Source organism: Seriola aureovittata, chromosome 17 (assembly GCF_021018895.1).
Source record: "Seriola aureovittata isolate HTS-2021-v1 ecotype China chromosome 17, ASM2101889v1, whole genome shotgun sequence".
NCBI lineage: Eukaryota > Metazoa > Chordata > Actinopteri > Carangiformes > Carangidae > Seriola > Seriola aureovittata.
The window spans coordinates 12,007,077-12,151,255 of NC_079380.1; the positions used below are offsets into that span (position 1 = coordinate 12,007,077).

Sequence of the window (144,179 nt, forward strand, 5' to 3'; positions counted from 1 at the left end):
CTTCTTTTGATCAAAGGCAGAATCCTATTTCAATAATCCACTGTGGTGTCAACTTCTGAGAGGGAGCATAAGAGCAGATTAGTGTCATGTTACCCCAGTATTGTATATGCTTTAAATAGGAAACAGAGTTGGCTGCTCGGTATGAGAGAGAAAACAATGTATTCTGCACCATATGTCTCAAATAACAATCTACACAGTTTTGGTTATTTTATGAAAACCTTCAACACAGCACTGTGGAGTTAACGGTTGTTTAGACTACAAAAGTATGTTGCAGTCGCCACCTAGTGGAATTATAAGTAATGAGAAGAAAAATTAAAATATTTTCTTATTCTCATGAGCAGCAACTGGCTGGCTGTTTATACTGTAACGCAGTTAAAAGGATAATATGTACTCCTGAAGGTGATCTATTCAATCAGTCTAACTAGAAATATTAGTACAAGTGAAATGAACCTTCCTTTGAATTATAATGGTGATGTAATGATAGAAATATTTGGACCACTGTATGAGCTGGGCTTGGGTTTGGTGCATGGCTGCTCCGGTGTTTCTGTAAATAACGAATTCTTAATAAAATTAACAACAAAACACACAATCTGGATGCTGAGGAGTGAATAATTATATATATATATATATATATATAAGTCTCTGTCTGTCAAGTCATGAAATTAAACTTTTCAAAGGTTTTGATTTACTGGATAATTTGAGATCTACTGGTTTCCTCTCTAAGACACCTTACTGCACTGTATTTATACAGTGTGATGTCATACCTGGATACTGAATATATTAATCTGGCTATATTGTGCACAGGTGTTTCTCCAGGTTTATCACCAAATATCTAAATGTTTCCCTCAGGTGACTGACAGGGTCCTGTGAGTGTTTTGTGTCATATCCCCACCATGTGGTCAAATCTTGCTACTACAAGGTCAGTGTTGCATGCTGGTACTAGCAAACGACAAGAGGTATTTGCTAGTCCCAGCCGTACCGTATTCTTTAATAGCACATCCACCTTGAGTTCAGAGTATGAACACTGAACAAGAAATATCAAGTCAAAATTTCACATGGGTGTGAAACCTATATGTATAATAATCAGCCTAAACTGCACATGGTTCATCTGCAGCTTCTGTAAAAGAAATGCACATCACTGAACTTTTCAGCAGTGAGCAAAACTAATTTCAAAAGGTTTATTTAGAAGAATACTGACAATAATGGAAACTTGGGTTTGTACAAAGCAAATTAATCACAGGACACGACACACTTGCAACACAAAGTAAGCTATACATTTCAAGAGTAGTAGATAAAAAAGCACCATTTTTCAAAACTAGATTACAAAATGCAAAACATTTTTTATTTGGCATATCAAGTACAATGATAATTCAGAAAAACTTCATGGGTTTATTTAAACTTATTGGTGGTTTTTTTTTATTTCTGAGGATTTACTCATTTCCTTCAAGAAGAACACATATATTCTAAGTAAGGCACATGGTTCAAAGCATTTGACAAAAACCCAAAACAAGACAAATCAGTCACAAAAAAAAAAAAGCTTGATACTCTGGCAGTTGAAGCGGCTTCTCTTTGGCACAGCTGCATGACTTGTGAGAGACACAAACTCTCTATCACAAAATTGAGCATGACAATGTTAACTTGACAACACTATGTACAAAATGTATGTAAAAATGTTATAAATATGTCTAAAAACCACAGACACTATGTACATCTTTGTACTAAAGAAGGGCAGGATTATTCGTCGTTGTTACCACACGTGATGGAATTGTGGAAGTCGGGTGCCACCGTGCAACAAAAGTCAACATGTCACCAACACGTTTCTAAACACATTGTGAGGACACATCTGTCACCACAGGAAATGTAGTTTTTGTAGTGTTTGTTAAAACTCACACATCAGACTTGTGCGATATGTGTTAGCATATGATGGGAACATAATGGACACTGAAATACAGCAAGTAGAGATCCCCTGCAGTGATACATATCTCCTTTTTGTGTTTACAATGTTAGTGACACATGTACTTTTGCTGTACTTTTAGGATGTCAGTCTATGGTCTGTGGGCAGTAGGCACAGTGCGATGTTGTGGTAAGGGGTCTCCTTACTACCCCTCCTCTTTTCTCCCGTGCTCCTTCTCTCATTCTTTCTTCCTCAGGACGATATAAATGAGGCCGCTGATGAGACAGAGAGGGAAAGCTACCCAGGCCAGCACGTAGGCGTAACCGAACTGTGTATCGGAGCCCTCATCTGGACTCATCACAGTGTAGATGATCGCCGCGCACATCACAAACAAACCTAGGGGGAAAGACGAGAGGAGAGAAGAGGTGAGGCGGATCTGAAAGGAAATCTGAAGCAGATGATCTCACCACTCCACCCACGTGTGCTCAGGGTGTGACCCGTCAAGTGTGCTGATGAAGTCATACTCACTTGCCAAGATCTGGAAGATGGCAGTGAAAAAGAAGCGTCCGCCCTTGACCAGTCGGAAGAGCTGATACACGAATGCGATGAGGGAAAAGAAGCAGAAGAGCAGGGACAGGATCATGAGGGCTTGCACCGCCTGGATCCAGTCTAGAAGACATGCAGAAAACAGAAGAGAACGCGAGTTTAAGCACATTCATTACTTTTCGATGACAATGGCAATAAAAGGCACATAGCATCGTATAATTTGCTTTTCAGGAATGCTGACAAACCTTCATTGCTGGCTGGCTTGCAGTGGTAGCCTCCACTACTTGACAGGCAACTGTACCATAGATCTGTGCTCCTATCCCCACCTACAGTCCATGCCTGGTCAACACAACAACACAGAGCCATTTCAATACATAGCAGCATCCACAACAGGAGCTCAGGGCTAAAATCGCCAACAGCAATAACAGTGGATGATCATACAATAAAGCAGCTGGAGTGTGTGCTCATTTATTCACATCACGGCCGTGCTCTACTCTTCCTTTTACAAAGATTAAAAATGAAGTGAGAGAAAAGTTGAACTTACACTGGCTGCTGTTGACACAATGAGCAGGATGAGAATGACTAAGTGCAAGATGAGCACTCCGAGCAGGATGAGCAGCATTTTTTTTTTCCGTTTGTTTTTTTGTTTTCAAGTAGATCTAGAGGGATACAGGAGACAGAAGAAGTCAGTCCACATGAATTTACCACAACACCAAATCCCAATGTTAGGTGTGCAGCTCAATATCAGCTCATCTCGACTCCAGATGGCGCTGCTTCCTCACTTGTGAACCGACCGCAATGTTTACCTCAATGTGAAAGTATCCCCTTACATTCTAACGTAGAAAGAAAGAAAGAAGGAACTATAATTTCTTCCCGATGGTGCTCAAGTGGTCAATGTCGAGTTTCAAGTCAGAGGCTGTGGTAATGAAACCCAATCGATTCTGAAGTTGATTTGGCTACGCTGAACTTTTGATCCATTTACAAGGTCCAAATGGGTTAATTACAAGTCGTTAGTTTAAGCGATGCATGTTTGCATATTAAGTGAAAGGGGCTCTGGGGAAAAGCTTTGGCGGGAACCTCCGTAGGGTCGATATGAGTAAGAGAGCGAGACTCATTCACGGCTAATCAATGCATGCTGCTGGAAAACAAACTCAACCCATCTGCGTGAAAAACATTCCAGCGTAGTGCCGCCATGCGTGCGCCTCCACCTCTACCGACCTATAGCCTCTTAATCTACAGAGTTTCTACACCTAAAGCGGCCGTAGTGAGGTAAAGCAGCGACATATGAGACATGGTTGCTTATAAGCGCCATATAAGAAAATCCAAAGTCGATTTAAAGTCCAAGAGTGACGTCCTGCAGTATGAGGGGAGGAAAAAAGTCACTGGAAAAGTCAGGTGACTGACAAAAACGAAAGTTAAAACGCTCCAACACATAAACTCCAACTTACGGGGAAAGGCAAAAGCAAAGAGGTTTGATTCCGTGCAAAAAATAGGGAGGGAGTGCTGAAGTGAAGAGCTGGGGGGAAGTTTCTCCAAGTTTCTGCTTCTCTCGACTCTCTCTCTGTCGCTACTATTCCAGATGTGGCTCACACACCCCAGTCAGTCTCTTTCTCCGCCTGAGAACACCGCCCTGCAGGCCGTGCACGTCACCAGAGGCCCGCTCCAAATTTTTTTTTTCTTTTTTTCTTTCTTCCCGTGGTAGCCTATCATCTGGATTACACTAAAGTCCAGAGGATTGTATGGAGTATCCTATGGTATTATTGTGCAAACCGCAAAGCCTTAAAAATTCATATGTAAACGTATGGGCGTCGGTCTCTGCACGTATGCCCTTAAAAACACTCATTATTTCACACCTACTAATAAAACACCAATTTGACATAACCTGTTAAATTCCAGCTAGGCCTTTTTGAGCCTATGGTGCTGAGTAAATTAACATGTGTTATCAGTGTCATTTATAGCTGTGATGTATCTTTATGGTGCCAAGGTTTTTACTATTCAAATGCTGCAAGCATCTCTGTTAATGTTTTTTTTTTTTTCTTTACAGGCCACACCTGAAATCCTGACTATGAGAGCTGTAGCTGTCAGGACAGTTAAGGTGAGTGTTTACCTTGTTCCACATGCTTGAAGGTGGCTGGGCAGATCTACGGACCCACACTGACTTGCTGAACTCAACATTAAGCTTCATAAAACACACCCAGCCAGTATTCTGTCCAAATAGTGTGTATGTGTGTGTGTGTGTTGTGTGTGTGTGTGTGTGTGTGTGTGTGTGTATGCATGTGAATAGACCAGCCCTCCTGAGGCCCCGCGGTATGCCCAGAATGCCTGTGTGTGTGTGTGTGTGTGTGTGTGTGTGTGTGTGTGTGTGTGTGAAGCAGGCCTCCTGTTTACCCCTGCGTCTGTTGGGAGAAGGGAGAGTTTGTCCAGTGCCAAAGGGAGTTAACAGGGTGCAATGTTTCGGTCATGCTAAATTGATGGAACAGCTTGGATCTCTCCGCACACAAGATTCAAGGATGAGTGACAAAGATTTGCCTGCCACAGCCCGCCGCCGTGGTTCTGCATCCCTCATTACACTGCGGTCTCGGGCCATTTCCTCACAAGTGACAAAGTTGTAAACCAAAGCAGAATGCAAATGACAACAAGAGACTAAAGAACAAGCCCGCATTTTGCTGTTTTGAAAACATCCAAGTGTGATCCGGTGCTGCAGTCAGAGAACACAGCTCGTGTCTGCCTCTCTCCTCTCCCTCGCAGCTTTTGGCTCAATCAGGTGGATTCCTGTGGTCTATGTTTGTAAACACGCGAGGGGAGGAACTGTGGGCTGCAGCCCAGGCTCGCTGTGGGATGCCGGGTGAGGCAGTGCCGTGCGCCCTGGCAGAGCTGGACAGTGCAGAAAGAGGAATAGAGAGAGAGAGAGAGACAGAGAGAACCCTTTAACAATCAGCCGACCACTCAGCTGGACGTGCTGCTGTTTATGAAGATGTAATTGGTGCTGTGGTCAGGGGGAAGGCTGTGCCAGCAGCAGCATGGTGAGAAGTCAAACCTGACTGCCCAGCTGGAGCAGGTGTGTGTGGAGACTGTAAATGTCAGTGGTCTATGACACTCCTCTTTGGTCGGAGAGGATTTACACACAATCCTTCACTATTAGTCACAAAGTGGACATATGCAAAGCAGAGTATTAAACAACCTATATCTTTCTGTAGATGCATAAAAATGAATTTAAAGTTCTAAAAAGTCTTAAGTTATAAAGTTACACTGTCGCTGTTGTTGTTGTAGGAAGCTCTCATAATACAGCATCTGTGATACATTCCTCAGCTCAAATTAAGCTTCACTGCAGTGAGCTACAAAGTGCCCCACCCTTTTCTTTATTACAACTTCATTTAATTTAATAAGCTATGAGAGTGCAATAAATGTATGATTAGACAGTGGCTGGATATTTAATAATATTTATAAATACCTGCACGTATTCCCTTTTTAATGAATTTTGTGAAATTACTGTTTGAAGTTTTGTGTTAAATATTTCATTATGAAACCCCCACACCCACACACACGCACACACACACACACACACACACACACACGCTCTAACAAATATGTAGGTTTGCGTTCTTTACTGTGCTTATTAGTGCCAGTCTCTGACTGATTACTTTGTGCTATCAGAGATAACTCAACTATAACCCTGAAGAGTTATGATCTTTTTTTACATGGTTGATAGCACTGGAAACCATCCAAAACCCCCACCCACCCCCCCACCCTCCCCCCAAACCCATTAAATGAAAACACACAGCTCCTCTTCTTTTAAAAGTGAAGGATTACAAAGCAAACAGGCTGGAGGAGCTAACTACCCGTAAATATAGTCACTGCCATTATGGTGAGGCTGCAGCTGAAATATAAAACTGCCACACCCCTCTTTACTGAGAGAATCGACACCACACAGGTGAGTTGCAGAGAGAAGATTTGTGGAGTTTAACTGGAGAACTTTCTGTTTCCCTAAATGAATCTCACTGATCTGTGGAAAAAAAAAAAGGCTACAGGGCCTCGAGTAAAACAGCTGATCTAAAACGAAACCACAGACGCGTCATAATGATTTCACCGTTATTAAATGAAAATACAAATTGCAATGCTTTGAAAAACTGGGCTGTGACTTTGTTTGGAAACATATTTTTATAAAAGGGAAACATACTAACCCTCCCCAGGAGAATAAATTGCATAAAGTGTACAAATTGTTGAATTCTTCTAATATTCTTACAATGATAATATGTTGATATGGCTATTTAAATGTATACCTGCATTTGTAATTACTCTAACATTTCCGGATTGGACTTGGAGTTAACATAAGTGCTAACTTTCAGTTTTGTTTTCGCATTCAATGCAAATCATGTCACTTTTGTTTTTGTCTATTCAAAACCATAAGAGGTGTTGATCATATCAAAAGTCAAGACAAGACTTGTGTTAGAGTGGAGGTGTTTTACTGGAATGGTCTGCTGTTTAGTGACAGAATGAGTCAGCCTCAGCTCAAGCCCAGCCCTGGTGCACAACACTGGGCTCCACCTGCAGGAGTGGCCAAATGACTCTTTTTGGACTGCTCCAGCTCTAAAAGCAAACATGGGACTGAGGGAAGAGTGAGACAATTAGGGATTAGGTTTTGGTTTTGGATATGACCCTGCCTTGGCTGTCTAGAGGACGTCTTAGTGGGACAGCTGGACAGGCAGTTTCACTTGTGGGAATATGAAGGAATGATGGAACGCCCCAGTCCTCCTTCACCTATGGAAGTGACTGCCAAAACAAGAGGAAACGCTAAAGCTCTGAAGTCAGTCTGGTCAAAAGTCATCAGGAGTAGCTGACAACGCCTGTGCTCTAGAAAGCCCTTAGGCCATCTCACTGGACACCTCCGGGTAACAGCTGGGAAACCATTGGATCTACATAGCACACAGCTGTTCACAGATCTTCATACTTTTGTTAAAGCATGGGTTAGTTTGGCCTGTTTGTGCCGCAGCCTAGCTTGATCAAAATAAAGTGTCAAATGCATCATCCTGTCTACTTGGAAACCGTACAGTGGCATTCCTCTTGCAGATGCATTCTCTGCTTTCCAGGATGTGTCTGGCTCTTTCCTGGTCCTGTCCGATCCTCGGGGCTGAGCTGGCCTCACTGTGCTGCTCTTAGTGTTTATGTTTCGCCACTTAGTGACTATCAGATAACATCCCATAGACCATGCAGGAGGAGCCGGAGAGGAGCCCTCCAGTCCCAGACCTACGTAAAAGCGCTGTGCACTTAGCGAGGTCATGTTAAGCTGTTCACACACACACAATGACACTGATATGAGACTGCATGTCGACAAGGACCATAAATATGCACAGAATGCTTCACATGCTGTGTGTCAAAGCAACAAAATACATCGAGATCTGTGCACAAGTGTGAAGCAGGATCATATTAGAGCATCTGAAGCGTATACATGCCCCATCTCACCTCTCCCATCTTAAACTCTGAAGCTGCAAAATGGACCATGACTGAGCTGAAGATCTCCATTGGCTAGGAGCTAAATCAGATAAAGCTGGCCAAAATGTTGAAAAGAGAGAGGGGGAGAGGGTGGGGGGAGCACTTCGCTTCTCTCCCTTAAGATATGGGCCTGTCCCTCCCTGTGAAGCAACAACAACAAAATAAATCAGAGACATACGGCATGACGAACTCCAGATTGTGGCACCCTAGTGATCCTAAACATGTGCTAATCATTAGCCCCTGGCTTCCTGTTGGAGTCGATGTCATCAGCACACGCATATCCCAACAGGCAAGACCAGCATACAAACTGTTGCTTGGAATCAGTGATACTGGCCTCAGGGGTTTGGAATGAAGCAATAAAAGCTACGAAAGAATTCAGTTTGAATCACTTTCCCTCTCATTTCCACCGCCGTTCACACAGATCTGCAAACTATGGATAGATATCTAAGCTGCATCAGAAACACTCCATGCTAGTTATTTTTGATTCCAATCAAATGCGTGTGAATAATCACTCATGGTCTCATGATTCATTTGCTTTAAGATCCTCAGCTAAAATCCTCTACAACTCCCAGGGAAGAAAATAATTTTTGTGTTGTTATCAGTGGTTTTCTCATTCCTGCTTCTGTGCTATCTTTTCCAGACTGTGTATCTGTGCTCCTCTGACAGCTAACAGTGCAGCACTTCCTTTACTGGCTGCCAATTCAGAGTTTATGCGAAATAAGGTGTGTGCCAGCAAATATTTTCTATCTCAACGTGTTGCCAGCACTAGCTTTTAAAAATCAGGTCTACCTGCGAGGAGCTGACTCTAACTGGCTATTAGCGGACTATCTAAGGCATGTATTTAATGTAGGCTAGCTTTGCAGAAATTATGCACACAGCTTTAGCAGGGGTCAAAGGTCTTGATAGGCCAATGTAAACCGACTAGAACCTGAGCTCACATACCCCCTGAGGTAAGATGTGTTTACATGGTTGGTGCTGGTGAGTGAAGCTCAGATACCTTGAGGTCATCAGGCGGGTTTTACACATGGTTACACTTGGCACTGGCTTTCATCAAGTTTCTGTGTAAAACAGCTGAGAGGTGAGTCGGCACAATAATAGTTTCAGGACAGCTAGCTGTTGTTTTATGTGAAAGAAAGGAGGCGAAAAACAGCATGAATGAGACCATTCTTGAGTTTGCTGCTGGACAAATTTTTTGTTTTATCTCTGTCTGATCAGCCTCACTGCTTCAGTTATGAGTCATCTGGCTGCTGATATATGAAACCAAGCAAGATCATGACAACCATAACACTCATGGTGTTTTTTTTCTCCTGTTTGTATTTGTAAAAGGACATGGTTGGTCCAACGTGATTGGTTTTTTGGTGAATGCGGTGATACACATATGGCTAGTCTGGCCAAAGGAAACTGTGGCCATGCTGTAAAGCCCGGCTTGGAGCAGAGAGAATCTGTGCAGTGTGTGCTTCGGCATTGGTCTGGACTGCAGCCCAGAACAGCCACCAACGCCCACAAGATCTGATCCGAACCCACTGAGGATGGATTGATAAACTTTGGCAGACAGATCACATGCTGCAAATTCACACATGGACAATGCACACAAACACTTGGAAAACATCCACAAATTCACAGGCAAATTGCTCTGAAAGCCCCTCCCTGACCTAGAGATCAACCCAAACACTCCCTTTAAAAGGCCTCTCCCTGAACTTAAAGCAGTAATTTATGAAAATTCATCAAAATGATATATTTCTATTAGCCTCACTTGCAGGAAGGCAAAGTTATTCAGCTTGTCTGTTGGTCAGTTGGCCCATCATTTCGGTCCTGACTGAAATATCTCAGTAACTAATGGATGGATGAGAATGAATTTTGTTCAGATAGTAGTCCCTAGAGGAATCCTAATAACTTTGGTGATCCCTTGACATTTCCTGTAGCACCACCATGAGGCTGATATTTGTGGTTTTGAGTAAAATGCCTCAAACAACTATTGGATGTATTCCAATAAAATTTGGCCTTGCCTTCAGGACAAATTGTAATGACTTCAGTGATCCCTTCGCTTCTTGTTTAGCGGCATCATCAGGTCAGTCCTTTGGTTCATGGTTAAATACCTGGAAAAACGAATTGATTTTCCATCTGCCTGAGCTGGGCTTTGTGTTTCGTGCCAATTACCAAATGTTAGCATGCAGTTATTGCATGCTAACGCTCACCAAAGACAAATCTAAGGAAAAATATATCACTATTTGATTGTAGGATTATATCTTTGAAATGTAGAGCGACAAACAAAGCCACATTCACCATTTATCATATCTATAAAATCCCCATAAAACACATCTTGCAGATCATCACTTCAACCTAACTTCAGGTCAAATTAAAACATGTCCTCCTGCAAAAGTGCAAAATTTTCACATGTATGAAGAAATGCAAAGGAAGAACAGTTGAAGCTATACAGCCTATACTACTCCTGCAGGATTTCAAACATAGCAGATCCCACCCACTCCCATCCCATCCCAGCCTGACCGCACGCTTGATCCAGCGTGATGAGAGATGTTGGGATGTATTGTTATGCTTTTATGCATTCCAGATGAGACCTTACCCTGTTCCCCACACCCATATGAGTGTTTCAAAACATGTGTTCCGCTAAGTTCCTTTATGTAATGAATTTCACCCTTTCATGACAAAAGAAACGTTGGGTGTGGTCAAAAACAACAAGCAGTGCTGCAAGGAGAGGAAAAAAAACAATATCTTTTCATTTGCAACAATCACTTAGCTTCTGTAGCATTTTTACTCTTTTTTTTTTCTTTTGGAGCAAAAATATTCAAAGACTATAAATAGGACCTTAGCCATATTCCAAGACCAAAAACTGAGGTTTAAAAAGAAAGCGCAAGCAGAAAAATTACATTAAATCTCATACTTGGTCATATGGTTTAGACAAGTTGTGAAGTCGGAGAAGAAAATATAGCATGGCAGCTTGGATTGAACACTCCACTATTTCAGAGTTGTGGGGGGATGGTACGGAAAGACTTAATTGAAAACAGGCTTTGTTTTTATATTTTTCCATTATAAAGTTACCCTTTCAAAACAACAACCTGGGCTCTCATCACAGAGGGCCTACAAAAAATATAAAATAAAAAACCGGGCTCATGTAAGATCTAATGTCCGTCTTCTGGGCTCAATAACTTATGTTAAGTTTACTGTAAAAACCACAAGTACAAGCATGTGACTACATACACAAAGCAAGGACAAGCTGGAGACACATGCCCATGGAAAACAGTGACATATTTGAAGCCACAAACAAAATCTCTCTGCTCTCTCACACACAGGGACAGAGAGAGAGAGAGAGAGACAGAGACAGAGAGAGAGAGAGAGAGAGAAATGCACATACAATCACAATGCAGCTGACAACCTAAAATGCCACTTTGGGGATGTGGGGGTTTTCCGAGGAGAGTATTTAATTCTCTGAGGTCATGGTTAGGTTTGTAGATCTTCACTCTGTTAAAAAAAAAAAAAACTACACACATGGCTGTGGGAGGAGGGAGTAGGGCGTGCTGGCCAAGCCACGAGGATCAGCAGACAAACTACAGTGTAATTGTTGCACAATGGATGACTGGAAACTTCTTGGAAAACTGGAAACTCTGTGGTGACGGTAAGACTGTTTCACTCCTCACCACTGTGTCCAAATGTCACGGTGACTGGTAGCAGGTAGCTTTCATTATTGAATTTTACTTTATATGATTCATCCATTTTATCACTGTAATAAGCTCTATGAGATTATTGGTGCCACAGCCAAAGTCTGAAATTGACCTGCGCTTAATTTCCCTTTAAATCTACTGGTGACAAGGAAATTCCAAATTCTATCAGCAGTTCTTTCCACTGAGTAGCCTTTCCTCTGTGTGTGTGTGTGTGTGTGTGTGTGTGTGTGTGTCTGTGTGTGTCTGTGTGTGTCTGTGTGTGTCTGCTTGAGTGGCTGTCTGGCTGGCTCTCTTCCTTCAGTGAGAACTGAGGGGACAGGCTGCAGATGACAGGCAGCTGGAGCAACCATAACACACACACATATACACATACACACTGCAGGCCACCCTGGTCACACCCAAGGCATCCCAAGCACGCAGGGCCAGGCACTCACACAGAGGTCTCTAAATATGCCTACGGGTCTGTGGGTTACTCAGTCTCACTGTGCACGTCTGTCTGTATGTGCATGGGAACATATGTGAAAGAGAGGGTCAGTGTTTGATAGTGTTCAGAATGGCAGCACTGTGTGGCACTCCAGATGTAGCGTGTGCTCGAACACTTAGGACATATAATATGTTGCTGATGAAGGGCTCAGTTAACAATAAGGTGGAGAATGAATAGATAGAGCTGTAACAGTGGGCCGAGTGTCTCTCTTCTTAGCTATCCTCCCATCCCAGGGGCCAACAGCACGGTGACCTCACCCTGCCTCCACCCTACACACTCCCCCTCCAACACTTCCTGGCTGGCCCAAAGCTGGAGCACAGCTGGAGCATGCAGCAAGAGAATACTGAGGGAAAAAAGTGATTTGGATGATTACTTAACCATTCCCTCTCTATTTTGTTCCATCCTACTCTGATTCACATTTTATCCAATCTCGCTCTTACTCACCAAGTCGGTCAAACACCCACGTAAGCACTCTTGCATTCCTGAACACACATACACACACACACGCACACATACGCACAACTCTGCTCCCAGAGAGCTTGAGGTTTGCGCTGTCAACATGACGTTTTTCTGGAGATTGTGGTGTGAATGAGGTAGCGCTTCGCTTGAGATGAATCTTGTACAACTTTCTTTTGCCTCTTCTAGCATCCCAGTGAGCTGTCAATCAAAATAAACAGTTGCAGATGGAGAGGGGTGGAGGGGGCTTTAGCCAGGCTTTACCATGAAAGGTATACGCTGCCAAAAGGCAATTGTATGATACAGAGAGTCCAGGAGATGGCCTCATGCTCAGCTGTGTCTCCCGAGCACAGAGCCAGATGCCTCAACATCACATGCAAAGAGTCACATTGAGTGTTTATATTTCAAATAAACACTGCAGCTAGCTGCAGATTTCAAGCCTTAATCCATGCAGAAAGAAAAAAAACAAAACATATCTCATGACAGATGTGAGAGTGTTAAGGTTGTTTAAGAGATCAAAAATTTGTGCAGTGCTGTTTTTTGACGTTGGTTTTAATCCAGCATTTGAGTGCAACATTTACATTTATAACATTCACACCTGCAGGAAGGCAGCAGCTTGTCTGAGTGTTTACCACTGCTGTTCTGTCCTCTCTCATTGAACACCGGGCAGAAAAATGTATATGGGTGAATTTAATATGTGCAAGATCATTTGCAGTTTACATACACTGTATGTGCTGAATTTTGTACATCATCCTCTTCCTCAGTCAATACGCTTGGCTGTTTTTTAAAGTCATGAACTGAAGTGTTGAATTGCTTTATTATTAAAGTGAAATGTAAATCCAGCCTGATTCAATAACTGAATAATCTGAGGAAATAAAATAAATACGACTCAACCCAACCCGACACATGCACAAGCACAAGCACAAGCATAGACAGTTCATCTGTTTATCGTCTTCTGGCTCTGATTGGCTGTGTAAACTCGGGGGAGGAGGAGGAGGAGAAAGAAGAGGAGGAGGCGAGTCAGAGCCTGGCTGGTAGGATGATGAAGAGAGCCAGCATCGGCCGGACTTTTCCCCCACTCCTCTCCAGCTCAGCCCTGAGGGAACCATGGCCAGAGGGAGGGGAGCACAAACTGGATGACGGAGTCGTTAAATCGAGAACCAACACCCAGCACAGTGTGTTTTAAAGTCATCTCTCCACATGGAGCTCTGGGATTCTTCACCCTGTAGTGTTGTTGTCTATCTCTGGACACGCCCTGATTTATGATGCTGTTGAGATTTTTTTTTGGGGGGGGGTGAATGAGCCTTTAAGCTGTTGCAGTTTTTTCCGCTAGTGAAATGGGGCTTGCGCATAAAGTCACATGAAAACAGGAAGGTGATAGACTGTAATGGAAAGTCTGTCTGATTGGCTCGGCCACTGCTGATATTAGTGGGTGCACTATAAAATCACTGAGGTTTGTGAACCATGTGAACAGAGAACACTGTGTGTTTTATAAAGCTCAGTGAGGAATGCAGAGGCTTGAACACAGCCCTTCATCCCACCCAACCAAGTATGAAGTAAGAAGTGAATGAGCAACATGTTAAACATCCTTCAGTATAGCTGCGACTTCAAAAGTATTTTGAGGTGATGTCATAGCTACTAAGATGCATTACTAAGTATACTTTCTGGCACTTGCTTGTAACCTTTAAACTTCAAAACTAATATCTGCCAAAGTACACTTTAATTTAAAGTACAGCTGAGGAAGTGAAAAGTTGAAATTAGTTTTGGAATAACACGGAAACGTTCCGAAAAATGAATTTGCACATGCAAGGTTGATACATATTAAAAAATGACTTTGCTGAAGAGAAGCGTTGCTAAATGAAAGAAATATGTTGGACAAAAAGAGGCACTTATTTCCAGATAATCATCGCTCTAAATATTTGAAGGCATCAAACTCTGAGATTGACCTTCAGCTTCCCTTCAGCCCATGCAGTGAATGAGTGGTCTTGGTATTACTCATTATGTCAGGAGAGAGGGAAGATTAAGTTGAATAAGGACTCGAAGGTCAAAGTTTAAGGCTGGCCTATGGGAGGTGACCCTTTGTGACCCCCACTTCCTGGTCAGCTTTAGAGTATTTCGCTCCACAGTGGGCATGCAGTGTCTACAAAACAAGGAAGGTATTGTATGGACATACAGCCTCCTCTTGGGATGGCGCCAAGTCTATGTTGGCAAGGATGTGGCCTCAATGTGTGATCAACATCTAAAGCCTCTTTTTATCAATCCTGGGTTCACTCATAAATTGACTGTTCCCACCAATGAGTGACAGTCGAGTAGATTCAAACCCATTCATTTTAATTGTAAGGATTTTGTTTTTTAAAAACATACTTTATTTTTATCCACAACTTACCAAAAGTTCATGTGTGGAGCTTTACATTTCACAGCGACCCCTAATGTGGGAGTACGGAGGAGTTCAGCATGCGTGGAGGTATAAGGAGCGCTCTCCTTCCTTCAGTGTCAGCCAGCCGTGGGCAGGCCTTGGAAGGGAAGCAGCCTCTGGCAGAGTTGAGGGGGTAGAGAGCAGCAGAGCCCCCAGCCCCATCCTATGTGGTCATGGCTGAGTGCAGGCCAGGCCAGACCTCCTGGGGACACACATGGCTGCAGGAACCGATCTCCTCGTCAGCAGAGTGAGACAAGGTTAGCACGGCACTGCTCAGACAGAAGGAAAGAATGGAAAATGAGGGGATGAATCATTGTTTCTGTGCGTATGGCAAAAATGAGCTCTCCATGTTCAGATTTTAGCGCTACATGCTGGTTGCAAAACACAGTACAGCAAAAAGAATCATGGTGGAAGTTGATATGATTGTCCAACTAAGTTTTGAAATCATAACTTTGAAACAAAACAAAAGAAAAAACATCAAAACTTTTGAAATATTGTTCCAGCTGTTTGTTTGTTCATTTATAGCACAGAGAACAATAAAACTTTGTTGGATACACAGTCTCTGCTGCTGGGTTGAAGGTTGATTTAGCAATTGTGGCTCTGCAAGATGGAAAAACAACATTTTAACACTGAAGGTTTGAGTTCTGCCCAAAGAGCTTATGACACAATCTCCAGATTTATAAAGGAAACTGCTCGTTGCACGGCGACAGGGGGAGAACGAGAGACAGGAGCTGTGCTTTCCCTTCGAATAACTTTTCCATCTGAGAGAGCCACATTCTGACATACCTGCAACAATCCCTGAGCGGGAAGACTGCAATGATGTTTTAGAGGATGGGCTAATTTTTCACAGTCTCCAGTGCAGGCATCTGAAGGTCTTTAAAGCGAGGACACCGGAGAAGCTCCCTGCTCCTCCCCCCACCACGTGTGTGTGTGTGTGTGTGTGTGTGGTCTCCTGGTGCCGGCCCTGCTATTCCAAGGTTTAGAGGTCAAGAGGTCAACACTGGGTACTGGAATGTTTATGTTCGCCGCTCCTGTTAGCACCAATATCCGTAGTGCGGCCTATATCTTTGAGAACACAAAGGGAGAAAAAAAATGTTTCCTAAGGATAACATTTGTTAGTTTGACTGTCTTACAATTTGTTTGGTTACTTGGCAGACTGGACTTAAGGCAGCCATGGAGAATTTGAAAAGGCAAAGACAAATTTCTGTGGCAATAAGTGTTGAGATTTAATCAATGAAGAGAGCCGAGGAGGAATGTCTTGACTGACAAATATACAGTAATGATCATTAATTCACTTGACATACAGTCAAACTTTATTTCTGCACAACTTTGCAGAACAGAACAGAGCAGAAGAAAAGAGTATTGACAATTCTGAATTTTGCACCGACACTTATCAGTGAGGACAGAGCTTATTCCCTTGGAAGAGGAATTTCTTTCTTGCTTGCATGAAAGCTTAACTTGGCACACTTAAGATTCTATACATCTTTTATGGGCGGGCCTTCTCACTGGGGTACAGTATGCCCTCCCAGACACTGTGCACACATTTGGTCAGAGATATGTGTATCAAAGCATGGGAAAGGATGTCTGGAAGGCATCCAGTTTTTTCATTTTAGCTTCCAGCCACAAACACACAGTTGGGGCTTTTCGAACCATGGCACTCGCCTTCTAGTTCTCTGCCAGCAAACAACTCCACACTCTCTCATACATACACACACACACTCACTCACACACACACACACACACACACACACACACGCGCACACACACACACACACACACACACACACACACACACACACACACACACACACACACACACACACACACACACACACACACACACTCACTCACTCACTCACTCACTCACTCACTCCCCCAACTCTCCTCCACAGTGCAGAACTACACAGCAGAAACGGCTGTTTGTTTATGACCCATTAAAAAAAAAAAAAAAAAAAAGACTCGCAAACTACTGCTGCCAACATAAAAGAAAAATGCTGGGGCTGCTTGGGGAGTGGTCTGGATTTCTTTTTTTTTTGAGGGTGTGTGTGTGTGTTTGTGTTTGTGTGTGTGTGTGTGTGTGTGTGTGTGTGTGTGTGTGTGTGTGTGTGTGTGTGTGTGTGGGAGGGGACAGGGAACAGAGCAAGGCAAAGGGCGGTACATGAACAATTTTGTATTCTGTTTCTTTTTTCCCCCCATCCCCCATTTTTTAACTTCCCCCTTCTCTCTCTCCTTCATCCGCCCCCCCGACCTTCCCTTCCCCAGTCCCCTCCACCAGCAGGTTGTTTAATACTTTCCAGATTTCAGCATGCCGTCGGCCTCCTGGAAGAGCTGCAAGTCTGCTGATGGAATTTGGTGGAAAAGGTTGTGGGTCCAGGAAGGGGCTCCTGACATAATAAACCTAAAGGCAATGAGCGCCTCCCATTGGTGGCTCGAGTAAGTTTTCTTTTTTTTTCTTTTTTTTTTTTTTTTTTTAAATGTGAGTTGGAAACCAAAGGGAAATGACATTTGACAGCCTCTGAAGCAGATGAGAAACTACGACCAGGGTGTTGGAGAGGGAGAAACAGCTGCGGGGCAGACTCAGATTACAATGAGTTTCTATAGGAAGGGGGGAGAGGTGAACTGAGCCTCCTGAACAAATCAGCCTGTCTCCAGTGTCAAGTTCAAATGTGTGTGACAACTTCAGCACTTGTGTTCACATCCTGCCTCCTACTACAAATCACCCAATAAAATGTCTTATGACAGTCTTGGTGATGAGTTGGAGATTTCTTTTTTTTTTTTTAGGGGCGCAGGTGCGAATCAAGCTCTATATGCGTGTCCAACACTGAGACATGAATGAAATAAAAATAAACTCATCAACAAATGTGATGTATAAAAAAGATCCAATTCAAGATCTCAACATCAAGTGAGCCAGTACGCTGACACACCCATCACCAGACGTGAACATTACACGGCCACTAGATGGCAGTAGATACCAAGCCTTAAACAAAGTGATTTGCCCCAACCAGGCAGCAGCACCAGGGAATGATATATAATTCAGTTCCAAAGAGCGATTAACAACAAGACTTTTTTTGAAACAAATGCAAAAGTGGTGACTCGTGAAGATTTAGTCTTTCCTTCTCCAAGAAACAACAAACAACAACAAAAAAAGTATATCTGAGGAGAGTAATGACTTTATACAGAGAGAAAGGAGGGATCAATAGCACTGCTGGTTCGTATTGACCACAGCAATCAATACAAATGGCCTGTTTCTACCACAAGTCTAAGAATAATGACTTTTCCTAGCCCTCCAGCAGATTGGACGCTGGTATAATGTGACTGTGAAAAACTGAAAGTGGAAGGAGATAAAGCATCCCCTTAAGTAGAGATGAAAGATTGAATTGAGAAAAAAAAAAAAAAGGAGAAAAAAAATACCAAAAGAGAAATGGAGCTGTGTTCTCAGCGTGCAGTTTGTACCGTGGAGGAATACAGGGGTGAGACCTTGGACTGTCTGCAGCGAGTGTTAACAAAACAGAGTGCACTGAACTTTGACCGAGGCATGAGGGCCGTTCACCAGAGAGAGAGAGAGTGTGTGTGTGTGTGTGTGTGTGTGTGTGTGTGTGTGTGTGTGTGAAGAGCTCAGGCGTGGGGTGTAAAAAATCAAAAGCGACAGAACAATTCTGAGTCCATGATGATGAGTAGGATCTTGTTCTTACGTGGCTGCCAGACTCATCCATCGTCCAATCAGGGGGCGAGGAATTACCTGTCATCACTGTTTATCAATGCAGCTCTATAGAATGATTAACCTTCCTTCCTAAATCCATCCATCTTTCACCCCTCTCATAACCGCACTGATGAGAATATAGAGCTGCTCCGTGGGGGTTTCAAACAGGAGCTTTGAAAGTAAGCGTTACCTTTCTGTCACACACGCACACACATTTACTCATGAGTCATCACACCACTTTCAGCTTGTATAGTTAATACTTAAGAGACTCGTCCAACTAAGGCCTCAATTGCTTCCTTCCTTCCTCTTCTGGGAGAGCCAGAGAATAGTGACAGGAAACGGAGAAGGGATTCAAGGAATTCCTTTGTTAATGCTGCTGATTGAGAAGCACTTCTGCTGCATTATCCTCTGATGAACTGGGACTAAAAAAAAAAAAAAAAAAAAAAAAAAAAAAAAGGTAATGAAATATGCAGCAGTAAAGATGTTCAGGCTTTCTTTTATTGAAAAATATAGGTTATTTTGGATAATACAGAAAAAAAGGCTGTAAATATACAGTAAAGAAGACAACGGTAAGGCATAATATACATTATACAGAACAACGCAACACAGACAACTCCCCATTCGCACAAAATTAACCCTGGAAATTACCTGAATATATTATGTAGTGTCTGAGCGATTGGAAATATAAATATCCAGTTATGCAAATTCAGTCTTTTCCCCACCGCATGATATGACATCTTAAAAACACTACTTGTTTTCATTTGATTCTTTTTAACCTACAAGCTGAACTCAATCTTCACTTAAATTCAACAGAGATTACCGAGAAAGGAAGCGACGGAAAGATGTGTGCGGGTTCTTCCCCAAAAGTGAGCTTCACAACTGAAATCTTTTTTTTTTTTTTTTTGGCTCGAAAATTACGATTTTGGCACATGTCAGTTTCATTTAAGGCAGTGAAATCAATCAGCGCAACTGAGCCTCAATACTTCTGGTCACAGCTTTTAATGATGCAAGAGATACTGTCAAGCTGCAATGACTATGCAACTTGCATAAAAATAGCAATCTTTTTCTAAATGCTCTTACATCTATTGCTGGCTGTGTCTTCTTTTTTCATCCACTCTTCAAACAGACATAAACACAAATATAGCAAAGATATTTTTCTTTCCAAGGGATAAAAACAACCAGTATTAAACACCAAAACAGAAGTAGTGTGTGGTTTAATTGTGCCTGGTGGTGCACTCATTTTCAACCATACATACCCTAAACCCTAAAGTAGTGGTGGAAACTGTTTGATACATAAAAAGGTATCCCCTTAAAAAGGATCAACATCTTTTACACAGTTCACTTGCACCACTGCAGTTGCTCAGACGTATGAAAGAAAAAAAACAAGGAAGGAAGTGGTTATCAAACTCTTTTCAGTTTCAATTTGCAATGACGGATTAGTAGAAGGAAGCTAGCCAATTCATGTCAGTTCACGGAAATCCATTTGAACAAAAAAAAGAAAAGAAAAAAAAAAGCCTTTAGGGTGAAATAAAGAATCTGTTCATAGACAAAACAGTGTGCCACACAACACTCCTCACACCTCCAGCTTCCTGTATGTAGTAACACCATTCTTTATAGTTAATGCAGGCCAGTGTATCTCCATTAGCTTTATAGCCCTGTTTTCTCTAATTTAGCCTGTGTGGCGCTCACAGTGAATTAAAAACAGAAGAGAATTTTGGTTTGGGCTTTGTGGTCCAGCTTTACAGCAGGAAATGGCAGCCTTTGTGCAGCGTCACAAGGACCCTGAGTTACATAGAGGAAGAAAACTCTGACTATCTACGGTACTTTATGGTACGTCAGGATAATATTTTCAGATAAAGGAGGCTCAAGGCAGGACTTCACACTCCAGTGACAAAACACAGCCCCCTTTATTGTGACAAGATACCCACCAGTGATCCTGTGGTGACAGAGACCTTCTGTTCAGCTCAGGCCTCATGATGTCCCACAGCCAGACAGAGAGAGCACAACAACAAGAGGGAGGCAAAGCAAATGAAAAAAGCACATGTGACACGTCAAGTGAGAAAAGAGAAGAGGAGAGAGAGAGAGAGAGGGGAGAGAGAGAGAGAGAGAGAGAGCGTGAACTGAGCTTTAGTTATGGAAAGTGTTTTTCCCCTACAAAAGTTCCTTTCTAACCCGTCCTCCCTGCGCACTTCTGGAATGTTCCATATTCAAAAAGTGGCTGCTCTTCCATGTCAGCTCCCTCACTGTTCAAAAAGGGAGAGATGGATTGACAGACAAACAGAGAGCGGAGGGTGAGGCTCTCTGACAGATGGAGTCACAGTCTCTTTGCAGACCTACAAAGTAAGAGTCCTCCGTCTTCTTCACAATCCCATTCCCACAGTACCAGACTACAGTGTCTTCAAGTGCAAATCCACACTGTCAAAGGACTTGCTTGTTTCACATAAACCCCTTCCAGAGCTCTGTCCTACTTTCTGTCTTTTCTTTTTCTTTTCTTTTTTTTTTGAAGGCTTTGGAATCTCATACACGGATCTCATCATCTTCATCCTCCAAGAAAGAGGAGAAGTTGCTCTCCTCCTCTGGGGGGGCACTGAAGGTGGCGCTGTCTGTATCTCCTGCATAGGTCTGACTGTTTGGTTTCTCATCCAGAGCAGCAGAGCCAGAGCTGGACATGGAGCAGCTGTCTAGATGCTGCAAGTGTTTGGGCCGTATCTCAGGAGTGTACTCTGGGGTGTAGGGCCCCCCATTCTCTGGCCCCAGATCAATAGAGCTAGCTGGGTGCATAGAGGGCTCTTGCTGCAGTTCTGCCCCTTCTTCTCCTTCTCCTTCTTCTTCTGCCGCCTCCATCTGCTCCTCTGCATCCTCATCTTTTCCCTTCTCCATACTATCCTCCTCCTCCTCACCGTGGGTGCTGAGGGGGGGCGAGGCACGGCCCTCGCTGCTCTTGCCCTCCTCGTAGCCAAGGTCGTCATCCTCCTTTTCCATCACCCCCAGGATGTCACCCAGCATGGAGGGTCCCAGGTCGACATGGAAAGACATTACTGACACAGCGTGCTTCATTCCACCTCCATAGTGATGGGAACTCTCTGGAAGCTCAGTCAGCTCACCGAAACTTCGCTCCTCCAGCTCCAAGAAGTGAGGGGCCGCAGCGGCACCCGTCCCATCCAACTCCCCGTGCTGCTTGAAGGGGCTCGAGGACAGACTCTTTGCCACCATACTGTCCCCTCTGTCTTCATCATTGAGAAACGGCAGAGACATGGCGCTCTTCACGTAGGTGGGTGACCCACCTGCGACTGCCAGGGCATTGTCTCTCTGTTGATCCACTCTGGTGACAGACTGCGAGCGTTTGCTGCTTCTAAAGGTACGAGACAGGAGGCCAGGCCGGGGAGAGCGGGGGAAGGATGTGGTCTCGGGGGGAGGTTCACCTGAGCGGGTGCTGAGGAAGGAGGTGTCTCCAAAAGCATCACCGCTGCGACCGACATGCATAGTGTGGCGAAAGTCACCTAGCGGGGCACTGATCATCTCCCTGGTCAGATCCATGCGTGAGCGGCGCTTGGTCTGGGAGGAGCCAGACACCAGCTGTTTCAAGATTGGCATGGTGGCTGATTAGGTTGTTTTATTTTGCACAAAGAGGTAGAAGAGATTCAGTCAGACTACGAAAAGAGCTTCCAGTTCTCAAATGTGATGCTTGTTAGAGACCTTGGGATGGATATTGATGCTCTTTAAATCCAATTAGCCTGGGAACCTGAAAAAAATAAAATAAAAACAATAAATTACACAGAACATATTCAGAATGATGCACTCTTATTAAATAAAAAAACATAACTTTGAATTAAAAAAAGACAAGTAAAAATAGCACGGACATTAAAAAACTTCAAGCAGTAGGTACTTCAAATCACATTTACTGGTGTCAAACGGCTGGAATCAACCGCACCATGAAGCAAATAAAAGAAACCTGTAGTCTATTTATTGTGCAGCTTTCACATCATGTTGTGCAGAATATTCTCATTTGGCTGTCATGTAAATAAAAACAATTCTAGGAATTTCAACTCATCCAGTAATTACAAGGACTGAAGCTATCAATTATGCAACTGCATAATGATAAGCATCACTCTTCAAAAATCTCTGTGTGATGACCTCTAAGATGATCTGGGGAAGAAAAAAAAAAAAAAAAAAAAAAAAAAAAAAAAAGATGTGGAGAACCACAGGATTCTGCTTTAAAACAGCATTAGAATGGAGAGCAAAAACACCAACCACAGACCAACATGATCTGGAGAGCTGAGCTTCGCCTGACATTTTCTGATGCAAAGCTCAACTTTGATTGCACAGCACAGATTATCAGACCGAAAACTTATCTTCTAGTCAGAGACATGTAAATGGAATTTCAACTGAAGAAATGACAAAATATTCCCTGGCCATCTTTTTCCTCAGAAACCGGTGTTAAAGCCCCCAGAGGTTTGTGACTGACAGCTGATAGAAAACATGTTTTTGCATTATTGAAACGTGGAGCCCATACAGAGGAAACCTCACTGCGGGCTGCCAGCTAGCCACTGCTGCTGCTTTCTTCAGATGCTCCACTGGAGGACAGGAGCAGGGTGTCTCATTAGCGATCCATCCCAACATTATAAAATACACATGAAAAAACAGAACACTGCCATGGTGGTCTGCAAAAATGAAGCGCAAGCAGTTTCTCCAGACAGACATCAAAAACACATGCACCTCTGACTTGTGGGGTGGAAAATCTCCACGGTTGCACGTAAGCAGGCCTGAAGAAAATGCTTACCTTGCCGTCTCAAGTGTGCGTCTCTCTGGCTTTGCGCTGTGCCTCTTTTCTGTTTACTCATCTTAACACAGGAAGATCATCAAAACAGTCTGCGACTTAACCTTGACTTTGGGATTTCTTACAGGCGAGGCTTCAAAAAGATATTTAAGTCAGTTGTTTTTGGTAGAAGCACCATTGGGCGAGTTCTTTTGTTTAATGTGGCAGGCTCTGTAGTGCGTTGACCTCGTTATTCTGTCTCTACCGCGCGTCTTTGCCAGCTGAGCCTCTACACTCCACTTCCTGTTAATGCCTTCACCTGCTTCGGTTTCCATAGAAACACCCTCCTGCAAGCAAGCAACAGTGTTTCCTGTTCACGGGCCGCAGAAGGCTTCAGGCGAGCATGCAACACATGGCCTCCGTCTGTGTCAATGTACAGCTCAGACAATGCGCCCTTTTAATCTAGTCATGTTTTCACTCACTCACTCCGTCCATGTTGTGGGTATTTTTTTATTGGTCAGAATGGAAAAGTAAAAAAATATATACATGCTCCAGTGCTGTAGACCAGGAAATAAAGCTATCTATAGAAAGAGAAGCATATGTGTGTAAAACTGCAGTATTTCTGACTGAGGCTGACACACTATGTGAAAACTTTCCATAAACCTCAAATGGTTTTGTGCCAAAACACACAAACAAGCCCCCTTTTTTTCACAGAAACATGTTTATTATTGAAGCTGCATGTTCTGATTCCTTTTTTTCAGGAGGAAATAATTCACACTCAGCCAAAAAACAAAGTTTTTTCTGAGTAGTTGCTTCTGGGTGGCATAAACAGACAGGGAAAAACAACCAGCAGATGAAACAAGGACAGATGGTAAAAGCCTGCCTCCCGCTCCTTCATCTCATCCCACCCCCCCCAGGCCAGGATCAAGTTGAAAAGCTCAATGGTGCCCATTGCAGGGACATGGATGCAGGAATTCATTTCAGGCTGCCAGGCCCACTGTTCTTCATCAGCTGAATCTAAACCAGACCCCGGAAACTCTGCAGCAGCACAGTTCCACAGTTACATCAAACCTGATTCACAGCCCAGCTGTATTTATAGCTTTGTGTATCTTTGTGTGTGCGTGCATGCACGTGTGGGTGTACACGTGAATGAAAAAGTGGGAAAGGGCCTTAGAAGGCAGCAGTTAGCGTGGGAACTCCGGGGTCACAGCAGGGGGGGGTTTGACTTTATAAACAGACTTTCACAACACTCGGGGTTTTGGCTGCTAGAGACACAGAATGTGGGACAGAAACAGACAGAACAGGCAAACGAGGCACATCTGTACAATTTCAATTTGACTGGGAAATTGGAAACCGTTTACAAGCTTCTTAAAACTAACACACACAGCACACATCTCTGACCCACAGACTGTCAAGCCCTCGTATGATATAGAGCTTTTAAGGATGACTGACCGGTCTTCCTGTGGATGTGGCAGCTGCTGAGTAAAAAGCATCAGAGCATGCATGCATGCAAGCATGCACACACACGTACTGAGATAAACTTGAGCACACTGGGACCATTTCCAAATTGTAGGCAATGCTGCTTCACATCTCTCCTCTTTTTGCATCCGTTTGTGTAAATGATATTCCACCCCGTTCCCTCAAACGCATATCTGCTGTGGGAATGTAATGCTAGCTCTGTTTATGGATCACACAACTCAATTATCAATTTAAATACCTAGGCTGGGTCTATGGAGGGTTCTAAATCTGCTTAAATATCATATGGTTATAGCTGCTATACTTTGTGGGAGGAAAATACACACCCAATTCTTCTGAGGGAAAAGCACAGAAATAACACAGGAAGGAAGCAAATAGAAAAGGGCTCTAACTGAACGAGTGAAAAAACAAAAATGCAGTAATATAAATCAGACAATAAGCTCAGTTTGTTCACCTGGGAGGAATTTGGTGTCTCAAAAGGAAATGCTGCAGTCATTTCTCAACAATGTAGACAGATGCTACATCAGAGGAAGTGAACAAACAGTGGCTGCAAGCTTAAGCTATGACTCAGAAATCATTAATATAATTAACATGCATCCATTAATGTTTTACAGCTCAGCTCACACACACACAAGTTTGAAGACTGTGAATTTACTTGCATGACAAAAACTTCTGATCAACACCAAAGAAAAGTATTGACCTCTTAGATAATTTGTGGTTAGGACGAACGTTAACTTTTCACTTCTTGTCAATACTCTCACACTAGGCTTGTCAAAAGTAATACAAAGAGATCACTCGCAGACACACACACACACACACACACACACACACACACACACACACACGCTCCTCTCAAACATGACTAATGGTCCATTTCCCTAATTGAGTATTGATGCACCTTCTTTGTGCTTAATTCGTCCAGAGTGTATTCTACTGTCTGGGACAGCTGCTGCTGCTGTGGTGGTGGTGGGGGCTGTCTGTCTGCCTCATTTGAAGCCAGTGACCTGGATGGACAACTGAATGACCTGAGGGTGAAATGGCATTAGGGGGTGGGGAGGCCTCATGCATCCAAATCTGTGTGAAGAACAGGGGCTAAAACTGCTGGTTTAACACTGAAAATTAGTCTGACGATCATACCTTTAGCAAACCTGATTCCATTCCACCACCAGTAAGAGGTATACCGCTGTTCAGTAATAGGCCAGACAGACACACACACACACACACACACACACACACACACACACACACACACACACACACACACACACACACACACGTTCCAGTAATTAAGCAGACAAATGGCTTCTAGTAGATAGGTATCTGCCATGCAACTCAGTTAGCAGGCCTGAATATCCCATTTAGGAAGGAGCAGCCCTAGGACAAACGGTGGAAATCACATTATCTCTCAATCACACAGACAGGGAACAACATACATCAAGCTGATGCTGCCCTCTGAGATAAATGCGGCAATGAGAAAACATACTGATCTAATGAGAATTTACAAATAAAGCCCCTAAAAGCTTACATTAAAGAAAGCCAGAAACGGCCCATTTGGGGCCCCTTTGAATGAGCATGCCATTTGCTTGTGGGGTTATGGATTCAGAGCAAGTCGTTGACCTAAAGGGTATCTCAAGTGCCCTCCTGCCACACTACCCATTTGCCATGGCATTCTCCGCCATGCAGTTCAAATACAGCCCGAGAGCAGTCTAAAGAGCAAAGCAAATCCAAAATCCAAACTCTCTTACTGTGAAATGCTCAAAATGATGGGGAAACATTGGGCATGGTCACAGATTCTGCCGGCAGTGGCTGACCGCCGCCTGTTCAGAGCCAACCTTGGCCTGGGCATGCTGGCTTGTTGTTTTGTGACCAACTATTTTATTACACTTTGACAGGCAGAGCTGCAATGATCAGTTGATTGATGGAAGTTTAACTGGCCACTATACTAATAATGGGCATCCAGTGGATCTGCTGCTTTATACCATTTTTAAATGGTATTTTGGGGCTGTTGGTCAGACAAAACAAGACAGTTGAAGGGCCGGTTTTCATTATTTTCTGAAATTTTATACACAAAACACCTAATCAATTAATTGAGACAATAACTGACAGATCAAATCAAAAGATAACTATATACTCAAATCAAGAAATCATGAACTTGGAGACACATTTTCCAAAAAACAAAATGAAAGACAGTTTATCCTTAATCAATGAAAACCATGAAGAAGTCAAAAGCCTGTGTGTGCATTTCTAAAACACAAACATCAAGAAAAAAAAAAAGAAATCACATATCAGTGTTTTTACCTGGCAAGCTGGTGTGAGGCGGTCGGTTAAGCTAATGTCACACTCAACCCAGCAGGACATTTTGCTCACTAAGGATCAAAGTACAACAGATCTTTAGAGCTTTCCTGCTAATAAAAGTGCCTGTGGGTTTTTGAATTGGCACCACTGATATCGGTGAGTGCTAAATCTGTTGCTATCCTTAGATCAGTAAGTGGAATATTTGAGGTAAGCAGCTTTGACTGGAAGAATAAACTTACAAAACTCAGCGGTGTTTAAAAATAGCACTCAGCAGCAAACTGCTAAATGATTACACAACTAAACAGACTGTTAATGTTATACAGTCAGTGGGGAACGGTCGCTGCGTTAATGGAGCAAAACTTCAAACTTGAAAGCATCGTCACGATCATCAATACGCCAACAGTAAAGGTCCTTTTTAGTTACACAAGCAGGTCAGGCGAGCCAGTGAGAAGAAGTGATAGACAGACGATGACCAGGACAGAGCAGAGCCCCAACAGCCAATGACAGGGTTCCTGGCAGAGAACAGGGCCTGCAGCGAGTCAGCTTGACGTGTACCAGCTGACCTCTGACACCAGAAAGGAGATGACTTGTCTTTTTTACATTTACAGCCAACATAGCCTCCAGACACAACACTCCATCTCTCTCTCTCTCTCCATCTCCCTCTCTGTTCTCTGCTTTTATGAAACCGACAGCTTTCATTACAGGCACAAACAGCGGAGGGCAGACAAGAATGCCATACTCCATTACATCACGTTCAAGAACGAAAACAATTCTGTGGGTTCAACAAGACTTATAAACATTGTTTTCGTGGATCTACAATGCCTTTTTATACGTTAACAATACTGTCCATTCCTGGCCGGTTATCGCCTCTCATCAGAATAAAAATTATAAAAAGCATGCTTCTGAAATCGCAGCCAGCATGGCTCAACATCACCGTCATCTGTGCACTGGGCAATGCATCTAAGTAAACATGGAAGGTGGGGGGGGGGGGGGGGGGGGGGGGGGGGGGGGCGGGCGGTGGGGATTAGAGGGTCTAAACATAATCTGAGAGAATGAGCAGAGAGGAAAAATGGTCACTGGCGATATCAAGCAGACAACATGCCAGAAATAACCACTTAACATTATTTCTGAATGTTTTCTGGAAGGAGACATGGCTAAAAACCTTCTGAGCTTTTTCCATTCTCACCCAGCTGGTCATCATGAAAACTCAGCAACAAGCTCCGGGTCATGAATAATCATCCCCGTCTCCACAAAGACATCTGGGTGCTTTTAAAATGGCACATGCACGCAGAATTACAGGAATATGACTAATTACCAGTGACATAAGTGACCGACATCAGTGACCTAAACTCAACGCTTAGCCTACTGTTTTCCAAAAGAGCGGATTTAATATACATAGCTGCCAATTCATGGAGAAACATGTTGGGGGTGGGGGGCTCGGGGGGTGGGGTCTTCGTCGACAGGAAGGGCAGGGAGAAAATGAGACGGTAAGCCCTCCCATCTCTCCGGAAATCTACTCTTCCTGCCCTTCCTGACCAGTCATAATGTAAACAAGGCTGTCCTCCATCATACTGTATTACTGATGGGCTAACCAAACAAACACAGCTCATATCTCCATCAACACTCAGTTTTTAATAACCTAACAGGGGTTCGGGCCAGTGCTGGGACTGTATGTTCAACAACAGCTCCAAATGCAACGGCACATGGAGCAGGATGAAGTTAATTTAATTATTTTAGAAGCTAAACACGACCGGATATTCTCCATCGCGTGTGGCTGAGTCACAGCTGATGACAGCTCTGGCCTCAGGCCTAGATGTCCGTACCGTCACCCAGGACAGACTGACGCAGACTGGCCAGGTGTCTCTTCAGGGCTGCAGAAGAAGAGTGAGCTTACATTCTGAAAAACACTCGAGTGGAAACCTGTGCCCCTCGATGGAAAGAATGCAGGGAAATTATGGGATCCAGAGAATCTTGCTTTAAAGTGCGAGAGTGCCATAATTATAGAGTCAGAAGAGCATAAAAAAGCAGCAAAATGCACAGGCTGGAGGGAAGCCAAAGAAGCAGCTATACTGGAGGTCGATTTACGTCAAAGATTTCACTTTTCTGAAAAACATCAGAAACCACTCAACTTTTGTGTGGGAAATTTTTCTCCACAGAGTGGCAAACTACGGTGTCACTCTTAATTGGATGGTTTACCTGCATTAGGTCTCTTTAAGAATTTAATATTAATACAAATGAAATAGCCAAAAAATATCCAAGATGAAAATAAAGACCGACTTCTTAAACTCTGAAAAATCTCTTTAACATTTGTGCTATTCAAAATAATAAGCACCTGTAATTGTCTATTCAACTCTATCAAGTCTATAGAATATTTACAACTGGTGGCAAGGAAACAGGATGGAAAAAGAGAATGAACACTTCCTACGACTTTTAGTACCAACCCCAGCGTGCTGGGTCACAATGCAGCATGTTGGATAAGAACAGAAAACAATGCCTCCAAACAAAAGACACAGGAACAAACACAGCGTTCACACACTGACACATGAGACGCTGTTAGAGTTTAAGGATGGGACAACAACAAGGTCATAAAAAGTGGCAGTGGCAACTATGTCAAACAATCGAAACTAAGTGAATAAAAAAAGTTTAACAACTAGTAAGAATTACACTTAGCTGGGATTTATGTGCATCATTTGCAGACCTGTGGTTTAGTGACCGAGGCCGATGACAACAACCTAACATGTTCCTCAAACTGCACATCATTCAAAAAACCTGTCATGTTGTCTATAATAACCCAGCAGTTCACTATCACCATGCTCGTAGGCATTCCAGGAGGGAAAAAAAACAACAACAACAAAAAAAGCAGTTTATATTGGTATTTCCTGGAATGTGAAGGGGCTGGACAGGACACAAACATTGCCTCTAATGAGCACACAAACTGCAGACATGTTCAAACATGGGTGCAAGACTATACACCCACTGGCCACAAATAACACATTAAAAATTGCACTTCAGCAACACCACAAAAGGGATGTGGATCATCTTCAAAAATGAAAGTAAGGTGCACAAACTTGTTCAACTTTGGTAAAAAAAAATTCTGCAGCAGGCTGTGTTTCCTGGGCTTTGAGCCAGGAAATGCTGTCTGTACACTGCACTGTGCCCAGTAACACAGAGCTTGGCACAGTGTCCAACACCACACGGAGGATGAATAACTTTCACCTTCAGGCACTAACCATATGTCTCCTGCAGGCAATTAGATGCTTTGTAATTTAAGAAACAGAGGGAAGTAGAAGGAGCAGAACTTGTGCAGGCTGGTTAAAAATGTGTCGCTGGCTCAGCGAGGCATTTCAGGGGCACTTCTGGGAAAAAGTAAACAGGCTAATCCTATGACACATAAATCTTGGCGATGAGGTTTGCTTGTTTGCTGTGCCGTCAACCTAAATCCATCACTGAACGTCTCACAGAAGAACCCTCTGCATGTTTTGGATAACACAGGTCAAATGTCATATTTAAACCTTTTGAAAACGAAGAATACCTCACAAGCAGAACCCCCCCGATAACATTATCTCCTCAAACAACTGCAGAGGAGTACTTATCAGTATGGCGGTGATGGAGTGATGGCCTACAGACCTGAGGCTCATCACCTTATTATTCCTGTCAATGAGCTCATCAGATGCCATTGTGACACCCATGCCAAGCAAGCTGAACAGGATTGCCAAGCCAGCAGGCCCAGGGGATACGTGGGTGGTGAACTGAACAAAATAACCCAGGTGTGCACTGCATGTTGGGGCTGAAAGTTTGTAATGTGGGGCTTTTTTGTTTAGTCATCTTATCCTATGAAATCAATAACAAGCATAAATTCAAAGTTTACCAGTTCTATTTAGTTCCTCTGTTGCTGACTCAGTATTGAGTAAGTTTAAACATATCTTTCAAGGTATCAGTATTGCAAAAACATGCATTTTCACATTTACAACACATTCACTCAATACGTCATCAAACACAGTTTTGGCCCGAGTGAGGCCTATGAAACAGTTTTCCTTTGGAGAAAAGTGATCAGTTAAAAATAAGTAACACTGCAGCTTAAGACACAAAGCAAATAAAGATAATAACACCAATAAATTCATATTGTTTCAAAGGGGCTGTAGAAAATATCTCGATTCCCTGAGACAATAATTGCCTCCACGAGGAAATGTTTAAAAAAAAAAAAAGAAGCAAATTCTTTCCATTTAACAGCACTGGTGTTTACCTCTGGCTGCTGGTTCTATCATATTACAATAAAGCTGTGATTCTGGGTGGGTCAATAGCACAGAGAACAATAAGTAGCTGACCACAAAAGCGTCAGCTGCCTTGCTACACGGTGCGCTCCACTGAACCACTGAATAAAGCTGGCCTGTTCAATACATACAGGTCTATTTGAGCTGCATGCAAAAAAAAAATGTAAAAGGTACATTTGATATAGTGATATAGTTTAAGTGCAAGCACAAACATAAAAACGCACACGCTTACCGAGCATCCCATTCATAAAAGCCGGGTGGTGCACCACTTAGGCCCCCCAGCAGCTTGACAATGAGGCTGCGTTCATCAAAAGAAAGATGTAAAACGCCCGGATCGACACTCGCGACTCCAAACACCGCAGCCAGACAAACGCGTCTCTCTTCTTTTTGTAAAAATATTATTATGGCTGTCACCGCATCCTCAGATGCTGCTGCTCTGAAGCGCAATAACTCACTACAATGCCTCCTGCCTCGGTAGTGTGCGTGAACACGCCTTCTCTGCATGGCCCCTTAAAGATACAGGCTGCCAGCGTGCGGCCGCTCACACTGGCTCAATATCATTTCCTTCACTGGGGAAGGCGGGGTCAGTGTCATGTACACTAATGAGAAGAAACCAGGAAACTAAACCATTCTGATAACGTGAATACCACCATTTCCAGTAGATTTTATATCAATATTAAAAATATAAAAATGAAACCATATGGACAGAATGTGTTGTGCTAAACCGGTCTCAGCACCATAATATCGGCCTGTATCTATATTGCAAAACACAGTGTCATGCTTTCCTTCTACCTAAGGGGAAACGCCTCACTATAATCTTACATAGAGTTTTTTTGCACAAACGAACAAGGCTAATAAGTAGATCAGATAGTTAATTTTCTACACCTTTAACCACTGTTTGCTTGCAAAACTCTCCAAAAGAGCCACAGACAATTATATCAGGATATCATAATTATACAGGAGCAGCTTATTTTCAGCAGGATTAAAGTGAATGTTTAAATATAGCTTCAAGGTAAGTTCATTGTCCCCTTTTGGCTTCTCACCCTTTTAAAAGTCACAACCTACAAATTGTAGTCAAATGAAGTCAACTTTAGAGAAAGATGTCCGAAAGCTCTTTCACACTTTGCGATGAACTGAAGACTTAATTGAGTGACTGAACCATTTGTTTGACCTTGTGTATTCCAGGCCGACCTGTTGCCCTGTCAGCGGCTGGTCACTTGTACCTTTTGCAATGGAAATGAGTGGGAAGCAGCCAAGGTACGCCCCCAAGGCTGCACGAGTTCATCCTGAGCTCAAAAGAAAGGAATGTGTGAATTGGCTGATAATTATCAAAGGGCAAAAGTCACTGTCCTTCAGTAGCTGGAGAGAATGACTATTCGCTTTTGTCTTTTACAGACGATATGTCCATGCTTTTTTTTTTTGAAAATCTCTCATTTCATAATGTCAGAAGCAGCATGTCCATCACACACATTCAAGAGCTATTTCCTGCCTTTGGCTATGTTCCCAGCATAGTCTGTCCCACCAGCTGATGGGAGAACAGAGATCTTTATGGTGAGAGTTTGACTGCAGTGGCCTTTTGTCCAGGCTCAAGCTGCATTCAAATATTATGTTACTTTTTTTTTCTCGTCATACCCACGCCCTAAAAGTATCAGTTGTACTGCTCGTAACCTTTCTGCAGAAAATGACTTGGTCAATGAAATCTGATTGAGACAGGAAATCTGAGAGCGCATTTCCAAACACTGCAATAACCTGATTACTGTAAAACCTGCATTCACATGCAGCTGGTCAGATTGTTCTCCTGGCCCTGATCCTGCTGTGCTGAGTGAACACAACACATTTCATGCGTTCAGTGCTCACTGTGTTCTTTATCACAAGAAAGCTGAAAATTATGCATAATGTAAAGGTAAACTTCTTAGCAAACAGTCAAGAGGAAAAAAAACAAAACAAAGTCAGCGGGGGTGCGAACGAACAAAATCTCAACTTTCTTTAACAAAGTGTGGCTGATTTCCCTTAAAGTCATGTAAAATCCTAGTTGGCTCCTTATTTTTTCTTCTCGCTCACTGATGCTCAGTTATAGGTGCCGCTGCTGGAGCAATACCACAACAGTCTCTCGCTGTTTTAGCTTTGGCAGGTTTGACAGCTCTGTTCAGTGGAGCATCAGAGGAGGGTGTTCATGCAGTGGCGTCTCAGCTTTGTTTTGTCTCTATACTTGATGCTCTTGAATTTTTCGTCAAAGTTCTTTCTCATTTGTGGCATTTCCGACATTTAGGAAAATCCCAAGCTCTCTGGCCTTTGTCCCTCTGATTTCTCCATCTGCTTACAGTACGGCTTAGAGGGTCAGACGTCGAGGTTTCTCCCAGATTGGACATTGGATCCCTTTAACCTCCCAGAACTTTCATTTTGGACTTTTGGCAGCACTTTTGCTTATCTCTTTTGCGTGGCTATTGCTGTGGTGCCAGCAGATCCACAAGAGGAGTTGTGTGATGTGACAATTTCTGCCTTTCCATCCTCAGTGGAAGAAGGGAAGCTGGAGTGGATTGGAGGCCTGCTCAAATGTGTCTGGTATAATATCAATCTTATGATTTTGTTATTTCACTGCAGTGGGTGTCAAATAAAGTCAGGCGTCACCCTATAACCTTTTAGCCTATTTGTGCATGGCAGTTTGTTTGCCAGCAGCCAAGGACAAATACTAGATCCAAGCAGCCCTGATTGGTTGAGCATAAAAATATTACCACGCTGTCTTGCAGTGGACAGTGGAGATACCTAATGTAGAACCCATTCCAGGGCTTTGACCATGCTCACAAAAACTAGGACTATGACTGTCTGACCTTTTTATCAAGATGCCTGAACAGACTGCATATATTGACAGGTGTATGTGACGCCACTGTGTCTGTGAGTGAAATGTGATAAAAACAGACATTTTGAGCAAAGTCTTCGTTCATCAGAACTTTCTAAAAGCTGTAACTTCCAATTCCAATCTGTATCACACATTGTGATTTTGTCCTAATTTTGTAGTCACCAGTCAAGATGAGTTAGCTGTGTTGCAAATGTGCTCTGACGCTCTCTAACAAGCACAGTCAGAATTAGGACACATTCTGTATAAGTCGGTCCCATGAGGAAACTGACTGAACTGAAATGTAAAAATGTAACAGATTTCTTGATGTGAAGCCACGTCTATGTGTGTGTGCGCGCGTGTGTGTGTGTGTGTGTGTGTGTGTGCGTGTGTGTGCGTGTGAACAGAAGATTACTCTGTGTGACTCCCTGCAGTGAATTGGCAGAAGGTGAAAATAGTCATGGTAGAGTTGAGTGTGAAGAATTACCATAATTTTGAGTTACAAAATAGAATTATTTAATATATCACAAAGCAATATGTTATATTTAGTTTTTAAAACCAAGCTTTAGTTTCTGTTGTTGTTAGGCTGTAAAGTGAACATGAGCTACAGCAATTCTCGACTTTGTGTTGGGGAATACTTTAAGTCAGACTTTCCACATCGTTGTAATGTGACTCAATAAAAAAGGATGGCATTTGCCTAATGATAAATTATCCACACGACGATCCAGCCACTTTTGTGAATTTAATAACGTCTTTTGTTCTGTTAGTTTTTGAATAAATATGTTCCAACACCAACTATCTGTACTCTTGACTTGACTTTTTCTTCTCCCTTAAAACCTTCCAGCCTGATCCCTCTGTTTCTTCCCCCCTTTGCCTTTCTTAAGATCAATGTTTTCCGGCCTGAAATAAGGAGATTACCCGGGCGCACTCTCCAACCCTCCCCTCAGCTTTTCAGCGTGCTTGCACCGGATCAGGTTCTTCTTTAAATTCTTCCCTGTAACTCATGCTCTTATGCATTCCAATTATGTCTCTGTTGTGGCTGAGAGAATCAGGTCATTTCTGCACTGTAGGATCGAGTGTCACCTATAATCACTTTGTCTTCCAGACTATGCAAAAAGGTCTACTTAGAGCTGTCTGTGTAAAATAGTTGTCTGCAGGGTCAGAAATTCAAAGCTTTACCAATCTTCTCATATGTGACAACCTCAATTGCCAACATTATCTGTCTGTATAGTATCCTGTTAAATTCTAAAATATTAAGATGAGGCATAAAGAAAAACCCATTACAAAATAGAATATTTTATTTTAGAGAGCTACCATGAATAGGTCCATATTATTTCCTTCATGATGTATACAGTTATGTTCACACTGGAAATTTGACAGATGATATTTGTGGACCAACTGTCTAAGTTTATACACTATGGGTCCAACCCCAGCACAGCAATGTCCCGTTCAAGACCCAGCATATTCAAAGGTGTTGTTGTAGGAGCCATCTCATCATGACACATGTATACGTGTGTACTGTGAGCATAAAACACATTTTCAGTCATCATTATCAACGCCATGTTACACTGTAACACGCTGAACACAAATCATGTCACAACACAGTCCTTGGTGGTGGATGTCACGCACAATACATGTGTTGTTATCGTTGTTTTCCATCCTTAAATAAAGCTTTTTAAATAAACATATACACAATGAAGCTGACCGCTTCTTCCGTCTCGTGAACAAACTGAGATTGCAAAAGACATGAGCTGTTACTTTGAAAGTTTACTCTCTGTGAGTGAGCAGTTTCATACTGCCATTCCAGTAATGTCACAGAAACACATTCCTTAAAAAATGTTGCATTCAATTTTTTTTTTTTTTTTTTTCAAAATTAGAGCTTTCAGTTTGGTCACTGTTGTGAAAATCAACACCATGGTTTAGACCTGTATAGATCTACTTTGCTATGTCATCAAACTTTTATTAATGTTCTTTATGTCTTAGTAACTCGATCAAAGCGAGTTATTCTTGTTCTTCATTGACAGCTATTAAAAGCATTATGTCTGATGTGGTTGTGATTAGATAATCTCATGTGAAGAAGAGGAAGATTTGTGCTTTTGGTCCTCTGTCTGTGATTAACATAAAAGCAACCCAATGCACCAATGATCAACGTTGTCGATGTCTGTGTATCTACTGACATGAGTACCAGCACACAATCAACACATTCCCCAGACTACTATAAAGGTGCCACAATGCTTTAATGTGATTCATAACATTGTCACTAGTGATGTTCTGAAAATGTTGAGCTTGAAGCTGATTGATATAAATATCTGGTAAACAATATAAGACAAGTACATATAGTAAACATATAATGCAGTTCCAACAATGATTAGGCAGAGTGAGAAAGTCAAAGGCAGCCAATGGCCACAGAGACCATTAGCGTCTCTCTCCAAGTCAGAGTCAATTTCTCACTAGTTTGTCCTTTCGTCAAACAGCATATTTCTCCATCAGAGTGGGTTTTTCATTGTCCAGTCTCAGCAAGCCAAGTGGTCCATACTCTATATGGTTCCAAGGTGGTTGTTTTTCCATAAAGCTCTCATATTAAACAATAATACAGTGTTTTAAAACAAGGATTTTTTTTTCAGAACCTTGGGTTCTGTTTATCCCTTGTTTACGTGGTTGAACCTTCAAATAAATTTACTTAAGCAACGCATAAAAACTCTCAAATGATTGTCTTTTCATGAAATACATATCACATGGACTAACCAACCATACGTGCTACACACAATCATACACACACACTCTTCACAGAGGAGAAAGCGCTATTCAAGATGCCTGCAATGCTTAATATTGAGCAACAACTCTGTCAGTAAGACAGAGTTGTTGTTAAGTTGTTAAGAGTCAAGAAAAAAGAAAAAAAGAAAAGAAAGAAAAGAAAGAAAAGACAGAAAAGAAAGAAAAAAAAGCGAAATACAAATAAACCAACAACAACAAAATCAAAGACTCGTCCTCAGGGTCCTGTTGTTATTGGAAGGAGAGCTGCGTGTCAAACAAAAGAGGAGAAGCCCGCGGTAGGTGCCTGAGCGGCACAGCCCAGACTGCTGGGGGGCCGGTAGAGGGTGCCGTGCTGGCTGGGGGGTTCAGAGGACAGCAGGGAGGGGGTGGGAGTCCGGCTTCCCTTAGGCCTGAACAGGGTGCCCTGGCCCTGGCACTGCGGCTGTGGGGACGGGGCACTCTGGGGGAGGAGAGGGGGCAGAGGGGGCACGGGTGGGGGGTGTGGCCGCGACTCCTGTTCCACCAGGGGCTCGGGCTGGGAGTAGCCGTACGCTGGTGGACGAGAGACGCCCTTCTGCTGCCTCCGCCAGGAGTTGTAGTAGGTGGGGTCGCTGATGTAGTGGTTGACGAAGGAGTGGGTCTTCTGCCGACTCTGGTCCATCTCATATTCACTGTCGCTGCCCTGTGAGTCAGCGTGGAACAGAAAAAAACACCTTCATAGTTACGAAATAGTGAATAGTGAAAAACAAAAGACTGTAGAGGATAAAGACAGCTACACTTACATGTTCACAAATCAAGGCTAATTCTATTTCAGCATCCTCAGTGACGAACCGCACAATACTGAGTCATAACACAGCACGGGAATATCTACTGAGAGACAACTAGGAGTCTATTAATCCATCTGCAATTCTACGGGGCACATAATCACTTTTCTCAAGCACCTTTCACAAATAGGAGCTCACCCATAGCTCTGTGGAGCACAGCTGTGATAAGCGTACACAAGAGCGTCCTAGAATTGGACAGAGATAATGTTTACAGGATTAATTTGCTTTTGGTTGTAATATGAAGCCATCAGCCTTATAAGGAACAAATGTGTGTGTGGGTGAATCCTGTCGCCGTTCCAGCACATTGTACAGGCGTGGGAAACACAAACAGTTGGAGAAAAAAAAAAAAAAAAAGAGCAAATTACTCTCACAGAAAACATTGCACACTTGGCACATTTGTGTGCCTGACAAGTGCCTGCCCATCTACCGCTCTGTTGAGACACTACAGCTTAACAGATGTTGAAGCACCATTTATTTGCACAAGTGGCACGTAAACAGTGGGAGGGCTATGCGGAGGAAAAGAATAACACCAGTTTGTGTCTCTCGGGAGCGACGTGTTTGTTCAAACCGGATTGAACAATGTTTTGACTGTGCAGGTACCAGATAAATTGGCCAGGGAGACCTGGAGCAAGGTTGGGAAGACAGATGTTCAGAATATGCTACAATCCGCCTCTCTGCCTTTCATATCCATCATCTCTCATCACTTCTACCCTCCCCATCTCTTCACTGGACCTCCCTATTCCACACACACACACACACACACACACACACACACACACACACACACACACACATAGACTGAGCTTGTTCAGATCGTCACGTGACCAGTTGAAACCCAGCAGGCCAGATTAACATGACATTTCCTGTTTGAGGAAAATTAATTAGTTGTGAAGATATTCCAAGACAAATGAGACATGAGAAGCGGCCTCGCACTTTCTCCCATGGGAGAAATCAACATTAAAACTCAGAGATGTCAGCCATGACTGGCCTGCACTAACAGAGGATAACTGGTGATCCACTTAAGGCTGAATGTCTTGCTGGCTGTCATTAATTCATCATTAGAAATGCTGCTTTGTAATTAAACAGCCATCTAGTTTTCTTTGCATCTAGCAAAGCAGCGATTATGACAAAAAGAATTGAGGTTACTACGACTGCGATAAAGTTAAAGACAGTGGAATATGAGTGTTTTTGAGTTTAGACAGCTTAAACAGTTTAAATTCAAGTTCACTGTGAGGACATGAGCTGCGAGTCAGGGACACTGCTTACCTGAGAGTCAGATATCTCAGAGGGTTTCTCAGTCAGACTGCTGCTCTCTGCTGGGATCAGGTCATTGTACTTAGTGCTGACATCCTCGTCTGAGTAGTGCAGACTTCCAGGACTGGGTCTAGGTGGAGACCTGGACAGATTGGAGAAAAGGAGACTGCTATATGTATATGTATATGAGAGATCGAAAAAGCAAAAGATAGAACCTGAGTGAGAGTGACACACAATGGTTATATAAGAAAAACGTTTCATTTGATCATCATCATATTTCTCTTTGGGAACCTCTAGAGCTCTCTCTTCTTTGAGAACACATTTGAGTAAACATTAAAACCTGTCATTCCTGTGACTGACACCTTTCAGATGACTAATGAAAGCCTGCAAAGCAGCTCCAAAAATGAAGGAGATTCATCATCCCACAGGGGGGGGGGCTCAGTGGGGTGAATATGCAGAGATTCAGCGCAGACTCATTGATGAAAATGATAGCTTACTTCAGACAAGCACAGAACGGGTTATTTGTGCATTCCTGGAATCCAGTAATACACAAAGCAGGGAAGAGATTATATTTGGTTTTATACTTTTGCTACTTCCTACTGATCTTTGCCAAATGTCTGTTGGGAGCGTTGGCAGGGGGTGAGTTCTGCATGAGTTCAACTAACTCTAACCGTCCATGAGATACACAAACAGGATTCTGTGCAAAAACATATGAGTATGTCCATGAAAGGATTCTGCGTGGTGATTAGAGCTGAATGACTGTACAGATTGAGTCAGTCATAGATTTAGACCTCCTGCAGAAAAGCTGCGTAACTAAGAATGGCCCTGAGCTCGGCAAAGTATTATGAAGTTCTTTTATGAGTGCAGGTCAAGTAAATAGACCCCTAGCTTCTTTTGGCTCCAGTCATTAAGTCTGTAAAGTGAAGCAGAGAGAGAAATCTGCAGGCAATTATTTCTTCTTCTTCTGCAGTAAAGACCGCTGCTGTGTTCAAGGTCTGCTGAGATTGAATGGGATGGTCTGAGGCCCAAAACTGGACCACTACCTTCACATCACTGAGCTACATCAGTGGGCTCGGTATGTAATTCAGGCGAATACAACGCTTAGAGAAGAGTTCGCTCAGTTGGCTTCAGAAGAAAAAAAAAAAGAGAATTACATAAACTGGGAATGGCATGAAAGTAAATGTTTAAATGATCTGAAATGGAAAACGCTGTACGTGGGGGGCAGAATAGACAAGCATAAAACTCTGTGATGTCAAGTGCAATACTAAAGCATAAAGCAGACAACCTTGACGACCTCTCAAGTAAATATGAATATGTGCTGAGATATATACAGGAGCTTAATCACTGGCAATGCCAAGAACAGGAACCTTAGAAGACACAACATGACAACAGCCATGAAAGGACTGACACAACAAAGGGACATCTCCTTTTAGGTTAAAGGGGATGACATGAGGGGGCAGACTGTGAAAAAAACAACATCTACTTAGAATTCAAACAAGGTTAAATCAGACACTAGAAAAGGAAGGGGCCACGTGAGTGCAGCGGAGGGGCGATGGATCCTGCTACCTACCACACTCAACAAAAAATGCAGCCAGCAAGCTTTGAATTATTTAGAAGCAGTGTATTTTTTTTTTCCTCTTCGCCTTATCTGTCTAATTCATCTCTCTCTCCCTCACCCTTTCAAATATCCCACAGGGAGCCCTCCCACTCTTCCTCCTTAGTCCACAGATCATTAGCAGAGAGTACGGAACCAGATTGGAGCCCTTCAAAGAGAGGGAGGATCTCAGGGCGCTTTGATCCTCTTCTCGGCCGTCTTGGTCAAGGAGAAAACAGCATAGATTCCTTTGCCCTTATTGCACCCCCTTCTAGCACATTGAACCATAATGTGCACACTAAAGTTCCTCAGTTTTTTTTTTCTTCTCGCTGTGACAAGAAGCAGACTCTGAACCCCCATCCCCCAACACGACCACGTGACCAGTCACCAAATGTGTGACCCATGCCTCTACTTTCCCTTTGCGTCTCATGCTGCAGAGTTTGTGAAATTCCTCTTATCTAATGTTTATGTAAATATTACCAAAGAGCCAGCTTGCCAAAGTCCCGCTGACGGATGCAAGGACGTGCTTTCTCACTGACAGTGTCGTACTTTATGTTGAGATAGCTCTCACAGCACTGCACTTGGGAGAAACTCTGGGCTCAAGGCCAAAGGAAAATGGCCGGCTCTGACCCATAAGCACCCTTTGTCTGAGGCGGTGATGGACAGACAAAGAGCCCATGCACAAGCTCATGAATGCTAATTAGCTGGTATTGTGTTGTCCCCTTATATAAATTGTTGCCGCGCACAAACACGGAATATCAACGAGGGGAGCGGAAGGAGGCTCAAATCAGCAGCCGGGCTCCTCCAGGCTCGGTTTGGTCTCTCAAGAATGACAGACTATTGTTGAGGGAAGAAGGGGGCACACAGCACTACATTATTAATTCCTGTCAGTATCATAAGTAACACACTCTACTGGAAGAGGAAACTTAGGCAAAACTGAGTTAACAATATTTTTATGAAGTGGGATATTTTGCCTATGGGAAATGAACGCAAGGGTCAGCTGAACACCACAGCTGGTTGTGAGTGTATGACTGATGGCATCTTTTTAGCCCGCAGTGCTTCCACTGACCGTGTGTAGATGCCGTTCTTGCGGCAAAAGGAGTTCTTCACGGAGAGGCGTCTGTTGTTAAGCTCCAGGGCCGGGAAGCGTCCCTCATCCAGGCGCACCATCTCTCCATGGGTCAGAGGCAGCGCTGTGCAGTTGGAGTGGTTGCCTGGACAGGGGTATGAGGACGACACTGTGTGGGTCGTGGAATGAAATAAGTGATTCGTGATCTTTGTAGTCAAATCTCGAAAAACAATTTCAGTCTTAAGTACAGTATTAGTTCAACATAAAACAATAAAACTCCAGGCTTGAACTTGCACATGGTTCATTTTTAACTAAAAAGACCTAACTTGTGTATACACGTATTTTATTATCATCAAAATGACTTCATCTGTAGAACATCATCATCAGTCAGTCAGTCTGGCCCCACTGTCCAGTAAAACAAACAGCCGCCAGTCGGACAGTCCAGCTCCACGGCTGGGAAAACTGGGGAGAGGCTGAGAGGGGCTAAGAAGCCCTCTTTGTATCCCCTCACAAACACAGTCCTTGTCTGTACTGGTCTAGCCAGTCCCTGTTTACTGACCCTGGTAACCCTGGCATCATGCTAAATGCTGACTAAGCTAAAGTCACCATTTGAAGGCTTGACCTGACCCTTCACTCTTTCCCGCGAATCTCCCTCCATCTCCTCCTAACACTCTGTTTGTCTCCACTGCTGACTACTCTGAGCTTATGGGTGGCCAGACCAAGACTAGAAAAATTGCCCTAGGTACCTCCATTGTGATTAGTTGCCAACCAACCACAATGTATTAACAACCAGTCCACTAATGTTGATTAACTTCCCCTGCCTTATGCTTTTGGGTTTGAAGACAGAAACCTTGATAAAGAGTTTCCAGCAGCGGTAATGTCACCTGGGATAATTCACAATCATGAAAATTGGCTTCTTGATATAGTGGTGCAAGAGCCACTAACGCTGTAGTTATATAATTACTCTCAGTCTGACTAATGACCTCAGCATTAAACCACTGCCAAGCCATTTATCCCAGTATCGATCCGTACTGCAGTTAAACATGAACAATAATGTTTATTCATCTGCATGTTTCAGCTGTTTCACTGGTGCCTGTCAGCCAAACAATGTAAGGAAATACAGGTTTACTTTTATTGTGCGAGCCTTCACGTTTTTATTTCATAGAACAGACTTTCGGATGTGCAGTCATTAAGATGCAATTCTCAGCAGAACTGTCCGAGGGGAAAAGTAATTTCAGTCGATAGCTTAAGTTGCAGAAACAGAGAGAGAAAGTGAAATGCTGGCACTCAGTTCAGCAGTCCGTCGCGTTTCCTACCTGAATCTGCTTTTTTGGTGTATTTTTTACTCTGGCCTCGGATGATGAGGATGAAAACAAGCAGGAGGATGAAGATGAGGCCCACCAGAGCAATCACGACCAGGAACCACCACTCCTCATAGAATGGAGAAATTTTCTGGGCTGAAAACATAAGAGAAATCAATATCTAAATGAAATATGTATTAGATAATTAACACGGTTTTGCATTAACTGGTCATTTTAAAATACCTGATATGGAAGGGGAGGGGGCGCTCGGGGACCCATAGCCATAGTCATTGACCGCAATTACTCTAAAGTCATAGGTGACCCCTTCTCTTAGCATGTCCAGGTTAAGTGTGTAGGATGTCACCTCCTTAGGAATATCTTTGATGAGGATATCCCACAATCCTTCATCTGAAGACAAGATGAGAAAAGATGTCAGTATATCAGCTGCTCAAGCTGTAGTCGTCATTGAGGAGGGACTCGTGCAAAGACATGTTTATGTGTGTGTCTCACCAGACGGTCTGGCTTCGATGACGTATCGTGTGATGGGTGCACGGCCTTGATCACCGCTTGTCCAGTGCAGTGTGAGGGCAGTGCCATAGCGAGAAATAAAGGGTTCTCCGGGAGGGCCTGGGGCTCCTTGGGGAGGTAAAAAATGAATAGTTAGAAAAACTGGCATTCTGTCAGGGAGGCACTCAAAAAGATTAAATTACTGACACGAACATTAGAATAAAAAGCACCTTCTCCAGGCCCAGTGGTGATGTTGGCCTCGACCTCGGGGCCATAAGTTAGCGTTTTCGCACGGATGCGGAAGTTGTAGGTGACGCCGTCGGCTAGGTCTTTGATCTTCATCCACAAGGGAGTGCTGCCCTTCACATCTACTGTCACTATCTTACTGACACCTGGAGTGCGAGGAGAGGAGTCTGTACAGGAAACACTAAGACTCTAGATGCTGCTTTCTACGAGCGACAAATAGCCAAGCTTTGTTTGTTTGAACAGACACACAGAAGAACGTAGACAACTTCACAATGACAAAGAGTTAGAAGACCTGACAGACACACGCACACGCGCGCACACACACACACACACACACCTTTCCAGAATCAACAGAGAAGGTGCATTATTCCAGCAGTCTCCGAGATCGCCAGACAGGAAGAGACACCAGGACAGACAAGCTGATACTCCCTGTCTTTGCTACTCAGTTCAGCTTTGCTCTGGGTCTATTAGCAGATAGCCGAGGGACCACAGCAGCCTCAGCTCTGCATTCCACCTCTGCTCCCAATTACTAGGCAATCTGGTCCAGGCAACGACACTTAGCCAGCTATTAGCCATGTTTCTCTTAGCGAGAGAGGAAGCTGTGCAAAGTTTAACCAGAGCTTTCCAGCATATTTTATCAGCCATGCCATATATGCTACTGCGGGGCCTATACTCATCTGCAACACATTAGAGCACGAGCTTAAGCAGCGTGGGTTAAGAACGAACATAGTAACGAGGCTAGTTGTAAATCACTGCCTGACACAGCCAGCTGAGGAATGTCAAGACATGGCAGAGTTATTAGGCTCCAGGCAGGAGTTTCTCACCATCGACCGGAGTGCAGGGCTCGTAAACCAGGCGGTAGCCCTCAATGATACCGTTGGCCTGCTTGGGCTCTCCCCAGGACACGTTGACCGAGGTGGTGGTCAGCTCGCTGAAGTGGATGAAGCTCGGAGCACTGGGCGCTTTGGGTGAAGAAAAGGGGTAAAGAGGTGATGACAGCTGGATCTCTTCACAGTACTGAAACAAAACACTACATACACTGCATACTGAGCTGCAAAGACCTGGATATACCACCCTGGAGTACATGCTCATGAAAATGAATTGGTAAAATCTAAGTGAAACATTTATACAACAACAATTTGAAGTTCAGCAACATTTATGTATCTTCTTCTTGACTTTCCTCTTCAGTAAACATCTGAGTTCTCATAAGTCACAATAGTAATTTAGCACATTTGTTAAATTGCTCCTGTTGCGGGGGCTCTCATAATAATTTTCTTCAAATTCTTTAGACATTTGGGTAAATTACACTGTCAACAAAAAAGTAGCATCGGCGCAACACGTCAGAGTGAAATCCAAAAGCGGGTTTCATAGTAACAGCATGGAAGGTGCTTTGACATATTCATGCAAATCACATTAAGCTGGTTGACATGAAACAGGAATACTATGAGATTAACAGTGAAAGAGGTTTCATTGTTCATTGCTTATTATCAGAGCATGAACAATAAAATGTTTGGTGCATTTAAAAATAGCAGCCGTGGGGCCCAGATCAATGTGGAAATATGTAGATAAAAAAACAAACACACACAGATCCAGTATGACTAGACACACAAATGAGTCACCAAAAAAGCAAACCCAAGGTAGACAGGAGAGTGCGCAAAATCGTTCTGTGACCTTGAACAAGAGCTGTGAGAATTCCGCCTGCTGACCCAACCCAGATCCAGCTAAGTGTCAGGATTTAGCCGCGATTCTGCATAAAATTCACAAAAGCTTGTGCTGGCTCACTTCCCAGTACCCTGTGGTGCAGAGAGCCAAAATTCCTGCCTGTGTTTTTAAGTTCTCAGCACTTTGTACCCCTCGCCAATGTCACAGCCTTCAAGGGGGCGGAAAAAGACGGGAGAAATTTAAACTGTAAACCATTTTTGTGCTGAAACCGCAGAGGAGGGACTCTCGCTCGCTGGTAAACACAGACGTCTTTGTGCCGCTGCAGCCAAAAAACTAATCTACATGTGTCCCCCGCACTCTGTATTCATTGCTCCTCCGCTGTCATTGGGCTTCCACCCCCCTGGCTCATCCCGGAAGAGGTGGCAAGAGAACTCTGATCTCTATGGCTATATCTCACTGGATGAAACTCTTTAGTGAAAATGTTCTATTTCTTGGTGAATAGGAGGAGTTGGTCTTACATTATGTGCACTTCAGTTTTATGCAGTTTTGTGTGACACAGTGGCCATGAAGCACTCATGATCTTAACTTGAGGCATCTTTTGTTACTGAATGGAGCAGCTTACCTTGAGACACTGCTCTACACAGGCACTTAAACAATGAGGATACATTTTGAGAAGAAGTGTCACTATGCAGATGACAGAAAGCGACAGATAGAGGAAAGGCAGAGAGGCAGTGAGAAGCACAGAGCCTCAGACTCTGAAATGACTCATGGTTTTGGCAGAAGAAGGTTTGAGCTGGAAGATAAATGCCCCTGGTCTTCTGAACGATAACTCTAATCGCTCTCTCTCCACATCTGGATTCAGTGTAACTCACCTGCTTGCTGAGTGCGCCCTCTAGTGGGCAGGGAGCGCGGTCCATCCCCTGCAGCATTGAAGGCCGCCACGCTGATCATGTAGGTGGTGTAGCCTGTCAGGTTTTTAAGCTTCACGCCGAGCTCCGGCAGGAACAGGGTACGCAGGCGCTCCGTCTCATTCTGGAGCTGAAACTCCCAGAAATAGATCTATAAACAGAATAATAGAGTTGAGGATGCAGAATTCATTCAGTCTTTTTTTTTCAATGAAAATAATTCAAATAATAAGGAGGCTGTTATGTATTTGAGTTGAAAAAAAACACATAATTCATACCTTGTAACCCTGTATATCCCCATTCTGAGCATCCAGAGGAGGAGGGTCCCATGTGACATCCAGCTGTGTGGCTGTTGAGGACTGGACCACCACGTTTTGCGGTGGGGCTGTCGGGACTAGAAAAGGGGGGCAGAGTGTGACATTTAAGAAATAAAGAGGTAAGCAGATTAACACACATGTTCCACAGTGAAAGAAGGAAACATACCAGCCTCTCCAACGAACACTTCCTGTGGTGCACTGCTAGGACCCTCCCCCACAGCGTTGTACACGCTGAGACGGATCTCGTAGCGTTTGTGTTTATTCAAATCTGCAAGGAGAGAACCCATAACAGCATTATAACATAACAGCTAAGATAAAAGAGCAAAAAAGAAGTTATTCCAGGGAGACACAAAGTCATAGTGACGCCCGTGGCAAGACAACATCCTAAATTGAACTGAAAAAAACCCCATAAAATAACGCAGGGGTGGAATTGTAAGGCGAACTGATGAAAAGATGAGGTTGTTGTGGGGACATGGGGAAGATTTGTCAGTGATTACAAAGAAAGAAAACACACTGAAATAATGACAGGGCAGCTCGGAGAGATTAAAGTCATATGCACATCATAGGAATCAGCACCAGCCCCTCAGCGGATACAGCTGAGTGGGAGGACGGTGCAATGCGCGCTTGCTGTGAATTATTATACAAATGGCATATTTTGTGGAAGTAAAATAGATGCAGATGACATGCAAACAAACGGAGAGCGATGGAGCAGAGACATGAAGGGATATAGAAAACTTACTATCCAGTTCATATTGGGTGAGCGAAGATTCACTTAAATTCCTGACGCTGTAAGGAGCTGGAGTTTGGAAAGAGGATGAGCAAGGTGGGGGAAAACAAGGGTGGGACACAGGATAAGGAAAGAGTAGAAATATGTTTATTAGAAAAAGAATAGATATATGTTTATCTTGCAAAAGCCTAAATGGCAGCATCAAAGCAATGCTTGGACTTGGAAAATAAGCACATGGTAGCTTCACTTGCTCCATGTCAACTCACCAGTGAGATCAGCCCAGTTGGCAGAGGGACTGTTGACTGTGCGGACAGTGAAGCTGCGAAGCCGGTCGTAGTGTAACTCTCGGTACCTGACCCTGAACCCCAACAAGACTCCGTTGATGTGATCATCAGAGGGAGGCTGGAAAGAAAAGAGGTCGGCTTAACGGACAATACATAACAAACATAGGATGCGATCGACAGCTCTGCCCGATAAAATTAATTCTTCCATTCACATAACACAGTGCTGAGTAATTCAACAGTGTACCTGCCAACGGACCAGCACAGATGTGGTGGTGTGAGGTGTAACAGACAGAATTGTCGGGGCTTTGTCCGGGGCTAGAGAAGATAAGCAAAAAAAAAAAAAAAAAAATTGGTGTTAACAAACCAACACAGCTGTGGAGAGTGATCTAAAATTCAAACATTCTGGTAGGGAACAGCTTGAGAGTAAACACACACACTGTTGATGTTAAATATTCACAGTGAAAATCCAAAGTCAAAATATGGATGTAAAGGCATGTTCACACAACTACAAACGTGTTCTACTACAAATCCACAGAGAAGCAACAGATAATGACGGCGTGCTGCACGGTGACATGTTTGGTCTTACCATCCTGTAGCGTGGTGATGGCCTCGCTCTCCTGACTGTACTCACTGTCTCCAATGTCATTGGTGGCCTTAATGCGGAACTGGTAAGAAGTGAACGGCTTTAACCTTTAAAGAGAGACAGAGAGCACGATGCGTGCACAGGCGATACTAAACAAACAACTGCAGTTGTTTACGAGGATAAAATGGACATTCATATTTACCTATCCACTATGTAGGAGTGTGTCTCGTGGCTGACTGATGCAGAGTGGACAGTCCAGTTACTGTCTGGCAGCTCTCTGTACTGGACTGTGTAGTAACGAACCGGGGACAGGCCGTCGCTGCCTGGTTCCCATGACAACAGCACTCTGCGGGCCTGCACTTCCTCTTGAGGCACGACAGGACGACTCGTGGGCTGGGGTCGAGCTGAAGGGCGCACACACACACGCACGCACGCACACACACACACACACACACACACACACACACACACACACACGGTCACTCTCAGACTTAATATTTTGAGGTGGGTCATTTAAATAATACATTTTGGCTGCAGTAGTTACCTCTCTTTTCTGTTGTGACCACCAAAGCCTCGGCAGCCTCCCCCCAACCTTTTCGTGTTTGAGCAGTGAGGCGGAATACATAAACCATTTCTGGCTTCAGTCCAGCCGCTGTGTACTGTCGCGCACTGGGGCTCAGCACGTCGACGGTGGCGGCGTTACTATTTGAGGAGTTTCTTCTGTATGTGATCTGATAGGCTGGGAAGACGAGCTCATTTAACATGCATAAAAGTCACGCATAAAAACAACAGAAGCAAATAGAAAAATCCAGCTGCACTTCAAAATCAAACAACAGTACACGGAGTCAGTTGAAGGAAAATTCTTTTCTCGGAACGGGACACAGAATAACATATTTTGTTCAAATAAAAGCTCTGTTTGCCACTGCCTTTTATTACATTTAATTTGGAAGTATTCATATCTCACACTTCACTGCAGCTGCACTATAATTTTTACTCTTCTGCTTAATGCGTCTTACTCTATTTAGCTTGTTCTTTATCTTCCACTTTATTTCACTCATTCTAAATCCTATTTATGTGTCTTGTTTTTCTTTTATATTTTCGTCCTATTGCCTTTTATGTCACAACTACAGCACTTTGCACTGCCTTAGTATTGAAAGGTGCTATACAAATGAACTTGCCCTGCCTTTGTCTCACAATAATATACAAGATCATAGATGAAAGTCTGTATATTGTAAACTCACCCAGGATAATACCGTTGGGCTGTGCAGGCGGCTGCCAGATGAGCCTGACTGAGTTGGTTCTGACTTCTGGGAAGAGGATGCCGACCGGAGGACCTGGCACTATCACACGTAAATTACAAAAATGAGTGTTATTTGGGACATCTCTTGATAACAATCCCTTGATAAAAACTGCACCAAGGAAATATATTAATCTCAAAATGCAGGGCTGTTATTCAATTATTATCAAAACAAGATTAAAAAACCCTCTCTATTATGTTTAGTCATACAAGGAGAACATTTCAATCAATTCTGCTGAAAAAATACTTAGAGTGGGAAAATTCTAGATACAAATGGATTAACAACAAGTAAAATTATCTCAGCACAGTGGCATATATATATATATTTTTCAATTTGTCTAGAGAAAAATACAATTTCAGTGATAACAAGATTAAATTGGTTGGTAAAATAGATCTGTTTACCATCATCCAAGGTCCTCTCCAGGATGGAGGGCGAGCTGCTCCTTCCGTCTCCAATACGAGTGAACGCCAGGACCTGGATCTCGTACAGGACATACTTGCCCAGACCACTCAGCTGGACACTGTGGCTGGTGTTGCCCTCCACTGTCCAGAAGTTGGGAGCTTTGTCTGAGTCCTTCTCCTTATACACTACCTGAGAGACGCAGGGAATGTTACACAGTTAGGTGATTCCCTATTAACACATGGATGTTTTTTCTATAGGTTACTGTGATACTGATTTGGATCACTTGAACGGACTGAGATGAATGGTATGAGCTGCGGAATGACCTTGTAGCCCAAGATGAGTCCATTGCGGTCGGTCTCTGGGACTTCCCCCCAACGCACCAGGATGCTGCTAGAGGTGGTGGCGAAGGCTGACACATTGGTGGGGCCGCTGGAGGGCACTGCGGCAGGAGTTAAAGACCAATGTTTAGAACACTGCAAGTATACCTATGCATGTCATTTTATCTTGGCATTTGTGTACATATTTCCCTCCTCACCGGACTCCCTGGTCCTGCCGTGGACTGGCTGGCTCCAGGGTCCAGAGCCAATACCGTTGATGGCCTGAACTCTGACCTCATACTCCGTCCACTCCTCCAGGTCCTCGATTGTGAACTCCCTCTCCAGCCGGTCCATGATGACATGGGAAAGAACTCCCCCTTTAGACCCGGCTTTGGAGTATTGGACACGGTAGCCGACGAGATCTGGGTTCCCATTGTACTCCCACTCTGGAAGTGGCTGCGAGAATGTTTTTTTTAATTTTTTTATTTACCCTCTTGAAAAGTCATTAAAAACATAATTGCTATGCAAGCCATAAAAACAGGTCTGGGTGACTTTTAGTGCATTAATATTGAAATTAACTGTTGTGAGAAAGTGTTTTGAGGCTGTTTGCAATAACTCGAACAGTCACTCAGGATAAAAACTACCTGTTTTCAATATCTAACACTGGCACATGCATGGGAATACGCATGATAAGTGAGCATAGTCATGTAAATATGTATTGGGCTTTTTGCTGTGAAAGAGCTTCTGTTCTTGAAATTAATATGGCCGACTAAGACTTCCGTGACCATTGCAATGAAGCGGACCACAAAATTATACTACAGTTTAACACCCAGCTTTTGAAAATCATTGAGCTATGTCATTAATTTTTAGAGCCGTATCATAGAGCTCCGCTGTTAAATCCAGGTAACATGTACCTTTTTTTAATCCAGGAGCTGCAGGAGCATCTCGCTCAGGCACTGGCACAGTTACAATAATGGACAGATGTAGCAAAGACTTCATTGGCGAAGTGCTGACGCTGAAATCGGCGATAATCAAGGACAGAGTGCATGCACCCTTTCCAAAATGTTATCAGTGCCATCTCTTGTATTCATCATGTAGGAGCCCCGAGAGCACAAGAACAGATGCACATGAGATGGAAAAGGTGACATTAGCTGCTCAAAGAAGTGCGCAAAATCATAAATTGGGGTTTTGTACAAAAGTGTTCTTGGTGAGATTTAAAAGCAATCTTTTAAATCAACTGATGCAAGAAAGTCATCATTTAATGTCGAACTTTTTAATATAAGAAAAAAATTTGATTTTGTGGTTTTTATGGGCGAAATGAAATCGTGTAAATCAGATTTCCACAAAGCTTATCTTATGAGTGTTGCATCCAATTAATATCCAAGGGAATTTTGCCAATTCAGTCTTGTACACAACATGATTTTCCGACATAACAACGAGAGGGACGAAAAAAAAGATAGCAATTTGAAATAGCTTATATGCGTGCAAAGGCATACCAAAACAGCGCACAGTTTCAATAGTCTGAGTCTGAATAGGAACAACCCCGACACGCATTTTTAAATCTAATAATAATCTAATAAAACTGCTAACTTCATACACACTGAGCCAGGGCCAATGCGCAATGTTTTGTGAGAATTTACCACCCAGCGGAGCCACAGGCTGGTCTCACTAGCTGTGCGCAGGGTGACATTGGCAGGGGAGATGTCTGGTGGGGCCTGCAGGGTCTGGATCTTCCTGGAGGGCTGACTGGGAGGACTGGTGCCCACAATGTTCACCTGACGCATCCGGAACCTGGGACAAAGAAAACCAGCAGGTGGTGGATAAATCATCTAAAGGCGGGAGTTTAATCATGATACGGTGGTGATATGAGAAGGGATTAGATTACTTTAGATTAGATTAGATGAAACTTTAATGATGCCCAAAAGGAAACTGGGTCATTGCAGTAACAGAGAATAGGATGTATTTGTGAGGAGAGAACTGAAGAAAACAATGCAAACAAAGCATATAAAGATAAAGGCTAATCAGTGACGAATTTAGTTTGGAGTTCGAACATACTGCACTTTGCAGCATCCATATTAAGTGTTTTATAAAAGACGGGTGTGAATAATATTAGTTTCATTACGTATTGTAAACTGGTGTCTGGGCTCACCTATAGAAAGTATAAGGGTTCAGGTCCAGGACCTCCAGTGATCGGGCATCAGGTTCATTAGCCAGCTGATGAACCATCAGCCATTCTTCATTCTCTCCTATTATGCCAATCTGAAAAGCACAGAGAGAAATGGGGCGATATCAGCAGCCAAACAAATTAAACAAATAAGCTTGTTAAACCCCTGAGCCAATATTAAAACATCAAACAACAAAAACAGACTGTTGTAATTATGTTAAAATAAATATGAAGTGTCTCACCTGAGCTTCAACCTGCCAGCGGGAAATAGATGTCTTGCCATCATAACCAGGTTTGAACTGCAGAGTGACAGAGCGAGGGCCGATGTTGGAGATGGCTAAATTGGTGGGAGGACCGGGCAACTCTGTGGAAGAGGGATAAATTAAAATGACATTCAAAGCATCACAGCTGTTAGAAATACCGTAATAGAAGTCTGCCGAGTCACAGCAGGTGGAATGACCATTCTAAAAATCCTCTGCAGCTTATTAAGTAGATCTTTCAAGTAATAAATTCTCAATTTCAACTCGAGTAGTTCATCTTCTCGTTTGACCACAAACCTGGTGGTACGCCAGAGGAGATAGTGGAAGCGGAGAGCTGGCCCTGGCCCTTAGAGGTCATGGCTGCTACCTGGATGGTGTAAGTGGTGAGGGCAGTGAGCCCCGTCACTTTGTATTCCTGAGTCAGGTTGGGCAAATAATGGGTCACACGAGTGTTGGTCCTGTTGAACTCCTCCCAGGAGATACGATAGCCTGGAAGAAAGTGGCAACATCCGAATAGTATTGTGTTTTCACAGCAAACATACCTTGGTGACACATAGATTGTGCAAAGCAGAGAAGACATGTTAACATTGTGGAGTTATCCTTAATGGTTACCTGTGAGAACACCATTTTTCTCTTGTGGCTCCTTCCAGCTGACTTTTAGTGAGGTGTCCAGGATGTCAGTGAAACTAAGGTGTCCCACAGCACCAGGGGCTATAAAAGATAATAAAAACAGGCAGTAAACGAACAGCCTGACATGTAATTATCTGCAAACTATATAATGCCCTGAATGGGGACACCTACTATCCTCGTGGGTGCGTAACCGTTGAGGCAGGCTGCGGGGCCCGTCTCCTGGGGTAGTGAAGCACAGCACTGATGCGTAGTACTCTGTGAACTTTTTCAGGCCGGCGATGTACCCGACGTGAACACTATCCTGGAAGTTGGGACGCACCGTAACCATGGTGACCTCATTTGCATGACTGGGCTCCCATGCCAACAGCTGGAAATGATGCGACAGGGTGCAGGATTTAAATGTAGCACATTACAGGTTCGAAATTTAATAAAGTAGAAATTCAAATTAAAACTGTTCACATAAAAAAAAAATTTCTTAGGTTTATGAGTCACATAGAAAATTCTGCTTTTTTTCCACAATATTACGACCACTGCTTGTAATGAGATTTCAACGATGGTGTGCTCTTCTACCTCTGACCACTAGAGTGTGCCAGTTGACAGAAGGGGGGGGGGGGGGGGGGGGGCTGCTCACCTTATATCCCTGGTTGATTCCATTGATAAACTGAGGGCTCGGGGCACTCCAGGTAAAACGCACCGTGGTGGAGTTGACAGCCTCGGCTTGTACATTTCCTGGTGGCACAGTGGGCACTGATCCAGAGAGAGGAGAAAAAAAAAACGAAAGAGATAGAGAGGGGGAGAGAGAGATGGAGAAAGGGGGTGGGGGAATACAGACAGCCGAGGGGAGAGGGGAAGGGAGGAGGTGTGAAGACAGACTAGTGATGAGATAGGGAAGGTAGAAAAAAAAACAAACTTGCAGGCAATTTCAGACCAGCCTCCTTAAGAGTGTGAGAATCGGGCTGAAGCATTTTTCATTTTTTCTATTTTGGCTCATTTGGGAAGGTAAGAACATGCCAATCAAACCGGGTGTGAGAGCGGTTGCCTCAGGCGACTTCCAGGTGAACCCTGCAGCAGTTTGTTTGAAGTGAGCATGCCATTCTGATGTAACGGCGGAAAACAGCCTGGGAGTCACATATTAATGAAGCTGATTGGGCAGAATTGGTCCTCATATCCCTGTGCTATCCTTGATTCTGTTTGAAAGTATTTAAATGCACATCGTGATCTGCTCTTGTGCCTGTAATGGAGTGAGTGATGGGAACATCCAATTAATGAGAGCTGAGCTAAACAACATGAATGCCTTGTTCACTGTCGTTATTCACTGACAGTGACTTGGATGATGAAATTCTTTTTTTTTTGCAAGGGAAGGGAGATGGAAATAAAACAGTTTGCCACATACCTTCCAGGTTTTCAAAGCGCTGCTAATTAAAAAACAAAACTCTTGTTTTTCTTTACAAGCTGTACATTTGCTTATTTGCAGATGCAGCAGACTCTGATTTGGACCCACTTGTGAATTGATTGATTGATTGATCAGACATCATACAGGAAGCGAGCTGAAGTCTCCAAGATTTTAACAATAATGTATGCCAGATAGAATCAATCACTTCTCAAGCATTTGAAGTGTTTTGTAATCATCCAGCCAAATGAAAGTGACAGAAATAGAAGCCACACACACACACACCTGCTCAGTGCTTGTAATATAAATGAACCAGAAGAGCCAATAAATAAGGATATATAGAGAGAGAAAAAAAAATCAGATAAAGCATATCGAGACAAACGACTTTCAAGAGAGACAAAAACTAATGTCAGCAACTTCTTTCTAGCTTTGCTAAAGTTTATATTTGCAGCACATTTATACTATTGGACAGAGAGAGTGAGGGTTTGTGTTTTATGTGAGTGATGGGGGATATTAGACTAAAAGCTTAGGTCAGGTAAGAATAAGAAATGCTTTATGCTCTATTTCTTGTAGTATTTTAGACTTGACATGACAAAAAGCTATATAAATAAATTAACTTCAACGCAACAGGCTAATATAAGACACTGGTAAAATCTAATGCAACCAAAATATCTGCTGATTCACCCTCTGTAATAACTGTATCTGAGCAGGGAGTAGAACAGAATAGGGAGATGGAATCACCCCCAGTTTTCTTATGAGTGCTCTTGAGAATATTTAGTGAGTCTGGTGTAGAGGATCTCTGTTCATGGAGTGGATTTAACATGACAGGGATTCTGAGATATGCAAGTGTGTTAAGCCTTTCACAGCTTTATATTCAAGTTAAAGGAATTTAAAATCAAACTGGAAGCCAGCGCAGCATATCTAAACCAGGACCGATATCCTCTTTCTTGTGTTTGTTAAAGTCTAGCAGCAGCATTTTTGAACTGTAATCTATGAATTGACTTTTTAGGAAAGCCAGTAAAGAGAGCATTATTTAATCTTCCTCTAATAAAAACATGGATTAACCTTTCAACATGCTGATGTATTAGCAATAGCCTACTTTGGCTGTAGTTCTTGATAATAACAAAAAAAAGTCAGCATGTTAATGTGTGGTTGATCCTTATTGTAAAATTCTTCTGAGGAGCCAGATTCACAACCTATATCTGAAATGTGCACTGCCTAGGCGCTGAAATAATCTTGAATTTCATCTCGGTGTAGTTTTACAGTAACAAATGTGACTTTCATCCTCTGAAGAGTTTCAACGAGAGGGAGGGAGGCGAAGAACATGAAATGTTGGAATCACTGGGCGTGATGGAAATATGTAGCTGTATGACACCGTGGCACCTTCACAATATGTGTTCTAATTATATTACCCAGCGTGTACAACGAGAAGAGAAGTCAACTGAAGCAGCTTCCCTCAGCGACGTGTGTCACAAGTCTGACGCACATCATCACCTGGTAATGTATGTGCAGAGTCTATTTGATCTGTGCTCAGACAGGCCAACCAATGTCTCAAGGCTTTTTTTTTTGTGCTGACAAAGCTGAAAGTGATCAATCTAAACATAAAAACCTAAGTAAATGCTTGGATAGAATAAAAAAAAAAAAAAAAAGGCTCTGATTAAGCTATTGGCTCATGTTTGCACATAATTCGTTCTGGAGTACTGCTGCATTTACTGGGAAATTAACCACATAAAACCTGACAAAAACAAATAAGCAGTGCTGAGAGGGAAATAACACTTACATGACCATGCCTATTAAAAGCCTGGTTGCCGGAGTCTGTGCTAATTGCCGAGTTCTGATTGAGGCGGGAGTGAGGAAAACAGCCGTTGTCTTAACAACGTGTGTGAATCACCTTTTCAAGGTTAGCAAAGGATTAAAAAACGGTGTGCTGTGAAGAAAACGGCCCTCTTAATTTGATAGTTAAAAAATAGATGATTGGATTAACTATCACTCGCAAGTTTCACGCCGCAGGCTCAATATCCGCCGAGCTACCATTGATGAGGCTGCAGGTAGTGAGTGAAATTTGTGAAAGTAAATAAAGTCACTCACCTCCTTGCAGAGTCCATTCAGTGACCTTGTGGCTGTAGGTGCCCCTGCCTGCTCCATTATAGGCTGCCACTTCAATTTCATAGTTGGTCCAGATGATGAGGTCCTCCAGGAGCAGACTGGTCTGGTCTGGGTTGGTGATGTTTTTCATCTGGCAGTCCACTGGAAGACCAGACAGACAGTACCTGACAGCAGAGGGAGAGACAGGCAGACAGATGGACAAAAATATAAATATATTAGAACCCAGACCCTCTAGAAATAAAAAGAAAGGAAAGAAGAGTAGCAATGAAAGAGAAGCCATGCAGAACGGTTAGAAAGTGGCTACAAAAAGAGAGGTGACAACAGATGAATAGAGAGGAAGGTATTTAATTGGCACCAATTATTCTATTGCAGCGGTGAAGGGAAATGGAGAGGAAGAAAAGGAGCTGACATAACAGTTATTATCACATCTGAATAGCAGTGGCCCAGACAGGCACCTATCCCTGAGAGGAAATTAGGCAAGAAATTAGACAGGCATGCTCATCTCACCTGATGATGTAGCCCTGGAGTGGACCATTCTGATGACTCTCGGGGGGTGGCTGCCACTGGATCATGATGGACTGATTGGTGCGGCCACTCGCGATGACTGTCTGGGGGGGGGCACTGGGAGGCTCTTCGGGGAGAGTTAGTCTGGTGCAGCAAAGAAAGAAAAAGGAAAAGAGAAACGATAGAGGAGACAAAGAGTGAAGCTATGCATTAATTATCATGAGTTTCGCATATTTCTATCCCATTTCATCATAGACATCAAATCATAATAAAGCCAGCTTTTTGTATTTTTTTTTTTCCAGAACACCATAAAGCAAAGTTGGAGTAAATGTGGCTGTGTCTCCGTCCAAAACATATTCTCTACAATACTGTCCGCAGAGGGACATCTTGCTGTGGCACAAGGATCAAAGAGGCCTTGGTGAAAATGGAGCAGCGCAATAGAGAGACAGTGCAAGTGAGAGAAAGATATAAAAGAACAAGAAAGAGAGATCCAGGCAGACTTTCCCCTTAAGTCAATTTAAGATGACATCTTGATTTCTTCCCAGTGCACCGGAGCACTGCTCTGGAGGAGATAAAGCAGAGTGTTTAGGATCAAAGAGGTGTGCCGGAGAGATGCCTCAGAAAAGCCCCGCACTCTCACTGACGCTCAGTCACCCTCCTGCGGTGCGCCCTTGTCTGGGCACATTCACACCGAATTCAGCCCTGTGAACGAGTGTGTGGTGCAAAAGGTGCATGATGGGTAGTGATGGCTTGCCGCAGGTATGAAAGCGGCAAAGGGGTTGCATTGATGCGGTCAAGGACAGACAGTAGTGTGCACAGGTGAATTGTGATGAACTAAGAATGAGTGTGTGTGAGTGCGTGCGTGTGTGTGCCTGTGTGTGATTACGCCCGTTTCGTCTTACTAGTCGAGAGAATTCCCTTGAGATTCGAGTCTGTGTGAATCTCTGCCTCTTTCAAGACTCTCGTGAAGTACAGCAAAGACAGATGAAGCTGGGTCAGCGCACCCATCAAGTCTTCACAAAGCGCAATTTCAGCTCATTCACAGTTTCATCATGAAAAGGCCCGTCCCGAAGTCGGGCTCATCTCTCACTCACTCCCACAGGAGCGAAGACCAAAAAGTGGACTTAACAGGAAATAATCACAGGGTTTTTCTATTGAACTTCCGAGATGACGGGGAAGAACGGGCTGTTCCAGAACTGTGCAACAACGCTGTTCCCATGGTCGGTGTGCATGTTAAGATACAACAGACTAACAGCAACATTTTTAAAATTCAGTAGATGCAGAGCAACAGTACCCACCGGTCAGTCTCTTTGCTGAACTGGCCCCTGCCCACGTCGTTGACAGCGCACAGGCGGAACTGGTACGAGCGTGCTGGGATGAGGCCACCAACAGTAACCCCGGTAGACTCTGGCTCAATGTTGGCCAGCAGCACCGTCCAAGGGGCATCTGAGAGGGAGGAGACACACATATTAAGACAGAGCTGTGAGCAATAGCCAGTGAACGGAAAATGACCTTATGAGAGCATTAACATTCTTGAGAAAAATCTCACCGGCACAACTCAAATTTGAATTCCATGTTATTCCCGACTATTATTGCACACCATTGTTTCATTTTCAGTAATAATATTGCAGCTACTGATAAAACACAACCCATTTATTTTGTATACTCCCCCCTCTAAATATCAGATTGAAATTCAATTATCCAAAAACCAGATCCCATCTGCATCCTTGGATTCATTTTCCTCGTAATGAGTGTGTCATCTTCTCAGTTAGCCTGAGCCTCAGTGAGAAATGGTTGAACGATTCAGTCTCCATGGGTGGAAGCATTCACACTTCTTTGATTTTATCAAGCGAAAGGAAGATAAGAGCTTTGGACACCAACACAATTTGGTTCCCCTGATCATTTTGTAAGGAAGCGCACAGGTAAGGCAATTGAGTTTTCTCATTGCAGAAGGTAAGAGAGGATGCTACTGCCAATTTTGAAGCATAATAGAAATGTAATGTAATAAGAGGGGTAGCAAATGAGTGCTTCCAGGCAGCAATATAAAAGAAACAATAAAATGCATTTTTTTGTGAATTTTGTGAATGTGATGGTGACACTGGTGCTAAGGTGAAGTTGAACACTAAACCACTCACTGTTCTCTGAGACTTCCAGGATATAGCGGATGAGTGGGCTGTTTCCATCAAAGGCCTGGGCCCATGTGAGGTTGATGGCCCTCTTCTCTGAGATACTCAGAACTGCTATTGGGTTTTCTGGAGCATGGGGCAGTTGCCTGCATGACAGCATGTGCGTGTGAGGGGAGGGACAAAGTGATAAAGCCAAATAGAATCAGACAAGAGAGGCAGCAAATAACAGAATTAAACAGCCAAACTGAGAGCCTTGCATTGTAAATATTGGAGAGGTTTGATGGATTGGAGAGGAGAGCACTGATAAACCACAGCAGTGGAGAAAACATCCATCCATCATGTCTTCCAAGAAAAAAAAAAATAGACAGCAAGATAAGACAGAGGAGACATAACACAAATATGCAAACCTGACTCTGAGATGGGCATTGCGGGAGTCATTGCCACCCACTGAGGTCACCCTGCAGGTGTATGTTCCGATGTCACCCGACCACGTCTGGGAGATGTGCAGGGTCCCGTCGAGATCCAGCCGCAGGCGGGGCGACGTGTTAACGTCAATCACTGAGCCGCTCTTCTCCCATACATACCTAGAAGTATAGTATATACAGTGCATATGAATGTAAGTGTAGTACACACACACACACACTCATATATACACACTCGTACCTTAACGCTATCTCTGAGTGTGGTGACAATAAATCTGTTTGCTTTGTGTCAGTTCATAGAGCAAAACACAGAAGGTGCTGACACAGATCAAAAGCCTGATGCCGAAGTGTTCAGACTCTGAAAACCAACTCTCTCTCTCCGTCACACATACAGTACAGAACCTGTCCTATATGCACATATGGATGCCCCCCCCCCCCCCCCCCCCATACACATACACATACGCATGCGCACACTAGGGGCTCCCATGATTAATTGCAACTGTTCGGGCTCTCCAGCTAATCTCCTCTGTGTTGCGTTTAATTAAAGGCGCTGTCTGAAGTTATTCATCTGTTTACATATTCATCTGTTTACCCCGCGATCTGATCAATGCCGTGGGCCCACAGGTGACAGGCACTCTAATCACTGGGCTCCATAGACATCATTTCAGTCCCTCCGAGACGGATGCATGTACACACACTCTATCATGCTCGAGACTGTCTGAAGAGTGAGGAAAAGCGATGGGCTAATTCCTCAATCTGACTCTAAGAGTTTCAAAATCTTCCCATAGGAGGTCGTCAAAGGGATAAACACTACAAGATCCTTCGCAGATTTCATAAGCTAATTAAGTGCAACATTGATACCCAAGCTTCTTTTCTAGGCTGCGTTTGCATCAAGAAATCATAACAAAAAAATATATGTGGTCTCTGGCATTTATTACAATTGCATGGGATTTTTAAAAAAAAAGAAAAAAAGAAAAATGCTATTACAAGTGGATGTCATCATTACCTGATAGTGACACTGGGATCATGGGTTACACCACAGGTCATAACAGCCTTCGTCCCTTTGATGACACTTTGGTCTTGCGGTGGTTTAGTGATGCGAGTTCGTGCTGTACACGCACACACACACACACACACACACACACACACACACACACACACACACACACACACACACACACACACACACACACATTCAGAGACAGTGTTTGAACAGTGGATTGAAGAGAGTTTGCATGACTTGGTCTCATCTTTCACTGAATGTCTTTCCGAAACAGAGTGAATCATGCAGTACTTCCAATGGGTGGAGAATTTTGCAAGACTTTAAAGGACTGCTAATGTGAATTTATGCACAGAAAATGAGTACATGTGTGAGTCATTAGACTATATAGTCATAATATCTCCACAAGACAGTTAAATTCCACATCCATCAGTAAACAAGTCACGGATTTTGAAAAAAAGCAGGATATTTCGTTTTCTTTTTATATTTTCTAATGTAATAAGCAGGGTTTGCAGATGAATGGAGTTTCCAGTTACTGTTATCCTTACCCCAGACCACTAGATCGGCTGAGGCCTCATCAATGCCCCTAGAGTTACTGGCCATGCAGGTGTAGGTACCAGCATCAGACAAGTGGGAGGGACTGATTAGCAGGCTGCCCGACTCCAGCAGGGTGAACCTGGGCAGCTGGACCGAGCCACTGGCCAAGACACGTTCACCTGCATGGAAGGGTGGAAGTGATTGATGGTATGGGATGGAGGACAGGGGGAAATGGGGGAGGTGTGGGGGGCAGAGAGAAAGAGAGATTAGGGTATTGGAGAAATGTCAGGGAAAACAAAGAGGGGGGAAGCAGTGCAGCAAAGGTAAAGAAGTACAACTTGTTTGCAGAAAATGCATGTTCTGAATCTTTACCATAACTCTCAACTTTGGCAAATCCTAATGCAGCATAATGAAACCCCCTCCCCTGCACCTCATGCTGTTAGCCCACGCACCTTTCTGCCAGGTGATGGCTGGCCGTGGAGCTCCTGAGGTCTCACAATGGAGAATGACTGACATGCCGTCAATCACGGCACTGTCAGAGGGACCAGCGGTGATATTGGGAGCGATACCTGAGAGGGGAGGGGTCAGCAACACACACACACACACACACACACACGCACAAACAAAATCAGGTAAGACAGAGGTGATAATGAGAGACATAAACATCTTTCTCCCTAATAAAGCAGACGGCAGCTGAGAGCTTAATAGACTTGACAAAGGGGCGGCTGTCAGGTCTCATTCTCAGGGATAGCTTTGAGAACCTGACAAAGCGCCTCCATCTCTCTGCTTCTCCTGCACATTCTCTGATTCATAAATAGCCAATAATTGCCCGAGCATCCAAGGTGACAAATCTGTCACTGCAAGGAGATGTATAGATAGATGGGTGTAGGAGGCACCACAGAGAGGGAGGGAGAAAAGAGGATTAGAAACGAGAACAGAGGAGCGGATTTAAGAATAAAAAAAAAAAAAAAAAAAAAAAAAAAAAAAGGGAGGGAACGGAGAGGGGTAGATGAGCAGAATTAAGCAGCTAGACGTGCAGATAGCTTTGAAAAAAATTCACGGGGACGTACTTGTAACAGCTAGGTAGGTGTTTGTCTGGATCTCTCCTGCAAGATTGCGGGCAAAACACTGAAACATCCCAGTGTCATCTGGCAGCAGACCGTTGATCTGTAGACTGCCTCCTACCAACACCCTGTACCTGGGGATCTTCACCGGGCTGATGGGCACTGCATCTTTATACCACACTATGTCTGGCTGCGGTGTGCCTGCAGAGGGAGGAGAGGATATTTTTTTTTTTTCCCCTTGTCACTGTGACCCTTTTGTTCTTTGTATTCTTTTTGTTCATGCTTTCTTGCTCTTTCAGACATGCAGTAACACCCACACACACACACACACACACACACACACACACACACACACACACACAAAAACAAACACCACTAACCTCGTGCCTGACAGGGGATATCCACCACCTTTTCCATCTCTGCACTGATGTGACTTGGTGGCTCTTTTACAAACAGAGGAAACTCTGTTTCAAAGACACAAAAAAAAGGAAGCATAAAACATTGCTCTATTACAGCCTCTAAAAACAACTCACAAATCATCTCTGCTGTTTTTTTTTTCATCTCGACCCTTCTCTGGTGAATGAGCATCTGCACCACTCTAGATAACAACATCAACTCAATTACTGGAATATAAAATGGTAACAAAATGCTCTCTCATCATGGGGGTTAGACTGCTGATGCAATATTTGGATAATTTAGGCTCAGCTGCTGTGCGCGAAGTTCAAAATGCGAGCTGTGTGGGTTATTTACCGAGTACATGCAGGAAGGCCCCAGCAGCGACGGAGGGGACGCTGCTACTGCGGAGCGACGCCTCACACTCATAGTAGCCGCTGTCACTGACTGCTGGCAAGCTGATGACCAATCTCCGGCCGAAATCGCGGATCCCTGTGTTGACCACTGCCCCGTCTTTCCTCCAAGTAATACTCATTTTGACGAGGGGTCTGTGGAATGAAAATGTTGCAAAGAGGAAAAAAGAGAGCAAGAGATAGGGAGCGTGGTTTTTAATACTGATTCATATTCTGTTTCAAGGTTACAGAGCACTGAAGGAGCAATGGGATACATCTGTCATTCTGATTAAGTCTTTGAATAGGAGATAATAGTCAGAATTCAGGGCTGGATTTTCTGCGAGATAGGGAGAACAGAGTGGAGCCTGGAATCAAAGGGAAGAATGGAGGAGAGGTACAAAATGAGAGATGTACAAAACACTTTTCCTATCATGTTCAAACAAAAGACTTCAAGATTCAGTCAAATCACACAATATCAAATATAGAGGTGAGAGAATGTCTGTATTTGCATGTGTTTTTAAAAAAAAAATTTTAATACTCAGTATGCATGAGCCTCTGAATGAAAATTTACCTTGCATTGGCAACACACTCCATGACGGCTTCGTTTCTCCCCATTGTTACACTGGTGTTCTTCGGGGGGATGATGATAGAGGGGGCGATGGGGTCTGCAGGTCCTCCAACATCTACCACGCACACAGAAACACATAAAAGTAGATAGAAAAGAAAAAGTGAAAAAAAATCTATAAACTACACACAGGCCTCTGATTAAGCCTGTGCATCTGCCTGATGCCAACTGAGCATGACTACATCCTGACATGGAGGCTACTGACAATCTGTCACTATCACCAGCAGGTAGCCAGCATGCTATCGCCCAACTATTAACACCCCTGTCTTTACTTTAGATCCTCTCTATAGTGCACACAGCATTTCCTGAGCACGGTGTTAGCCCAGGTGTTAGAAGCCATTATGTAGCATAATTGAGACAAACACAAAAGGCGATTAAATGCAGCACCATCACTCACGGGTTTCACAGAGCCTCCAGCCAACCATCGATTCACTGCCCTCAATCAGTGATCTCTCTCTGAATTTGATCTCATTTTCCCCCCACCTCCCTGGAGTACGGGTACGGGCCCGCTGTGCACTTGTATGTGTTTGAGTGATTGCGTGTTGATGGCATGTACTGCGTGTATTTGTTTGTGGGGGCCTGATGTGTGTCCATGTGCGTCTGTGAAGTTTTTTTTCCAGAGGTTAATAGTGTCCCTAATCAAGTTTTTATTATCACTGTTGTTATTCTGTGCCACCTCATTGTAAATCACACCGTTCCAAGGAGCATTTTCTTGTAGAATCTCAGCGGAGTAATGACAACGCTTCCTCTACTAACGCCACTTGAATGTGGGAGCAGAAAATCTGATGGGTTATTGCCCCCCCCCCAATTGATTGCTTCATTCAAGACTCCAGCTCTTCAGCTGTTGGATTTGAAATCATGATTTCAGTTGCATCACAATCTTATAAACACAGCTTCAATATGTTGAATAATTTACCGTTAAAAAATGAAATCAAAAATTTACCATGTGAGATTAGACTTTTGTTGGGGTCCCGTAGCACACATTCTAGGTTATGTAATACACTACAGGAGGCTGAAATATTAGTTGTAAAATCAATGAAAACATGGAGTACAAATGTTCACAGTAGTGTAAGTTTTGACAACTGTATCTAAAAGTAGTGATTTTGGCTCATCCAGATATTAACTATGATTGTGCAGCTTCAAGCACAAATAGCGAGGAAAAAAGATTTCGCTGCTGCTGACATTTTGCCGGCACATCCAAAGAATGCACTTAACATTTTGAAAGTAAAACATATGAAAAGCACACCTACACACAGATTAAAAAGATCATTCCTTACCACAAACCACAACATTTGTCCTTTAAAAGAGATGTGATGTTTTTTATTTGAAAAAAAAAAATAATAATGTAGATAGATGTTTAACCCATTGATTGATAGCAAATAGGCAGATTTTCTGATGCTACAGCTGACTGAAAGGTTTTAGAATTCCACTACACATCCCCACTAATCCATTTCATCATGGTGGTACAAGCATCATCTTCAGGGTATCATTGACGTTATTATTAATTAGCAGAGTGAGGACCAATCAATCCATGTAGAACAGCTTGCTGTCAAGTCATCAGACGAGTCAAAAAAATTGAAAGAGAAGAAATTAAATGGGCTGCAACGATTTGCTCAAGTCCGAGAGATTTATGAGGAAAAATCTAAATCACTTGGGTCAGAAGCTGTTGGCTAAAATGTAAGATAATAGTATTTAGCTGATGCATGTAATTTTTGCAGCCTTATCAATGGGTGAGATTATGTGGAAAGTTTATTGGTGTGGGTGTTATGGTCTATGAGATCCTGATACTTTTAGTGGGAGGAAGAACAAGAAGAAGAAGACGGAGAAGAAGAAGAAGAAAAACAGGAAAAAAAAGAAGAAGAAGACTCTAGCACAACTAATGTCCCCCTTCTAAGAATAAGAGATAAAGTAGTAGTTATTAGTTACTAATAACTGTTTGTGGCATAGACAGCACATAATATAAATAATTGATGAATGATTTATTGATTGTAATTGTTGATGCAGTCATGTTGACATTGTTAAAAATATGATGGCTGCTGTTCACCCTTCTGCTTATATTACAAATTAATACCAATTTAAGATTCATGAAATGTCTTACAGATTTCTGTAAATATAGAAAAGTCATGGGCTGGTTATATTAACTTCAATTCCATAATATTTGTCTGAAAATGTTTTCTATGTCTGCCAATGACACAACCAAATCCATTTGACGTGTCAAAGAACTCATTTTACTTTCCAGAGGACATGATTGGTTCCTTGGCTGACACTAATTAATGTATTGCAGTTCATAAGCTTTCATTGTTGAGAATACCTCAAGTGTGTAATCTTCTAATTAAATGGGAAAAGTAAACAACGTGGGGACCTGCATTGCAAATTCTCGCTACTAATATCACCATATTGTTTACATCTGTCTGTGTCCAAAGACAATTGTAAACCTAAGTCAACTGTAGTGTATTTCACACTCTGAAGAATAAAACAAAGAAGCAAAATGTCTGCCCACTTGGAGCATTAGCCAGTGTCAGTCTGGTTCTTACTATTAGATTCAGCTCTGTCTCATTTGTATGCTCCCTTTGGAACAAGATGCTCCCTCCTCTGCATATTTTTTTCTGTCTTGTCTCCGCAGAATTGCTAAAATGAACAAATGCAGCTGTAAAAACCTTATTGACTTTCAGATGCAAAATGCAGTTGTGTGATCCGCAAGGTCAGATTCAGTGATATTCAGTGATATCTGGTCCCCGCAGATTGCTGTGTCATGCGTACTGAGCACTGAATTGCAAACACGGTATTAACAATATGATGAGCAGATGTTGGAGCGAGCAGGAAGCTGATATTAAAAATGAGCGGCTCCACAGTAAACAGGTTAAAATCCTCCTACAACAGTCAAAACCCAGACCAGATAAATAACAGAAATCATAGGGGATGCAGTGATATATTTTACTAAAAGATGTACTATTTGTGGTATAAAATGTTATCATAAATATTATCTTTAGAGCCAGTTAGTTATAAAATACATTTTGTGACTCCTTTAATTGGCTGCTTTTAGTAAGAAGGGGAACTGGTATGTTTAGATAAAAGTATGTATTGGTAGGTGGGACGATTTGTGTGACTTTGTTTAGATGAAAGAAGGTGACTATAGGTGGGAGGATGGGGATGGCGACGAGTCAGGTTCAGCTAAACACTAATGATCTGACGTGCAACCATACTAACATGAGAAACGCCGACCTTTATTTGAAGTTGTAAACATGTTCTGTTTGTAAGTGAGTCCGACCATCTAATCTGATGTGTGTGTTTGTGAGGGTGCGCGTGTGTATGTGTGTGTTTAATCATTCCCCGCTCCTCAGTGTCATTTTCATAAATCTGCTTTTTGTGAGCAGCGATTAAACTGAAGGTCCACTTTATGGGCCTAGTACATCCAGCCAGCCAGCCAGGGAGGTGTTGCTGGCGCTCCACCTTAAAAAAAAAAAACATCATATGAGTGTAATTCACTGCTTGAGCCAGAGGTTAGAGGAGGTTCTGCAGAACCAGAGGACAGCTATTGTTGTGCACTTAATGGGTATGATTAGATCTGTTGGGCATAGATAAGAAGAAGAGGAAACAGCAGAAAGGAGTAGAGGGCAGGCCAGTAGAGGGCGCTATCTCTGTTTCTATTGTCTTCAGCTGAGCCACCTGTTGCTGTGATGAATGCATATGAGTGCTCAAGTGTTGAGCTGAGCAAAAATATAAAAGGAATAAAACTTTTTCTTCTTTTTTTTTTCAAAACAATATTTTCATCTGCAACAACCTGTTAATGCAATCTGCTCATGACACAAACAATCTGTTGGTGAGCTGCGTCTTTTTGAGTGGGTGATGAAGTCTGTTGCTTGAATGTGTGTGTACATGTGCACCTGAGTGTGTGTGTGTGTGTGTGTGTGTGTGTGTGTGTGTGTGTGTGTGTGTGTGTGTTTTCACATGTACTTACTCTCCACTGTGAGTGTGATGGGTAGACTGGTTTTGTTCTCCCCGTTCTTGTCATTGACGGCCTGGGCGTAGTAACGTCCGGCGTCAGGCGCCACCGTGGACAGGATGACCAGCGTGTTGTCCAGCGTGATGGCACTGATGTAAATATTCACACACACACAAACATTTATACATTCGTTAAGCATACTTGCATTAATGTGCGTTCATTCTCATGACACTCACCTAACCTCAACCTTACCCCGATAAAAACACAAACAGCTTTAGGTAGTGATGAATATGGTTAAATCACCAGTTAAACAGACAGCCTCAGTCAGCTGGTGTGCTTTCCAAAATTTTCCCTTAAACACACACATTAAAATGCGCACATACACACACACACACACACACACACATTAACAAGTACACAGACACACTCATATCATTAAACCAGTGAGTAGTTGTTTCTAAAAGTCAATAAATCCTGAGGGTAAACTGACGCACACACACACACACACACATACACACACTCATAAATTATGTTGAAAAAGAAGCGCACCAAACAATTTTTATGAGCACTTCCATCTACAAGGTGCCACAATGTCTTAAAGGGATGGTTCAGAATTCATCTCGCTGCTGTGTACTGGCTGTTCCTGCAGCACTTGAGTCGTAACAAAAAGTTCAAAGTCATTTAAATCACTGAAGGGGGTTAAGATAAGGTGGGCTGATATTGTGAGATACTATAGATCAGTCTGAGTTTTGTCCATGGAAGCTCAGTTGACCATGTTTTAACTGTTGGTTGCATGGTTGATGTCTACATACAGCATTTAAAGGATATAGATGTGTAAGACACAAAGTCCCAGCAACAGTCGGACGCTAAAAGGGTGAGCAAACAAAGTCTCTAATTTGGTGATAAACACAGATATATTTCTTTATATATTTCTCCCATCAAACTCACAATAATGTGTTGTATTAGTATTGTGTTACCTCTTTTGCACTTACAGTAGATTCACTAATTGTGCTTAGAGTAACAAGCTACACAGGATACAAAGGAAAATGGTGTATGAGAATAAAAAACACACGTATGTAAGCACTAGGAAGTGGCTCAAAAGAAAAAAAAAAAAAAAAAGCTATCCCTTTAAAATCCTTTTTGTAAGTGCAGAAGCCCAGCAGCCTTGAGCTTTGCTGAATGCTGGTTGGGCTGATGGTCTCGAACGTCTGAAAAGGGCCCATTAAATGAGAGCTGACGCTAAGCACGCAGGCAGATTAGGCTCTTCGTATCTGCCAGCATCTGCCTGATCAGAGCAGGATAAACAGAGACACTCCTGGACAATTAGGAGTGGTGGCTCTTACTGAAGCAACAGACACTCATACAAACACACAAACACCGACATACACAAACGCAGCTGAATGTCAGTGTAGCCTGACACAAAGCGAGCAAACAAGCGGTAAATGCAGAGCGTCCTGTCAGTGCCTCTCATTGTCACAGAGCAAAGCTTCACCGCTTCATTTCTGATAAGAGTCAGCCGCATGGTAACCGGCTCTGGAATTGGTCGAGCGTTCATGGTTAGGGGGTTGAGAGTTTTCTTGCAATTTCCCCTCAGCTCTCGCTTGCACTGTGCTCCTGGAGCCCCGCAGGCAGAGGAGACACGCACCAATCCGTTCCTCAAGCAAGAGCATGCAACTCAGGATAGAAGTCCTCATGTCAACATGGCAGAGCTCGCTGTTGAATAATAAATGAGGAGGTGGTTTCCGAGGAGCTGTGGACTGCCTACCTCTATTTGTCAGGATGGCACAATTAATCTCAGGTGATTACCTTCACAGTGTCTCTTCAGGAGGATTGCATATCTGAACAGGCATGAATCCAACAAACATAAAAAAAAGAAAAAAAGAAAAAAAAAGAAACAGAAAAGAAAAAAAAGCATCCAAACTTACACTTACCCTCGGAGCGTAGGTATAGAGTAACCCCAAGAACTCCCTACTGTCCTACATCCTCACACAGATCCCACACATAGACTCCCACACACATATCAACCCAGGGGTGAGCGCTGTCAGTCAAACATATCATCAATTGAGGCCTTTTGTCCAATTTTGTCTAATTGGTTCCCCTGCTGCCTGCTCTATCTCTGCCCTTCAATCATTCCGCCTGCAAAGTCAATAGGGGTGATATAATAACCCGCTCTATCACTGAGAGGTGATTCAATGATGAACATAGGGCCTGCGCCAACATTCGTTCATCAACTATTCTGCTCAACTTCACTCATGGCGTGCGTGCGTGTGGGGTTGGGGGGATTGGAGAAAATCTGTGAGCAGTATTGAACTTCTTAGAGCTCTCTGAAGTGAAAGATATTCGGCCTCAGCAGCTCTGCGTTCTCCAACAACTCACATATGAGAGCACTCGCTCAGATGCGTGCAGAAGCACACGAGTCCGGAGCACACACATGCTGCTCAAATCAAACAAACCAAGCTGAGGAGAAGGTAGTACTTACATACGGCTGCTGGAGGGAATCTTACGCCCATCTCTGAACCAGGTGATCTGCGGCCTGGGGAAGCTGTGTATCCGCGGTACGTGGATGAGAGCCCCATCACCCTGGGATACAGTTTGAGACCTCTCACCCTCCACAAAACCACCCATATCTATGAAGGAAAGAGAGTGTGGGTTAAAAAGAAGAATTAAGGCTAGAGGAGGAATTTTTGGAAATGCATGCCAGCAACAAAGAAGATGAAAAAGAGGAATTGTTATTATTACCACGTTATGTACCTTTTTCAAAAGCTAAGCTCCTTTATTCAGAGTGAGTCATCCACATACTGTGCATGACAAGCCTTTCACAAAAACAGTGTCCTCCCCTTAACTCTGTCAGAACTGGGGATGTATGCAAAAGAAAACAGCACTTACAGGCAACCTGCACTTCAGTGCTACACTGCATTATCGCACCCACTCGGTTTCTCACAATGCAGCGGTAGTGGCCGGCGTGTGATCGGTCCAGTGAGGGGATCAGGTACCTAATGGGCACACGCAACACAAAGTGCCATTAGTCATCATCAGCGTGAGAGACAGCGACATTTGTCATCTTGCCGCTTTTATCCCCCACACTTAAGATGCGAAATGAATCGAGATGTTTCACTGTTTGCACCTGAAACACAGTTTAAATGGCATTCCACTTTGCTATGAGACATATGTGTTCAAAATTAGCAATAGAATAGAGCGGGCATTCAGTGGTGATGAAGCTACTGGACAGCAGATAGCAAGTTAAAAAAAGAAAAGAAAAAACTGTAGAGACAGCTGAGTTCCTGACTGGCAGGACTCACAAAACCCCATTGTTATCTTGTTTCTTGAGTCAGTTGAATCAAATCATACAAGTACCTATCACATGTTAGTCCTGGGCAGCCATAGCTCCATCTCTCCCCTGATGTGCATTCATGTTAAATGGTGTGTGTGAAATGCTAGCTAGATAACCCCAGAGCTCAGTCCCCTTTTAATTGGTTTGCTACAGACACTTAGGAGTGTGGAGTCCGCCCCTGCCATGTTCCTCCTGCACTGCAAGTCAGGGTGTGTGGGGTGTGTGTGTGTGTTGGGGTGGGGGGGTCTGATTAAATGGATTCCAGTCCTCCTCTTTGATCAGGGCTGGTGAAGAATAACAAGCAGAGGGCTGGCCTGCAAGGCAGACCGAAAGACTTAAGCCACGTGAGAGAACAGCCAAATGCTGAGGAAAGACGAGGGAAGAAGAAGGAGACGATGAGGGGGAGAAGAGGGGAGGGAGGATGTGAGACAGAGGGAGAAAGACAGACAGGGAAGGGAAGGTGTGTGTGGGGAGGGAGGTGGGTGATAGCAATCAGGCAATGCAACATGAGTGTCTATCCATGTCTAGGGGACTGATGAAACTGTGAGTAGAGAGGCCAAAAAACAGAGCTAGAAATAGATAGAACCTGGCTTTCACTGTGGACTGCAACTGTGACCTGTAAACACACATGTAGGCATACAGTACATGCACAAATAAGCATGGCACGTTGACGCATACATGCACGCACACATACACACAAACACACACACACACACACACACACACACACACACACACACACACACAAAGGCCTTGTTAGCACAGGCTGCTTTCTGATGACCACACTCTGTGCTGTGAGTAGAGGGCTTCAGAACTGGGTTTAGAGGCTGAAGTGTGTAAGAAAAAAAAGTGTCCAGAACGACTCCACGGTCGGTGGAACAGCATCTTACTGCTGACAGAGCAAAGCAAGCCCACCCACACTGGAAAATCTGATGAAAAACATGCATTCTCTGATTTTGTTGCAGCAATGACAGTTTCAACAAACAGTAAGAGGGAGAGAAAAGTGGAGTTATCTGCTCACACCATCGCTGAACGTTGAATACGGTGAGATACAAACAGGAATAAATCTGACAATCCCCTGAACACAAGATGTTATGTCTCAAGGGAGACGTGCAGCCAAATCAGTCCTGAATAAATCCATAGAAATGAGTCTGGAATATGAATAAAAATGAGCAATTGAGCTATTAGTTACAATTAAATGCCGCTAAACTGTCCTCATGTAGTAAGCTAATTATAGTTGATGAAAAAAAAATTATAGAATCAGCTCTGGCGGGCATGGTTGGATTCCTTACCTGTATTCCAAGGAAAAACGTGTGAGTTCGGTCCCATTGTAGATCCATTTGAATTCCAGGGGCCAGCTGCCCTCCGCCATGCAGGTTAGGACCAGGCGGTTCCCCTCTAGGTGAACCTGTGCCTGAGGAGGTTCCATCTTAAAATAAGGTGGGACATCATCTACTGGAAAGAGAAGGGAAGGGGAGAGGAGAAAATGAGAGTTAAGTAAAAAGATAATGACACAGGAACAGGCAGGAAAACAGAGAGACAGAGAGAGAGAGAGAGAGAGAGAGAGAGAGAGACAAAAAGAAACAAAGTGAAGCAGTAAGAAGGGTTAGCCGTAAAAAAAAAAAAAAAAGAAGTGATTCAGTAACCTCTGTGAGCAGAGACACACAACACAGTCCCAGCAATTCACAGGAAATGAGGACTCAGAACAAGCTATTTCCATTTTTCTTCTGCACTGATTGGGAACTTGAAGGTCAACAGAAAAGCCTGCCAAAAAGCACATGGAATAAGTTGTTACTGCAAAAAGCAGCTTACTCTTTTATTTCAAATTGAAATGCGCTGGCAAAGAGGTAGAAGAGCAATTTGTGCAGCAGAAGAAGTGTAAATGAACACTTCCATACCTCTACATCAGTAAAAGTGGATGGGGAGAGAGAAAGGGGAGGTGTAGGGAGGTGGTGGGAGGAGGGGAGGAGTGAATAGACAGAAAACAGATGGAGAAAAATACAGCACAGATTTTACACACACATACACAAAAGAAAAAAAAAAAAAGAAAAGAAAGGACACAAGGAAGTAGGAGGAAGAGAGAGTGAGAAACTAGGAAGCCATGGGGGGTGGCGGGCGGTAGGGGCTGCTTTAGAAAACACAAAGTTTCCCAGCCTTAAACCCCTTTCTCTGACAGGATGAGTTATGCTCTGTGCCTCCCTTCATTTATCTTTATAGTTCCCTAATGCAGCCAGATTATACAGGCCCCATTCGCAACACTGCACACAGCCAGTGCAGCCAAAGAAAGCCTTTAAGGTGATACGCAAGGTCCAGAGCTGAGCTTGGAGACAAAGTGCTTTCATTTGAGCTGATGAAAAAGGCATGATCAGACCTATTGATCTGTCTGCCTCACCAGCCATGGGCGACGCTGAGCCGATTGTGCTAGTGTTAGTGGCGGGCTAATTAAAGTCTGTATTAATAGTTGCAGTAAGCCGCCAAGGCCTGGAGCGCGCCTTGGTTTTAGGTCTACCACACGAGCTGACTCATTCTCATGGCTGATTACTGGAGCCTTTCTCTCTCTCTCTCTCTCTCTCTCTCTCTCTCTCTCTCTCTCTCTCTCTGTCTCTCCACACCCATACGCAAGTTCACACCCGAGATTTATGGCGGTAAATGCGGCGGATGGTGTGGTGGAAGTGGGTGAATGTGAGGGCAGCTTGCACCGAGCAGGGAAGGGGGATAGAGAAAATTGAGCCTGATTGAAACGGTAAATAAAAGAATGACTGTAAACCTCTGTGTTTCACACAAACGGTCACGCGTGCTCCGTGTACATACACACAAACACAGATAACGGGACACACACATAGCGAACCAGCACACAGAAAATACCTCATATGAAAACAGCCCCTTACTCTCCCTTCTATCACCCACAAACACACCACTCATAAGAGGAGGCAAACAAACAGCCATCTGTTTTCAAAACCAGCCCTTGGATTTTTCCCGTTTGGTAATAACAATACTCCACTACCTGGTTAATCTCTTCTTTCTACCACCCTTGCGTGAACTTCTCCAAAACAAACACAGTCAAATCCAACAGGCCCCTTGAAACTGATCCCTGTCTGAGCCCAAATGGAGGAGCCATCCCTATTTTCCCCAGGCACTAGCTGCTGGAGTGGTGGCTTTGCTGTAATTCCATCCACTAGTAAATGCATTCATACTTGACACACACACACACACACACACACACACACACACACACACACAGTCCCAAAACATTCGCTTATGCCTACACAAATGCACAACACCCGACCACTTCCAGCGTGGTTCAGGGGCATGGTGGCTATGTGCACTCAGAATTGTGGCTCCCAAAAAAAAAAAAAAAAAAAGAAATAAAAAAATCTGGCTCCATCAACAAGCCGCCATTAGAGACCTGTACATGCCAAACCCAGACTCACACATCAATCGTCGGAGAGAAGGAATATGTATAATACCAAGTTACTGATGTGGAAATGTGGAACAGGAAATTGGACGCGCCGTAATCACCACTCTTCTTACCTGTTTGCCATTTGTATAGTCACACTAGTTTCTGTCTCAGATGACCCATTCAGTTGAGCCCTGATTAAGAAGTCTTGGCTGTATGTGCCCCTTGTGACCAATTTCAAATTAAGAGGAGAGCATATATTTTTTAAGAGCAACAGCTAGGGAGAGAGGAAAAAGTCAATGTTTTTAACATCATGCAGGATTGACTTCCAGTTCCATGCTGCTAAACTCTCAAAGAGCTTCCTCTCCATGGTATACACACAACAGAAGTGATCTTCTATTTGAGTCCAGGTGAGAAATTCAATGACCACTGACTGTGAACAATTCTTACAGCTAAAAGAAGATAGCATCAATTCCTCTGCACACAGGCCTCGGGGATCTAATGAGTTTCCAACAGAGAACCTCTTGTCCGGACCTCATTCTCCTCTTCATCACTGTGCTTTTGATCTTCACAGTGATTTGCTGAGGTCAAACACCGCTGACACTTGTTTGTGTCTGTGGCAGATGCTGCATGTGTTTGTGACAGTGGCTGCATCATTTTTACGTGTTATCTCCGTTTCCTCTGTTTTCTTTGAGCGCCTGTCAGCCGCTGCAGAGAAATGAATGAGTAATGCATCTGTTTACGCATGCTTGCGTCAATGTGGGAACATCCTTGTCTATTTTTTGCTTATATGTATGCACATGCAGCAGTAAAAAGCTCTGTTAATATATACAGTATGTACAGTAGAGATGGCACTTTGTAAATGAGTGTGTCGCTGTCACTAAGTTGTCAGGTCGATACGTTTGCCTCCACTGTGGTATCATCGTCGCTGATCTGATCCATAAGTTGTCTCGGGTGTCATCTCCTTTTAGAGCACTGTGGCTTCATGGGACATAAGCATACTGTAAATGACACTCGCATATATTTACAGACATACACAGAGACAAAGACAAAGCAAAATACAAAGCGGGGACTCAGCTTAAGGAATGGAGGATATGTGCCTATCTGCAACTGCCTGGCTGCTCTATGTCAAGGTAAAGCTGACATTTTTTTTTTTCTAGAAGAGACAGCAGTGGAGGGAGGAATAAAAGGAAGAGCATTGGCTAAGAAGAGCTGTCACTTCCTCCATGCCAGTGATGAACGGAGAGACAGCGGCGGGTTTTGGCAGGTACGTGGCGGAGCCTGCATGCTGTAAGCATTCGAATCCAGATGGAAAGCTAGAGGGCAGTCCTTCTGGACCAGGAATTCCTGCCGCACTGTGGGCACAGATAAAAGCCAACCGGAGCGGGTCGGCAGATCTAGGGAAGACCAAAAACTGGCATGGGAAGACCAGGAGGGCTTTAATGTGGCTGCTGTGCAGAGCAGCTGCCCCCCAACAGTCAAGCTGCACCACCACAGCTCATTCACCACAGATATAAAAACACCTTATTCTAACCTGACAGCTGAGGTTGAATGGTGGCATGGCTCCAGCCGGGTCCCCTGCAGCATACACAGAATTTTAATGGCTGTTAGACAAAGACCACAGGCACCGGGGCAGCTTTATAAACCAAGGCCCATTGTGCTCCCCATTGCGCCATGCTGGCATGCAATCACACAAACGGTGTTCACATTCGGCTTTTGTCTTGTATTCTCTTTCTTGCTTATTTTATGCCTCACCTCCTTACCCCAGCTCCACTCCAGCAGCAGGGAGCCTCTTCCTGCTCTCTGTTTAATCCTCAGACACCTGTGTCTGAGCCCATGCAACCACATCCTCGCTGGCACTCGACACAACTGTATCACTGAGATCCAGTGATAAAGTGGAGCCCATGCCTGTTGAAACATTTGGAGGTCTACTCTCTTGTTATCCACTCCCACTCTGTCCCCCATTTCTCACTCCACCTTGCTATGTATTTTCTCCACCGCTCTTTCTCTCCTTACATATACACACAGCTTCCCTGCTCCATCCACCACCTCCAGTTCACCTCCTGGTGCATCATATCACCCAGGAAAATTTAGAGCTGTCATTTGGCTTCTTCAATTGGACTTTAACACGTGAGATGGGTTATGGCTAGCCTCTCTGATGGGGGTTATGCAACAGTCATGGCAGTGACCTTGGCCTAGTAATGGGTTGGTGAAAGGGTGTGGGTTGGGGGGTTGGTGAAGGGAGGTTAAAAGCATCTTAAAAGCTGATGAAACACCTCCCTTATGGATACACACATGCATGACAAGCAAACACGCACGCACAGGTCGTTGGTGCTTTATGAGTTGAGATGAGGACGTTTGGAGCCATGACATGAAGCAAATACATAAATACACACACAAACACCCACAAATATTCACACCTCTCCCTCGTGAAAACACAGTCCGTCCTGAAGGTCAGGCTGATCTGTCACTCTGTCACAAGCTGCTGTCACCGTGACAACAGACACCCTGCTGGTTTACACTCTATCACTTAGGTGAGTCAGAAAGCAGGTGGACACACACACACACACACAAAAAAGAAGGAGATTAAGAAAGTGAGCGAACAAGAAAAGACAGAGAGGAGGAAAAAGAGAGTTACAGCGAAACAGATGGCGAGAGAAATGCAGGGTTTAATGAGAACAACAAAGAGAGATTGAGAAGTGATGTAGAGGCACGGCGAGGTGAGGGACTGAGAGGGGGAGAAAGAAAAATGAAAAGAGAGAGGGGAGTGTCCTCCAACACTAGGCAGCAAGGTGAAGCGACCCATTACAGCAGAAGCCAAACAAGCAGGCCAGGACTATAAGACAGGGAGGGGAGATGAAGAGCCTCCATCTATCCCTACATTCATTTCGAGAAATGGCCCATGGATCAGCATCTGCATGCTGCATGTGAGGCCAGTCCATCAAAGCTTGATGTCTCCCTAACCCCCCCTTGTATTTATAGCCCCTAAATCATGTTTGTCCAACATTCAGTAGGACTATGCACTTTATAAGATCCCTTGGTATCTATGTTGTGGCAATATAAACTTCATGGCCCAAGTGACATGCTTTTAAAAGCTCGTACAGCCATACAGTCATGCTCACTGCTCAGAGGAAAAGATGAAGCAGGAATATGGATTTTCGTGTTAAGCTGTCTAAAATGTTTTTCTTTTTGATGATGCGCTTGCTTTGATGTTGCGGAGAAAAGTCCTCAGGTCCTCTGCAGATGAAATGCTGCCTGCACCAGAGCTGTGTTTAGCGGATCGCCACGGGTTAATTGATGCGTAATTGATGTGATTAATTGAGGTGTAATGTACCGCGGTGACGTGTCTGGGAGCCCGACTTGCTGCAGGGCCCTTTGTGCATGTGCGCACGGTGTGTGCGCTTACAGGTATGCCTGTGTGTCTATCTGATGCTACAGCAACACAATTAGAAGCAGTAGCATCCAGCCAACAAATGGAGATTTAATTAGGAGTGAAGACGGAGCGGGAGGCCAGTCAATGGGCAGTAGATTGAATTATCTGGACACACACTCCAGCAGGCAGCACAGACAGATTCACAGTTGCACACATACTCAAACACACACACACACACACACACACACTACACACACACACTACACACAAACACACTCTGTTTGGAATCCTTCCCTGTTTGCCTCACTACTCCTCTGAGTGCCTTACTCTACCTCTCTGCTATGCTCTGCCTGTCTCAAACTATCTTTCTCTTTTTGATTCCTTCCACTTTTTTCTCTTCCCATCTTAACTTTCTCTTCCCCGCCACAATAACAGTTTCCTCCCTGTGTGTTGTGGCAGTCTCTCTTTCTTGGCGGCCTTGATCTCTGGCTTTGTTTTCATACTCTCTCTCCCTGCCCTCTCATCAGTTGTCATCGCTCTCTCTCACACTTTCTCTCTGTGTCCCTTCCTTCTGCACTTTCTGTCGAGATGTCTCTCCATCTTTTTCAGTCTCTCTCTCTCTCTCTCTCCCTCCCTATCTCACCGTCTCCCTCCATCCTCTTGCCCTGCATGCTCTCTCCTTCCCCTTAGCACTCCGTCTCTGAGTCACTAGCAGTATATTGTATTCCGTGCCGAGGGACGTGTCTGTGATATCCAGGAGCCTAATTAGCAAGTCCAGCTCCTGGCAGAGAACACGGCACGCAGAGGAGCACAGGCACATGGCCTGGCGTCAATTAATGAGACCTCACACACCCACAGGCACCATTACACGCCCTCTGCAGCATCAAGTCTCTAGTCGGCTCAGCCTTGTCCGATGAACAGTGGGGGGGAACCACGGCTGAACAACTGTAGCTAGATGTAAGAAAGTTATGTCTTTAATCACCAAGGGATAGTCATAGCTTTGTAAAAAGATAAAGCAGGGATTCTTGTCTGACTTTGTGGCACTCAAATAAGATTTATGTCGTGCAGCAGCGAGCTGTGAGCATATTCCTGGAGCCAACATTTCAATGCATCAACTTAAGCCAGACACTATGGCAATTTCTTACGTTGTAACGACAAGATATATGAAATTGTTTTCATCTTGAGGAAGTGAGATTTGGAGAGTTCTTGTGAGTACAACACAATGGGAAATGAGCCAGGCTTCCCTCTCATTGTAGTGCGCGTGTGACTGACATCACAGCACTATTTTTCCGACTTTTCTCTTTTCCCTTCTCACAAGGGAGAAGGGAGATGGTAGCGGGTGGGGGAGAAAATAGGTACAAATTTTCACTTGATCTTTTTGAGAGCTAATTGACAATGTTTGGAAAAAACTAAAAACTAAAAAAACAAGAGAGAGCAACACAAAACAGATAAACGACAGTAAGCGGAAGAAACAGGAAATAAAAAAAAATAAAAAATAAAAAAAAACAGTCAGAGCAGCATCGGGAATAGGAGGCGGGCAGCTTTTTCTCAAGGCATGAGAAGGTTGGAAATGGGCCTAAGTGAATTTAGAAAGTAGGGCAAAGACTAACGGAGGAAAATAAACAAACGCGCTGAAATGTGAATTCCACAGGGCCCCAGGTCATTAGAGTTAATACTGCGCGCTATGCCATCTGCTGTGATTGTTTACACTAGGCTGGATAATTAGATCCTAATTAGTAGATGGTATGGTGGGGGAAACATTATTTCACACGCATTGAGATGGAGATGATCAGATGCACCTGCAATGCTGTGCTGCCTGGGACCTCTGTGGGTAACTCCATGAAGATGTAGCTATCAGGCAGGTCTCGATTTAATTGCTTGATGCACCAGGCGGGATCTGGATCTTTCTTTCCCACCATTAACATATAGATAGAGTTGTACTTTTTTTTTTTTTTTTTTTCTAGGAGGAGAGAGTCATCTTTGCTCTTGATGTTCTGAAACCTGTCTGCTCCTTGTTTTCCTTTATCCTTTATACTGTACCATATGTGTGCACAGGTGTGTGCCTGTGCATGAAAATGTGTGTAAATACCCTCATGTTTTGCGTGTTTGTGACTGCACCTCTCTAAGATACAGACACCAGAATATTATCAGGCAAAATGCAAGGTCTCAAACTGCCATGTCCCATCCGTGCTTTTCTCCCCAGCAGATCCCTTTGAATCTCCGAATTGGAAAGATACCACTGGCATGCTAATAGTGTTTTGCTAGGTGCGAGGTATCAGGGCGCCTACCGTTGTAATATATGCGTGTGGAATGGCTGGTGATTGTGATTCTTATCAGTGTGGCAGAGTGCATGGGCGCCAAGCAGTGAGTGGCAGGGGCTGGCAGTAAATGCTAATGGCAGAGAGCAGCTGACAGAGAAAAGAATTATTATCTCCCTTCATTACATTTACACGGCCTGCCTGTCTGTCTCCCTTCCTTCCTCTGGGCCCAGGCGTGAACAGCAATCAGTATTGGCAATGCCTTATTTACCTGCTTTGCAAACGACAAACACCTTTGGTGTCAGTGCACTCAGGGACAAGGATCTCAGGAGGTTCTTACATTGAAAATACGTCACACGAATTCGATTACTCATGAGTAACAATGGAGTCTTTGGCGGGAAGGAGTTAGAGATGATAGATGAGTCGAGTTGAAGAGTGGATAACGGATGGAATAGATTTTTTTTTTCTAATTTTGGTGGAGATTTTGTGTGATGTGGAGCAGGATCATCACCTTTGCGATCAGGGCAGCCTGAGGGACCAAAGAGTTCCTGTTCCTAATTGGGACCTCTAGAGTGTGAGAGCTACCAGAATGAAGCTTGTCACATCACTGCCTTTCTCCACTACTTTACCAAGAGGCCCTCTGACCACTATTTTCTCCCATCATCCATGCTATAGCACTAAGTCCTGCTCTGTGACGGTGTGATAGCTACCCCATCACCCCAAAAATCACTTTCTTCAGAGAATCTCAAAGCTGCCAGCCTCCTCCTGCCACATCTCTGACCTCAGAGGCGTCCACACAGACAGGAGCTCCTTCTTTTCACCGTTCTTGTGTCTGACGTGCACATGCCCTGCAAAACAGGAGCAATGACAGAGGAGGAACACAGCTCTGTGGCATTGTGCGAAGACAGGCAGCCATCACAACGCCAGCAGGCAGACAAAGATCTGAACGCCCTGACATTATGCTAATGGGAGCGTTTGGCTGGTTCTTACATGACTTCACACCACATTGTTCATCTCAATTATCAGATACAGTAACGGCTGCTGAGTGAGAAGCATGCGATTCACACAAAGCAGGGGAAATTCTCAGTCAGAGATACTAATTGTTGTGTTCTCTCCACATGATCCTTTAGGATGGTTTAGTGTGAGAAACACGGCTTGTTAAAATCGGCATAATAACATCCTATGTGAATACTATGAAATTATGCATGGTGGAGAGTAAAATTAATGAATAACTTATTCCGACAGACCACACCAAAACATTAAGGATGAGTATATTTGTCTTGATTATTTAAATACACAACTTATAATAACAAAGTGGAAGAGCCGTCCTCTGTACTTGCCTATATATTTGTTATGAACCTACAATAAAACTTAATCACCCTTCACCTTCTGAAAGTCTTGTCATCTGTTATCCTCCTGATTTATGCAACAAATCCACATTTCCGCCTGTAAAAATTGTGTCATTTTGATCTAAAAATTGCAAGCTGCCTTACAAGAAAACTATACCCTGTAATCAATAGCTATCATAACACTGGCACACACTACAGCTGGGAGCCCTGTGCCAACAATGCTATCTAATATATGAGGTTAATGATGTTTATCTAATTATATTCCTGAGCTTGCACTCAAGCTAGCATTGATCCCAGTGTTGGTGCAGTGATGTTGGCGAAGTTGCTTTCTTCTATTTGAGCTGGGAGCACAGGATGAAGAACCTTGTTAAAAGGGAAAATCCACCCTGGTTTGATCCTGGATTCAAACCAGCACCCCATATACCTCCATTACATATGCAAGAGAATGTGAAGCATGCGAAGGTGTAAAGAAGTTTTTGAATTTGTGAAAAGTAAAAAACCAAGGTTGGCTCTATTTTTTGACACGGTCTTATACATATGCAGGAGCTCTTTCTATAAAAAAAAAAAATTACAACCGCAGCAATTTTAGTCTTCACACAATGTCAGGTATATCCTGGAGGTTATCATTAGAAATTACATAAATTTAAATAGGAACACCATCTCCTATCAGGTTAATGTATTCACAGAGTATTTTTTTTTCCCCCCGCTGTGTTATTGAAATGTTCCCACAACTGCTCTTAACACACTAGTGTAAAAAATATCATGTTGGTAATTCTCTGAACTTTCTCCGCCTCTAAGGACCTCCAAAGCGGAGGCATTGACTGTTGTTGGCTGCAATCACGCACTGAAATATGTGCGAACGATCAAGCAGATATGGCATAATGTTACTGGCGCCTGAGCGACGGCATGAGTGATTTGAAGGCTTAATGTGGCCCTCCACACAACACACAGAGTTATAGCCTGTGATTTGCATCATAAACGTCTGTTAAATTTCCACTTTTGGAAATGAATATCGCTAAATGACAACCTGACAGGGAGCCAAAATGGGGGAGGTAGGAGTGACACTATTTTTTTTTTTTTTTTTTTTTTTTACGTTTGAATTTTCCACCCATGATGGGACCTAATTCCTTATTACTACATCTATAAGCCGTGCATAAATACACATCAAATAGCGTTTTTTTCAAGCCTCATAATCCCTGGATAATCTTCATCTACAATATGAGCAGTGCTAAATTGGAGGGAAGATTCACAAATCAACATATTTACATCAGTCCCATTAGTGAGACACTGAGGAGATACTGCTCAGAGATCTGCTGCTGCTTTGAAATGCCTTTAGGCACTTAGAAAATTTTTATTAGAAGCACTTTAACGCTCACCATGCCATGGTAAGTAATGTGCTTTAATACACATATAATGCAGTGGATTACAACTCTGGATATTAATAAATCATCTGTTTTATTTATTACTGCTCTTTTACCATGGTGAGTAAATGACATGTTTAATCTCCGTCATGGATTCAAGGGCTTTTTGTGTTATCCTGCGTGTGTGTGTGTGTGTGTGTGTGTGTGTGTGTGTGTCTGTGTGTATAGCCTTTATGTACAGTAAATGCAGATTGTACTGAGGGTACAGTAGGTGTTTACTTGTGTCTTCACATGTGAGTCTGCGTCTATAATTATTCATATGTGGATACATGCTCCTGAATGTGTGTGTGTGTGTGTGTGTGTGTGTATGTGTGTGTGTGTGTGTCTGCTGAGTTAATCCATGTATATTTGAATTCTTCATCAGATTAAAGAGTTGTGCATGTACTCCACAGTCCCTTAATGACAGACAGATCAAAGCTCATCATGTTCCTGCCTGAGATGAGGGGGATCATTAGCGATGGGTCAACAGGGCATCATTAGGCAGCATGCTACCCTTGCAGCATGCTTGCTATGCTCGGAGTCTTATTGTATGTGTGCGTGTACCTGTGCAAGTGTGTGTGTGTGTGTGTGTGTGTGTGTGTGTGTGTGTGTGTGTGTGTGTGTGCGCATGTGCCTGTTACGAGATCATCAAATGTATCCATATTGCTCTCTGATCTCTGCACAGTGTGTGGGCGGAACACAGGTCTCTCCTGTGGCGCATTTCCCCACAGACAAATGCCGCTCCAGTGGTGAGAGCAGGCCTCATCTATTGTACCTCCTGCCTCCATCAACTCACTTTCCATCTATTACGACCCAACAGGCTGATCTTCATGGCTGAAGATTGTTGTAAAACCCTAGCCTTGCCGATTCAATAGGCTCTGGAGGGTTCTGACAATGACCAATTCACTCATGACTATTATTCATCACAAAACCTTTCCAGCTCTCCAATAGAATACACCACCCACCTTTCCCACTCTGTTTGGTATGCTGTAACAATCCATCACCTTCCAAATGCTGGGTTGAACGTACGATGCGCACACAAACACACACACACACACACACACACACACACACACTTCACACATCACTTTTCTCTTACAACTCCACTGAACAAACTCCTTCTCACCTCAGAAATTGCTATTTTGGTGCAGGGCTATTCCTTCTCTCTGCAGTTTCACATAGATTCTTTCTCCCTTTACAAACATTCCCTCCTGGCTTCTTTCTACCATCCACCCTTCTCTCAACCGCAAACAGCTCTTTTCCACTGCCAACTTTGTCTCTCCCTCTCCCTCCCTCTCTCACCTTCAGATGCCACTCGTCCACTGCCTCCATGCCTGACTGCTTTGACAGGCCCCGCAATTCAGGCGGGGTGGGGGGGGGGATTTGATCCCCTCCGTGGAGTGGAGCTCTGGCAGTGGGGTCCACTCTCAAACCGCCGGACGCAGAGCCCCTGAGCCACTGATTAAAAAGTCATGAAGGCTTTTAGGGGCATGCAGGACTGCAGTTTCCCACTCTGCCATGGATTGGCTGCCTGAAAATAGTCTTTGTGTTCCTGAGACAACAGTAGAATATGCAGGATGGGGGGGTTGGGGGGTAGAGGAAGCAGTAAGGCAGCAGTGCGTGGGCCACCTCGCTCTCCCTTGTGCTCTAAAGCAGCACTCTCCTGGCCCCTTTGCTTCCTCAGATTAGATGAAACACCCACAGTCTATATCCACTGTACATCACCGGCCCCTATATGAGCATTGTGTAGAGGCTTTACGAGTGTGAGACAACGGCTCTTTTAAAGCGGTGGCCTCCTCTCTTCCTTTCCATCATGTGGAAATCAGCTAGCGCTAGTGAGGGTCACCTCCAAGGTCAGGCCCTTGACACCTTGCATCAAAACGCATCTCTGTCACCCTCTGCGTGTGTGGCTGTACATACACAGAAACATCTGGCACTAAACAGAGAATCGATGCCTTCTTTGAAGATGAATAAACAGACTAATGACAATGGCTGCGAGCTTGTATATCATCACCCTAAATAGTTTGCTTTCTAAAAAGTGGCACACAAATCAAGTAGGTGGCCATTCGCCTCGTAATGGCTGCAAGGACAGCTTGTATACAACAACGCACGTGTGAAAAAAGACCTTAATGTGCTGTGAAAAAAAAAAAAAAGCACCCTCCCAGCATTAGTTTAGTCTTTCCAACAGCAACCATCCATACCAGTCACAAATAGCAGCCCGCCACTAATGGAATCAATAAACCCTTGCAAATATTTACAGGACAAGAGAGCCTCAAGGCAATCAATTCCAATCTATAGGACGATGGAAGGTTCTACTGTGGCTGTGTTTCAGGTTAGAGAAATCAATAAAGTCAGCTTTGGAAAGAGAAGAAAAAAAATAAATAACAACCTTATTGCAGTGGCACCACTCAGTCTTCCACTCATATGCTTTCGACTTCCTTCCATCATTCTGACCCCTTGTGTTGGTTCCTCCTTTTTTTTTTTTTTTTTTTTCCTGCAGTTGTCCAAGTTTGACATCACCGGCTGCGCCTCCCAGCAGGTATCAGGAACCGCAGGGAGTGCATCCAGCGAGGTAGTCGTAGAGACAGCTTTTGAAGAAGGGAGAAGCTAGTGGATGTGACAGGCTGTTGAAAGCCTGGGAGATAACAGCATCTGCTTCTCCAAGTCGTAACAGGTAGAAAGGTAAAGTGGGGAAGGGGTGGGGTGGGTGTGAGGCGGGGGTTGAGAAGGCCAGGCAAATTCTCGGAATAATAGGATATAAAAACAATGTTGCTCCGTCTCTGCATACATTGGAAGGCAGGCTGACTGACGGAAAAGTGAGGCGTGGAGGCAGTGCAGAGAATGAGAAGTAGGGTATATTAAAAACAGATTGCTTCCATTTCTCTCTGGGGGCAGATTTTTTTTCTTTTTTCTTTTTTATGCACAAGGTTGTAATCCCTAGTTTATGTTCTGTAGTAACTAGCTCGATAAAATACATCAACCCGGCACATAAAAAGTGAATAAAACAGAGTATATAAAAGTGTGTCAGGGTGGCAGGAAGCTATAGAAGTCAAGAACGCCCAGAGTGAACGCTGATTTATTGATGTATTGATGCCTGGTAGTGCATTGACGAGTTCAGCAACTTCTGATAAATAGGCGATAATGTTAGACATTTCTCTGGCAGGCACGCAGTTACCAGGCCTCACGCAGCTCCCGGTCTCCAGCCTAATGAGCAGGTAGTTGGAGGGAGAGGATGAAGAGAGCAGAGAGAGACTCTCTCTCTCTCTCGCTCTCTCTCTGTGATGCCACTTGCTGTGTTTTCGCTCTCTCATGCACAACGCTCCTGGAGAGAACGATCAGACGGATCTACAGCTCCTGCCAGCGGCTATCGGTGTCTCTTTAACAACTCCACCACCCCTCTGTGGTAACATACGTGTGGGAAAAACTGCGCGTGTGTTAACTAGCCACACAAGAAACCCTCTGGTGGCCGGCTTTAGCATAAACAGACCGTTCTGAATGGTTTGAAGGCTATGCAAAGAGTGGCTTCAAAAGGGGCGAGCAACAAGTGTATGGTTTGCAGCAGAGCCACATGTCTCTGCGCATACCGTATCACACACAATTCCACCGCCCCAGGGCTTAAACACCTACAGCGGGGTCCAAAAGTCTGAGACTGCTTTCCCATGGACCCTGCTGCAAGTACCTGACGAGTGTTTCATCACCTAAAGTGCCTTCCTCAATGTGTGTGTTTGTGTGTGTGTGTGTGTGTGTGTAACTGCAGATAAATCAGGCAGATATGCACATAAATCAAGTGTTTTGCACTCTATGCATCATGCAGATATGAATGCTGCATCGTCCACATTCTGAAAAATAACTGTATCCTCATCTGATAGATATTTCACAGCATGGCTCAATTAATTGAATTTTTCAACTGAGCTGTGAGAGAAATCCATAAAACAGATCAAACTGAAAATGCACTGGACAGAAAATATGCATGTGTGTGTGTGAGTGAGAGAAAGAGAGAGAGAGGGAGAAAAGGAGAGAGACACAGAGATAAGGAGAGAGACCGACCGCACAAACTTGAGGGCCCACTTGGCAAAGCATATGTGGTTCTGACTGCCAACTTGCGAAAAATGTCAATTACTCTCTCTACATCTAAAACTTTTATGAAGGCTTCTAGGCTGTATCAAAGCCTTCCACCTCACCAGCTCGCTCAAAAATGTTTTCTCTCAGAGAAAATCAGCTTTAATTATTGAAAGCGTGGCTTCAAGTTTATTAGTGTTTTTCAGGACTTCCTTCAAATTGCTGTCCAAGGCGCCGTTGTGCATATCAAAACGATCTTATTGATTCTAACCTGCTTTCCATGTTGCGAACAGACAGACTGTCAAAAACCTCAGATCTGCTGCCGTCAGTGGGAGGCTTGTGATGCATTACAAAGGCAACTGTTCGCAAACACACAGGAAACATGTAATAGTAGTAAACACAGATATGATTCTGGAAGGAAATGAGAATCAAACAGAGAAACAAGAGAGAGAGGCACACCCCGTATTTTACAAAACCAGTGGAAGGGAGAAATGAAATGAGCGAGTGATGATGCCGATGATCAAAGCCGGATGATAGCAGGTGGTTTGTTAGTTGACCATATAGTGAATGAGATCCCCTGGCCCCACCGTGAACTGACCCAGCCTCAGACTCTGCAGCAGAGAGCCGTATAGCTTTCCCAGCAGTACATCAGACAGACAGAGCAACAGACAGCCCTGATCTTTCTGCTTCCATAAGCAACACTCTTTTTAATCCCTTTTGGATCAAAGGAGGCAACAAGCTTTGCCTCCCTTTCATTAGGGGAGGAATAGAAGACTGCGTGGAAAACCCTCCCTCTTCTCCAGGACTGAACGGCCAGGTTTGATCAATCAGTAGCAGTCCACTAGTTCTGGCCTAAGTGCCCTGGCTCTAATCACTCTCATTTGAAAAGAAAAAAAAAAAAAAAAAAAAAAATTGAGGATGAGGTGGTAGGACCAGAAACGCACCCACATAAACTTTCATCAAAACAGTCTTTGGTCTGGGAATGAGTCAAATTATACTGTGCTTTGTTATGTTCTGTTCCAGCAGAAAATCTGCTGCCTGACAAGCACAGCCTCAGTACTTAAGTCCCATCGCTCAAAACATGAAAGTCTGAATGCTGGTGAAAGGACAGAATAGGGATCAGCCAGGCTGACAGAGTGGCTAAGTACAACTGGGCTTCTGTCTGACTTTGCCATTGTTGTTCACTGGTGGAACGTAATCTTCTTAATCACAAGCTAAACCTGCAGAACAATTGACCCATTTTCATATGTGGCTTCTTATCTCCGAATGCGTGCCCATATCTCATTTAGAAGTGTTAGAAATCCCTCTTCAATCTAGGTGATCTGTTCTCACCAACCTGCCTCCACATCTCTCTAATCCACTCTGATCTAATCCAATGCATATCAGCCACAGAGTGTCATGTTTATATGTTGAGTAGTCAGGTTCTGCTGTCCTACGTGTGTTTAACACTGGTGGGATTCCTCAAAAATAATACCCATGCACTCACCTACTCCTTCCCGCTTTAATGCATGCGTTTGTGCTTATTCTCTTAACATGTGAACTGTTACATCTCAGTTGTGTGGGGAAAGCTGGACAGGTTGTTGATCAATTAAATCTCTTTTTTTTTTTTTTTTTTATATTTACACACACACATATATATATATATATATATATATATATATATATATATTTCCAGAACTGACATCTAATTCAAGCAAAAGTAATAAGGACAATTTTAAAATGATCTAAGAGACAGTTTGTCATTCTAATTAAAAAAGGCTAAAAGTTCAGGCTAAAAGTAATCATACTTATTGGTGTGAAAATCACAGATGTAAACTCACACTGAAAATTGGATTAACAGGTCCAACCCCAAATAAGAAAAGTCAAGTCAAACTCATTTGTGCAGCGCTAAATCACATTAGGCTCAAAAAGCCGCACACCCACACTTTAACACAACAAATGACTCGCTGCTTTTTACTGTCGTGTGAAATCACTCACCGTTTTGGCAACTTTTCAGTAGGAGGGAATTTGACGTCTTTTCTGTGCAAGGGGAAGAAAGCATAGCTACGTCTTTTGGTTTTTGTGTCGTGGGTTCAAACAACCAGCTGTGCTCAAAAACGCTCGACGCTGCCCAAGAAAGACTGTGAAAGCATTTGAAGACAGTCAGGCTTATGTCGCTGATTGTATGTCAACATCACATACATATATACGAGTGAATATGAGATGCGCATGCTCATCTTGAATTGTTCTTACGAGGCCAGAGTCAGCGTTAAGTACAAAGCAGGAACATCCTACCTGGGTATTAGCTGATGTATAGCTTTAGATTATTATATTATTATCATAGAGACTGGTGGGGAAAGTTAGCACCTACATGTAAATACAGCTGTTTGACAGACAACGTTTAGCTTTTACCTCCACAATTGTTCAGTGTTATCAGTGCCTGTATGTTTTTGACTCCTTGTCTAAAAATGTGTTTTTTTGATAACTAGTGATTAATTTGTATTGGCAGCTGGATTTCTGTGGCTGAATGTGATTTCTACGTCAAAATTTTACTGAGCAGTGTGTTACCACGCATACGAGTTGCTTACGTATGTACAGGCCTGGTTTATATAATCCGTGTTTGTGTGTTTGTGTGTGTGTGTGTGTGTGTGTGTGTGTGTGTGTGTGTGTGTGTGTGTGTGTGTGTTTATCAGTCTGACAGTCTACCTACACAGCAGAAGAAGGGTGTTGCTGAAGAATTACCATCGTGGTGGTAGAGCTCAAAAATTGCTCTTTTCTCCTTGCCTGGATGCCAGTCAGCCTCCCTCTTTTTCCCACCTCTCCACTCTCCTTTCCTCCATCTCCTTCATTCACCCTCTCCCTCTCTCTTTCTCTCTCTGCATCCTTTCTCAGTGAAATGAGAAAGGATGGGCTGTTGTCAGCGTGAGCAACAGTGGCATTATTGTCAGCGTGAGCTGTCTGTCGTTGCAGTGTGTCGGACTGGACCCCTCCTGTCGGGCTGTCACCGTGGTGCGGGGATGAGATGTGAAAACTTCGGCGGATTTGTCAAGGGGGAAATAAAGCATGGCACCCGACTGATCTGACACCCTTATCTTCATGGTATCAGTTCCCTCACACATATACAAGTCAGCCAACTGGATCAAATATAAGTAACACACAAAAAAATCAATATAAAGTATATCAAAGGCTTGCCCATCTAGTCCATATGAAATGAATATGACATAAGCAGCTGATGCCAGGCCTGAGGAGCATCAGAGTGAGAGAAAGTCGGCATCGAGGCATCGAGAGGCCTGACCTTCATGAAACAGCTTCGGTAAAGTTAAACAGTAGACTGGACAGTGCTAGAATGAATGTCTCTCTTTTTATCTTTTTCTGTTTCTCATTTTCACACATTCTGCCAAGTTTAGAAATCTAAAAATGTCCTTGCATGAAAAAAAGAAACGTGATATCTGGAAGCCATACTTTTATCTAAAAAAAGCAGTATAAACACATGCTATCTTGCTTTTTTCAAATATATCTGCTTACAATTCTGTATGTTTTCTCTGGAGAATACATGTGTGGCCTCCACATGAAGCTAACTTGTGAATACAAGCTTTTTTTTTTGGTACTTATTCCCAGGGCATCTGAGCTCTGCTCCGGGAGTAAGTGTGGTGTAGACAGGAGCGGAGCCACCAGCTGCTGACCTTTACTAGCATCACACAGCAGCGGGGAGTGCCTCGGTTTACCTGACTCACATCTTGAAAACAGCTAATCAAAAGGTCTCTAATGGGTTACCACCTGTGAGGAGCTACGTGTATGTGTGTTTGTCTGTTCACTGATGTGTATGTAAGTTTTTTATGTATGCATGTGTGTCTGTGCATAATTTTGTTGTGTATGTGCTAATATAAAGTTTTGATTATATCATTACAAGTCAACAAGGAAAAGAAAATTACCTCTTTGATCCACTACAAAGTGGATGTGGGCTGTGCTGCGAAAGCCCTCAAAGTGGGTGTGAGTCAGTAGAATTTAATAAATCAAATCAGAGTTCCATCCTCATCCTTTAATTTGCAGTAACCACACGACCGTTCCAACCACTGCTGCATTTCAACACCAAAACCACACCTTAAAAAAGCTGCAAGGGTCAGATGAGGTCCGGCCACCACTGACTAAATTCCTCTGTTAGATTAAAAACTGTATTTATGGACATTGTCTATGCAAGAAAGTTAATACTGACATTAACTGGCGATGAGAGTTTGAATACTTTTTATTGTTTTTAGCCCAATGAACTGACCCGTTAAAGCCACTGTTACATTTGTTAAGTCATGTTCCTACTCTGGGGTGAATTCTCCTTCAAGGTGCTTAATGCCACAGTACTGCAAAAGAAGAAAGTGCAATTACACCAAATAAATCCCCTTTCCCACAAACCTAACCCACTTTTGAGAACCATCTCGCCCTTTTCTCCAGGAAAGGAATCCAACCCGACTCGTGACCCTTTCAGCAAACCTCCTCAAAATCCCTCATAATCAGCACTGCTCCCTGACAGACTCCATCTCCACAGCTACTAATGCCGTCCTGATAAAGGTGCGCCTCACATCAATCAGATGGGGTAACGCTCTAAAAGTAGCCACTTATCAATCAGATCAATAGCACCCAGAGAAACCAGGTCTCTGTCACTTTTTCCTCAGTGAGAGAGGAAATGTCGCAAGGATGAAAGACGAAGGGAGGAGAGGGGAGGACAGGAGACCAGAGGAGAGGAGAGACGGGGGGCATTGGGTGAAAAAAATCTCACTTGAGACAAAAAAAAAAAATCGAAACCCGAGCCAGGGAAGGAGCTGGACAGGGGCTGGCGTAGGCGGGGGGAGGGAAGCAGGGTAAAATGGGTGAGGGTGGTGGGAGGGAGTGGCCGGCCTGCTATTATAGCTCCTGGAGACTAGGAACTCAATCAGCGGCCAGGCGAGAGGCCTATTGTGCTGTGGTGTAATGGGAACTGTGAGATTTTATTAAGAGAGAGCAATTGCATGTGCTCCTCCTCAGGGTTTCCATTGTGGCACTGGTGGTCACAATGACGTCTGGGGGAGATAGAAACAAGGTATTTACTGTCTCACATTTGGAAGAATAGACAGCTCCCAGAAATAAGGTTCCACTTTGACGTTGGGGGCTCTGTTGCCTATAATTGTCATGGCATGCTCTTGTTCGATCTGTTTCCTTCCCAATTCCTCTCACTCTATTATTCCTTCAGCTCTTTGCCATTCTTAGTTCCTCTATTCTCTCTCTCTCTGTCTGTCTGTCTCTCCGTCTCTCTCTCTCACACACACACACACTCTAGCTATTTCATTTCATTGCGCTTTCATTTGTCTATCACTTTCCCGACTCCCTCTGTCTGGCACTGTGGTGAAACTACACTGCAGAAAGTCACGATTTGCGAGTTCCCCCTTTACAGTGATTGCATGCATAGCAAGCCGGTGCTGTGGCTATTTAGAGGAGACAAGTGGAGGGAGCGGAGAGAAAGGTGTGGGAGGACAGGACTGTGAGAAGGTGTATCAGCTTGAATAGTGATGGACCCGGCCTTGTCAGTTTGATGCTGTCAGAGTCAGTTTCTCCGGGACACAGACCATAAATACGGCAGCGAAGTGTATAAACCCCACCCCCCCAGTCAGTACAGATAACTATAGGTTAAGGGCATGTTGTTGATTGCTCCGTGTTTATGTACAGCTTCACGAGAGGAAAAGAATAGATTTTCTGTCTGTGTAGGTTAAATTATAATTCCCTCACTCCTGAGATTCAAGAGACTCCTATTAAGTATGTGGCCGACTTCAGTGCAGAAAAATCTAGTGATCTTTTAAAGGACCATAATGGCTGTTCCTGTGCGTTTTAGTCTATTAAATTCAAATAAGCTTTACATTACTGCTGTTTTAAAATCGTTCTCACAAACCAACTCACAAACCTTGGGGACATGAGCGTCATTGAATAAACAACCAAAATAGTTTTTAATTCAAAATATTTACATATGGAGCATTACACAGAGTGACAATCAGGTGAATTGAAATGAGACCCATAACTGCCTCGGATCAACAGTGATGAAATAAATCCTCCATATTAAAGGAAAATAATTTTTTTGTAACTGCCTACCGGGATGACACATATGCAGACTTTGACTTTATTTATGTCACATGACTTCCTCCTCATTTGAATGGGAAAGTGTGTGTCGAAACTTTTGACTGCTAGTGTAAATATGTTGGTCTGGTACATTTCCTGAAATGACTGATGCTGTTATCTTTCTTGAGAACATAGTCTATAAAAAAAAAACACTACTGTGGTTCTTTAAAATCTTGGTTTTCTTGAATACATTTTCATCAGTCTGATTTCTCTTGTTTCAGGAACAAGTGTTATTGTCCATGAAATCAGCACACTTGTTATAAACTATAGTACTGTGTCTAAATTATAGAAATCCATGAATCAAGTCAAGCTGAATCATGGACAGCTGCAATTATCCAGCCCAACCGGCAGATTTATTCTCTTGTTTTAGGAAAAGCCAGATTCTACCGTTACTTGTTAGGATGGACTTTGCAGGCTGCCGCCTCATCTGACTGTGAGATGATTTTCTATTGAATTATGAGCTGCTATCATCACTCTCTGTGCCCCGATCTGGCTCTGTCCTAATGAATCCAAACCTACTCCTCTCTCTGGTCCCAGCCACTATTGCCTCGCCATCACGGACAATCTGATAAAGGGATGAGAGAGGATATCATGTGTTCCTCACACAAATCCTGCCTGTAATCCGTACATTGTTGTTGTTCTACTTCCCCCAATGTAATCTCCTTGCAAGTCCATTCTGTCACCCCCCACCAATCCACCAAATATAGTATATCAAACATCCTGGTCAGCCACAATTTGGGGGAGATAAAGGAAGAGAATAAGGAGACAGACAACTGAAAAAAAAAAATCTTTAGGAAGTGCTTAGTTCTGTGTGAGAGGGGGGCTGCTGATGTATTGGTATGTGGCATAATACTAGTACACATGCTGGCCATCTGATAATGAGTCAGGGCAGAACAGGGTGTGGGGGGGTGGGATTACACCCCCCTACAGGGATGGGGACCAGCACAGGCCATATGTGGTCGAGTTCCTCATAATCCTATTTGACCACAACACACTTAAAGCAGAAGACACTTGAGGAGTAGAGAGCAGATTGAGGGATGGAAAGACGTGTTTGAAATAAAGGGATGACACCGTGTTAAGGACAAATGTTACTCCGATCAACAGATTAATTCTCTACCTTAAGTCCATCAACACAGTGGACAATCAGGAACAAAGCCGTACCAAATGTTGTTTTTTCCTCCATGCCACCCCCCCATCCCGATTTTACAAGCGCTACATTCACCAGTGTGTTTATTTCACTGTATGGCACGCTCCATCTGCTCAGTTCTGGGAATGTAAAGTGATTGCTGTCGCACATAATTTCTCTGATGCAACTGGAAATTTGTCGCAAGTGTGCCCCTGGAACGAGCCACCCGAAGCGTGGGTAAAGTTGCTTGCACACATACACACAGGTAACAGCTTGTTCACACACACACACACATACACACACACACACGCTGCTAAAAACATGTACTTCATCTTCAACTAGCCTTTATTTTTATCCAGATGCTGACAGTTCCAATCATGTATGGCATCTAAGCCCATTAGCGTCAATAATACGCTTTGACAAAGGGAACAAAAACCTGCAAATGGATGCAGACACGGTGAGAAGCACAGTGAATTAGACTAACCCTGAAAAAGGCGCAATGCAGCACGGCTGACATAGACTATAAACCTGTAGAGGTGAAACAAAAGCATTGTTTTGGATGTATGAAAATACTGTGACGTACAAGCGTGGTTCACGCCCGACATGAAATGCAATAGCTACACAGACAGTTTTGTTTAGATTGGACCCGTGCCCATGATTAACAAGGGAAGAGCCAGGTGTTGTTGAGCCTCAGGGTCAGTTTGGGGCTCTGCTGGCTGGTTGATAGTGGCAAAGCTCCACTGAACACTGTAAACTTGACTGTATGCCACGGGATTCAATTTACAAGCTGTTGGTTTAAGCTGGCACGATGAACCACCCTGTTGTTTGCACCAGGACACGCTGTCTGTATTGGAGGCTTTTTGTCCTGCAGTTAACGAGCACTCTAGTGGGAGAGAAACTGTAATGGCCGATTACGGCTGTGATAATGTTAGACTCTTTTGTGTACTCCTCACAATAGTAGAAAACCTGTCCTCACCGAGAGGAAGGAAAACAAGCGAAGAAAAAAATAAACCCTCAGTTTGCAATCCTGCAAAGCCTGGTGCTTTTATGTGATGTGCTGACTGAGGGCTCAGAGCTCTCCGCCTGTGGATCTGGATCCCAGTCAAGGGGATCACGCATGCCCAACACCCCACCAACCTGCTCTCATCCACCTTCCTCTTACCTCAACGCACGCACGCACGCACGCACACTCACGCACGCACGCACGCACGCACGCACGCACACTCACACACGCACGCACGCACGCAAACACTAACAAAGGTGTTCTTAGAGGTACACCAGGGCATTGCTCTGAATTCCTGCTGTATTCTATGATTTAGGTTTATTCAAATTCATAAACAATGCTGCAGGCGTTTCTCTGTGTTTCAGAAAATGCCGACTGAATATATTAAATGAATATTCAGAGTTGAGTATCTAATTTTGAAGCACTGGATTAGAAAGTAGTTTCAAAACCGACATATGGCAGGCAAGCGACTGAGAAAACAAGTTAGAGACAGCAAAATAACTCAGAGTGGGTCTCACGAATGAACACAAAGAATACTGGTTATTAAGGATTTTTGTGAAATCACGCTGGATATTTGCACATCAGTTGTTTGTAAAAACACACATTTCAGTAACTCCTATGCAGGAGAACATATCACGCATTGGGTAGGAGGCTTCAGTGAGCTGCAAAAGAACATTTACTTTCATCTTGCAAACGTGCATTCACCTGCTCTACAATCCCAGAGAAAAACAACAGAGAGCACAAAAAACAGATTTCATGTAAACCAAGCACAGGGTGCAGACAGTCAATCCTAAATCTATTCCACTGAGAGATCAAAACTCTTAGAGATAAAGGGTTTGAAGAGGACCAGAGTGATGTTTTTTCTGTATCACAGCGGGTCGACAGGTGTCTGGGGTGAAGAGCCACCGCTTTTGTTGACAAGACCGAGATGACAGCGTCCGTTAGTGGTGAACAAGCAATGAGACTTCAATGCAATTAATCTCTGACTAGAGGCCCTTCAGCCACAGCTACAGTGTCAGGCTGGCGATAAGGTCGTGCTGAGTGACCGGGTTCTGTCTTCAGCTGATTAGTCAAGAGAGTTTACAAAGCTGCCGCGACAGTGGGCAGCCATTTGTCAGGCGTCCTGTAATTAATCCATTTCCATGGGAGCCTGTTGGGAGTCCGCGGGGATCATTGAGGAGGCCCTTGAAAGGCTATCATTAGACACACAAAAACTGAACTGTGTGACACATACAAGAGGAAAGACACAGGGGTCTGTTTTGAGTGACACCGAGGTATCTGATGCGTTCCCGACCCTTTACCTTTCAGTAAGAGGGTTGATTAGAGAAAGGCCACAGATCTGAGGCCCAAGTCGCTGCTGCTATAGGAGAAACAGGTGGTGAAAGAATAAAAGAGGACAGAAAAGTGATTGTTCTCTAAGCGGACTCATTTATCCACACACTTTTAGGTCAACGCCCTTTTTTTTTTTTTTTTGCCATGACAGGCAATATGTGAGTTTTGTAAATGGTTGACATTTCCGGGAGTAAGTCCTGAAGATGCCTCGCACATCACACCGCAATGATGGGAAAGGTAATTCACATACAGTAGCTACGGGAGAGAAAGAGGCCCATTGACTGGAGAGACAGCTGAATGGCTGACTGTTATTTGACCCTTAGAATTGAGGTGAAGCCATGCCATGCTAATAGCCGCATTCCCTGTTGATATCATTCCACACGTCACAAGAGGCGATTTATGCTCAGTAACGGAGAAAATGTTTCCTCAATCACACAGGTGTTTGACACCATGCCTGAGCGCACAATGTTATCTCCAGCCCAACCAGAGAAAACAGATGTCCAGTCCCTCTCTATAGTACAGCATCCCGCTCCCACCGGCCATGCACAAAGTCACCCAGTCACCCACGCATTAAAGAGAGGCAGCTGCCAGAGCATTAGTGTCCAGAAATTCGGCAGAGAGACAGACATAAACAAGCATGACAGTTGGTTTTGGGGATGCAAGGAACGCTGATTGACAGTGCTCTGTCGGCCGGATTAGAGACGTTCATTTCGTCCTGAACTCAATTATATTTTACAAAGGCTGACATCCCCAGTTAATTGCAGCCTTTCCACATGAGGGAATTATTTGCACTTCTCAATTCCCTGGCCATGTGTACTCTGTTCCGCATGTACAGGCTTCATCTAATATGTGGAAATATTGCAAATTAGATCAGTCTAAAAAGAAAAAGGAAAAAAAAAAAAATCTGGGAAAAAAAAAAACTTAGGGAAATGTCGAGAGGCAGAAAGGAGTGAAACACTGGTACAACTTCAAGAGAGAAGCGTCTGGGTGAGTAGTCTGCCTCAGTCTCTCAAGTGTCTCTGGATCTTAGCTCTGAGACAGCTTAGTTCAGAGACAGATCCAAAGTGACAGCATTGTGATGATTGACACGGTGATGAAGAGGAGAAGAGGAGAGGAAGAGAGGAGAAAAAGGTTGAGCAGCGCCACTGGCTCCGCCGTAATGAAAATGTGAGTCTTGCCCATGGAAGGATGTGACAGGAATCCCAGGCTGGGCTTATGCTGAGGAGGTAATGTCGGGGAGGTAATGTCAAGGAAGCCCACGGGCCCATGTGCAGGAATGTCTGCGTGTATATCCCCCCCACATACATGTGTGTGCGTACGTTAGTGTTTCTGTGTGGCTGGTGGGGTGAGGTGGGGAGGTGGTTGGGGGAGGTTGGTGTGGGGGGAGATAGGTGAAAGACTCTGGGGATGTACAGCCTGGATTACCCAGCCATTTCTATTTCACCCTGACTCCTCTCCCTAGACATCCCATGGTTGACATGTGTCACCACACAGTCAGATTACCAGGCCTCTAATCCACCTCTGAGGCGGACTGGGTGGGTGGGTGAGAGGGCCGCGGATGATCTGCCACACCAGGAATAATCCAGCACCTAGCATTTCCAGAGTGAGAGGGCGGGTGGGGTGGGGGGTGGGGGGGGGGGGGGTGCATGTTGTTGCTCTCCTTACTGTCACTGCTGCCGCATGTATGAGGTGTCATCCAGCCTTGGATTAGGTTTATTGCGCTGGCTGACATGTGGACAGACATCTGTCAGCAAGATGTGCTAAACCAAAGCGCTACACGGGCCCATATCTCTCTACTACCCTTGGGCTGTCCCTGAGCGGCGGGCAGCTAATCCTGTATCATTGTTTCGTGGTTTTGTTTGTTACAATGGGTATCAGTGACATCACTGGTGTTGACATCAGCTCACCAGCAAACAACACCAGTGTTTATCTTTGTCTGTGAGATACTGGGTGAAAAACACTCGCAGATGGGCACATGCCGATGCCAATGAGATACCACAGTAAATAGGTAGACAGGAAATATTTACTGATAATAATCTCATCAAACAGATGAATGGAGGTTCTCTTTTCTCAACAATAAACATATTCTCTGTTATGTTAGACTTTTAGGATTACTATGCTGTGGTATAGCACATTCTGCATCTATCCCCCACACCAAGAGGGAATGATTCTCATAGCGTTACAGATAAAGCAATGATATATTCTAGATGTGCTATGACTCATTGGCTGTGTGTGCCTGGGTCGTGTTGCCTTTTGCAGGGACACTTGACACTGATCCCTCATTTGGTCATTGTGACCCTGCCATGAAGCCAAGTCCAAGTCCAGATAAGACCATGTTATGATATGTTATGATATCCAGAGGGCTTATATAGTTTCGAAACTAACATGAAAAAAAAAGGGGTAATTCTTCCGGGGTGTAAAATATTCTATTTGTATAGAGTCTTAAATTAAAAAAATAAAAATAAAATAAGAAAATAAATAAAAAAAATATTATTATTATTTCTATTTATTAATATTATTTGGCAGCTGCACAGCACAGGACCGCAAGGCTCTACAGCGGGTGGTGAGATCGGCCCAGACCAACAGTAGCCTTACCAACTGCTGGAGAGCATCATGGAGGACAGTAGCCACCCACAGATATAACCTATTCACACTCCTGACATCAAGAAGAAGCTACAGGAGTCTAACAACAAGAGCAAGTTTTTACCCACAGGCCATCAGGCCTGTGAATGACACTCACCCACCCTGCCCAAACACACAGACACACACTCTGGAGACTGTGAACAATGTTTACATTTAATTTGCACAGACTCTTCCTGTTTACATGTCTCACGTTTACATGGTAACATATATATACATTTTTTCTTGCACTTTTTTTTATATGTGTATCTAGGTATTTATAGTAGAAGTTTATTGAGAAGAACTTGGTAAGAAAAACCTGAAAAACAAAGTACTCTGCCACATCGATATGAGTCAGACGGAGAGTGGGGCAGCAGGGCAGCAGGACAGGTCAGGTCTCCACCAAGCACAGGGACTCCCTGCTGCTGCAGTCCACTGATTGAGACAAGCCAATCACTCTTAGTGTCAGTGTCAGGTCTGCTAAGGACATAGCCTCTCTCTCACCTTAGAGGAATAGAACGGCTGGCCAGAGTGGCAGAGGGCCAACACCGGTTCATCCAAACTCCCTATTAGCAGGAGTGAAACAGTGAAGCCCAACCTCAGGAGACCCCTGACTCAATCGGAGGCCAAGCCACTTGCTTATGAAGCTCGAGCAACTTCAGATTAGTCTAGAGTGCTGTTGCCGTAATGATGTAAACAATTCATACTGGTATCATTCTGCGAGAAAGAATTATTTTGCAAGCCATTGTTCTGTCATTGTTTTGAGTGTGGGTGTTGCTCTCCATCTGGGAGATAGGGAAGTCATTAAGTGAGCACAGCCAGTTTCCAATCACTGTAAAAGTAGTGGTGAAATTGCTGGAAATTATATAAAACTAGTGTCTATAAAATCCATGCAGCAGCACTTCTAACTAACCCTCCACTCCAGACGTTGGTTAACTTACACTCATACGGTTGCCAGAAACTGCAGTGGCTAACTTCTACATGTATGAGACTGTTAAGAGAGAAAAATATATATACTTGATAACTACTCTGGCAACCCTTTACTACACTATAGTGTGGTCTCTACGGTTATCACAATATATGAATGATGTAGACGTTCAGCATGATGGAGTGGTTGAGCTTGGCGTGGAGGGGGTGCGTAATGTATTCTCTATGTGCTCAGGCCGAGCTGTTCAAACACGATCTTTATGGTTGGATGTGTCTCAGGGGATGGCAATGCAGAGGTTAGACACAGAGACACAGATTGAAGACTGGCCACCTCTCCGCTACAGGGCCTGGCCACCAACCTCACAGAATTTTTAATGGCACACTAAAATGCTGCGTAAAGACTAAATTGCTGCCCTCAATGGGCAACAGATGATGGAATTAAAGAGATTTAGAGCTGTGGGGGAAATGGGCTGCGTGTGTTTGATGTGGGCCTGGGAACGAGGGAAGAGAGGAAAGAGGGCAGCAGAGCAAACCAAGGCAGCATCTGGCCCTTGTAGGGACGACACAGCTCTCTGGGAAGTCTCTATGGAGCGAGAAAGGGGCTGACTGATAGCTCTTTCTAACACCCACTATGTGCGCAGGCTGGCACTCAGCTACTAGTAACACCTGCTGCACCCATATGGCACTACAATATCACCCATCACCTAAACAAAACTGGAACATGTGAGGCGTAAAAAAAGTTATAAATGTGAAATTGCGAAGCCGCCACACAAAAACGCTCATTCCAACCCTACCCCTACTCCAGGTAACCATAGCAACCCCTCACCTGTCGTCTCCTCGACAAGAATAGGCAGACAGCCAGGTCAGAGTGACACATTTTCTCTAACTCGCAAACACAGAATGATTTTTCATGTGCTGTGCAGTCCCCCATACTCTCTCATATTCCCACCAGAGCATGAGCAGACACACAGAGTCTAGTCTTTACACATCAGATTTATCATCTGCCTTTTGCCTCTTGTCTCTGCTGTGCTTTCTCTTCTGTCTCTCATTCACCAACACTTGTGCTGCCACCGATGCATACACAGACACATACTCACGATAACACTTTCCAGCTTCACTACTCTCGCCACAGGAAGCTGGCAAAATGCCGTCTGCCGCCCACCAAAATGGCAACAGTTATCCTGACCTGGCATATTCTGAGCCCAAGTGAAAACGTGGCCCAGTATAAAGGGCCGGTGGGCAGCAGCAGCCTCTCTATTCACTAGAGACAAAACCTGGATCTGTGGTATGATCTGGCTGGCTGGACGTATGAATAGAGCCAACAATCCAGCGATGACAGACCTTGTTAACCCTCATACTATGAGGCACTGCCTGGCTGTATACAACATAAATGGAAAGGGAGGTGCTGGTGCTATAGAGGGCGTAGACGTAAAAAAACAAAAAAAAAAAAACAAAACCAAAACTGCGATGGTGATGACAGCTCTGTGCTGCGAGTGCGCTCCTGATAGAGCCATGCACGGCATAAAGAGACTAGGGATTCCAGACACACGACTGCAATATACAGAGCGACAAGCAGTCGGTGAAGACTCCGGCGAAAAAAAAAATTTACTAACCGCAGCCTCATCCCTCACTGCTCTCCCACACAAACTTCTGCTTTTATCTCATCCCAAGTGTGGAGGGAAGTTAAAAATAATTCAGAGAAGAAAGGGGGGCTAGCAAACTGACACATTCAAACAAGCTCTGGTGTTAGGGATGAAGCTCAAGCACAGCGGCTGTTGATAAGTTAGGATGGGACAGGCTTTATCCCGGGTGATAAGAGGATGGGGGGTGGGGTGGGGGCTCACCACCTTGGCTCTCATTTTCCCGCCGCTTTCATCTCACTGCACACCGCAGACCCAGTGACTCACCCAGTGAGCAAAAACACAGCCAAAACCAATAGCCGGCAGATAGCATCTCTTACGCTAACAAGCTTTCCACTTGGGGATACCATCAGCTCCATGGTTTTTTCATACAGCTAATTAGGAATGGACTGAGAAGCAGACCTGCAGCTATCTATCCACCCTGTTTTTATCCTCTCTCCTCTTAGTCTTTTTCAGATCTGCTGCTTGTCTCCGTCTCTGCCCTTCCTCTCTGTCCCTGTCACTACGTTTCACTCTTTCTGTCTCACTCTCGCTTACACGCACACACATGGACACACTCTTCCGTCTCAATTCCGTCCACGCTCCATTCACTCTGTGCTTCTATCTACCTCTCCATCTTCCAATCCACTACCATTGCTGCCATCACTACCACTGTGTCCTGCCCAAGGCCACTACTGCCTCTTAATCCCATTAGACCAAACACAATCAATTATCCAGCCAGCCATAAGGATCTGAGAGCATTAAAAGGTTAGCTCAGGAGATTTAAAGCCATTGATGACTATGACAGCAATGCACTCCTCGCCCTCCCGTTCCCCTGAGCACTCCCTGCTCACCAGAGTGTTGGTGTCTGTGTATGTGTGTATGCGTGTCAGCGCATGTTCATCAACATGACACCCCGGCACCAACTTGAGCCACAATGCATCGCTGGCGGATCTTTAATCATGTCCCTGCAAGTCCCGGCAAATTACTGCCTTGTGATGGTAATCGATAAAGCGATAAATGCAGCCAGGCACTGCAGCTGCTGGAGTGAAGAAATACCGCTGCGGCCACTGGTTGAGTTTTTTTTTTTTTTATTTCTCTCTCATAATCTGATCCCCTCTTGCCAAGAGTAAGGGGGAAAAAAGTAGAAAGAAAGGACTCTCTTCTTCAAAACAGAAGAAACACAATGTGTGTGTGTGTGTGTGTGTGGGGGGGGGGGGGGGGGGGGAGAGAGACAATGCACCCTCATACACAGTGCTGGCCTTGAGAGATGGTGGCGTTGTGGAGACACAGGTGCAGGTCAATCACTGCTATCAGGCTGATAGACTGATATAATCATATTGTAATCTGGAGACTCACCCGCCCCTTCCTCGCCCCCCCACCCCCCACCCCCCACCCCTGCCTGTCCATAAACTCCATGCCCCTGCACCGCTCCATTCATCGCTTCATCTAATTCTCTCACTCCCTCCCCCTTTATCTTCCCCATACACTCCTCTCCTACATGCTCTCCTCACTGGCTTGTTCCTTCTCGGGCAAGAAAATTAAATATGATCATTCCTCTTCAAAGGCACCACTATTAGCCACATAATGAATATTCAGTTAATGTAGCAGAGAGGAGAGAGTGTGAGTAACAGAAATAAGTGACACCAAAAAATGAAGGTGGAACTCTTGAACTCATCGACACCCTAACACTACAACTACAATAATCAAATGAGTGTACACTGTCATTTTCCTTACAGACTTTAGTGGCAAATAACGTGAAACATTAATTATCACAAATACCTTATTACCATGAATGAACATCTCTGTGACATTTAACGATGTGATTGTAGATCTACCTCATCAGAGCCCAATACATCATTTATGGCTCATTAATATTTCCAGTGATGAATCATTGATTACGAGGCTATTATGAAATACTTCCTCAAATCTCATGTCCCTGGTGCGACCTCCGTTGTAAAATCATTTGGCTCAGGCTTGAAAGGCGCGGGAGCACTTGTGGCTCTAACTTTAACTCCCCTCCTAAGGACTTGTCAGTCCGCATTCCAGATGCAGCTGCCAAGCACCCTTTCCACTGGGATTCAAATGTGTTTCTTCATGCAGACATGACAGCCACTTTCCAATTTGAACTTCATCTTAAACCACCTATTTCTGCTGCCGGTGCCGGTGATTGAAATATGAAACCCTGCATATATACAGGCCATTACAGCAAATGCAAGGCCCCAGCTGCTGTCTGTCTGCCCAGGGAAGTGAGAGGAGAAGAAACAACAGGGATCAGCTTCAGCCAGAACACATTTCTATTTATTTATTATTCAATAACGTTGAATTGGCCCCTGACCCCCCCCCCCCTCCCTCCTCCTCCTCCTCCTCCTCCTCCAAGCAGCAGCTCACGCCAAACTACCCTCAGAAGAAAATGGCAGCCGTGCTGAATCAGGAGGAAATCAAACAGAATCCCTGGGGCTCACTGGTATGAGAGTTCAAATCTGACAGAATTTGATGAGTCTCCCCTTTGAGTAAATCCTTTCTGCTGTTTTCGATTCGTACGAACATAAGAGAAAAACACAGGCCTGCACTTTCTGGGGCAACACCATGGACATGTCTACATACAAATTAATAAGCAAACAAATAAATAAATAAGCCATCCCATTAAGCAGAGTCTTGATGAGCATCCTAGAAGGTGATGAGCATTTTTCTGAAATTGCTCTTGTATCTTGTATCTGCTCTCTCCCTCCCTCTCCCTGTGTCTCCAACCCCTCGAACCATCATGCTTTGCTTTTTTTTTTTTTCATTCTTTCTCTTTTCTTTTTTTTTTTCCGGGGGCAACATGTATTGCTTTTATCTGTTTTTTATGCCTCTCCAATTTTCAACAGAATGGTTTGATGGGAAGGTACTTCTAACCTAATTTCAGCTGGTGAGAAAAGATTATAAAGTAACTGTTGTTCAAGTGCGAAATAAATGAATTGAGTAGCATAGCACATAGCACAGACACCACTAAATGGTGGGGGAATGAGAGTGTGCGGAGGGAGGGGTGGGGGTGGGGGGTGTCGAATGCTGCTAACACACTGTTGTCTGCAGCTTTCAAGGTTGTTTCTGCTGTTAATTAGTTCAGTTTGATGGCTCGCATCCATGGGTGCAGTCTAACCCAGTTAAGTCAGCCGCTCAATGAGTTCTCTCTCTAGGCCTTAAATACCGAGCCGCTGCTCTACAGGAACCTGGCTCAAGGTTAGCACCATGGTGTCAGTCATGCCCAGTGTCCGGCATTCACAGTCTGCCATGCTCCTCAAGTGGCTGCCAGAGAACATTCACTCAAGGTTACGTCTGTCAGAGCCAATGAGTATCCCACTTATCTCAATCAAAGTCCTTCACAAATCTTTGAGGGATCGGTCTTACCCGTGCTTCAAACTTGGAAATAAAAGGACATTAACTTTCCCGGAAAATATGTAAGCAGAAGGGGGGGAGGGGGGAGGGGGGCAGTCATGCTGTAGCGCCTAAACTGAACAGCCTGACAAATAACATTGTGGATTATTAAGCCACAACCAATCAAATAAACATCTTCAATTAATCAATTAAAATTGTCGCCTAGCGAGGGAAACAGATGAACACATTTGCATATTCTTGTTTGGCACATCTCTCATCTGTTTTAAAAGAAAGAACACACTGAGTGACACTAAAATTTCTCTGATAGCTATGGGGTGGCGTGACTGTGGGTTTTTCTGAGGTCACTCTTTTTGATGTTCATAAACAGAAAAATGAAAGGAGCCTGTGTGAGATGGACTGCACATGTGATAGATTACTCTGAAAATGGTTTCAAAGAAAGAATAATGATAAAATAAATAAATAAATAAAAAAAATCACACTGCATATTTCTGCTCCTGGTTTCACACAGGTGCAGAAAAAAATGCCATATAGAACAGAAAGCATTCCTTCTTGTAGACTGGACCGAACGTGAAAAAATGCCTGTCATTTATCATTGTTTTTTTGGCCATGTAAACAATTGACTAGTGTGCTTAAATGTCAACCACAGATAAACTGACAGATCTTCGTGTCCATAAACTCAGTCTGAAAGTAATGAATTGTGCATTAATGACAACAAGAACCACACTTCGTATCCACAGGATACAGTCTATAACTTGGTTGACAGGCAATGCAAATGTATGTTTGTACAGCATAAATCACTAGCTAACAATATGTCACCCGTGTGTTTCCAAAAGTAAGAGAAATCCTCTTTCAAGCCACCCACCTGCTCAATATTTCACATATAATAATAAATGATCTGTACGCTGTGATATCATGCACAAATGGAGCAATTAGCAATGATGGATACAGGGATATTGTTTCAGGGACATAACAGTGAGGTAGACACACACTTCAATATATCAGATTGTTTGTGTCCAGTTAGTAAATAGCATCACAAGATGACAAGATTGTCAGTCTTAAATGCTGTAGCCTTTTTGAATGTCATCATGCTGGAGCATTCGTGTGTGTGTGTGTGTGTGTGTGTGTGAATGTGTGTGAATGTGTGTGTGTGCGATTGCGTGCGTGCATGTGCGTGTGTGTGTGTGTCTGTGTGTGTGTGTTTGTGTGTGTGTGTGTGTGTGAGTTGTTTGTCTGATCCCTGCAACATCCTCCATCTCCAGGGGCAGCGGTTCCCTCTCTCATCAACCATGCCCAGCCAATGTGACTGTCACTCCCAATCTGCACTGCGAGGAGAGCCGGTGCCTATTTTTATAAATGTATTCATATTCATTAGCCCTGAGTGTCATTCATAGCAGCAGTTCTTTAATGCGGTGCGTAACCATCAGAGGCTGGAGGAGCCTGCCTCCTCTCATCTCACAAATTAATAACACGGGCAATCACTGCAAAGGTGCCGACTGTCAAACAACAATGGCTCCTGATTTCCATCAACTGTGCGTACTTCCTCATTTCCACAACACACACACACACACACACAAAAAAAAAACCCTCATCAGCAGCCTCCCCTTGGGGAATCTCAACAAAAATGCCATTGTACCAGCCTTTGAAATATGAAATCATTAATTTAAGTGAGAATTAATTACAACCTTTTTTTTCTCCCTTGACCCACCGCAATATTCTGCCTCATAACATCTTGGTGGCAGCCGGTTAATTGCGCAGAATAACTTGTGTGAACGTCGGCTGCTAATGAGAGCAATTAGGCATCAGGCTCACACGAGATTTAACTTCGCCAGCTCGCTCGAAGACAGCACACTTTGCCTTGATTGGTTTGTATGTGTCACATAAAGCGCATGATGAACTAATTCTGCTGGAGTCGACCGGAGCGCAAGAGTCAAGTTTCTCTCTATGAGTGATATCCTGGGAAAAAAACAAAAAAAAAACAAACAAACAAACAATCTTATGCGACGACTGACATCACTGTACATTCTAACATATAAATACAGTTTAAAACCCATCACATGTGAATGTTTCTCTCCATACCATACAACCACTTTGTCATGCACCATTTTGGGCACCGTGCCTACTCAAGTAATGGAAGTGGGCTGCTTCTCACAGCATTGCCATGTTTTTTTCATGGCCATTGTTTCTGCCTCACCCCACTTTAAATCAAGAACACAATGCCCCCCCCCCCCCCCCCCCATCAACCCCTCTAAGCCACCGTACTTCACTCTGGACAACATTAATAAAACAAGCTTTCAATGATGCAGAGTGCAACGCCACATTCGGCTCCGAGCAGCGGTGTGATTAAAGCTTTTAAACACCGCCACCCTTTGAGTTTGCATATGTCAGCTCTGCAGTGTGCGTTTGTAAGGAGGCTGGTAGGGTACATGTTCTCTCTCTGTCGCTGTTCTGTTCACTGTTCTTCACTAATGCGGCGAGGGCAAAAAAACACTGCCATGTCCACTTTACCGTACGTCCAAAGCAATAACAGGAGCTTCAACAATAAAATCTGAGCATCAGAGGGAGATAAGAGAGGAAACCTCTGCCCAGGTGATTGCGCCTATTGTCCACATCTAACAGCGGTAATTCTTCCTGTCCCAGCCACGTCCTTATTGCACTCTATTCCCTCACGTTCCTACAGTTAAGTTTTCTCTTGTTATAGAGTCACAAGGCACATGAACGACACCAGCGGATCAGCATAACAAGCACTCAAAGAACACATTTTTGATTAGCGATTTATTCTCACAATTCCTTCTCCATAATCTAATGATGGCGACCCCTTGAGTGATTACAGGAATGGAAATAAAGCTTTTTAATTGAATTTCACAAAATTAAACATCAGCCAGAGCAACTTCATTAAACTGATATAATCCCACTGACTCTCCCATTTCTGCTGTCCCCACAGGCAAAGAACATGACCAGCATTGCTACAATAAGATATGTGCTCAAACATTTCCTTTCACAGAACAAGGAAATTACTCTCACTTGCAAATTAGAATAGCTTGACCAGCAATTTGTGAAAGCTTTTGTGGACAATGACACTGAAATTTCAGGCCTTTTGCAACGGCGACAGCAGCTGCAGCCGTCATGTGCCCGCATGCAGAATCCGCTCACATAGTGAACAACAAGAGCCAAGCCCTGCCTTTGTTGCCGCCCTAATGCTCTCGCTTAAGTCAGGCATCACAAATCAGTTTTGAACCATCATATGTACGTCACATGTGATGTAGATCTGATTTGGCTTTACTCTCTTGGGTAAAGCTCTGGGTCAGCCCAGAGTGTGTTCACATATCCTGTTGCATTTCCAGTGTGGAGATACGGGGCCCGGCTTTGTCAGAGGTCCTCCTCTCAGTGCAGTACAATACATGTCCCCAACAGAGGACGCTTGGGCTCGTTTGTTTAGGTACGGCTCTGAAACAAGAAGAGACAGTGACCAAGGCATTTGGGACATGGCAGTCCCCTGCAGAATTAAACAGGCTGCGTCTCAAGCCCCAGTGACAGGAAATCTCACTCAGATCACAAAAGGCAGCACTGATCGCGTCTGACATGTGCATCCTCTTCCATCAGATGCAACGTCTTTGTTGTGTCTGGATTATTTGTGTGTGTGTGTGTGTGTGTGTGTGTGTGTGTGTAGGCATTTGTATTTTTGTATGTGTAGCGCATGAGTGTGTGTGAGTGTGTTAGAGTGGGTGTCTTTCCCCACTCAGACCTACTTCTCTTCTAAAATTGAAACCGTGACCTTTTTTTTCTGCATATTGCCGATCTGTGAGAGAATGTAAGAGCTAAGGAGTGTGTAAAAGGGTGATTCCAAATTAAACAATTAGACTCAGGGGAGGATAACCAGAGATGAGTTGTGTCTAACAGGCCGAGCACACCACTCAAATACAGGGGTGAATGTATAAAAAGGCTAGCAGTGGGAGAAGTGGAAGGGTTACTGTTTGGGCTCAAACTGGGCACACTAATCCCTTTGATCCCCCCATTTTACTGTCAGCTGTTTCCTAGCTACCGTCGGATCTGCACAGAATTTGGGATTTGTGCTACTGTATACTACAGCAATCTCTACCCCACTGATGCAGCGCTCTCCTTTATTTTCTTCATCAATACCCCCCCCCCGCCCCCACACCACTGCCTCCTCGCAATGTCCACAGCAATATTAATTTCTGTTCCCCTCTCTCTCTGCCACCTCACTGCAGTTGGCAGAGAGTGCAGCATGGCAGGGAGACAGGTTAAATTGGAAAGTATTTTGCACAGAGGACCATCTGAACATGACGCTTCACACTGGAAAAAAAAAAAAAAAAAGAAGCTGATTCTGATTTTGTCTATTCACACGAGACACCGTGGCTGTGCCCCACTTTTATTAGTTGTGCCGAAAACAGCATTCAAACACTGGTTTGGTCTTTTGAGAAAGCGCCATTTAGAGATAATGAAACAATCTGCATGCGCATGTGTGGATGCATGTGTTAGCGGAAGAAAATGTGTTTGCGCATAAGCGTATGTTTTTTTTCCCGTGTGCATGTTTGTGCATCTGCTAACATACATTAGAGCAATAAAGGAACTTTTATTGGATTCCTCTTTCGAGCTGCCTTTGAAATTAAAATAAATAGGCAAATGCATCTGCAAAGGATCTCTTTTTATCCTTGTCAGTACTGGTTGCTTTCAGAGGTGCAATGCACCACAGACTTCCCGCTTAACCTCTGAGGAGCTCTCCCAAACTGATCCTAAATCATTCCAGGCAGATACACATGGCACACTCGATTTGCGTATTGGCGGATTCATGCTTCATTGTCAAACACTGGCTCTCCATGGCCTTGTACCTATTAATCCTCTAAGCATGTAGAAGCAGAGTGAATACCACAACATTCTCAATTTGTTGATTTCAATAGGAGCTGCTAGGCTGTATTGATTTTTGTATGTACTGTATGCTAACATAATTTGTATCATTCAAGCAGCAAAGCTCTCTGGCCACCCGCATTTTACTGGAGCCTTTTGTCCACTGTGTATGTTTCACTTGAGGGATTTAAATTACACTAGTCGATTATTTCCTTAGCAAAAAAAATGTGATGATCCAGGATATTACAGTCAAATGTCGCCACTTGTGCTCATAAGAAATTCCGCCAGATAAATACACTGTTAAGTTTGACAGGTTTATAGTTATCACAGATGTTGTCAGGTTGGAATTAGTTTTTTAAGTCTACACATCTCTCTACATGCAGCCTTTCGGTCAGTGTTGGACAAAGGCATTGTCTGGGCTTTCACCCAAGGTTGAATCCCGCCATATGCTTTCAGTCTTGTACCTGAAGCGCTTTCATGGTTGGTGCCTAGGGGCCAAGAAAAAGGAATCCAGATGTGACATGAGCCATAGAGCAGAGGCCGACAGTTCTGATGTCAGCTCCCATCACCATCACACTTCTTAGCTGACACTCTGCTGATGTTAGCGGCAAGGACAGTGATCAATGATACGTGTACATTAAAGTGCTGCCATGCTGCAGTGACAACCAACTCTACCCTGCCATGCACACCAGACAGGAATCCCTTATCAACAAACACAAAGCCGCTGCAGGATGAGATTGTGGGTTGGAATTTCTTTAAGATTTATCACAGTTGATGCCTTTGCACGTTCCATGCTTCAACATCCACAGTTGCAAGCCATGTGTTTACAGTGAAGGTGGAGTGCTGTCAAAATGTGACAGGAGTGGGGAGGGCCTGATGTTGAGCTCTGCCTGTCTTGGGGATGAGGAAAGAGGCAGGTGTTGGGAAACAAAAACCGATGTCAAACATGATATGGGTTCCCATGTGGCCAAGAGCAGGACAATGGGGAATGAGAGTCAGCTTTGGCCCTAATCAATAGTGAGCACAAGGCATGGAGATGCAGCCTGAGGCATTTCGCCAGGCCCCCTAGTGGGACTGGTAGGCCTGCTGCCAAGCACAGCCTGAGCAGAGCAGAAAACTCAGCCCTGCAGATGGAGAGCATGGAGGCTCCTTCTTTCCAGACAAGACCCTGCCCGTGGATAGGAAGTATGCCACCAGTCTGAAATTGTTTCTCTGCTCAGCCAACCCTGCCAATTCACTGACCCCTGACTCCACTTCCATGCATGGTGCTTATATAAAAAAAATGCTCTCTCCAAAAAGCAAGGTGTAAGTTGGCAACACCAGCTGTAAGATGTGGCTTTGATGGTCAAACATGCAGGCAGAGAAGAGGTGGAAACAAGAAACAAATGTCCTCTTCACTTCCATATGTTCTGGCACTTGTTCAGCTGACTCTTTTACAGTTCCTTTCCCATTTATCTGTAGTGAGTGAAACAGCACTTTTGGCATGTCCCTCCAGACCAGCACTAACCGCAGGGAATCTCGCTGCAGGTGGAGGTCGTGGTGGAAGAAGTATTCAGATCTGTTACATGATTTAAAGCACCAATACAGTGATGTAAAAACATTAGTATTAGCAGCAAAATGCAGTTAAAGTATTAAATATGATATTAAATGATTAATACTGAAGCATCAGTGTGTAAGCAGCATGTTCGTGCTGTAGCTGCTGGAGGTGGAGCTAGTTTGAAATATGTTATGTACAGTTTTATATATACACAGGGACATCAGATAAATCTGAGGAGTCATCAGATGCTTAATGAGAGAGGAAAGAAGAAATGTTCTAATACGCAAATCTTTTTCTCTGATCTTTGATTTTTGGTGAGATGTTGGATCAAATGAACATTTATTGAAATGAAAACATCTGAAAGGTTTAGAGGGAAAAATCACTATTAGATGGTGCTGTTAACTCACCGACATCTGAAATGTGACACCGGCTACACACTGCTTTTTGTCAGATGTCAGAGGCCAAAAAGGCTGGAAACCACTGGTTTAATCTTTAACAATGTGTTGTATTTCAAGAACTTGTTATAGTATCCATCATATCAAATCTTTATCTTAAAAGTAAGTAGTAAATAAAGCTGACAAATAAATGTAGTGGAGTTTAAGTATAAAGTAGCATAGAATGGAAATACCCAAGTACAGTACAAGTACCTCAAAATTGCACTTAAATACAGTACTTTGAGTAAATGCACTTAGTTACTTTCCACCACTGGTGGTAGGGCAACAAAACCAAGTGTCGCGATGTTGGTTTGAGGTCTGCGCAAGAACGGAGCTGAACGTCAAGATGTGAATTCATTCATGTGAACGTACAAAGGAAAATGGATTGATACCACCAGTTGTTTTTGCTAAGAGAGGGAGAAAAAAAATGGGCCCGCCACCCCCACCTCCACCACAGTTTCTCCTCCATTTCTCTGTTTCTTTGCCTCTTTTGCCATTTATTCACAACACAAGAATACACTCACCAGTCCCCAGGAGGGGAAAGCTGAATGAGAGCAGAGATTCAGTGCACACATTATGCTGTAAAAAGCATTGTTCCTCACCACAGTTTTCGGTGAGTTGCCTTTGTGTTGTTTAAATGTTTACATGGAACAGCTTGGGGGCTGGAAGACAGATGTATGGTCCAAGAATACTGCCTTAGTACAATCCCTCTTTTCCCTGGATGAAAGTAATGACACCATTTTGAGGGCTTTTCAAATAGCTCCTCGGAATGATACTTTGATGAAGCAGCTTGCGCAACATCTTTGCTCCCTTGTCAAAATGATATTAGACAAATTAAACGAATGGCGCCACTTCGCATCGCTCTCCCTACCCAAGGTCAATTCCTCTTTCAGTGTGTGTCCCAGCGCAGAGCCCGTTCTGAGACATTTCTTTTTGTTCTTGGTAGTTGAAAAGGTGCCTCCCGTTCCTGTGTCAGATTGATTAGACTTTTAGCCAAGAGAATTAATATGTGAAGAATTTGTCTGTTTCCCCCTGCAGCGTTTCTCCCCTCAGTCTCATCAGTAAACAAGGAGACGTGGAAACAAAACCACTCTCAGCTACGTGATTAAAATTGGCCCCTAAAGAAGAACTTGCCTCCTCAGTCAATGCTACTATTATTGAAAAATCTCATTTGAGTAGCCTACACCATTCCCAAACTGTATTTTTCACCCAGTAAGACAAAGAGGGGCTGTGTGTGGGTAAAGGAAATCAGTCTGCAGAGTTTTGTGCGGTGAAGAATTTGCCTTACCCCACAGGTTGCATCATACCTTATATTCTCAAGCCTATCATTAAAAGACAGCCCAGGTTATTATGTGCCTGCTTTAGCCAATAAAATTCTCCCCACAAACACACATTATAGTAATTAAAAGTAAGTACTTAACTGTGGCACAGCGGGAAAAAAAAAAACAGAGCAAAAGTCCTGCATAGAAAGTGATCATTTCAGTCAGCCACCTTAATATGGCAACATGACAGACACATGGTGGGAGACAGGACTCTTTGCCCCATGCAAATAGCCATTACCACAGCCCCGTGGGCAAATGGCAATTACTGGGCAAGGGGTGAATGCCAAAACCCTGTGGTACAAGTTAATTTGATTACATTTCCATTATGAACTATAAACTCAGTTTTGCTGCTCGACTGAGCCAATTAAAGGCCTCCTGAAGCTAAAAAACATTGACAGCGCAGCAGCCTTATTGTTCTTCAACAGTAAAGTAGATCATAATCATTTTTCACCGTTAAACATATTCGCTTCTTTGTTTCTTTTGTGAAACATTTACAAAACATGTTTTTTTGTTTGTTTTTTTTTTTCAAATGCATCACACTTCTGCATTCATGTATTTCAAATGTTGCTGCCAGTGAGCACAGAATATTTTTTTTTCTAATTCAGCTGTGATATGTTCCATCTTGGTGAATAAAGCGTCCTGTGGCAACATGAATAAACATGTGTAGACAGCATTTGGCAGCCAAAGAAAAAGCAGCCAACCAGCCAGACACGGGGAGTCAGGCACCGAAAGACACAGAAGGAGACTGATTTGGAAGTCAGGCTGCCACCGCGTTTCACCTGAGGCTGTGCAAGCCACTAGCTGGTCTTTCTGGGCATGAGCCACTTTGCCGAGAAAACAAGCATTTAGTCCAAATTTCAGCAGGCATCTGTTAGGTCTCTGGAGTAGAAAACATGTTTAATTGAGTACATTTCACCAAACAGGGAAATACATATGTCATAAATATGCACTGTGTGTAATTATGCTATGGTAGCTGAGATGCTACAGCACTCCCACTACCACATTACTATGCCCCATATGGGACTTGTGACGTGATCAAAGTGCTTTAAGTTTTTGAAAAATGCAATGATTTCATCAGATAGGGCTTGGGATTTAGTATCATGTCTAAAATCAGATGCCTGAGGCCAATGTGGCATCAATGTGAGTATGTGGGTCTACTTTTGTGGAGCTACATGCAAAACAGATTAAGCCTTCTATTATTTGTGATGGAGTGTTGTACGTGTGGGTGCAGATGATCGAGTTTGTCATCAGTCTTTGTTGGAACTAGAAGAAGATGCCTTTGATTCTATTAAAACTGCATTATATTTCTCCTGATGGAGTTGTGTAATCTTGTACACATTGATTTTTTGATTTATTTATTTTTTATCATTCTGTGAATGTGTTTGCATGCATGCGCGTGTGTGTTAGTGTGTCACTGATGGAGATGAATTATGATCTGGTGCCTGCATTAGAGCACAGAGTTTTAATCACACAAGGATTCAGAGTGTTTTAAACAAATGCTTTTTTGTAAGCATGGTGGATTATCATAAGATTTAAAGATTTGGAAATGGCTGACAGCTGTCAGGCTGCATAATAACGTACGTCCAGAAAATTATAGCAGCTACCAGTTGGCAGAATGTCAATGCTGCTATCTAGATTAAAGCTCAATAGACAGAAACAAAAGCGTCAGCATGCACACGCACACACTTTTTACAGATGCACACAACAAGATGCACAGAGAAACACATAAGACAAATGGCTGGATTTCAGTGGCACAGGCTTTCAGGAGGGAAGAGGACATACAGAGACCGCCTTGAGGTGAAGAAAGACAAAACCTCACATCTATTCATTTGGTGTTTCGATGAGGGGGTCTAAATGGGTCTTAAAATGGCCTGCTGAGAGTGGCCTGTGGCAGGAGAAAGGTCCCCCCATGGACTCTATCAGGTATCCTCTTGTGCAATGGAGCAGCCTGGAGTATTAAACACAGCAGGGGCCTCAGTGGGAACCTGCTGAAAAACAAGTACATGCCACCTCCGCTTCCCTGGGGGCTTCATGTGCCTGTGTATCGTCTAATTTATGGCATCCTCAGAGGTCCCCTGCTCTGTGGGAATGGCTACAGCATCTCTAACTTTATGCACAGGCACAGCCACCCTGCCAGTCATTTGGAAACACAAATGCCCCATGAGGATGAGATCTGCTTCCTCCTTCAGAAGAACAAGACCTCTCTGGATGCTGAGTGCAAAGACTGCAACTGCGTCTTCACTAAAGAACCTAGAGCAGTTACTGTGCACCATAGAGGAGGTCCTTCTCAATTGAAAGAGCGGGAAGACAGAGGGGTGAATCTCTCACCAATGCTAATGCGCAGCCGGGAACATTCAAAGGGCCTGAATACCAACTGCAAGGATGAGAAAGAGGTCTGTTTGGGGAGGAAAGGTAAAGCCCTGTGAAGTAGCCTAGAAGCGCTAAACAGATCCTCACAGACTCCAGGCATGTTAGCTGGAGAAAAGGATGGTAATAACAGCTAGAGGAACTGTGCCCTGCATAATAAGAGACGCCTGAGACTCTTTTCAGATAAGGTTGGGAGCACTTTAGAGCAATGCGACCTGTTCAAAGACAAACAAGCAAAGGGATTATGCTGCTTTTAGCACTTTAGTGCACTGAGCATTGTGATTATAAGATGGGTTCTGCATAAAGGAGCCACTTCTCATATGAATCAACTTCTAATATGCAACTTTTTTTCTCCCTTGGGACCTACTGAAGTCAATGCCAAAAGGATTTGTATGACAAACATGCATCTTTCTTTTGTGGTTCTGCATGGCCCCTCTGTAATAAAAACCATGACCTTGCAGTTGAATTCTGAAGCATAAGGTTAAACACCATATAATGTGAATATACATCGAGTCTACTGATGAAATTCATAGCCCAGTAAGCCCATCCAATATATTTGGTCCTTTATCAACTTACCTTCAGTTCTTGTGACATCTGGCAGTTATGCTTTTCCAACTATGAAATATGGAAGGCAGGAAGGGTTTTGCTCTCTCTGGCATCCTGTCCCTATCTAGCATCCACTGTATATCTCATTACCATCCCACTGGTCAAGAGGTACAGGTCAGTCACTGACAGATACCCATTTCACAGTAATTGTACGATTAGTGTAGGTCACGTTCATGCCTTTATCCACTCATCTCTGACCGTGCTGGACATAAATGAAAACTACGTGTTTTGATTTATTCACCCTGCATCTTGCACATCACTTTCACACAGCCTGTAAGTAAGAGTGCAAGAGTAGCACTGGACATTAGGCAAATGTAATACAGCCTTCCAATAATGGCCCTGCTTCACTGCCCCATAGTCATATTCATAGGAGTTAATGACTGCCTCTGCTAGGCTATTAAGGTGGCCTATAGGCAAGAGGGGCGGCTCAATATACAGGCAATGAATGAAACAATATATTCTGAGGTTGTTCAGCAGGGGCCACTGGTCTTTCTACAGCTTTCACTGAAGATTAAAAAACATTTTCACAGAGCATGTGGCCCCTTAGTAAAGCAATCCCAAGCCTTTTTTTTTTTTTTAAATGTCATCACAAACTATAAAACAAATGATTTTAATAATATGAAAATGTCTACAAGATTTAAAGTCACAAACACAGAACTCTTCAGAATGATACATTACATTATAATCATTATCCTATGGGTGATGCATTTTTAATTGCTCACAAATAGGGTTGTTCAAACCAGCCAACATTTGTCACTGAATATTAGTGTCGAGTTTTGCAGACACAGGCTGTGCTCCTTGAGCATTTACAGCTTGCAAGTAGCCTTGTGGTTACAGTGGGAATGTGGTGGAGGCGAAAACAACAGTTTGCAGACGCTGTTTGAGGAGACGAATGTGACAGTACTGAATCTTATTTAGCGTGTGTCAGGCATTGCACTATAACTGGTCTAAGTTTGTGCATTATGATCAGGAGAGGTTTTTGTTTGCCACATTATTCACTTCAATGCATCCCTATCGCAGACTTTCTTGTGCGCTCCTCTGGTCGCCTCCAACAACAACTGTAGCTACACTGTGTGAATTAAAAAAAAACAAACAACAAAAAAAAAAAACAAATCAGAGTTGCGCATCTTACCTTGAGCCTGAGCGCTGAGGATCCAAGTCGCCGACAGCAGAATCCAACAGGAGACCCACACCTGTCCGACCTGTCCACTCCGTCCTGCTGTAGTAACCATGGTCCGCGGCGCCACCGTCGAGCCTCCGGTGCGCCTTCCCCGTCTCCACGCTGGGAACATGTTGCTCGGTGGCACACACACTCCCGGGAAGAGTCCTGGCTGCTTGTTGGTCCTGTGCGTCAGACTGCTCCTCACTGGTGATGAGGGTGAGTGACTGACTGGAAGGGGGGGGGAGTGGGGGTTAGGAGGGGGTGGGGTGGGGGTAGAGTTTGGAGAAAGCTCAGTCCGTCAGAGAGCGCCAAGCATGCAGACGGGCACGCGGTGGTATGAAAAGCCTGTGGACAAGTCCCGCATGAGCAAGGCGGAGTCAGTCCAATTGAATTTGCTCGGCTGTCAAGTGTGCGAGACAGAATATTGACATCATCTCCCTCCTGCTCCGAGTAACCTCAGAATGTATCACAGAGAGAGATGAGTAAAATAACATGAAAGAAAACGTGACGAGGTGGTGACTGCATACAGCCCCCAAGTTCATGTGACGTCTGGATGACAGCTTCTGCCTGAGCCGAAATGTCTTCTGACTAAAGAGAGAAAAAAAATTGTATCTGTGTTTCCTACACAGATACCTCTCCTTAGAAAATGTGTCCCTGAGCAAGCCACTTCTGCAAAGCCACCTGCTCCATTCCATTACCCAGTGGCCAGCAGTGAGGTTACACAGCGGCACCCAGGTGTGTGTGTGTGTGTGTTGTTTGCAAGTGTAAACAGACTCAATCTAGGTTGAAAAGGTTCCTTCTGCTTACAGAAACGATCTCTATTGTGCTCCACATTTGCCAGTATGGGTGGTCGCTCACTATACATTCGGGCAATCTTTTTTTTTTTTTTTTTTTTTTTTTTTTTTTTTTATGAATTGACCATCAGATAGAGTAAAGCAGTGCGCACAACCTGAAGAAGGCAATGCCAGGCCAAGTGCTCTGTACGCTATTGCCACCACGCGGCAGAAAGTTGTAGGACATATCTATCCGGACAGCTATGATTGATTGCTGACACATTAAAACCAAAAGCCTGGATTTCAAAACTACCTGATGACAACTAATTCTTTCCAGATGGCTGTTTCTGGTTTTTCTCTTTTTTTCTTTTTTTTTTGCTGCTGAGAATAAAGTATTAACTGGGTCACAGACTAAAAGTAAGTGGTATGAGCTGTGATCTGTGGATCTATTTATTCTGCACTGGCTTCAGTAAACCCTGATTCTGTGGTGTGGTTCAAAGCCCAAGCAGCCACACCATTACACAGACGAATAGCATAGGAAATAGCTTACACCTGAACAATTTAATGTGGTCCAGGAATTAGTCTGAGATCAAGTAGAATGGCAGAGCGTTGCCGTCTGCGAGTGCACCAGAGTGTTTCCTCTATCACCAGACAAAGCATAAAAGGCAAGTGTAAGCACAAACAGAAATGGCTTGCACTTCTCTGAACAGAGGCGGCTACATATGGGCTGTGATATAAGCTTTGTTGTCCTTGCTCCTTTTGCACTCACTGAAAAATGCATGGAGGGTGAGGCAGAAGCTTCAAAGAGCTGTCACAATATTTCTACCATTTAAAAAAAAAAAATAATAATAATAATACATGGGTATGTATGTGTGTGCTGTTAGATGTGTGTGAGTTTTGAAGACCAGCAGTAGTGACGAGCAGGGAACATCCAAGCCACCATGAGCAAGGTAAAGTCTGCCGCTGCTTTTCAAAGAGCCTATTTGAAGTGTAAACAGAGGTGGTACTCTCTGCCTGTGGGATGTTGCCTCACCTCAGTCCCTTTTATGCTTTTCTTTGTACAGTCCCATAGTGAATCTGTTCCCCTGTCCTCTTCTCCGCAGATACCACCGTCCCCTCTCCCTATGTCTTACGTCTCACTGCTGCCGGGGGCTCATTTGGTCTCATCCACTGCTCCCTCCCTTTATTTCCTCTCCCATCGCCCCACTGCCACCCCATGCACCAACCCCCTCCTGATAATGATGTGCTGATTATGAGGCTCTTAGGCCAGCAGATTGCTCTCCTGTCTCATTCGCATGCAGTGGAAAATTGCTGCTGTCTTGGAGCACCCACCCCGCTGTGCGTATCAGGCAGGTTGACATTAGCAAGCTGCTGGGAACGGTGCTCCGGCACAAGGGCAGGTGCTCTGTCTCCGTCTCTATAACTGTTCTGCAGCAGAGGAAGCCGAGGCTGCCTGATGCTACAAGCCACACTGGTGGTGGTGGTGGTGGAGGTGGTGGCGGGTGGGGGTGCACCACAGGCTTGGTGTCAAACAATAAGGTATTGTGTAGCTGACATTTATACATAGACTTACAGAGAATAGCTACTTTTATTTGCCAAGGGAGACACAGTTTTACATTGTAACACAGAATGTTAAAAACAGGTTAGCTGAGGTAAAGGCAAAGTGCTTCCGCTGCTGTATGACAAGAAAATTAAATGACAACTAAAAGGTACCTTGGAGTCCTTGATGGGCTAAGTGATTTGACATTGACAGACCAAATTATTTTTTTGACATTGATTTTTACTGAAAAACATACAGTAAAGTTGCATATTTTTTTTAAAATACAAAATTTCAATTTCATTTTGAAACCTTGAACGAGCACAAAACCCTCTCTCCAAACATTTTATATTGTCTTATTTTCTTGTAACAAGCACAAAAGACGACAGCTCGATTCAAGAATTTGCTGCAATCAAGTGTCATTTCCTTGATAGTCCTGAAAGCTGGATCTGCAATAACAGGACTTGTTAAGACAGATGCTCTTTGCAGTACAGCAATAATATAAATGACACCAATATAACATATGCAGAGTAATTCTTCTTAGAGACTTCATTCACATGTAACTATCTGTATTTTTGTTCCAGTATGTTCTCAGGGTCACTGGCAGTCGCTTGGCAGGTCATTGTAGTTCACTATCAATGGGACTGTAATGATAATGTACTCCTATAAAAGCATCACAACTAAACAAATACTCATGCCGGTCTGGGAGATGGAGGAGTGCACCGTGGCCTTTCAGAAGCTGTTCTCTTTCCATCAGTTCGCCTGATCTGAAATGGCTTGATTGAAATGAGCTTTATTTAAGATTGGCTCTGTGCTGCCTCACTTATGCATGCGGGCGTTGTATTTCATGTGGCCATGAAATACAAGTCTCCTCCTGCCACATCTGTGGGTAAAGAACAGTAAAGTTGCCATGCTCCATCTTGTTTTAAACAGAAAAAAAAGAAAAATAGTCCAGCCATTCGCTTCAGCTTTGTTCTTCATTCTCTGTGGCCCTCGGTACACGCTGCTGCAATTTGACACACATTTTGCTATTGTTGATTTTCCAATGTGGATGTGCGTTCCTAAGAAAAGAAAGAAAAAGATGTGGAAAAAAAAGATGTGACAGACACATGCACGCACGCATGCACACACGCGCGCGCACACACACACACACATACAGTACATACACTACACAAAGCTGCTGCATCAGCCTTGACACTTCATCTATAGTGCCTCACAGAGAAAAATCTGATTTCTCCCCAGTAACAGATCATCTCACAGCTCTTTCCTTGAGACACTGGTAAACTCCGGCTGCAAATTGAAACATGAAAAATACAAACAAGCTGCTGCTGCTGCGAGATGCATAACTGCATCTGAGCAAAAGACATCAGAGGATAGCATCATATGTCACTCTCTCAGATCTGGTTTCTCCCCTCGACAAAACACAATTTGTACATCCTGTGGACTTGGCAACTGAAATTCTTTTAGGATTTCACCATAACAAAAAATACATTTCAAAATAAATTACTCTAATCAACAGCGTATTAACTATAACACCTGCAGGATATCAAATACCTGCAGTTAGGTTATCTAAGTTTATGTGTTGTTAAAAAAAACAATACTCGGTAGTTCTTGGAATATTCATAATATCAAAATATTTTAGCGTTATTACCCAAGGGACAACTCACTTAGGAATATTGCCTTGAATCACTGGCATAATAGGTCTCCTCCAGTCTCACTTTGATGTAAATAACATTAGCAATTTTCCAGTCATTTTGCATTGATCTTCCACTGCAGAATTCTGCCCCAAGAAGCGGCTGCAAATTGAATGTCTTAAACTGGAGATGTGAAGCGTGCATTTCATTCAAGTTGTCAAGAGAAACTGCTCCACCTGAGAGATGCAACATTATTGGGATTGATTCTGTGCCTCGCCCGTGGCAATTTCTGTCCACCATGCCCTGACCGAAATGAGCACATGTATACACGTGCGCGGGCGTTGCATTTTTCGATGGCCCGCCGCAGAGTCAAACAGATGCATTTGTGACTTCACGTTATGCTGTATAAACTGCCACTCCTGGGGGCTCAAGTCTTTATCAGACAGAACAATTCTTCTCGTGAATCCACCGAGCTACCTGACAACTTGACATTTGTTTAGAAATTGTTGTGCCCTGTTTTATGTTTGTAGCTATTCCTCCTTCCTGTGTCACTCACTGTGACCTTCACCACACTGATTCGGCCATTTATTGTTCCTACTTCCTCTGTTTAGAATGAACAGCTTGCAAAAGAAAGCACTGCTTATAGAAGGTTTTTTTTTTTTTGTTCTCCCTCTCACTTAGCCAGGTCCATCTGAGCCGCTGATAGTGAGAGCTGTAGCATAGAAAGAACAGCATTTTCATTACCTTTTGAGCTGATGAGAGAGTGGAAAAAATGAGTTTACAGCACTACATAGATAGTGAAAAAAATCGTTGTTTACCATTGTGCTGCAGAATTATATGAGGTTTCTTTCTAACTAAAGTGAAACACAGCAATCAATGATTATTCCTTGCATACAGAAAGCAGTTCATTAATCACAAGACAGTTTGGCTGGCTGCAAACAAAAGCAAGCTAAAAATGTGAAAGGGAAAAGCATTAGAGAGCATATCCCTGATAATTTTAGATCACCGGCTGATAAAGGTCATCTTTGTCATCTTCGTATTCAGCCGCTGGAAGGTAATTAAAGCAGCTATTTACATGCAGAGCAAAATAATTTTCCCTACTTGCTCTCAACTCTGCCTTTTGGCTGATCGCATCACACTGCTAAATCCTTGAGCCCATAAACCCTGCCATGGTATATCATGGCATTATAAAATACCCTGGGCACACTAAAGATTAGGTGGGATGAACAGAGATATAGAAGCCAGAGGTCTCTCACAATTTCACACTGGTTTTTAGCTTGTGAAATTCTTCCCCTGTAGCCGTCACACTGCCATAAGTCTCCCGTGTGTATGCGTCACTGTTGCAGCAAACCAGTTCAACCCAACATCTAAACAGAGAAGAATCCATAACTTGGTTTTAATGACATTACAGTGGGATCCAAAAGGAAAGCGGTGTCAGACTGTATGTGAAGGGTCTCTGTGGATTTGATGCCTTGTTTCTGGGTGTTCATTAGAGCTTTGCTGTTTGTCCGTAACACAATGAAGGAGGCAAGTGGGATAATAGCCGCTTGAGTTTAACACAAGTGTGAAGATTTTGGACTCCAATGATTTCCAAAACCGTGCACAGCTACCATGGAGCTGAATTAAGAAACACAAAAAAAATAAAAATATACAGCATTTTTGACCCAGCTGTGACAAATCCCACAAAGATGAAACTATTGTCTGCTCGCTATGCAAACATTTCAACACAGTGAATTGTGGGGCAGAATGCTTGTAATCAGATCAATGGTTTTGAATTATTGCACTGCACCGATGCCATTATACTGTATTATCTGGCTAAACTTAATCCAATTGAATTGCCCGAGTAGCCCAGCAGAGACAAGAGTGATTTATGTCGTTTTCAGGAGTTTGGGCTGTACTGTAATGTAAATGAATGTGGTAGAGTGCTGGAGTGCTCCCATGTGGGTTGGGCATTGTTTGCGCTGTCTACAAAGCATAAGACAAGGTGTATACAAAAATTAGGATTCATTCCAAATGCTCTGCACCCTCCCCTTTCTTATTGTCAACACAAGCACAGCATAAACGAGATGACTGTAAAATGAGAAGTGACTTATCCTTTCCAAACATGGCAAGTTGGAGCGTACTGCTTTGTGTGAAGATCGTACACTCACAGTATCTGACATTCAAATCACAAATCACAACAAAAAGATAATGCAGCGGATGACTTTGACATGCAATCAATTGGTTATATTGAGTAATGACATCAATGATTCTTGCAGATGTCTTTGCAGGAGCATTTTTGTTAACTGTCATTAGGAAATGATTCCCCATAGAGAGAGATTAGAACATTAGCAACATGATCGTGTCCTGTAAATGAGGCTTGAAAAACTGCTCCTTCCCTCTTTTTTTAATGGGATTGGCCACAGGAGATTAGATGACCTGTTAACAGTTTATTGACACTATTTGTACGATATGCCATAAAATTACATATTGATTTTCATAAAGCAGCAATAAAGTACACTGTAAAGTACATTCAACCATAACCCAGTTATGACAGCGTCAACGCTGATGAGATTTGATGGAGCTGTTCAGACTAAGGGCTTATATTCTTGATGCAATTTCTTATTTTCAGTATGCAGCCCACGTCCTCCACTGTTTAACACCTGAGTGTTAAAGCCACACAAGGTTAACAAAGCAAGACAACATTTTCATTAGAAGAGCCACTCGAGCTAATCACAGAGAGCTCTTGTGAAGTGATTATGTCAAAACCATAATTAGTGTCCTTGTGACGTCAAGGCATCACGTTTGGAATTGGACAGCTGCAGTAACTTCAGCAGACATACACTTATGATAGAGGTCATTTTTGTCATCAGGAGCATGGAGCCAAACCTTTTATCGTGGCATTGAATATGGCTGCTCCATAAATTTGATACAGTGCCAACGGGCAATCATGTCCTTTAAGTCCATTAAACATTAACCACTGAGCAGGTCTGTGGTTGTCTTTTTGACGACAGTCTTGGACTGAATAGAGTGATCGCATTTCAGGTTCACATATATTTTCCCCCTCGGGCAGTAAGAGAAGGGAGTCAGCTATTATCTCCTGTTGATGCAACAGCCTCCATCAGTCTATACAGCCAGCCTCCAAACCTCCAGGAATAATGCCTGCAGGCTTCAGCAGTCTCAGTAGTTTACAATCGAGCTCTTATCTATTCCCCAGCGCAAAGCCTGTATGCTTCAGCTTGGGGTTTATGCCACTGTCAAGAGATCACAGTCAAACACATCAGAAACAGCTTTATCTTCATCATGACTGATGTTTCCCTTTCCAATATTATATACACACACAGTACACAACAACCCACGATAAGAACTTCATTAGAACTTCATCTTTAAGAGAGACTGGTGTGCCTAAGCTGATGTCATTATGATGTCTTAATTATGCTAAGATAAAGTAACGATGAGCTGGAATTAAGTGTAGTTAATTCATGCAAGAATATCAACACACAAAACGGTGAAGAGTAATAGAAAAACCAGGGTGATGTGTAGATTTCATGTATTCTACAGATCACGTTTGCTGGATAAATTCTGATCCTGACCTGCAGTCCTGCGCTCACAGGTCTTTACTGACTTAACTCTGTTGTTCCTGGTTCTATACCAGCTGCCTCATGAGACTCCAGCGTGACTGAGCTCCCAAACCCTTGAACATTTTTTCGGTCCTTGATCTTTAGGGTGGGAAAAGAAATTCCTGTCATATCATAAATCCAAATATGAATGTAGTGCATAAGGAAAAAAACGTTGGGAGCACTCGGGGAACCTCTTGTCGTCTCAGATAAAAGTTTTCAGGTGGAAAAAAAATATACTTATGTAATCTCAGTGGGAGAGATTTGGCCTAAATTCAGTAGGTCAGAAGAGAATCTGTGTGCCTTGTGACCAAACGCTGTCCTCTATCGCATCACGACAATCTACCCCGGGAACATTTTCAACACATATTATATATGCCCAAAAACACTGCTGTTTACTCCCCTCCTTCTGACCTTCCAGCTAAAGAGAGAGCATCTGTGATGATGAAGACACTCTACTGTCTCCCAGCCCATCAGGCCCAACATCCCACCTTGTCTGCATCATCTCTCAGATGGTGAAGAACAGTGGACTAACGCCAGCTATAGCTGCTCCTGGAGCTCTTTCCATCCAGCCAAGACAGTCATGACTGGTTGTGGCAGGGAGTGACCCCGACTGAGAGCAGCTGCCTATGTGTTGGCGCTCGGAGATGGCTAACAGGATGTGGGGGAATCATGATGAAGTCAGTAGGTAGAGTGTGGGCCACCGGCGGACTAATGAAAGCTGAACACCGATGATGTGAGTCAGATTTGGAATCGGTTTGGATGCGGATGTATGCCTTGAGGCCAGGCGCCCACTGTCCTCTGTGGTTCTCTGTGTCACCTCATGATGATTTACCCCGAGTTGATGTGACTGCATACACACCAAAGCCAAGAAGCCCTCTCTGTGCTTTTCATCACCTCTGTCTGATATTCCAGTCATTCCAGCATGCCTCCCAAACCCAGGTGAGAAGGGCAGTCTCCCACTGTGCTACAGACCATCCAGGGCATTCATGTTCTCTCTGCTGTTTCCTCCTACGAGGCAAAATGACTGACTTTTTTTTAGAGGTTGTATGTACAAAAAAAAAAAAGAAAAAAGTTGACCCACTGAGCAGCCCTGTTCGTTCAGCATCCTCTTTCCTAATCTGGTGCAAATGGCTGTCAGCCATTTCCTCTTATCATGTAAATGCACAAAACACAAGAGTTTTATGACAAAAATCCATATTTTGTAGCTCTAAGCTGATACAAAACAAAATAAGTATGTGAGCTAGCATAAGCTTGCTAGCTCACATACTTATTTTGTTTTGTAGTGATGCACATAGAGAATGGCTTGTCTTGATTAAAACTATGTTTACTTTATTTGGGTATAAGAAAAACCAAGGAATGCTGAATTGCTTGAAAATAGCTATTTTTTTCCTCTCAAATAAACCCCTCGCAAGGTTTACTGGGCTTTCTTTTGCTTTGTGCACAACATTGCTTCTTTGCTCCGTTGTGTATCCAAAGTCTGACCTGATGTTCCACCTATCATAACTACCTCAGCTGCTGCAAGGGTGAGAACTGAACGCTGATGTGTAGTGTGTCAGCAGTCCCTGGGCATCAACCTACAGGCTGGAGCCTCTGAGCTGCTGAGGGAATGGGACCACATTATAAACCACAATGTGACAGTGGAGAGTGGGAAGTGGGAAGGATGCTGAGCTGCTTTTTTGGTCCTTTATTAGTTTATATCTTTAGGTTCTTTCAGGTCAAGGGTGGTTGACTGCTTTTGATCTCCACCTCACAATGAAGAAAAGGAAAAGAAAATTCATAAATTCTGTTCTGGACATCTGTCTTGTGGGTCAAAAGTCAGTTGTAGTCAATAATACAGACCAGAATAATGATCTGAAAGCTTTTGTCAAAGCTGCTGCAGTGTTTTCTTCGATTCTTACTGAGATCTGCATTAGGCTACTAACTCACTCGCTTTACAGATCATTACAAGTCATTTTATAAAATGTCAAATGTATTGCCTCAAATTTCTTTTTCATTCACTTGTGCCTCCAGTTGAGCAGCAGAAAAAAAAACCCAAAAACATGGTAATCAAGTTAATGAGGTATTTGATTTAAGTCTGATGTAGCCCCTTTTTTTTTTTCTTTAGGAATTAGCTTTCCCAATCACATGCCTGTCTTTTTTTTTACCCAGGACCAGCAAATGTCTCATTCACTCCTCAGTCCTTCTCCACCTCACTGTTGTTCCAATTTCCTGTTTCCCCCGTCTCCAATTTTCTTTCACATTCTCTGTTCAAATGTCAAGCAGCAGCTGCCAGTGTCTTGCCATTGCAGTCTGTGCTCATAAATCTGGACTAATTCTCCACCTCTCTTCCATGGTGTATAAATCTTCTCACTCACAAGAGCACTGGTCCTTTTGATGAATGGGCTAGAGAAAGCACTGGATGCCAAGCAAGCTCCAGTAGAGCGCATAATCCACACAAACACAGACAGTGGAGATTCAACAATGTTTAAGTTAGCAGCAGCATATCTGTCTGTCCATTTATTTGGTGCGCCCTAAGTAGAAAACAATACAGATACACATTTTCTTTTTTTTGGTTTGATTTTTTATAAGAGGCTTTTGCAGTTTCTAAAGGTAGGTTCAGGAAGAATGAAGAAAGAATCCACCTGCATTATTTTACGCTATGGGTAAAAAGCTCGAGTATCATAGTACAGACAAGGTAAAAGCCAACAGTTTCAGTAACTCACTAAAAGGAGAACGCAAGGTCATGTTCTAAAGATTCAGCTCCTCAGTGAAATGTTGAGAGGAGCGAACAAAGCAAAAGTTGAGGCTTGACTGAGCATGACATCATTTAATTGCCATAACAACACGAGTCAGAGCTAGTTTGGTACAGAAGACTAGTTTGTTACCACACAAGCACAGCCTCGAGTGGGTGTTGTGGTTAATGAAGGGGGGGGGGGGTTATTTACCCGAGGCCACTAACTAACAAACTGTTGTTATTTTGTGCTTCATTAATACCAGCTGCTTCACTAGGCCCAGTTGATCTCCATGTCAACACACATTACCAAGTCAATCTTGCAGCTCGACTACTTGCTGAGGAACCAATCATAATCGATCGCCTTGTCAAACCATGGGCAAGAAAAGAGACAGAACCACCCCGCTAGCTTGTCAAGTGCCAGAAACACTCATTCAAAAAGACATCTTGACGACACGGTCCCTTGGCACACTCTGGGCATTTGTCCATCACTTTGAACAGTAAATGAAAGTGCGGCAGATGACATCAGTCATTATGAAAGGCCTGTCATGGCACCTCTCCATCGCATCTCACACCTGATACTTCACGGGTGGGGGGGTGGGGTGGGGTGGGGGGGTGTAGTCAGTTTCCAGCTGGCAAACAGCGGGTGAAGTTGTTTCCTGAGCTGAGCTGATAAATGACACATTAACATACTGTATACTTAAAGTTAAAGACATACATCACTGTCTTAAACTCCCTCTTCGACAGCCTCAAAATTATGTTATCAGCTGGACACATGTATGCGAACTTCTTTAAAATGGAACTGGTAATTAACATGCAGTATAATATTTTAAATTCAATAAATATCTGAGCACCAGCCCTTCAGTTGTATGTGTGCATTACCTTGGTGTATGTGGGTAGCAGTGTTCTAAAGCTGACAGTGAGGAAAGATGTGACTCCTGAGATAGTATAAATTGATGACCTCTGCGCACAGACATCTCTGTGGACCCAGTGAGCCAGTCTAAATCAGGATATAGCCAAACAGAATGGGCCGTTTATTTCTTTTGTTTTTCATATCAGTGCTGCTGGAGTCACCGCTGTCCCAAAGGTCTCCCACACTCCAGATGGCTAGTCTGTCCTTGAGTGGCTGTAGCATAAAAAGTTAAAGAAGCAGGCCTCTGAAATGGCTGCTCATTCAAATCTCTGGACAGGCTGGATGTCTGGGTGGGGAAGTAAGTGAGAGCGCTCCCATACCTTTGCCAACAACTATTCTCACAAGGTTCCCGTAAACAAGGCACTAAAACCTTCACCTGGTCTGATTCTGCCGCTCAGCGGTTAAAAAATATCAGATAGGGTCTTCATTTGTGCCAGAGTGAATGGTGTTTATTTTATTTTACTTATTTTATTTTATTGTGTTGATGCTAATAAGAGTGTACTCTCCTGCTTGCCCAAAAAGTGACAGAGTGACAAAGCCGTCCGGCGGCCATGGGACTTTGCAGCAGCAGAGAAAGCTGTTTATTTCCTATCAGCAGTCAACATTGGTTTCTTTTTTAGCATGACCATGATCATTCCCTCACGTTACCCAAGTAGTGATTATTGTAACCGTCACAAAGACATGCCTGAAGTAGTAATTTTAACCCAAGATTTTTTTTCCAAGCTTATTTTATCCCAAACCACACTCTTTCCTTAACCCAAACCAAGTCGTGCCTCGTCCAGCTGAGATGGACGTCAAATCAGAAAACACTTTGATGTGTGTGGGGGACTTGTTGAAAATATTTTAAAGAAGTGAAATTTTGACCTTACGATGGTGGTAGTGGAAAGGGATCAAAAGCTCAGGATACAATTCGTTCCAAGGGCCGCATGAATGTCTGTACCAAATTTCATGATAATCCATCCAATAGCTGTTCATAAATTTCACCCAAAAAAAACAAATCCAAAAAATTTAACTGGTAGCACATAAGGAAAAGTCAGAAGAAAGTTAGTTTGACCACAATAGTTTGAATGAATTCACACAATTTCTCTAATACAAGCTTCCTGTCCACTAACATCTTTTTCCTCCCTTCCCCTCTTTTCCCCACTTTGTCACTGCTGAATGTGACATGCTAACTGCCAATTAGATCTTGCTTCCCACCCAGTTGATAGAAGTGATGTAGAGATGTGGGGTGCTGGAGCAGAGCCCTTGGGGGATGGCCAAGGTAAAATATAAGTGTCTTGCCAATCCCAATGAAATGCTGGAGTCGCCTGTTTCGCAGTTTGCCCTCCCCGCCGTCATACATCACCCAGCGCTGCCATATCTTCTTTGACAGGCTCAGTAAATCTCTCAGTGTTTTTACTGTTTAATCTGTTACTCATTGCTTATCTTCAGCCATCCTCCCAAGGCAGGTTGTGGAAGAACATTGTGGACATCATGCCAAGAACTGCTAGGCCTAGTACTGAAATGATGGAACTTTAATCACAGCCATCCAACATGTGGTACTTTTTATTCCTTCAAACATATAAGTTTTAAGAGGATGGAGCATAGCACATTTCACACATGTACCTTTCATATATCAGCTGACTTTAGATGTTACCATATTGCTATTCGTCTCACAAATTTCAGATTCTGATCTGACCATCACCATCTCATCACCTTGTAGCTGTCAGATGATCACTTTCTGGGCATACACAACCAGTACAAGACCATCCACGCCTCTATCACCACGATGAAGGTCACGGTTCCTCCAAGTGAGCTCTAAAGTAAATCCTGATCCAAGTCACATCTACTCCTCTCTTCAGCTGATGGTCTGTCTGAAAGAAGATATCTCTTTGGTTGCTAAATCATTTAAAGATCAGCACTGCCAGTGTCATTAAGGGATCAAAGGGAAATTCCAGTACTTAAAGTAAGCATGACATCTGCTTTCGAAAGACACTTTGTATTCCTCGGTTGAAATCATTAAAGGTGCCCTATGGAGTTGTCTTGCATGCAAACAAAAGTTACCTTTACATTCAGTATTTCGTCGCATATGACATTGTGGTCATCCATGAGGTCTAACATACATGTTGAATACATTTGCTTCCTCGAAAAATGCTTTCAAAACATATCTACATCCATGTTTGCCAGCTAGCAGTCTTCTGCTTCACTGCCTTTGTTAGCGCATTGCTATGTATCTTTTTTTTTTTTGCATTACCACCACCAACTGTGAATTCCCACAGTAATGTGAAACAGCCCAGTAGGATGTAAATCGCATCGCCTCCATGCACATGTGCATGCACACTACAAATCAAACAGGGACCCACTTGTAAAAACATTGCTCCATAGCAATACTAGCAGTCAAAAGCTCCACAGGAAACTCTAATACATGAAAAAATAAAATGTTATCAAACCTTCACACTCCTATTTAAACTAGTCCCCTTCTCACTTATCTTTATATGCAGTGTGCCTATGCATCCCAATGCATTGCTAAGTTTGCATGAGTCCATTATATAGGCACAGTGGGTTTATGTGTGTGTGTGTGTGTGTGTGTGTGTATGTGTGTGTGTGTGTGTGTGTGTGTGTGTGTGTGTGTGTGCATGTCTGCAGAAGTGTGTATATGTATGAGATGATGTCTGCGAGCAAAGAAGGTATCAGCAGCAATAATCTAATTTTCCTGACACTAAGTGAAGGGCACAGAGGGATTATGGAGGTTAAGTACTGCATTCCATTAGCGTCTGACACTTATCGCCTTTATCAATTCATTATCTATAATTATCCTGATATCAGTTGAAAAGACCAACAAATTCTACTAGACTGCAAGAACCCGAGACTGTGCTGTACTTTCAGTGCTTTGAATATAAGATGCTCAAATCCCTGAAATAGCCTCATTTCCACACTCACAACAATTGACTAACAGGATGCACTGCAGCAGGGGGAGATGAGGATTAGGCTGAATTGTCACTGGGGTTTGTATCAGTGCATGATCCAGGTATGGAAGTCAGAAAGAGTGGGAGGTGGAAGGAATGTAAGTCGCCCTCAGGTGCAGAGGGCTGTACTTAGCACATGAATAATGTAATGAATAGCTGGCGATTTATTCTACAGTAAACACACCCTTTTGACAGAATGTCCTCAAACGCTGAGGGTTTGTAGGTGGTTGCGTGTTTTGACACCTCCTTGCATTGCTTGTGTGCACATTAGCGTCTGTATGCAACCTGCCACCGAGTGCGTGTCATCAAGTGTGTGTTTAAGTGTGCACCCCTGCACGAGGTGTTGGCGGCGCTCATCACAGGTGAGGGCCGCGTGCGGGCCGCTGCCACCTGTCCTCCATCATCCTACCTCCCCCTGCCTGTCCACGGATCTCACGGCTGCTTCATGTCATTCATTAATGGATGCCCCAGGGCCAACAATAGCTCACTACAGCCTTTTATTACTGTCACTTCACTCTCAAAGCCGTCAAGGTCAAATCTGCTTCACTGTCGTTCACCTGTCACACTCAGCCTGCTGACATTTGTGTTATAGGGAGCAAGAAGGAATATGTGTGTGTGTGTGTGTGTGTGTGTGTGTGTGTGTGTGTGTGTGTGTGTGTGTGTGTGTGTGTGAGAGAGAAAGAAAGAAAAAGGGGGTGAAAGAGAGAAAGAGACAGAATGACAGAGAGGAGAAGGAAGGGAAATAATAAAACACTAGGAGAGCTGCCATGTGAACAGATGTAGCCTGTTCTCTGTCCTTGATTAACCGTGATGAGTATAGCTCCTATGAGAATACAATATGTAAGTAAAAATATAAAGGCAATCTGTTTCCTGGGGAGAATTTTTAATCACTGGATCATTGGGTTTTGAAAAGAGGTGATCATTTTTCAAAGACAGTTGAAGACTTAATAAAATTAAATGTTGCATCTGCCACAAGCAGGAGGAGAGAAAGAGAGTCATTTTAACTTTGATCAATCAACTGTTATCATTTTTCTGCTGTAAATAAGTTTTATTATGCGGTGCAAGATGATAATAAATAAAAACTAAGGAGTCATGTTTCATTCACAAGCCTGGCAAAAAATTTTCATCCCCATAATTTCTATTTAATACCCGCTTATTTTAGGAGTGGCCTAGTTGACACAAACTCCAGATTTTGATAACAGCTGCACACATCCGCTCATCGACTCTTCCATAGTAGATCCGAAATTGATATAAATGGGGTGAACAATAAAGACACGCCTCCCTGTATAATGCAATACAGTTCGACTGCGCAACAAACACTAAAGCCTCCAAAATGAACATAAAGTTGATTCACAACCTTCCTGCAGGGCTGCTGTATCAGACTAAGTGTAATTACTGAACACAATTACCCTGGATATTCGTACTCCAATAACCTAAATTACTTCAGTCTGAAATGTACTGGGCAAACCACTTGTTTTCCCTCATGACTGCACGCACTTACGCATCTCTAATTGTTGCTTCTAGGTATTTGTGTAAGCACACTGGTCTGTATACATCACATGACTGTGGGCACAAATGAGTCGGTTTAGCTTGCGTGCGACGTGATTGGCTTTGGAATGATTGTTGTAATGATGATCAGGTGTTGTCAATGGGCCACGCAGGTATCTGTCTTACGTTCCCTGACAGAGCTCTGTTTTTGTCACAAACCTTCAGTGTGCAGTGCTCTCTCATATTTGCTTTTATTTGAGGTTGACTTTCCCTTTAAATAAGAATTATTTCAGTTTTACAATAAATCCACACACTGTTTTCTCCTTAACACAAGATAAAAACCAGGAAACTGTTAAACCAAAACACTATCTTTATTTTCTCAGAAACTGCGATGGTGAGTGCTGTTGTAATTAAATCTGTGGTTTCACATTGCTCTCTATCCTTGCTCACCACCATCTCTATCTTGAAGGTCCCATGACAGTTAAGCCTGAGAAAGAGCTTCTCTCTTTAATTTCATGGTCAGAAGAGGAAAAAAACGCTTCCTTGGTGTTATGAGCATTTTGGGTTTTTGTTAACAGAGGAAAACCTTGTTGAGAGTGACGTTTGGGGTTGTCATGCTTCTTTTGAAGGGCAGATTACTTCACCGAATTGGCACTCAGGCTGACTTGAGGGTTTGTCTCATGAACGTAGGGGATGATGGAGCAGGCTGGAGTAAGGCCTCAGGGGGCAAAGTATGACACCATGCTTTATATCTAAAAGTTGGTCAAACTGCTCACGGAGAACATTGGCAAATACTGCACACAGTAGGAACTTTGGACTTAACAGAAAATAGCAAGAAACTTGTACAATTTTCAGGACAGGCTGACAGCCAATTATCAGCATCTTTTTCTCCTCCGAATTCCTTTTGTATATACATCCTCAATTCCAGTCCTGGACTTGAAAAGAAGACCATTTTTCCAGACAGTGATTTCTTCCAATATCTCATCTCCTGGTGTCTGTGTGTTTTTAACAGGCAGACCCATGGGCTTACAGTCTTGCAAGCTTTGCAACTCCTGCCTACAAAGTAAGGAAGAATGTGGGCCGGCTGGTGGCTGCTCGTGTGTGTGCAGCGACTGGAGATATTGCTCTGACCGCTGCTGTGACATCTGCTGCCAGATGTGTGTGGACGTGTGCTCTGGCTTGTGTTCAGGAGACTGCAGCTACACCTTCTGTACTCTCTGCCTCATCCTGGCACAGAACTGTACCTCACTTTTTACCACCCAACAAACTGGAACATCAGTGGCACAACGTAAGTCTGTTATTCAAAAAATACAACCGTTAACAGGTGACTTGTGCATTTATTTGAGTTACTATGTTACCCTAATGTTTTTTTTAATCTGTTTTAGAGGCTATGATGGATGCAGAACAGCATGTCTAGTGAAAGTGTGACAGACGTGTGAGCAAACCCCAACAGATGCATTCATCTGAGAACCCATAGCTACACCAGGTAAATTTAATTTAGCCACACAGAATTAGTTTTATTTGCTCCAGAGTCTTGACATATGCTGCAGGATTTTAATGCATCTGTGTCCTGGATGTTTAATCAAAGACGAGATTAATGCCAATTTCGGCTGCACTGTAACTAAAATGAGAAGATTTTTCATTTGAGCTATTTAATCCTTATTGACCTCTAACATTCCTGCCAAGCATGCTGTGGAATACATCCAGCTATTTGTATTGTTCACTTCCAAGTGCATTTCAGTGATAGTATAAGTGCATTTCAGTGGTGAGGAGCTCTTTGATCCCAAGACATGCTGACAATAACACGAGTCTCATAATGCCTGTGACTAGAAACAATAATCTCCCTCTAACTTACAAGAGTCAAAACTAGGCCTGTGAATGTAAGTCATGTAAGTAAAGTCTTGAGTTGACCTGTTAAGTTAGTGGTAAAGTTTCACCAAACCTGATTTTAATAATCTCTATCACATTGCCAAGCCTATAGGTTTTTTTTTTTTTTTGTCTCATTTGCATTAAGTACAAAGCTGGTCTTAGTCTGATGGTGTGGCTGTTGTGAGTTTTTTCTCATCTGCTTGGCATCTATTGGAATGTATTGCTTGTTCAGTCTGTACAGGCTGATCTGGTGACAAAACAGCAGCAGTGTAAGGCTGCAGAGAGTTGTTCTTGAAAAAACAAAAAGAAATGGGAGAAACTTTCATTGCAGTGAAAGGAAGAGAAGTCTCAAGCATTTGGAATACCACAGTTAAAGAAAAAAGATGTGTTTATCATGAACTGTAAACACTTTCCCATCTTACACAGAGCTGTATGCTTCATAATTATAGGACAGGACTGAGAAACTGTCAGAGACAGAATGCCAGTAATACTTCAAGGGCAAGTTTCAGTGTACTAAGACACTTAGCTGTAGGGGCTTGGGCAGTAGTAGGGTTAGTATGAACGGGTTTGAGCAACAAGTGTAAAGAGGGATGTGCAAAGAGTTTAGATGTGCACATGGAGCACTGTGAGAGACGAAAAAACTGCCCATGCCCTGAGTGTAGTGAGTGCATTTAGGGAAGAGGCGAGAGAGTCGTGAAATTGAGCTGCCACTGTGGAGATGGAGAACTCGGGTTCAGAGGTGATAAAAAGCCCTGACCAGAACCGTTTGAGACGCAAAAAAGACGTCTGTCAGTTTTCTGAAAGTGACAGTCTGGACAGTGTTTGTGTTAATTGAGAACATTTTTCCAAGTGAAAAGGAATGGCGTCGTGGTCTGAGGAAAGAAAGAGAGGGCAGTGCGTCTGAGTGGATGGCGAGCAGCGGGGCTGACAGATCCAGGGCGTGACCCACTATTGTGTGTGTGTGAGGAAAGTGAAATTTACCATGTGATGTTAAGTTAATGATGAACGCAAAGACCCGCTCTACCTCCTGAGCCACAGCCAACCCTTTTACTACCTGTTCAACAGGTAGTAAAAGTGTTTATATATTTATTGATGTATTATCGCTGACAATACATACTGATAGACATCCCTTTCAATATAAAGTATATAGAGATAAAAGATGACTGAATAAATAGGATACAAACACCAAAATATAATGTACTGTATCTTATACTGGCAATATGTTCAAGACAATGCTGAGCAGCATTAACAACCATACATTAAAGCTTACAGCACAGAAACATGTAATTTACACATCAAGCCAATCATGCAGAATGTGTAAAACAAGACATTTAACTGAATTAATGTAACAATGAAATAAGACTGCAGTGGACAACACATGCAATTACAGTAGCAGAAGCAAAGGAGGTTTGGTTGAGCATAGACAGGTCAGTGAAAAACGATGAGCACAGTTTGGAATGATGGTCGATTAATTAAGTTGAAGAGGGACAGATTGGAGCCACATGGTAATTTAACAGGGGGTGGGGGGTGCAGGATGGTAGGGAGGTACAGGTTTCTGTGATGTAAATTAAAAAAAATGTTGATGCGGTTGACAAGAATCAAACCCCAGTGTCCCATATGGCAGATAAGAAATCTGTTTTTTTCCTTTTTTATGTTTATTTGATAACCTTTCCTTTCTTCTTATAAAACCATGATGTTATGTCATGTGTTGGCGCATGCTGGGTTTTTGAATGGAGGAACTATTTTTTGCCCAGTCTGGTCTAGTGACGCTTGTATATCGTGATTGAAAAGACAGTTGGAATTATTGCGCACCCTAGAGGTCCGGGGTCATATTGCAGCTGGACACCATGTTTTCACTGACATGACTATTCATCAACAATCACCTACAGCAATCCAATACAACAGCAACACTAACTGAAACCACAAAAGTCATCATGAAAGTCATTCGCAAAGATATGATTTATTACAGGACTTTGCTCTTTGGATTGCATTAGACTTGTACAGGTGTATGATGAACTACCATGAAGTCATTTAATTAAGTGATTTAACTCTTCATGTTCCTGGACCAGGCTACTGCTCTGTCATATACAGAAGATATATGCAATCAGTACTTTGTGCAACTCCTCCATATTCATACTATATGCTCACGTTGTATGAACAAAATCAATGTTTCCTGGACCTTCAAATATAGTAAAATTCAACTCACAAACAACAAGGAACTGGCAGCATGAAACCCCTGAGAGTTAGTTTGACCCACAACATAACCTGCACATAAAAACATGGTCGGGGAAATGCGGATATCTCTGCTTTACATCAGATTGATTGACAGGTTCGTATTGAAGAGAATCTGACTGCTTGTTCCACAGTGACCGCGGAGCCAGGCTATGGGCTGCTGTTTGATGAGGAGGATGGAGATGAGAAGCACAGAGACTTTTGACAGCAGAGCAAGTGAACAAGAGCCGTCTGCAGAGCTGCAGCATGCGCGCATGCATACACTTGGATTTGTAAGTTCAAAGTTCATGAAATCTTTACAGCGTGTGGACAAATAATGTGTAATCACATATTGCCTCAGTTTTATATGCAATGATAGAATATATTACGCTTTGAATTAAGTCATAAATGATTTAAAAATCTTCATATGGAGATGGGCTGGTGTGTGTTTTCTATTTTCAGAACAATGGCCCTTACATTAAGTCCAGGCTTATCGCGGCTGAACAAAAGCTCTCTGAACAAACAGGCTTTCCTTCTCCTGGGTCGCACCCATGTGATGGCAGAGACTTTACCCTACTTAAGACTCATGTCACCACCTCACCAGCCCCATGCTGCACCTCATTTCTTGCGGATGGATTTCTTGTGTATCTGGATGTTTGGATTACAAAAAGGACAAGTACTTCTTCCGCATTCTTCAGCCCAGGATTCCCTGACATCAACCCACACAAAGTGCTGCATTTTTCACATCTGGAAGATTAAACTTGAGTGTCATCCAGGAATACAAGCAGCACTTCAGAGCACTTATGTCTGCAAGATTGTTTTGCATTCGGATGTAAACAAAAAATATAATTTGGTTGCATACAGTGTACAATCTGCTATCTCTTTGTGAGAGAAGGGCGCCCGGGGACATAAGGTGCTATTTCCTTCCACTGAATCAGACCTTTTTATTATCCTCCACAAAATTGCCAGTTTATGGAAATTTTACTGATTGAACGAGCCATGTCCCAGCATCAAAAGTAGCTTGGAATAAGGTCTTATGAGAACAATTTAACAACACAGAGTATGATGGGCTGCACTCTGTCCCCAACTGTACTCATCTCTGCTCCTGTTTTCTCCTCCTCCCTGTCCCCCTGGACTCCGCAGTGCATTCAGTCCAACTCAAATTCATATCCCTCTCAAACCCAGTGGATGTGCAAGTGTGGCCTAGTTTACTCCTTGAACTGACCTTATCCTCCTGAAAGTTTGTGTGTCTATATTTATCATATCTGCAGTAAGTCCTGTGAGTCCAAAACAATTTGTATATTCCTCACTCACCTTGATTGATAGGGTGCAGTTTCATTATATCTATTTTTTTCAGCTTATTTGCTTGAAATATCCAGAGAGTAGACGGTTGAAAGTGTGAAGTCTTAATTTAATATCAGAAGCCCAGGAGGAATTCTGATGTGAATTAAACTATTGTTCACGAATGTTGCATTAAGATCAATAAATATTAGGTAGCTGCAGAAAAGCTGTAATATTCTGCCTCAGAGAGGAATCTGTTGTGTGTTCTGTATGTATCTTATACTGTATTTGTCCTATATACACAGAGATGTCTTTTTTTCCTGTACAGCGTGGTCTTGTACAAATCATTGACACCATATCTTGAAATACCTCATCTCTGGGGGCTTGTCTTGAAAGATGTGTTCATTTAAAGCCAGCAGAATGTGAGCACACGCCATGGTAACAGTAATAGAAAGTCAGGGCGAGGCCCCAAATGACTGAGGATCTACATCAAAAATGTGTAGTAGGAAGAACAAAATTTAAGATCTTGTGAGGATTTTTTTCCCCTACCACTGCTGTCTTTCATCTTCTTTCCTCTTTCTTATCTCTTTGTGGCTATGTGCATTTCTCTCACCTCGCTCCCTGTCTGTGTTTTCTTCTCATGAATTGCATGGCTTTTACTGAATGTCTTCTGGTTAGGTGTGGAGAAAGGCATTGTGTGCTGCTGTCAGTCAACTAGATTACAGCTCCAGAGGAGCCTTATTGCTCACCCTCCAAAAATAAGTAGATGGCTCCTAACTTCGCCGGCCAGATGTACTGTACCTGAGGATGTCTGCCGCCCCCCTGCCCCCTCCCCTTCCCCCATTCTTTGTGGGAGGCTGTGCTACAAAAAAAAATGAACTTGAGAGAGAGAATTGAAAGAGTAAATCTGAATTTGATTCAACAAAGCCGCTATCAGCAAACCCGAGCAAACTTTGTAACCCTGTAGATGCAAAGATCGTCTGATCTAAAAAGTAGACACGTTATTCAAACCTTCAGCCCCTTTTTTTTCCATTTCATTTGTTTTGCTGCTGTGTTCATATTGGGGTTTTCTTTTTTTCAACAGTTGGTTCTCTTTTCACCTGTCAACAGACCCACTGAGCTGTCAGCTTAGTTAGCCATGTGAGGTATACAGTGTTTTCCCCCAAAGAGGAACAGAATGAGCCCTCCCATTGCTGAGAGACACCTATTACTGCTGCATCATTAGCACCATGGACACACAGTGTTTACTGCATGGAAAGCAATTGCTCTTCATCTGTCCGAATCAAACCTTCTGGCTATCATAAAGCTCAGTCTAAAAACAAACAAAAAAACAGCACGAAGCCCCTTGATGCACTACTTTTCTCTTTTCACTCCCAGAATTGTTTGGATCTTTTTAAAAGTCTTGACTTGCAGCTTTGAGTGTTTGAAATTCTCTGGAGCACAGCATCACCTGCACGGTACACTCTCTATCTCTTATAATATGAAGTAAGTGGTGGCTTTAAAAGTAAAAACAAGGGTATTGGTGTGTGCTCAACCACAGCTGTGAGAGAATGGAGGTGATTGGTGCGTGGTCCCTCTCTTTCTTTTTGGCGTCCTGTCGCGTGTGTGTTTTTGAGATTCTAGAGATGTGCAGGTGAGACCTGCTGAAGATGGCCAGGGAGAACGAGGAGGGCTGGAGGAAGGGGAGGAGGGGTGGGGTGGCACTGAGGATTGTGTGTGTGTGTGTGTGTGTGTGTGTGTGTGTGTGTGTGTGTGTGTGTGTGTGTGTGTGTGTGTTGTTAAAATTGGATTTTATTTTTGTCCATTCTGAGACCTCCATCTTATCCTGCAACCCAGTCCTCCCGCTCAATTTCCATCTCACTGTGCGAAAATTGGAGTGATATAAAGATGTGAGTTCGAGATGGAGAAGACAGTCAGCAATGGTAAAAAGGAGGGCAAGGGAATGGCAAAAGATGCAGACAGCGAGATATGGGGGGGTGGAGTGGAGGGTGGACAAGGTGGTAGCACACAGATTTCAGCATTTCCAGTGCACAGCAGCAAATGTCTTGACCAGATTTCTTGTGATAGCTTTTACTCGCGTGGCAAAACAAACTATGTAGCTATCACACTTCAGTAAATTATTTACTTTAAACTGTTTCCCTCTAGTCGCAAAATATACAGCACTGAAAAATAATGCAGAAGAAACCAGTGGTCTAGAAGAAAATATTATAATCAATTAAATAGAAATATAGCTTGAAAAATAATGTATCTAATATTTCTTTAGCCACTTATCATTCAAAACGTGGATGAAATGAGACAATGCCAGCCGTCCCAAATCTCCTCTCAGGTGGAGAGACAGAGATGTATATAAATAGTGACAGAGACAGAGACTATTGCTCATCTTGGATGCATTACACGTTGTGATTTGATAACAGGGCGGTCAAAGAAAATCTCTGTACCTCAAATGCATTCCAAATCCTCTATTTGTAAAGTCCACAATAGGAAGTACTTAACAGATTCACCAGCATGCATAAAAAAGAGGAGAAAATCATTAGCTAAAAGTAAAGAGAGAAATCAATGAATAGAAAAAGGCCCTAATAGCGTGGTGGGATGGTTTGTGTTCACTTGGTTTGTATTCATAATGTATAGCTTGATGGCCTATTAGACAGTGTTAAAAGGAAATGAGATTCTGGCCTTCCTCCAAAGCCATTAGCCGGTGGGGTCAGCCTGAAGACAAACTGGTAATTGACCAATAGATTCAGGTAAATTGCAGGTAAATTGTTGGTCCCTGGGATTACAGGTGTATAATTTCAATGACAGTGCTGCGATGGTCCCTGCAATCAGATTGTGCTATTACTTCCAGCTCTATAAACACATGTCCTCCCAGCTCAAATGCAAACATCACAGTAATGGAGAATTATTGTGGTGAATTTTGGGTTTATAAGATGTTGACAATTAAAAAAAAAAAAAAAAAATACAGAGATATGGCTCCGCATACGATTTGTAAGATAGCTGACTGGTTAGGTTATGAGGTCCGCATGAATAAAGGGTCAGAGTTTATACAAGTCCACTGAATACCAACAAAACCTCAGGAGCCAACTGCCAATCACACTAATGGACACTAACAGTTGTAAGGTCAATGATTTGTGTGTGTGTGTGTGTGTGTTTGTGCCCACAGCTGCAGAGAACAAACCGATGTGAATTGATAAAAATGCTCGACCATGATGTGCTCAAGCTTCGTACTGATCGAGTGTCAGCGATCAGGCGCCCATTAATACGTTAGTGCAGACACATGGTTTAGTAGTTTTCTTAGTATCAGTGTGTGTTTACACAAATCTTCTGCACAGGTGCAGTGGTTCACTTTCTCTGCTGAATCCTTAGAAAAGAAGAAAATCGAAATGACCACCATCTGGAAAAAAAACCCAAATTATTAAAAAAAAATATTCTCTCACATAAACCACGACAAAAGATAAAGTATGTACTGTACATTTATTGTTACTAGTGATTGAAGTTAGATATTTAAACACTGTAGTTATTGTAGAATGTGTAATAAACTGTGGAGAATGTGTTGGTTTTAATTGAAATACTGTAGTTGTCTTTTATTCCCTGAAGGACAGTTGGCATTCTGAACACATCCACAGCACATACCAGTCATGTTTCAAAGACTAAGTGAATTCCAGGCTTGTTGCCACAGGACTGATTAGGAACTTGATCTCACAATAACATGTGGGCTTGAATTTGATCAAGGCGAGAGAGCCCAGGCAGTAGCTAAACAATTACCGTGGGGAAATCCGATCTGTTTGTAGGCAGCACGGTCTGCACTCCGTACCAACCTGAAGACTCCCCGCTCTCTGACCTTCTGTAAACAGACCCTCCTGGTCAAACATGGGGCTAGCAGCCCAGTTGATGGGGAAGAGGAGGAGGAGGAAGGAGGAGGAGGTAGGGGATGTGGACGTAGACCCCTCGCCCCCGCAGGTATGACTTTCGACAGTGGAAGAGACCTGCTGCTCAGTTACAGTGATGAACGACTCTGCCTACCCTCTGATAATTGCTCACTCAGGGGCAGAGAGAGGTCCATTAATCAAAATGAGCTGAGGTACTGCAGGACTCCTCCACCTATGGCAGACTCCGGCATGCCTCAACAACCCCGGGGCAGACCCGGAGGCATCAGCTTCAAAGGAGTCTGGCTGGTCAGGACACTGTCATTCTGCGATGACAGTCAAGCACCTCCGCCGCACGGTCTGCAATCTAACCTGCTGAACAGAGCCGACATGGGGTGAAAGAGGGGAGGGGTCTCCAGTAAGTGACTGCCAAATGGAATAGCTTTTCAACCTAAAGTTGAAGCAATCCACACTATGCACCTATGGGATTGTCAAGACAGACTTTGTTGGCACGTCTGAGAGTGAGAGAGTGGGGTGGGGGGCAAATGTGAGAAAAAGACAGTCGGAAAGAGGAAGAGGGAGAGCAGTCTTCTCCCGGGTATGACAAATTGAAAGAATACAGTGAGAGTCTGCCATTGATTTTTGCAATAATGCATGAGTTGGTATGTCTGTTTGTGGGTGACGGCAAACTGTTTATTTTCTCTGTAAACGAAGGAGCAGATGCAGCCTGATCACTTTGTCTCAAGAGTCAATTCCATTAGATGAAGGTAACATAATATTGTTAGGGGACGATTCTGCTGCTTCAGTTAGATTGATGGGAAATCACAATCAAGGTCACAGTCCCCATCTGTTTCGGAGTGTTTGCGCCTACTTTAGTCTTGTGATTTAACTGTTTGTGAAAGCAGGAAACAAAATGCACAGATGCATAGTGAAGCTTTGATGTTTATGTTTACTTCTGTTCTGCTTTGATCTGCAGTTTGTGAGCTCTGAATGCTGGGATACATGTTTTGTATTACATTAATTTTCTCTTTCTGCCATTATTCGACTTTATTCTACATCAATGCCAAACAAGTTATTCAAATTTGCAACTCTTCAGTGCAGGCCAATGCCTCCTGTAACATTAGAGCCCAATCGGATCGGACCAGATCAGTCATTCTCTCCTATCGTTGGACCATACATATCTCTGCTCTTCATGGGATGTGTGAGCCTTTTTACAAATTCCATGTGCTTTTATTATTATTATTCACTTCAGTGCACATCCTTTGGGAAGCATGTGCTTTTGACTTTGGAGGCTGTATGTCTACTCCCAATATTGAAGATTGTGTTTCAACAGTTGTCAGCAGTTCAGAAAATCTTTGTACACAAGTGCATTTATAATCTTATCTTTGGGCCTTGGATTTGCAGGATTTTATTTATGCAATATTCAGAGACCTTATAACTCTAGCCCCAATCTAGGCCTTGAATTTTTATCAACAATAAAACCTGCGATGGGTCAGAAAAATGATTCGAAATTGTATGCTGACCAGTGTTGAAGCTATTATAATGGTTAGATAACTGTTTCAATTACATGATCTCAGTGGATATAACAAAGAAAATAATAAAACATCTCTTGAAGGTCAAAATTATAATTAAAGTCATTAAGTTGAAGATGTTGAAAAAGCTAGAAAGTGAAATCCCTTTATAATGAAGAAGAAGTCTGCTGATTTCTTTAAGAGTCCTTTTGTTCAGGGATAGGCTCAGGTCTGTGAGGTCATAAACATTAAGGTTAAAATAATAATTTAAAAAAATGGAATGGAATACCAATTCACATGTTTTTAGAGACTAACAGCTGTGATCAGCTATCACAGCAGCATTTTAACCACATGTGTGATCAACATCTAATATTTAGA

General features: G+C 43.4%; 3 protein-coding genes across 8 annotated transcripts; all 3 read right to left on the reverse strand.

Moving 5' to 3' along the window:
* Nucleotides 1–1,164: 1,164 nt before the first annotated feature.
* On the reverse strand, nt 1,165–4,053 carry pmp22a (peripheral myelin protein 22a). The gene is made up of 5 exons (XM_056402606.1): nt 3,889–4,053; nt 2,985–3,099; nt 2,686–2,779; nt 2,423–2,563; nt 1,165–2,290 (listed from the first exon to the last, which is right to left on the reverse strand). The coding sequence occupies exons 2-5, from the start codon at nt 3,060–3,062 to the stop codon at nt 2,133–2,135; spliced, it is 471 nt and encodes a 156-aa protein (XP_056258581.1). The 5' UTR covers nt 3,063–3,099; nt 3,889–4,053; the 3' UTR covers nt 1,165–2,132.
* Nucleotides 4,054–19,139: 15,086 nt separating this feature from the next.
* cdc42ep4a (CDC42 effector protein (Rho GTPase binding) 4a) lies at nt 19,140–31,937 on the reverse strand. Of its 2 annotated transcripts, none has more exons than XM_056402256.1 (2): nt 31,694–31,937; nt 19,140–22,405 (listed from the first exon to the last, which is right to left on the reverse strand). In XM_056402256.1, exon 2 carries the CDS (start codon nt 22,255–22,257, stop codon nt 21,181–21,183), a length of 1,077 nt encoding a protein of 358 aa, XP_056258231.1. In that variant the 5' UTR covers nt 22,258–22,405; nt 31,694–31,937; the 3' UTR covers nt 19,140–21,180. The 2 variants fall into 2 exon arrangements, with proteins under 2 accessions (XP_056258231.1, XP_056258232.1); XM_056402257.1 differs by lacking the exon at nt 31,694–31,937 and adding an exon at nt 23,444–23,676.
* A 4,575-nt stretch (nt 31,938–36,512) lies between these two features.
* On the reverse strand, nt 36,513–117,911 carry sdk2a (sidekick cell adhesion molecule 2a). 5 transcript variants are annotated; one of them, XM_056402520.1, is made up of 45 exons: nt 117,441–117,911; nt 72,518–72,677; nt 70,781–70,887; nt 70,374–70,521; nt 67,910–68,043; nt 63,898–64,009; nt 63,292–63,482; nt 62,922–63,005; nt 62,548–62,742; nt 61,930–62,046; nt 61,489–61,656; nt 60,947–61,049; nt 59,926–60,102; nt 59,528–59,664; nt 58,691–58,838; nt 57,396–57,536; nt 56,871–57,052; nt 54,024–54,139; nt 53,564–53,759; nt 53,375–53,473; nt 53,060–53,251; nt 52,745–52,866; nt 52,488–52,597; nt 51,979–52,129; nt 50,557–50,794; nt 50,345–50,460; nt 50,021–50,210; nt 49,563–49,661; nt 48,866–49,060; nt 48,524–48,725; nt 48,325–48,428; nt 47,983–48,053; nt 47,721–47,856; nt 47,467–47,523; nt 46,894–46,995; nt 46,689–46,804; nt 46,378–46,564; nt 44,668–44,805; nt 43,828–44,010; nt 43,601–43,726; nt 43,334–43,498; nt 43,106–43,246; nt 41,790–41,958; nt 39,139–39,268; nt 36,513–37,730 (listed from the first exon to the last, which is right to left on the reverse strand). In XM_056402520.1, exons 1-45 carry the CDS (start codon nt 117,598–117,600, stop codon nt 37,320–37,322), a joined length of 6,726 nt encoding a protein of 2,241 aa, XP_056258495.1. In that variant the 5' UTR covers nt 117,601–117,911; the 3' UTR covers nt 36,513–37,319. The 5 variants fall into 5 exon arrangements, with proteins under 5 accessions (XP_056258495.1, XP_056258498.1, XP_056258496.1 ...); XM_056402523.1 differs by having other exon boundaries at nt 41,790–41,934; nt 43,828–43,989; nt 72,518–72,680; XM_056402521.1 differs by having other exon boundaries at nt 43,828–43,989; nt 72,518–72,680.
* Nucleotides 117,912–144,179: the final 26,268 nt, after the last annotated feature.

Bases quoted from the DNA above. Each gene is read 5' to 3' on its own strand.
- pmp22a (XM_056402606.1), bottom strand. From the start codon at position 3,062: ATGCTGCTCATCCTGCTCGGAGTGCTCATCTTGCACTTAGTCATTCTC. The intron at 2,780-2,984 runs GTAAGTTCAACT...TGTGTTGACCAG, and splicing joins TTGTGTCAACAGCAGCCAGT to GCATGGACTGTAGGTGGGGA. The intron at 2,291-2,422 runs GTGAGTATGACT...CTTTCCCCCTAG, and splicing joins CATCTTCCAGATCTTGGCAA to GTTTGTTTGTGATGTGCGCG.
- sdk2a (XM_056402519.1), bottom strand. From the start codon at position 117,600: ATGTTCCCAGCGTGGAGACGGGGAAGGCGCACCGGAGGCTCGACGGTG. The intron at 44,806-46,377 runs GTGAGTTACACT...CTTCACCCAAAG, and splicing joins AGGGCGCACTCAGCAAGCAG to CGCCCAGTGCTCCGAGCTTC. The intron at 43,727-43,827 runs GTGCTTTTTATT...TACCTCCCCAAG, and splicing joins CACCACTGGGCCTGGAGAAG to GAGCCCCAGGCCCTCCCGGA.
- cdc42ep4a (XM_056402256.1), bottom strand. From the start codon at position 22,257: ATGCCAATCTTGAAACAGCTGGTGTCTGGCTCCTCCCAGACCAAGCGC.